Source organism: Balaenoptera ricei, chromosome 7 (assembly GCF_028023285.1).
Source record: "Balaenoptera ricei isolate mBalRic1 chromosome 7, mBalRic1.hap2, whole genome shotgun sequence".
NCBI lineage: Eukaryota > Metazoa > Chordata > Mammalia > Artiodactyla > Balaenopteridae > Balaenoptera > Balaenoptera ricei.
In genome coordinates, this window is record NC_082645.1 from 14,959,355 (window position 1) to 15,092,924 (window position 133,570).

Consider the following 133,570-nt stretch of genomic DNA (forward strand, 5'->3'; position numbering starts at 1 on the left):
ATGAAGAAACAAAAGAAAGCAGTCAAGCCAGACAAAATAATAACAGTTTAGCCATAAAACAAAGTTGACGACCTTTAGTTCCTTCTCAAGGGCTGTAGATAATATCCTGAACCATACCCTTGAGCTGTTTTGCAGACACTAAAACCTCCACTAGGTGGAGGAAGTTAACTGCATGCTCACCACCAGCACGTAGACCCCAGACCGGCTGGAACCAGAAGGTTGATGACTGAGATTCCTGAAACATCACCCTCTTAACCTCACCATCAGCCAGTCAGAGAACTGTGCACAAGCTGATCATACACCCTGTGGCCCCCTCCCTCCCACTGTCTTTAAAAGCTCTTCCCTGAAAGCCACTGGGGAGTGCGGGTCCTCTGAGCATGGTGCTGGGCGCCCTGCAATAAACGCTGCGCTTTCCTCCACCACAATCCAGTGTCAGTGGATTGGCTTTGCTCATATCGGGCAAGTGGAACCAAGTTTGGTTCAGGACCAACAGTAACTGCCAAGATCCAACCAGGAAAACAGAAAGTATTAAGGGGAATTTAATGCGGGAAACAGGTTACACAGGTAACAGGGAGACTGAAAAGTCAGAGATGACAACAGCAGAAAGCCATTAATACCAACCTTTTCATAGAGGAGAGAACAAAGGGGTGTTACCAGCCCATCAGCAGGAGTTGCCCAGGGGAAGCCAGTACAGCCAAAAGCGGCAGACACGGGGGAAATACCCTGGGTTCACCTCCTGCAGTGCCTCCAAAGCCAGGGATACTGGAAACAGCCTAGAGAGGTCAGCCCTGCCTTCCACTCCCAGTACTTCTGGGGCAAGTAAGCCAAAGACTTGTACAAGAGTAGACTGCTGTATTACTTAACTGTATTGCACTTTACAGTACAAAAGGACTTCCACGCCACCATGTTCACGTTCACAACAGGCATTTATAAAGTCTAGCAAAATAGGTTTTTCAACCAATGGCTTCTACATCTACAAAAGAAGTATCTACAGGGGACTTCCCTGGTGGTGCAGTGGTTAAGACTCCGCGCTCCCAAAGCAGGGGGCCCAAGTGCAACCCCTGGTCGGGGAGCTAGATCCCACACGCATGCCGCAATTAAGAGTTCGCACGCCACAACTAAGGGGCCAGCAAGGGAGCCTGCAAGCCACAACTAACGAGCCCGACTGCTACAACTAAGACTCGGCACAACCAAATAAATAAAATATTTTTTTAAAAAAAGAAGTATCTACAAAGCCTTTCGGGCAGCTTTACTGTACACAAATTGACAGCTGTGTCAATCTGGTCAACATCTGTTTGTGTGCCTCTGCAGCAGCCTTCCAGGCCCCAGGAAAAGGGAGATGGAAGAGAACCTGTCCTCAAGTTGCTGGCACTGCCTTAAACCAATAAACTTTCACAACTAGGATAGATGAGAACTCAGAAAGAGTGCACCTAAGCGGGATAGGAGTAAATAGCAGGAAGTGCAGCTTGATCCAACGTCCGGGAATGGGAATTAGGTAGAAACTAGAGGGGGCTGAAGCCCTGGCAGAGACCCGGAAAGTTGTGACCTACGTGACCACAGGCTGAGGACCTTCAAGGAGGCTCTGAAAAAGAGCAGGGCTGTGGGAGCCACCTCAGAACACCCAGAAGTGCGAGGAGCATGGAAAGGTGGGCCAAGGATACATGATAAGGGGCTTGAAAGACTCAAGAATATTGCCAGGCCTCTGCTGAAACGGGGAAGAGAAAAGAAGCCAATTGGTGGGAGTGGGGGGTTAACTCTTCTTCATCTCTGTAGCTTTCCCAAAGAAACCACCTAAGACCTGCAGTCTGAGCTTCTAAAAACATTAAATTTATTGACATAGATTGGTATGGTTTTAAGAAATATGTAGATCCCGTGTACCCTTTCCCCATTTCCCCCCAATAGCAACATCTTGAAAAGCTATAACACAGTATCACAAGATACTGACATCCATAAGGTCAAGACACGTTAAGTTTCCTTCAAGTTCTTTTATAACCACACCGACTCACGCCCCCCAACTAACTTTTAATGCTGCCATGATTTATCCAGGCCCTCACAGGGCCTACACCGGACACAGGACAAGGTCCGGGGCTAGCAGGGTAAACGCACAGGGACCAGCAGAGCCCCCCAGCCCCGGGGCCAGCTGAGGCAGCTGCAGCCGCGGAGCCGCAGGCCCCGCCCCTTCCGCCGAAGCCGACCAACAGCCGACAGAGGGCCGAGCCGCTTCCAACGGCGACCCGAGCAAAACCGGAAGTGGGCGGCAGCCCTCCCCTCCCCGCAGCCCCCGCCCAAGATGGCGGACCTCCACCGCCAACTGCAGGAGTATCTGGCGCAGGGGAAAGCGGGCGGGCAGGGGGCCGCGGAGCCGCTGCTCGCCGCGGGAGAGGCGGAGGAGCCCACGGCCGGGGCCGGGCCGGCGGGGGCGTGGCTCGGCCGCGCGGGCCTGCGCTGGACATGGGCGCGGAGCTCCGCGGAGCCGGCGACGGCGGCGGGACCGACGTGCATGCCGAGCGTGACGCGCTTTCAGCGGCTGGCGGCGAGCGGCGTGTGCCTGCTGCTGGCCGCGCTCTGCTTCGGCCTGGCCGCACTCTACGCGCCCGTGTTGCTGCTGCGCGCCCGCAAGTTCGCGCTGCTGTGGTCGCTGGGCTCGGCGCTGGCGCTAGCAGGCGGCACGCTCCTGCGAGGCGGTGCGGCGTGCGGACGCCTGCTGCGCGGCGAGGAGGCGCCGTCGCGGCCCGCGCTGCTCTACGTGGCCGCGCTGGGCGCTACGCTGTACGCGGCGCTGGGTCTGCGCAGCACGTTACTCACGGCGCTGGGCGCCTGCGCGCAGGTGGGCGCGCTGCTCGCCGTGCTGTTGGGACTGCTCCCCCGCGGCGCGGGCACCGCGCTGCGCCTGACGCTCGGGCGCCTGGGCCCGGGCGCCACTCTCGCCAAGGCGCTCCCCGTGTGAGAGGCCCGGGGCCCGCGCCGTCGGAAAGGACGCAGAGGCCGCCCCCGGGACGCGCCGTCGGGAAACCACACGCAGCCGGCCCAGGGGCCCTTCGCTCGCCATGCCAAGGACTGCGCCCGCCGTTCCCAGAGCGCGCGGGGCAAAGGCTGCTCTTTTACTGTGCTAGCGAAATCTGTAAACTGAGCAGCTGTTGGAAAACTGAGACATGAGCTGTTTCGGAAGCTCCTCAAGTTCAGCCTTTTGTGCTATACTCGGCAGCAGGTGCTATGAGAACTAAATTTTGTCCTTGAGTTGGTGACATACTGTGAAGCATTTATGATAAATTGCTTTTGCGTTAACCGTGGTCTTAGATTACCCTCTGCTGAAAAAGAAAAAGAACACTAGCTCTTCCGTTTTAATTAACTGCCCTTATTACTTTTCTCAGACTTCTGTTCCACGTTTTGTCACTTTAAAAAATCCAGTGGTAGACTGCAGTAGCTACAGTAAACTTGTTCTCTTCGGTTCTTGGAAATTATTTTTCCGTATTCTTCAATGTGAGTGGATCCATAAGAGTTATCAAAATAAATACCGACTTTAGCCACCGGAATTTTTAAAAGTACTTTAGTTAAGACGGTTTATCTCAGTTTTTTCTACTTTCAGTGGAGTTGTAAACATGGTGCCTTATAAAATTAAAGGAAAATTGGTTTTGTATTAGATGAGGAAAGCGATGGACCAAGAAGCATCCAGTAAGAAGTACCCAGTAAGGTGCATGTAAATGCTGTGAGAGGTCCGTGGGCAGAACTGAGCTAGGGGACTGCTGGGAGACAGATGATTCTACGTGCGGTTTCCCTCTTTGATTGAAACCATGGATTTCTACAAGGCCTAATTTTTCATTCCTAATTTTATGATCTGCTTTTTAACTATAATTTACACTTTACAGTCTGATCTTCATGCAATGCAAGGTGCTTTTCATATCGTAATTGCCAAATTTCCTTCATTTTAGGTTTAGCACTTAACTTTTGTTTAGGACCTTATTACTTACCTTAATTTATTGCCAGAAAGTATGGGCTCAATATTCTGATGAGTCCAGAAAACTACACGTTTTCTCACTAGCTGTATATTAACTAGGAAGTAAACTATTTAAAATGTTTAAATCCTATGCCAGTGGTTCTCCGTTCACATGAGAATGACTTGAGGACTCAAACCTCAGATCAACTCAGTCTGTCTCTGCGGGGGTGGGGGTGGGAGCCAGGCATCAGCATTTTTTCTGAGCTCCCCAGATGATTCCTTTTCCAGCTAAGGTTGTGAACCACTTTTCTGTATGTTGGATTGCATGATTTGAAAATAACTGTCTCCTGGGGCGGGATTCCAGTGTTGCCGAAACTGGCTGTCAGGCAGCAGTAGAGCCTTTGCCCCTTTGTCCGACCTCAAATTTTAGATTTTTACCAGTGTCCTAAGCCCTGTTCCAAGAAGTGGACACTAAAGTGACCAACATCCACACTGTAGACTTACCCCAGCCCCCCATATTCTCTAAGAATGCTGCCTGCCTTGTTCCCCTCTCGGTAAATAGGGTTACCTACCTCAAAAGGAACAACCAAGGGGGTGTTTGTAAAAGCAAATCCACTGTTTTCGGGGAGTGATTTATTTTTTGACTGGAAAACTTGTACCATTGGCTGCTCTTTCTACCCCCCCTGTTAAATCTGCATTCTAGTTCTAAATTTCTCTACAGTTTGCATGGCTGAAGATTTCACAGTGTTGACTTTTATGTTCATGCCACTGTATTTTTAAAAATTGTTTTCCCAACATTTTTTCAAGAATTCACTGTTTGTTTGGAAATCTAAGCTTTTATAAAATTCAAAGCACAACATCTTGTATGTATTTTGACAGTGATACTTTAAAATGCATCACTTACTGAGTAATGCATTGAGTTTTCAGTTTTCTCTAAATGAATTCATCCTCAAAATGTGATCTGGTTATCTGCTTACTGAGGTACTGTGTTTTTCAAGTTAAAGCCTTGGAATGTTACCATAAAGTTCTTACCACATAAATCTCAGAAAAAAGGAGCCTAAATCTCTGTATGGGTTTGCTCTCTGGATCCCTTTTTAGCTTCTTAGAATTTGATTACAACTTCTTTTTAAGCTATGCCAGTGGAGGGCAAATAAAGAATATCCTCAAACCTAAAGCAATCCTGAGTCTCCTAAACATGTGTTTAGAGCAAAGTGCTGATCAATAGGATGTTTTAAATCGCGAAGTAAAGAGAAAATCTCTTGTAGTCTCTAGGTTCTAACACCCTAAAAAAGCAGTGTGTGTGTGGTCAACATTTTATCTGCAGAGATAACTTAGCACTTACCATTTTTTAAATTAATGGAGAATCAGTTAGGAATTTTTTATATACTCTCCAACTGTGTCAGTATCCCTTTCCTAAGCAACTACTGACACTTTCCAGCACCACTAAATCTGTCAAGGAAACTTTTCTCCTATGCCAAACTGAAGCTGGCAAAGTAATGAGACGTTAGGGTGGCCACAGGACAGTCCTTTGAATAATAAAAGCTTTCTTTTTATAAAAACAAAGTAAGCGGTCAGTATACAAAGTATGCTGGGGTTATCTCAAACTGAACTTTTGGCTTTCAATTCAAACTGGGCCAAATGTTCCATTTATTTAAAACTAAAGGAATTTGTTGTGGATGAGAACTTCCTGGCTTTAAGTTGGAACAATCCTCTGCCTTAAAGATTGGTGTTTCCACATAGCTAGTGTGGAAGAGGAAGAAATTATTTAAGTTTTGCAAAACTGTTTTAAGAGATATTTTGATCCATTCCTTTTCAACTTAGAACAATTTGTGAAATGATTTACAGTATTCAGAAGGTATGTGTAGTTGATTTCTGGTTTATGTCAAGTTCCTCTCATCAGAAAAAGGCAATTCAAGTCTAAGGTGTGATTACTAGGAGATGCAGCCAAGGAAGACCCCTACTTGGACATCCAGATTTTTTTTTCCTCCGGTGTATAATTTTCCATCTGCCACAGTAGATCTAACTAATAATAAGGCTTTGAATCTACTTCAAACCTTGTTATAGTTTTGAAGTATTTCTCACTCTACTACAAAAATAAGTGTGACAGAATGGCTAGATAAGAATTTGTTTAAAAACAAAAAGTTCACAGATGACTTTAGATGACTTAGAGATTCCCATCAAGTATGCTCACAAATATAAGCAATAATTGTACACCCCTCAGCAGACCGGATGCAATGGAAGCTAAGGGTTTCCTTAAGGCAAGCACTTGACGACGAGTTGTTTTCTGTTAATTCTTGCGTAAATCACATTCTGTATTCATACAAAAACAACTTTTTCTCTGACAAACTGTACATATAGAAACAAATTTCCAATTGGACATGAACTTAAATTTGTGGAGGTTCCATGTCTTGTGACACTTTAAAAAAAAAACAAAAAATTCCAGCGCTCATCTTCCCAAGCCCACGTGGGATTTAGGGCAATTTGGGCGGACGGGACCAAACAAGGCCAGCTACTCTGGGTAGCCAGCTGCTCTGGCAGCAGTCTCTTCACCTTGACGACATCAGGGGCTCCTGGGATTCGGCTGCTCCAGAAAGAGTTCAGGGCTACACGGTGCAGGTTTCCTTTTGTTTCTCTTGGAAAGTCCACAGAAGTTCTTAAATACTGTCCAGAGAGGCCGAGGGGTATTGAGCCCCAACTTCTACCGACCCCTTCCACCCCCCCTTGAAGCTCCTCGCCTTGGCGGGCCAGAGTTCATGTTACTCCCTCTACCCCAGTTACTGCCACTCCGGCCCCCTCTAGAAGGGGTACCACTGCCTGGAGGGCCCCCAAAAGGTTCATCTCTGTGGTATCCATCATGGTGATCTCCATCCAAGGAGCTGGAACGTCCGGACTTTGGCACTCTCTGAGAAGGTCCGGGGCCCCCTCGGCCTGAAACGAAACAATGGTTTTACATGTGACTTTTTTTTCCATCAGAGACTGTTAACAACTCCTGGTACAAACTTTTACTCTATGATGACAGACAGTGGAACACTTCTTTTTTTTAAAAAACAGAGTTCTGAGGACATGAGCACAGCCCTCAGAGCACTGAAAGCTGTGCCTCTGCTTTTCTGGACCACCATCTCACTCCTGCCCCCCCTGAAAAGAAAACCCTTTCCAGACCATACTCCCCAAAGTCTTTGTGACTCTGGGCATAAGCCGAATTCCTCCTGGGTTCAGACTAAAAAAAAAAACCACAGAACCTGAGAGAGGAAAATTCTTGCTGCCACTGGGGACACCCTTCAAGGGATCAGAGCAGCCACTACCAGAGAGCACATTTGCCAGTTAGAGCAAGAGTCTCACAGATCAGCAGAGAAAGCACCGGGGCAATCTGAAAGAGCGCTGGAGTGGAAAATGCGAACAAACCAGAGATTCCTGGAAGCAAGGGGAGGAGAACTGCCTAGAGGCTCAGCTTGCAGTCACCCACCGAGAGCTCCCACTGGCTGTACCGCAGCTGGGAGCACGTGCCTTTGCACAGTCGAAGCCCTGGAGGGTAGAGTGGAGAAAGGACCCCCAGTACCCCAGTCGGGGACAGACAGAACAGGCACACACTGGGATGGGGCTGGCCTGGAGATGAGGCTTCCCGTGACCCCTGCAGCCTTCTTGGCAGGGCTGTGGCATCCGTAGATCCTGAGCTGAAATCACCGGCCTCACTTACCTTTGCCTCCTCGATCCTCAGAAGGACCCCCTGGGGCTTCCATTTCTCTATGCTCAGAGGTTCCTGGCCCATCATGCCAGGGGCGCTTTCGGGGTGGTAGGGATGCCATGTCCATGCCTTGGAGAGAAGAGGACCGCTCTCTGCTAGCTGGGGAATGCCCGTCGTGAGGGGGATGATCAGGGCGGGGAGCATCACGGAAGTGTTCATGGCCTGGCCCTAATACAGAAAACACAGACCCAGAGGGCTAAGAGTCTGACCATCTCATTCTATTAAAGCACAGTGTGACTAAAAGCAGACAGGAATTATACTGCTAAGAATAAGTGGCAACCCGAAAACCAATATTCACTCATGCAAGAAACATTTCCTGAATACCTAGTCACGTCATGAGTACACAAAAAGGGTCAAGATTAGAAATCAACGTAGCTCCTGAAACAAGAGGAGGCAGGGAAGGACCAGAAAAGTGGTTCTCAGACTTTTTAGTTTCAGAGTGTCTTTACACTCTTAAAAATTATTGAGGATCGCAAAGAGAATTCATTTATGAGAGTTCTAACTACATTTGCCATGTCAGAAATGAAGACTGAGAAAACTTTAGTTCATTTAACTATATTTTCCAAAAACAAAACAATTTAGTGAAAAGAGTGGTATTTAGACAAATCTCTTTAATATCTGGCTCAGTAGGAGAAAGCTGGGTTCTCCCATCTGCTCCTGCATTCAGTCTACACTGTGGGTTGAAGGTGTGGGTTGAAGACAATCCAGCCTGCCACGGAGAGGTGAGTCGCTAAAGAGAGAACCCAGGGGCTTCCCTGGTGGCGCAGTGGTTGAGAATCTGCCTGCCAATGCAGGGGACACGGGTTCGAGCCCTGGTCTGGGAAGATCCCACATGCCGCGGAGCAACTGGGCCCGTGAGCCACAACTACTGACCCTGCGCGTCTAGAGCCTGTGCTCCGCAACAAGAGAGTCCGCGATAGTGAGAGGCCCGTGCACCGCGATGAAGAGTGGCCCCCGCTTGCCACAACTAGAGAAAGCCCTCGCACAGAAACGAAGACCCAACACAGCCATAAATAAATAAATTAATTAAAAAAAAAAAAAGAGAGAGAGAACCCAGTGGAGCCCTGGGAGAGTCCTCAGACCACACTCTGTGAACTGTGGGACCCGAAGCCACAAGCAGCTCTACTGCCTTACCTGGCTCTCTATTTCCATCCCAGGAGTCTGGTTTCCGACCTCCTTCAAAGCGAGGGAACTCATCAGGAGTGGGAAGTAAACCCTTCCTTCCTCCTACACAATAGAACACAGCAACGCCGCACTCACAGACTATTTCAGGGGTGTCCACAACAACCCACCTCTCCACCCCTGTCCTTCCCAGACCCGGGGTTCTCAGCTCACCTCGTGGGGTACCCCGACCTCGACCTCTGAGATCTCTTCCTCGGGCTGTTTCATCAGAAGCATCAAAATTCTCCTCTGGTCCAAAGTCTTCGGGACCAGGGAAACCATCCCTTCCTCTGGGGGGAGCACGGCCCTCATGTCTCGGGGGGGCTCCTCGTCTGAAGCTGTTAGGGAAAAACAACAGAATATCCACCTAATGGAACACCTTGTAGTCCTCAGTTCATGTTTCAAAGAAGCATAATGATGTGAGAAAATATGATACAATGTTAAATGGGAGAAAAACAAAATAAAAGTATGTATTTTTTTAAGTACACATTTTACAATCCCAATATGGCACGTAAAAACAGGCAAGAGGGAAAAGTACCAGAATGTAGGGTTATTTTAACTTTGTTTTAGGCTTTTAGGAATAATAGCAGTGAGCATTTTTTAGGTGCTTATATCATGCCAAGTGCTTTACATGTATTATTTCATTTCATTTTATCCTCACAACCACCTTATGAAACTGACACTATTACTTCCCTGGCAGTCCAGTGGTTAAGACTCCGTGCTTCCATGGCAGGGGGCATGGGTTCGATCCCTGGTCAGGGAACTAAGATCCCACATGCCATGCAGCACACCAAAAAATGGAAAGAAAAAAAAAAAAAGAAACTGACACTACTATTCTACCCATGTGTACATTGGGGCTCAGAGAGGTTAAGTCATTTACTTAAGGACACACAGTAAGTGTTGGGATTTGAACTCAGCCAGTCTTGACACCCAGCCCAGGCTCTTTACCATTGCCTCCCAAATACTTTTCATATTACCATTTATGTTTTTATAATGACTATTACTTATATAATCAGAAAAAAGGGGGGCACAGATTCATGCCTGCTAACTGTACCCAACTTGTTTTGGAGCATCTGCTCTGCCATCTGCCCCGGCCCACCTCTACTCAGGGGCAGGCCGGGTGGCCATGAACTTCACCAATGGCCCCAGACCACAGCTGACTGGTGTACTGGTAGGGCCTCTGGCTTATGGGTAGCCCACCCGCTGGCAAGCTGGCAACCTGGTGCCTGGGCTGGTGGACAATTTCACCACCTCTGAGAAATCCTGGAACTGGGAAACTAAGTCAGCCAGCAGTGTTACTGAAGCAGGACCATTAATGAGGGGGTGCCAGAGCTGTAGCAGAAGCCTGTGGGGAAGCAGGAACAGGGGCCTGCCGGCAGGAAAGGTGCGTGAACACCCAAGAGATGCCATGGAAACGAGAAAGGATCAGAAGGGGGAAAGGGCCTGGGCCATCTGCATGAACTGCCTGCTCGTGGCTTCCTCTCAGGCCAGGCCTTCTGCTTTTTCCTGAGTTTCCACTCAGTTATATTTTACTCCAACATTTTATTTCGAAAAATTGCAAACTTAACACAGTAAAGATGGAAGTATAGAGCAACAAATGCCCATACATCCTTCACTGCGATTAATTAATCAGTTCTTAAGATTCTGCCACATGAGCCTTTGTCTTTTCTCTATCCATCTATTTATAAATTCATTTTCTAAACCATTTCAAAACCAGTTGTGACGTGATGCTTCACCCCTAAATCCTTCAGTAAATTTCTTCTAAGAACAAGGACTTTCTCCTACATAATAACACTACTATCACTCTAAATAACATGTAATATTATTTAATATACAGTCCAACTTGAATTTCTCCAATTGTCCTCAAAACGTCCTTTTACAGTTGTCTTTATAGATTTCAGTCATCATCACACACTTATTATTTAGTGGTCACGTCTCTGGTCTACCTTAATCTAGAACTGTCCCCCTCCTGTGTTTTATCTTTCATGACCTCGACTTTACTTATTTATTTATTTATTTTTTAATTTTTACTGAGATAGGCCCCAACATTTTTGAAGGACCCATTCTTCGAAATGGATCGTTTTACAGAACGTTCCACAATTTGAATTCACGTGATTGCTTCCTCATGATTAGATTCCAGGTGAAACACTTCTCGCAAAACGTCTTATACCTTCACAGGGATGCCAGTCTGTCCCATTGTTTATGATGCAAAAGTGGTATGGCAACAAAACTTCATTGTTGCAAAGGTACATTTCCTCCTTTGCAATTAAGTAATCTGTAGGGTGATACTTTGGCAGCATGGGAATATCCTGATTCTCCACAAATCTTTTGACTCAGTGGCTTTTAGCATCCACTGATGATCCTTGCCTGGATCAATTATGACACTGGGTGCTTAAAAAGAAGTGGTTTTCTAATTCTATCACCCCTCCTCCATTTATAACTTGGTGTTTTACTGTAAAAAGAGCTTTCCTTTTTTCACTCCACCGTTCCAGCTACTAGCTACCTTTTTAATACCCTTCTTGTCCTGAGGTAACTTAATGAGCCATGCTCCTGCAAGCAAAGGGGGTATGACCCAGATGCTGGCTGAAATAACCACCTAAGGTGAGCGTGGAACTGACACGGGGAGGTAAGTGGGGCAGGAAGAGTATCAGCAGAGGGCACTACTGCCCTGAGACAGATTCGGGGAAGACTCCCCAAACACGGCAGGACTCTTTTCTTGTCCAGGCAGCCACTATACGACTGCCCTAGCCACAAAAGGACAGGGGGAGTCTCATGTGCCTTCATTAGAAAACAGTTCCTGTTACGGACTAAACGTTTGCGTCCCCTCCACCAAATCCGTATGTTGAAGCCCTCTCCCCCGAGGTGACTTTGGAAACGGGCCTTTGAGAGCTACTTAGGTTAGATGAGGTTCTGAGCGCGGGGCCCCAGGGTGGGCTTAGCGCCCTTGTAAGAAGAGATGCCAGCAAGAGCTTGCTCACTCTCTTTCCGTCATGCAAGGACAGAGGGAGACGGTGGCTGTCTGCAAGCCAGGAAGAGGAGCCTCACCAGAAACCCACCCTGCTGGGCCTGGATCTGGGACTTCCAGCCTCCAGTACTGTGAGCAGATTGCTAGGCCTGGATCTGGGACTTCCAGCCTCCAGTACTGTGAGCAAACTGACTTCTGTTGTCTAAGCCCCCCAGTCCGTGGTATTTGTTACGGCAGCCCAAGCTGAGTAGCACACCTCCTAATGAACTGACCCCTGTCAAATACATCTCCCCCTTTAACAGATTCATTTATTCAGCAGTTACTGAGCACCTACAGGGCATCACCACTACTGCTCTAGTTTCTGAGGACCTGCCTTCAGGAAGCTACCGTGCTTCTGGGAGATACAAGTAATACAGAAATAAGTATACCACTTAATGTCAGGCAGTGCTAAGTGCTATGCAGAAATATAAAGCAGGGCAAAATAAAGGAACAGGAGGAGAGACCTAAGTGGAGTGAGCCACAAACATCTGGGAGGCTGCGCTCCAGGCAAAGGAAAAAGCACGCACAACGTGGACAGGACACGCTCGGCACACCTGAAGAGGAGCGCAAGCTGGAAACAGCATACGAGTCTAGGTGTGGGTCTGTCACTGACAGACGCAATACGACAAACTGAAGCACAGTAAAATCTGAAACTGTGCACAAGATGCAGAGATTCAGGAACTCAATGAAAGTTATGTTGATGCCAAAGCCACTGGAAACGAGGTTCCTGCAGACTTGTGAACACTTGGATGTCACTGAGAGAGCTCTTAAATCTTTTTATTAAAAACTCCCCTCTGGCAGCTGCTTCCTTTAACCCCTCTAGCTCACCCTCCCTGGCCATTTCATCAGCCACTCTTTTCTAACACACACCGTGAGAACGGAGATTGCCAACCCTTACCTCAATGACCTGCAAGCGACAGGCATGAGAAGTGTGACGGGAAAAGACACAGGAGAGAGGACTGAGGCAGGAAAGGCAGGAGTGCTGGACAGCACAGCTCGGGCACTGCAGTCGGCCGGCCCAGGCCTGACGCTGCTCTTCCATTTACCACCTGTGGGGCCTTCCAAAGTCAAGAAACTGCTCTGACTCTCCGTGTCATCCCGTATCTGTAAATGCTGACGGGAGCACCTGTCTCACAACTCACTCTAACAGTTAAATGAAGTAGCATCTGGCACAAGGTAAATACTCAATTATTATCTCATTGATTATTCTGAGTCTCACTTGAGATTTCACTAATTCTTGTTTTTTTCCCCCTACTTCTATTCCTTTCGTTACCCCAAGCAAGTTGAGTGTTCAAGCCTGACCTCAAGCTAATTTAATAGCAAGATTATTTTCCAGTTTAATTGGATTTTGTTAAGATCTTTAGGCAATTACACAGAAACTATCTACTCAATAATTCCTTTATTCTCAATCTAGATATCTGTCTCATATTTCGTCATTCTAACCAAGAGAACCTGGAGATTTCTATTCAAATCCAAGAAACTCTACAGTACACTGACCCACCTACCTGTTTAAAAGGACCAAGAAATAAGCAGAAAGAAAAAAGATTTCTGAATTGTAGAGACAAAAAAGAACCACGTAAATGTTAAAGGCATATATATATTTTCAAGTCTAAACACAAAACCTAGAGGAGGGAGGGTACTCTCTCCCCAAGTGAGAGAGGAAAGAGACTTTTGTGGAGAGAACAGGTGGAAAGCTCCAGGGAAGAAGAAACGGACCCACGAAGTATCCATCCCACCTTTCTTCTCTGCGCCCTCGAAACCGTGGGTCCTCAGGATCCCGGGGGAAGCGTTCGTCTCCAGGTCTGCGGCCTTCCCACGCCCCTGGAGGGCCCCGGGCCGCGCCCCGGCCATCCCCCTCACTGAACTCCCTGTGATCAGGAGGAAACGGAGGCCCAGGGCCCCCACGCCTCCACTTCTCTTCTTGCGGTAAAGGTCCTCCTCGCCCCTCAAATTCACGTAACCGGTGGCCAAAGCGCTTGTCGGGGTGGAAGTCATCTGGTCTGCTGAAGTCATCGGGGAAGTCGGGGTGAGGGCCGCGCCTATCAGGGGGACCCCTGCAGTCCTGGCCGCCCCGGAAAGGACCCCTCTCGGGACCGTGCTCGGGCCCGCTGCTCTGCTCGTGCCGTCTCTCTGACATTGGGCCCATGTGATGGTTCGGAGGACCACGTGAGTCACCTAAAGGAAACAAAACTGATTTTTACCTTATCTTCCAGGAATCCTGCCAACGTAGATCTGATTTTCAGCATCTTAAAATTTCAGAATGCATTCTTTTATTGAGAATGTTTTCCCTCTTTGGTTCCCAGCATACTTAGGAGACAAACGTCCCTAAGGCATCATATGATGAAAAGAACAAGGGTTCTGGGGGTGCAGATTTCATCACTCATTAGCTAAGCAACTCGACCTAGGGCAAATTATTAATCTCAAATGAGATCAGCAACTCAGTTGATGTGAAGATTCATTTAGAAAACACAAGAGAGCCTCACAGGCATAAGAACGAGCTTCCCTTCCTGCCCCCATTCCTTCAGTGTTTTTGTTGGGCCCACTCCCCATACCCAGGGAGAAGGCAACAGGGAAAATTCATGCTGAAAGTCGGGAAGCCAAGTACAAGGAATTCACCTCTGCATTTGTAAAAGCCCGCAGGCTCACCACAGGGCCACAGGCCTACACTGCCATGATGTCTCTCCTTTAACTCCTAGTTCATTTAACTTGATTTGTTAACTCATACTTTGATTCTTAACAAAATCCTCTGTAAGGTACATGGGAGCATGGGCCTCTCTAATAACAGCTTGGTGACCAAACAGCCTTGCTGTACTTCAGTTTCAGGGTTTATATAAACACTTTTTCTGTCCCTTTCTGTGAATGATATCCCTCGTCTATAATATCATCACCATTCTTTGCAGATAAGAGTTTGGAAACCCACTAAAGATTTTTTTAAAATATTTTAATATATGTAATATATTCAGAGTACTGAATAAAAATGGAAAGCGGCCAATTACACTTAGTTTACTTTGAAGGGATTTGTTTTCCTGGCTACTGAATGATTATTGCAGCCATTGTAAATGTACACCTATTTTCTGTCAACATACAATTTAAATCAAATATTTTTTTTAAAGTAGACAGCAAAGGGACACTCTTGCTTCTAAAACAACTAACTTTTAAAAATGAAATTCCTCCACTTGCCCAGCTCATGCCTTTTACTGCTTTTCCCTGGCAATCAAGACGAACTTCCTTTCCTTACAGCACAGTCGGCCATAATCTTTACCCTTCTAACATCCTTCCTCTCTCATTTTTACTCATTTCTCATTTCAATTCCTCCTCACCATTCAACATGTTTAAAAAACTTGGAACTCTTAGTATAAAAATACACCACTAGAAGGACTCTCTCTTCTTTTAAGCTTTCTCTGTCCCCTCTACCTTCCCTTCTTTCCTTCCATTAAACCAGTCCTCTCCATGCTGAGGAAAGCGCCTTCGAAGTTGCCTCTTTGTTCAAATACCCCAGGCTTCTTTCCTCCTGGTAAACAGCCCCTCACTTCTCAGTGTGATCCTGCCGCTGATGGCTCCTTCTCTGACTTCATGTGGCTTGGACTTTGTGTGACCTCAGACACAGCAGACCTTTGACCTGAGGAAGCTGAACACATTCCATTCGAACTTACCTATGAATAATAATCCTCCCATTACCTCTATCTGCTTAAAAGTACCCTGGCTCCTCCAAAGAAAGAAACCCACCACTACAAATTAGAAGGGATGTGGCCCCCGGTGACGGGCGGCGGCATTGGTTAATCCAGTAAGGATGGCAGGGCCAGTTTCTCGGCTCTCCCTTCTCCCTTTGGTCCCTGGGAGGAGAAAGGAGGAAGGGGGGGGGGGGATGGTGAAGAGAAAAGGGGAAGAGCAAGGAGGAGAGGGAAGTAGGTGGAGACAGATACAAGGTTGGGGAGAGGGAGAGAGGCAGGCTCTCGGTTTGCTGATGGCTGTACCTTGTGGGAAACAGACTTCTTTTCTTAGGGTCCCCAAATCAAGAGATTGGTTCTTGACGCTTTCTTTCTTTTTCCCTGTTGGCCACCACTTCCATACGATGAGACTAAAATAAACATTCTCCTAATTCCTTTACCTCTCCCTTTCCTACCTCTAGTAACTCATGTAAATTCAGGACTAAGCTTTAAATTCCCAAAGTCCGAGGGCTGAAAATGCTGACAAGGACTTTTCTTAGTCTGATCAAATGGGGGCAAGAAACCTAACATGTACCACAAGGTGCTGTGGGCTTAGCCAATTAAAAATGAAAAGGGGTCTAGTTCTTTGTAGTGACGTCTCCACAACGCTCATGATTCTCTGGCTTGCTCCCCCGGGGAAAAGGCGCACTGAACGTACAACTCCATCCATCCATCCACACTCCCTCCCAGTCCCGCCCTGTAACTCTCCACCCAGTAGCTGCCCACTCACCACACGCCTGCTCCAGCTCCTCCTGCGCGTGTGAGAGCTGAACACCTCGGCAGAGCAGGGACTGCGGCTCCTGCGCGTGCCCCCTTCCAACCCTCAGGGGTGACTCAACTTCCACAGAGCCTCATATCTCAACACTGACAAGTCTCACCTCTGTGCTTGTCATACTATCAACAACCTGAGGCACAACACACTGGTACATGGCTTTCTTCTTTTCAAAGGGTACAGAACAATGTAACCAGCTAAAGAATGCAATATATGACACAACTTGAGGGGAGGAGGGGGTGATATTAAAAACACCGTCAAAATCTCTGAATTCTTTATCCCATCAAAAATTTAAACTGAGACAGTTCAGCTCTCTGGGAGGCTAAAAACATACGCTTGCGTTCTGTTAGCACAGGAACCACTCCCACTCCCAGGAGACAGACAAGGCCGGCCTGTGGCTCAGGCCCTGCTCTTGGTGGCTGTCCAGGGGTCTCACCGCCCACTTGTGGTGGCGAGGAGCTGCTTCCTCTGGGCAGGATCTGGGCTATAACTAAAGCGAGTCTACGAAAACGACATAAGACAAAGCTATGACCTGAGGTAACTAGGCTCTTAGTTTCCCTAGAGGTTCCAATGACCATTCTATCAATTACTTACCAGTAAAACCATTGTAAGATTTACCCAAAGGAGATAGAAGATGACCTCATATTCAGCCAAGCAGATATTTACCTTTGTGAGGGCCAGGTCCTTGTCCAGGGTTAAGAGGGGGGAGGCGACCTTGTGCTCCCTGCTGCCCTAGGCCTGGTATCAGGGGTGGGGGGCCTGCGTTCTGTCCTTCCTGAAAAGATGTTTTTAAAGCGGGGGTGTGAAATCAAAGGCTTGTGCTTCATGAACAGCAATTGTATCATAATGTGACAAGCTAAAAACACTAGATTGCCCCAAAACTTCCACGAGTAAATATATACCTAGTGACATTATAGCAAAATTGTCATTAAATTGGGGGAAAGGAGATACTTCTCTGACCATAATAAAAGGAAACACTTATATTTTAAACCTGCTGGTAAGTTTTATTTAAAGCTAGATCTTTACTTGTAATGCCAAGCAAGAACCTCAGTGGAAAATCAGAAATCATAACATAAAACAACAACACTCTGCACAAAGGCGGAACTTCTAGCAAAAGTAAAGACCTGGAAACCCGCCAGGACAGGTAAACTCTGCTCTCGCATCCATGACCCCTTTCCAGCTATAGAAAATATCCATCCTCTCAAGAGGTTATGGGCAGGTTTAAAAGGCGGGGAGCAAGAGAATAAGAAAGGGGTTCCTGATGAGCAAGGTGTTCGTTCACACACTGCTTTCTCCTTTCACTCCCTAACCTCTACCGTCTCACTCCCCCGTGCTCAGCGCCCACTGCTCTTTCCCAGCTACGTTACCCGGGACGTGGGTTCGTGGGCTCTTGCAGCTTCTGTCTGACGCAAACCTGCTGCTCTGCAACCCCAGCTTGTCCCCAGTCCTAATATTCTGTATTTTTACCTAGCCGTGTCTAAATTCAGATTCCCCACACTGCCCAGTGACCTTGGATCTGGTCTCCTGACAAACAAACAAATAATCAAATATATATCTAGTCATTCCTTCATATAAAAAATGCATTTAGTGACTGGACCTACCATGAGAATAGCAGAGTTTCAAAACCATCAACAGCAAAAGTGCTTTCACATTCCAAACTAGCTACAAGAAAGAGCAGCGTTGATCGGACTCATTTACAGCACTGCAGTTATAAATTGCCGTCATTAACTCAATACCAGTAATTTCCATATTCCTTTGTTTCTTGTCCCTTTTACTCAAGGGCAGCTCTTATCAACATCTTTCATGCTATTACTGTAACACCTGAAGGCAATTCCATTAAATTTAACCAATTAAAACAACTGGTTTAAATAACTGACCTGGGGGACTTCCCTGGTGGCTCAGTGTTTAAGAATCTGCCTGCCAATGCAGGGGACACGGGGTCGAGCCCTGGTCTGGGAAGATCCCACATGCCGCGGAGCAGCTAAGCCCTCACCACAACTGCTAAGCCTGCGCTCTAGAGACCGCGAGCCACAACTACCGAGCCCGCGTGCCACAACTACTGAAGCCCGCGCGCCTAGAGCCCGTGCTCCGCAACAAGAGAAGCCACCTCAATGAGAAGCCCGCACACTGCAACAAGGAGTAGCCCCCGCTCACTGCAGCTAGAGAAAGCCTGTGCACAGCAACGAAGACCCAAGGCAGCCAAAAATAATATATAAATAAATAAATAAATAAATAAATGAATGAATAAATAGCTGACCTGGTCAAAGTGAAGAAAGTCAGATATCAGTGTAAGAAATATAAGCAAAAAAAAGAAAAATACAAGCAAAGCTTTTTATCAGACAACTTCTGAGATGTGAAATGCCCTATAATATATTAATCCTCCATTCTCATGCCACCAATATTTCTATAGGTCAATTAAATTTTTAGAGCCATTTTGCTTTTCATGTATAAAATCTTTTACTATATGACACAATAAAAACTTATTAAATTGTCCCCAACAGACCTGTCCTCTGGAATATGACACATTTATATAATTTCAGTCACAAGGTGATAGCTAAAGTTCATTATGTTTTTATCCTCCAAAATGAAAACTGTTCATTCACTAACATAAGGTTAGGTAGGTAACTATTATAAACACACACAAACGTACTCTGTATTAATAAAACATATATTACTTTTAAGTCTTAGGACAGTTCTGGATGGTAAACCTAGATTTATTAAACATCCTAAATTCTGAAAAGTGCCCAAGAAGCTCTGGAAATAAACTCAGATGCCATCAGACTCTTCATTGGTATGACATTTTTAAGTTCTGGAAGATGTGCTGAAGAGGAACAGATAATCTAGTTATTTCAATTCAGTGAATCCAACGGCCACCTTCCCATTACAGGCCCTCGGAGGTGTTGCGTGTTCTACACACAGCATCCACAGCAGGCCCTCTTCCACAGGAATCGAGAGCCTTGCAACACCAGCGCTCTCAGTCGCTCACTTACTTTTGGTCCACGACTGACTTCAAGGACACAAACCCAGTTGTTCATACCCAAATAATGCTTTCAGACTATGAAATTCAGAAAAAGGTAAACACCACAGAGCCAAACAGTGTTCAATCCACTCACGCCCATGCAGTCTTCTGTAATTCAGCCCAAGCAAACTGAACTCTCATCATACCACCTCTCAAGCACAGCTCAGAGAATGGGTAAAAAAACTTGGCTGACAGTAACAGAATCCTCTAAAAAGGGCCAAGAAAATTTCTACAGAAATACTCCCTCCTGTAAATACTTTTAGATGTGAGCTAAAAAAACCAACTTGAACGGAACTTCATCCAAAGGGTCACCATTTGAAAATGCACAATTCTGGACTCAAGAGATCTCTAAAAGCATTCACTGAAATGAAAATAGTGAGATCATAGTCTACAGTATACTCATGAGTTAAACAGCCCGCACTATCTTAAAAGTAGAGCCGGCAGGCAGATAGGAGGTGGCTCAGTTGTCTGGCAAGCCCATGAAACACCAGCCTACGAAGGCAACAGCCCAGAAAACGGAGCAGGACAGGATCAGAGCCACCCATGCTCCCTCCTCACCCTCCTCAGGGCCACAGCTCTTTTGGAGCCCTGGGACAATTATGAACTGTATTCAACAGGGAGTTCATCTTTTCTGGAAGAACCTCTATTAAAAAAACATAAGTTGAGAAGTAAAGATTCATATTGCAATGTATTTGGTGTCTACTTAATTACTTTAAGTACTTAATTTCTTTCTTCAGCCATGATGCTATTCTCAAGCCACCTTGAGCCAGCTACTTGAGAGATATCTATACCAGCTGTGACTGCCTTTCTCAGCATTTGGAAGTGCCACCTCAGTGCAGAGTGTATTTCCCCAAAGTGTAATGCCTACAAGTTGGAAAGAAATAATACCTGGTTGAAGGGGGCCCGGGGCCCATCACCTAGCAGAGCTGTTTTCTGCTGCTGGAATGGTATTGGCCCTTGAGATGGATGTGGCCCTCTTGCCGGGTTCTGCTGTCCCTGAGGTCCAGGGGGCCCTTGCATGCCACCCTGGGGTGGAGGTCCCAAAGAGCCCTGGGGCGGCCCCTGCTGACCTTGTGAGCCTGGAGGCCCTCGCAATTCCTGGGGAGGGCCCAGCATTGATCCTTGGGGCGGAGGCCCCTGCAGGCCTCGCATCTCCTGAGGGCCATGTCCCAGCAGTCCACTTGGAGGATGAGGTCCTCGCATCTCCTGAGGCGGGTGGCCCAGCATCATCCCTTGGGGAGCAGGACCCTGGTTCTCTCGGGGGCCTGGAGGACCCTGCATTCCTCTTGGATTCAATCCCATCAGAGGTCCCTGAGACACAGGACCTTGGATCCCTTGAGACCCTGGCCCACCTTGCATCCCATGAGGATGGGGAGGTCCTTGCATTCCTCTGGGACCAGGTGGTCCCTGCATACCTTGAGTACCAGGTCCCTGAGGGCCCAAGTGACCCTGGGGACCAGGTGGGCCTTGGGGGCCTATGTGACCTTGTGGGCCAGGTGGGCCCTGAGGACCCATATGGCCTTGAGGACCAGAACTGCCCTGTGGTCCAGGTGGTCCTTGAGGTCCCAAAGGGCCATGAGGTCCAGGATGCCTTTGCATTCCTTGGGGCCCATGCATGTCCTGAGGCCTCGGCAACCCCTGGGGTGGGCCCTGGGGCCCTTGTGGTCCCATGAATCCTTGTGGCCCCCCACCTCCCTGATGCAGTGGAGGACCTTGTGGTCCCATTTGTCCTTGGGGTCCAGGGGGTCTAAACTGTCCCTGTGGACCTGGAGGCCCCATTTGAGCCATGTTCATTGGCATCTGCTGAGATGGATGAGGCTGTTGAAAACCTTGAGGGATCTGAGACATTGGACCTTGTCCTGGAAAGGGCTGGGGTCCCAGGAGAGGGGTGCCAGATGAAGGAGGAGGCTGAATTTGCTCAGCCTGTTTCTGTGCAAGTCTTTCAATTTTAAGTTGCTGGAAAGAAAGGAAGAAAAAGCATGCTGATAAAAATGCCAGAGCCCTTAAAGATGACAATATTGCTATCACTTATTTCGTTAGGGGAGCCTCAAAACAAACATAAGGTATTGATTGACCTCTAGAGTCCATATGATATTCAGATGTTCTGAAGGTACTCAGGCTTCCAGACTCTAGAATGCTTCTTTTTAGGTGCTGGGAAACAGCAGTCAGGACTATTTATATCCATCTTGATCAGGGAAAGCCCAACAATTTACTAGTGTTTTATCATTCTTGGTAGCTGCCAAAGGTAGGGAAAATAAGAACAAACCACCTGCTCTAGAGCTGACAGAAAAAAATTTTTTATCCATGGATAAGTAAGTGAATCCAAATTAAAACTATGTTGGTTTTATCTTGTCTATTAAAAAACGTATATTCAACTTAGTTCTACTTGCTGCTTGACTGATCTGGTTTTAAAAGTCTAAGAAACAGGATTCTTTTAGAAACTAGCTTCCTAATGCAGCAATAAGAAATGATATTGCTCATCAGACCCATCTGAGAGTCCCTTCCCTTCTCCTTAAGAGCATATCAATAAAAAAAACGTTAATCACTACTTTCTTAGATCATCTCGAATCCCCCAAAAGAGCGTCACACACCTCCAGAAGCTGTGGGTTAGTATACTGTAATGTGGCCATCTCTTGTTCGATTTCTGCTTGTGTTTTTTTCTTCTCTTCCAATTTAATGTCTTCTTTTCTGTCATTCAATACCTCATTTGGAGCAGGAATTGGAACTTTATTTTGCATCCAAGCCTTGGGAAAGAAGAGAATATTAAAGTATACTCTAAGTGTGTAAATTACAATGACAGAATGAGAAAGCCATTCTATAATGTCGCTGGCTCATTCCAATCTGGCGAATACAAGTCGGCTCAGCTGGTAAACTATCTTTATTTCTAATACTAATTCTTAGTGACACAGGAATGGAGTCAGGCAAGCACATCACTAGGTAGAAATTGTTAAGCTGATAAAAGCTGCAAGATCTCACGTTATTAAGATGCAACACCTGCCTGCCTCTTCAAAAGGACACGTGTACTCTCTGTTGAGGGAACAAAGTGGAAGACAGACAGAATATGTTGAAGAGGGTCAACATACTCTCCCTGCTCCATGTCTCTTTTTTCCTTCTTCTGATAGCTTGGAATGATAACAAGGAGGTGAGAATAAAAGAAGACCTAGAGAAGATTCATGACAAACTCAGGACTCACTGCAAAGCAACAGATGGGAACTATGTCTAATAATGCCTGAAATATGTGAAGAATGCTCAAAAAGTATCTGTAGTACAGAAATACCTTCAACAGATGAGATAATCCAAGAGAAACCTATTTCTGCACTTCAGTTAGACTTACCAAGCAGAGTCTCCCACCAAGTGGGCAGGGGCTCACTTCTAGTTACTCACCTGCTGAAACTGAGCAGGAATAGGTTTTGCATAAGGAACTTTCTTCTGAGGTACTTTTTTCTGATCCTTTTGCATCACCTCCTCCATTCCCCAATCTAAACCTGGAATTGTCATTTCAATTTCGTTTGATTCATCTTTCCCTGAAACCATAAAGAGAAGGAGTTAGCCAAGGAAATAAAAGAAAGTGGTCACTTCATCAATGAACACATTTTTGGAAGAACAGATTCTAAATATCATGCAGTTTACATCACTTTTATCAACAATTCTCAACATACATCATTTTGGCATTTTCAACATAATTTAATATCATAAGAAATAGGTAAAATTACAGAAAAAGTAAAATTTATAGGTACAACTTCTCTTACCCATCTGTTCTTGTTCCATAGCTAATTTTAGTTGTTCTGGTATTCCCATCCCTGGAATTACTGCCAGGCTATTAGGTTCAAGGTCATCTATACATAGGAATACAGCCATTGTCAACAGAGATTTTATAAATGTATCACGCCAATAAAATTAACACTTTATAAAAATGAAAATTATTGCTGGCGATTTATAAATCCATAAACTATAAAACTAAAATTCGTTTTGCAAAATCTTCTCAACACCTAACACTTTTATAACAGAATATCAGATTTCAAAGCCGGATAAACATGCAGGAACCTCACCGTACTCCACTCCATCTTCAGACATTCCAGGCAACAGGTTTAGATTGTATCGATCTCGCATTTTATCACCTGGCCGGTTTCGGGTCCAAAATTTGCTGTCAAAATAAAAGTATTTGGAGGGGGAGGAGAGGAGCATGGTTTCGGTGTATTTCTGGGCACTTAACAGTACTTAGCAGTCCTCTGGCAAAAACAACAAAGTTTTACAATACCTTATTCTAAACATTTTTAATGTAGAAAGATATTTTTTAAATTAGAAGGCAAAACAAAATTCAAATAACAAAGTCATATTCATTACCCAATCTCCTTGTAATATATGTATTTATAAACCACGACAAACATGTCCTTAAGAGTAAGTTAGAAAACAAATTAATACATTCCTATATGAATAAAATATACATTTATCTCCTGCTGCTCCATAAATACAGTAATTCCTTGTTATTTTTGACATAAAGCTTACCTAGTATGGTCATTTGAGCCTGAGCAGAGAATATGTCCAAGAGGATGCCAAGCCAGACTCCAAATCATTCCTTCATGGGCCATCTCCATCCCACCCACTTCTTTCTCTACCCTGTAATGGCACCACAGAAAGTAGTCTTTTTCACAAAAGTTACCCAACCCCTCCCCCACCAAAAAAGACATTTTCTTTTAGTGCAACACAAAGCTACCAAAGTCTGTTACTTTGAATCTGGTCAATTCCACATGTTTCAGAGGTACTGATTTGTCATCAGTAATATAGTCTTTTATCCAGAGAGTACCTCAGAGGGGAAATGCTTCAGAAATGACCACACCACAAGAAACAAGGAAGTTGGGTCATACTCTCCCTTCATGACTTCCATAGCCAAAAAGAGAGATGCTAAGTTTTCTATCCCAAACTGGGTTTACAGATACAGGACATATGAACACTCAGAAAAAATACAAAACACTATCATTTTTTTCAAGTTCAGGTGCTCTCTTCATAAAATTTACAACTTCTTTACATAGTAAGTGCCACATACCCGACATGCCAGAATAACAAAGAGCCATCAGACCCTCCACTGGCAAAAAGGCCTTCATGAACAGGATGCCAGGCCACAGCTGTAAACAAAAACACGGAGAAGGACAAAACTATTAGGATCTCGGAACACTACAGGTAATAGTCAAAATGAGAAGCATATCATAGCCGCTGACCTGTAGCTTCTTTCTTATGACCTCGGAAGACTTGAAGCTCTTCTTTCAGGTTTCGGATGTCGAAAAGTTTACAGAGGTGGTCACGTGATGCTGTGAGTAGCCAGTTACCGTTGAGATTTAATTTCACTTCCATTACTGTGTTTTTATGGGCATGACTACAAACAAAGTACCAAGAAAATAATCTGTCAGAATTCAAAACAAGTATAAATCAATATAATGGCCATTTTTCTTGAAAAGCACATGGCAGTCAAGATGGCAAGAAGTTTGGCCTAGAAGTAATAAAGCACGTAACATTATAGGACCATGGTTAAAAGTACACGTGAAAGAAACAGGTCAAAGACAGAAAGAAATAATGTCCATTATCTAAGCACAGCTTTCATTAACTAGTTAAAATAGTAGAACTTCAACTGGATAGAAAAGTGTATCTGTGAAGCAGGGGAAGCACCTGAACACATAAGTTAATATTCGATAAAGCTCATTAAAATTTAAAAATTCAATGAAGCTGCTCTCATTAAGTCAAAGCATTTCTAAGAAGGACACAAGATAGTCTGAGGGTTGATTTGAACTAAAGGCCCTGCAACCGCTGAGGCCTGCACAAGGCACATGTCCGAGGAGCACCCTTCACAAGGCGTTCTGCTTGGCTGTGGCCACTGGACTTGCGCAACAAGGCAGCCTGGCTCCAACCAGCTCACTCTGGGTATGGCTCAGTTCCCAAGCAGAGGGACCAGGACACAGCTGCTTAGTCAAAAAAACGTTAACAACATATTCATAGAACTGTGAATGTTTACAGATAATTCAAAGAGAAAATTTTTTATGATGTGGCTGCATCATAACTAAATACCTCAGACAAAAAATGAGAACTGATTCAAATATGAAGGGAAAATTTCTCTATAAATAGATGTAGTGAGATGGAGAAAGCTGGGCTGTGTCTAACAAATGGCACACACGTCGGAACTTCCCTGGTGGTACAGTGGTTAAGACTCCGCGCTTCCAAGGCAGGGGGCGCGGGTTTGATCCCTGGTCGGGGAATACGATCCCACGTGCCGCGCGGCCAAAAGTTAAAAAAAAAAACAAAAAAACAAAAAGCACACATATCAATTCCATACAGTGCCAAAATATATTACGATGAGGAAACAGCAAGCTAGAACGGTAGTGATAACCACATCCCCCACCCCCATGATTCCCAAATTAAATTTAGATGTATGTGGCAGAACAAACATCAAGCCTTATTTTATTAGGAATTTAGAGAGAAATCATATTTAATAAATAAGAAGCCTCTAGGGATAAGTCCATCTGTTGTCTACACTACTTTTTCAGGAATACATGAGAGGAAAAAAAAGCTAAAAGTTAAAGAATACAGGCAGCTTTGCTCCCCTTGGTTTAGGGACCAAGGTGGGGTTCCTATCACTTACAGTGTTGCAAGACTCTGCCCAGTCTTGGGATCCCAGAACTTGATTGGCTGTTGACTATCTTTACTTCCTGAAACAACTAACCCTTTTGTTGGATGCCAGTCTACACACTTCACATCAGCACCGTGCCCTGTCGGAAACAAGTTAAGATAAAAACCTAATCAGCATAGATATTTAAAACAGGACTCCATTCTAATTTAAACCAAAGTAGAGAAACCTATTAAATGTTTCGATCCTAGTACTCAGTCCTCTTAAACTTTCAAAAAAAATTCTCTTTGGTCTTTGTGTCTGGAAGACTTTCAGGTACAGCAACCCCTCCTCCTATGCCACAACGCACAGGGACCATTCCTCTTCTCCTGGAACTAAGCTCACCTTCTCACTGACTTGCTGGTAGGCCGGTCAAGATTTCTGGAAGCCCCTGTATATAAAGCTTTGCAAACTTTTCATGATCTTCTATGTATTGTCCTAATTATTAGAAACAATGCTTGTCATTCACTTTAGCTTTCCTGCTTTGAAGTAGTCCCTATAGATCAAAAGTCCTAAATTCAGATTCAGACACCACCACTTTCTAGATGTGACAATAGGAAAAGTGTTCCATCTTTCTGATCCCATTTACTGAAATGCAGAATGGGAAAAATAATCCCTGCTTCACTCACACGTATGTCAGATGAGATGACAATAAAAGCTCGCGTATCGAGTGCTCACTATATGATAGGCAGTGTATCGAGCACTTATAAGCATCACCTCTTTAAATCCTCTCAAAATCCTGAGAGAAGCTAGTCAACAATAACAGGAGCTGGAATCTGAACCCTGTCTGTAGGAATAGAGATAGTTCTCTTAACCACTGTGCGAGAGCATGAGGTTGCTTCACAAACGCAACAGATTAACCGTTACTAAAAATTACTAAAGTGAAAATCAGAATTTACAAAACTGAAAAAAATGAGCATGATTTTTGAACACTTGCTGCTGTACAAAAAGAGCCTCAAGAGTATTTTACATAGCAAACGCACTATGAAGCAGGTGAAGAAGGAGGTAAACAGCATTTGAAACAGCTCCTTCTCTAACCAGGATCAAATCCAGCTTCTATGGAGTATGAGGTGGGAAGCAGGAAGGATACAGAAGAATAGAAAAATAGAGAAGTAGGAAGAAAGAGATGGTTCTAGAGGCGCTGGAGAGTGAACGTGCACCACGCAGAAGGGAAATTCGCATCTCAAGTAGGCAAGGACTTATCTAAAGCTCATCCCAGTGCTGGTGCTCGGGAGATACCAACTCTCTGGAGAAGTCTGGCAACGTGTATTAAAAGCATGGAAAAAGTACATATCCTGCAACCCAGTAACTCCACGTCTCAGAATTGATCATCAGGATACAATGGGTGTCCAAAAAGATTGGCATATAACGATGTTGACAGATACAGTTTATTTTTAAATGCTCTTGAATAGGAAATATACTACAGAATAAATTTCAGCATGGCGTATGTGCTCAATGGAATATGATGCACCTATTATAAACGATTCTATAGATAATTTAATGGCATGATTAAAATGTTCATGATACTAAGTTTATTAAAACAAACACCAGTGTGTATAGCATTCCTGATGCCATCACTGTAGAGGCAAACAAATTAATAACGAGTGACTGTGTGTGCACATCTATATAGAGAAAAAAAGGCAGGAAGTCTAGACACCAAGCTGTTATAATATTAAGCTGGATAGCAATTTTAAGGTGATTCTTATTTCTCTGTGTGTCTTCTGTTTTTATATTTCCTACAATAAATATATATTATTTTGTAACTAGGATCTGAAGGTGGGAAAGGGGAAAGAGGTCTCGTTGTTGCCTTAATTTTTTATTAAGAACTGAGGATGGAAAAATTGGACAGAAATATAATTCAGTCCCCCAGCCCCTTGCTTGCCTTAAGAACTTTTAATGTTATTAACCCTTTTATCCTTAAAAGATATGGCCAGGGAATTTTAAAACTTTATGGGCCACTATCACCTGAAATTAAATATTATGTATAGATATGTATGTATTTTTACCAAATTTGAGTACAAAGTGCGTGAGAAAGTATTTTTAAAATGTGATGCACTATGCAAAAATGTTCATATTCTTAGCTGCCACCTCGACCCTCACCTTCTCCGGGACACTTTTATTACATAATGAAAGTTGAGCTTAGTTTAAAGAAGTATATGCAAGAACAAGAAAACTATCAACCCATAAGAAAGGAACAACAAAATGTATTTTAGCAGCTTCACTTTTGTTTTCGGAAGTTTTCTAAACTATTTAAGTAGAATTCAAACAAGTGAAAAATCCCATCCATCCCTTTCTGTTAAATGAATTTACCCATATCCATATATATCACTAATATACATCAAACTGATTGGAACTGATTCTTGGATGTTATTTTATTGGTCCCTGTCCCTAATAATAAAAATACTACTACTAGCAAACACATATACTCCTTATGTATGATACTATTCTAAGCAAAGAATGTATACTGAGTCATCATCTTACATATGATTACAAAGCACAGAAAGGTTAAAAAAGTTGCCCACGATTATACAGATGATATGTGGCAGAGCAGACACCTGAATGCAGGGAACCGGCCCCCGAGCCACTGCTCTTAATGCCTGTTCTATACTGCCTGATTACATGTGAAAGGTTACTTTGAGAGTTACAGAAGGAAAACAAAAATATGTACCTTCCTATTTGTTTCTCTATGCATAAAGACTCACCAAAGGACGGTACACTGCAGACAGGGTACTGAAATAGAAGGGGAACTATTCAAGCCTTTACATTATTTTACTTTTGAAAAATGTACATGTATTATCTACTTTAAAAAAATTAAATACAAATAAAATAATCTAAGAAAATATGTACAAAAAAGTATGTGCAGCTTGCTAACATTTGTGGCTTAAAAAGAGAGAGACACACAAACATACACAGAGCACACAATACATTTGCTTAAAAATGCATAAAATATGTCTGAAAGAATATGAAAGAATCTGATAATATTGACTGCCACCAAGAAGGGGAACTGGTACCCTTGTACCCTGGGAACAAGGGTAAGGAGAGTTCACTGTATATTATTTGGTAATTTTAAAATATTGAAACACATGAAATGATCTATTGAGAAAAAAATTCAATTAAAAAATTTTATTTACTAGATAACAGATTGATTACCTGTATGAAATCTTTACAAGCAGCATATGTCATTTTCGTAATTTTTCATGAAAAAGAATAAACAGATTAAGCTGGCATAGAAGCAAATTGATATGCAACTGCTTCCTTCTCCAGGGAAAAAAGTTACTGAATTCCCAATGAAGTGACAAAAACTATTTCAAATGATAAAATTCTACCCTCTCATGTCAATATGATACATTTAGATCCAGAAGAATCAGACTGATAGAAATCTATCCTAAGAAAATAATTTTCAAGGATTTTTAAAAACTTTTATTTTTAAAATATGGTATTTGAAGCCTTGTTCATAACAGTTAAAAAGTATAAAAAATTTTAGAAGTGGAATGACTAAATGAACTGTGCCACAGTCCCAAAACAAAAGAAACATACAACTACTACAATGAAGATTCTGGGAACAAAGAAAAACATGCTCATGAAATAAAGGGAACTTTTACAAGCAAACAACACAGGCACAACCTGTGCATATGCTATGAGAATGACTATAAAAACGTACACATATATTTGCAAAAACGTAGATACGAATAAGCAGGAAATGAAAAACATATTGGGATAGTGAGAACAAAGGTACAATTTTTCTATCCACATTTCCTCTAATGTTATACTGTGGTTTTAAGCATAAATAACATGGGTTAGATTTTTGTGTGTGTGTGTGAACTTTCTGATATGTTTTTAAAATGAGAAAAAAATGCAAGTTACTTAGCTAGGTAATGTCTTATCCATCAAATTACCAAAAATTAATTTCGGTGACACCCAGTGTAAGTAAGTTACAGACACTCTTACACATAACTGGTTGGAAAGTAAATCAGTACGACTTTGCAGGGAGGCTTTTGGCCCTATCAAAATGTTAAGTGCTCACAACCTTTAATTCTGTAATCCCTCTGCTAGGAATTTACCCTATGTTTGTAGCTGTAAAAGCACACCAAGATTTATATACAAAGGTATTTATTACACCGTGTTTGAATTGTAAAACTGGAAACAACCTAAATATAAATCAATGAGGGGATATTTAGAAAAATTAAGATAAATCCATATAATTGAACCATATGGCTGTTAAAACTGAAGCTGAAACGGAATCTGGAGTGACAGAAGTGTTTTATATCTTGATTATGGTGGTGGTTTCAAAAATGAAGCAGTGAGAAGGAACTTTCTGGAGGGACTGAAATGTTATATATCTTGATTATGGTGTATATATTTGTCAAAATTCATAGAACTGTACACCTAAAAAAAGGTAAATGTTACCATATGTAACTTACGCCTCAATAAACCTGACTTCTAAATAGTATAAGCAGAAAAGCAAGGTGTAATTTAGCCCCATTTGGAAAAAAGAAAACTTAAGCTGTTAAAAGTTTTTTAAGGAGAAGAAATGGTATGGGAATAAGAAGAAGGCATTTACTCTTCTGTACTGCTTGAGGTTTTTAACATGCACTTTTATTACTTTACTTAATGTCAACAGGCTTTGGTTTCCCTCTATTCAAAACTCAAGGGACTGAATGACATCAATTAGCGCCTGTGTTTGTCAATACAGAACTAACCGGTGCCTGTGGTCCCGGGAAGATGTGCTTCAGAACCTCAGTGGGAATGAAAGTTTTCGTTGAAAGCTCTTGGACTTGCTATGGCTGAATTAAGTTTCAAGGATAATATGGGTTTTGTGACCTGGCATGCTATATATAAAAACTTAATCTTATATAAATTATTATCTCATAGAAAAATGACTGAGTCCCAAACACATGGCTTATCAATTTCAACCATTAACCCTAAAGAACACCTTTACAATAATTTTTATCATTTCAAAGGTCCAGAATTTCAGGATAGAACCATTCAAAGTTCTTTGTTATCCCCAAACATGAAAATTTCAAGACTGTAGTATTTGCAGTGCTGAAGCAATCAATACAGACTTAATGGAAAATTCATTCACGTGACAACTGTTTTTTATTGGCCTACTGACCTAGATATTTTAGTACTAAAAACATCTTGCTAATGGCTCAAGATTTTAGGACTGAAAACTTCTTGCCAATGAAAGACCAAGTATTTTTTAAAGTGGCATTTAAATGTTTCAGAATCAAGCCCATAAAAAATACAAAGATAAAACTCGCAACAACACCAAACCTCCTCCAGATACTATAGAGCCTAACACAGGAAAACGTGGAGCCCTGCAGGGGACTGACAGGAGTCTAAAGGTAGACTGTAGTAAACACATACAATCCTTAGTAGGATGGCAGAGCTTTAAGAAGCCAGAGACGTGGGCACAGAGTTACCAAGTAAAAACTCTAGGATCCCCAGGAGAGGTAACAAGTAGCTCGGCCACACTGCAACTAGAAATGGAGGCTATGCTTAAAGAAAGATTTCAGTATTGAGACTTGGAGGTACAACTACCAAATTCTAAAATATCCCAGTTGCAAATCATCAAATAAAAAACAAGACTGTCATGATATAGCTACACGTGACATTCCCTTTGAATGCTTATAAATATTTAAGAACTTAACCTTCGCTGTTCAATATAGTAGCTATTAGCCACCTGTGGCTATTTAAATGTTTTAATTTAGATTAAAAATTAGGTCGCTCAGTCACACTAGCGACATTTCAAGTGCTCAACAGCCCCCTGTGACTAACAGCTAGCATACTGGACAGCAGAAACACAGAATATTTCCATCATCTCAAGAAGTCCTATTGGACAACACTGATTTAGACTGTAATTAGACATTTTAAAGAAAGTTTCTCCTTGAATTTCCATAATCATATTATTTTTATTCCCTATCTCAGTTACACAATGAATAGCAACAACAAAAAAATTACCTTCAATTGATACTTGAGCTAGGGAAGACCTACAAAGTTATACAGCCTTGTAATTTTTACAAGAGAAAACTGAGGCCTAAAAGGGTTTAGGCCAGTGGCCAGAGGTGGCCGGGACTGCCTTCTTCCCATTCCAATCTTCCCTTCACCTCACTAAATATAACATCCAAATGAAGCGGCAGAAGAGGTCCTTTTGTTTTGTTTCACCTATCAGTCAAATTTTGCTTGCTCAAATGTAACTGAGGAGGGTGTAGAAGGCAAACTTCTACACACCTTTCCATCTCTCAGAACTGTACAAGAAAAGAATTTAGGGGTAAAATCTAAAGATAAACACATAAAAAAGAATTACTTTTTAACTGAGAAGTAACCAGATTGACTTCGAAGACCAGGGTCCTGTTAAATGTGGCAACCATGACCCAACTCCACCCAAAGAAATTCCAAATTAATCTAACCATACTGGGTTACTCTCAGAGCTTAAGCTTTGAGGGCAATGAGTTCTGCATCATTTCTTTGCTAGCTAAACATTCCCTCAGGGTCCTAGCTAAATGAATAGTGACAGAATTAGCATCTCTGGGAGACTGGTGGCACTGCTTTGGGGATTAACCTGTGTCTGACATGCCAGAATTGTTTAGCTTATTACTTCGTAATAATTATTTGCAGAAAGCAACCATTAATTGTGCATTAGAATTTATACCAAATGGGGAGGTAAACAGTAATTTTACTTATTCCACTTGATTATACTTTCACACATTGATCTATCTTTCACTTGTTCACTAATTCAAAATAAGTGTGCTCAATAGCAACATTTATTGGGTTCCTATTACGGGTGCTCAACCTCTAAAATATGTGATCACCAAATGAAATAGAATTGAACACTGGGGAAGTATCTGTGGAATCACACAGTCCAGGTACAATAACTTCCAAGAAAGTTAATACTTAGAATAAAAAAGTTTTCTGAATATAGACTGAAATTAAGCCAGCAAACAATTAATGCAGGTTTTTTAGAGACCCTCTCCACAAAATAAAAACAGAAAAAAAACCTCTTTTAAAAACAAAGTTACATGACTATGCTTGAAATAGGAAGGTGCAGAATGCAAAAAAAAAAAAGATTTTTCCTAATGACAAAATGCTTAATGTGTTGCTGTTTTTAAAGGAGATCCTAGAAATATAATGCAGAGACTCCTTAATAAACCCTAAAATTCTAAGAATAACAGGATAGATGGTTAGGTCCTTCGCTGTTTGGTGAACAGCTCTAGACTTACTTTTGTAGAAAGTGGAGTCTTCCTGTTGATTGATAATTTCCAATCTCAGAATCGTACAGTGCAGTGCAGTGAGGCTAGGAGCCAACAAGGGAACAAGGTCTGTTTTTGCACTCTTCCCTTATGGGGGGAGATCCCCTGGCCTCTGTGAAATTGTATGTAAACTCTGTGCCCCTGTGCATTTCTCAAGGACCTCATCTCTCCTCCACAACCTCGCCAGATCCCAAGGGACCTATTATCCTACACAGGTAAACAGCCCTGCCTTAAGACAATGCATATGCCCCCAAGGCTCGGGTGAACAGTCTGAAAATCAAGATACAGAGTTTTATTTGAAGGTCAGAAATAGTGTCCATTTTCCCATTTTATTTTTCCTGGATCAGACCATTATATGAACAAATCTTAAGGAAAATTTCTTTTATACATAGCTTACAAAAAGCACCAAGATTTTCTAATACAGGAAGGAAAAAAAGCAAACAAAATTTAAGCACCACCTTGTACAACATTAACAGCTGAAGAACTGTTATTCAAGAAAGTGTGTCAAACATTAACAAACTCAAGCTACTTCCAGCCACAAGAACATAAAATGTAACAGATCAGTTCAAGGCAAAGGGTATGTGTAGCCATGGTCCACAGCCAAACACTTCAGTAGGTCAGCGGAATCAAGAATTTAAAAAATTAAGGAGCATAAGTAACTTGTATGTTGGTCAATGAATATGCAGTTTATTAACACTTTTACCTTCCTTTTTTGCAGAATGATTTTAAACTTGATCCAACACTGAACATCAACTGGAAGTAATTACTATCTTTGTCATTTAAATCTAGAAAGTTACATTAGTAAAAAACTATAAAATTAAATGGAAAATAAATTTTGGAAAGAGTACACCTCTAGGCAGTGTTTACACAAAGCATATTCCAAGCAACAACAGTGCACAGAATCATGGGTGAAGGGTTTCGCTGGTCAAATAGCTGGGCAATGCTGAATTTTAAAAATTGACAAGTTTCTTTTCATGTCTGAGAGTCTTCAGTGCTTTCAATATGTATTACAAATCTGTAGGTGAAAATTTGACCACAAGCCTTTTTTTTCTCAGAATACTTCCAAGTCCCTCAAAAGACCAATCTGCGAAATTTTGAAATGCTAGCTTAGTATGTGGTCTGGCAATGATGAACCCAAATTCAGGTCAGCAGACACCTCTGGAGCAGGAGAGGAGCAACTAAAGGGACCTTTAACCATATCTGTAATGTGTGTAATGTGTACTTCTTTTTAAAATTCAGAAATAAGTATGGCAAAATGTAAGGATTTGACAGAGCCGAATGGTAACACAGAAAAGTGTTATGAAAAACAGTTAAACATACGGTGTCAGAAAAGCATCCAGTATACAAATAAAAACAAACTCAAATGGCATAGGGGGTAGACACATCATAAATTTGCCCATCTTCTACTTAACATATTTAATTTGCGTATGCAAGTAAAATGGTTTCTATTTATTTGTACCATGTATTTACATGGTACTGACAAAGGCTGACCTAAATGAAATTGTCAAGTAGGTTAAAAATTGAAATTAAACATACATCTCGTAAGATTAATGCCATGTAACTACTTCTGGCATAAAGTGAAAAAAATTATGAATATATGACTAAGTATATAATTTCTGAGTCCAATTAAAAATTTAAAGTATTCAAAAAAAGTACAAGGCTATTTTGTTGAATATTTATCCAAGCAGATTAAAGCAAAGGAATGCAACAACCAACTATTTTTTCAGCCTCATTGCTGTTGTACTCCCCCAGTTGCTGGATGTTAACAATCAATGTATCAAAGCACTTTAGCCATTTGTCTGCGATGGGAGATACTTGGTGTCCCACACAACGCAGAAACCAGCCACAAAGTCCTTTGTAAGAAAGGGTACACTGGTGTGTGCGTGTGTGCGCATGTGTATGTGCCTGTGTGAGCACGTGCGTAATTAGTCAAAGTTCTCTAGTAAACATTTCTGTACACATTCATATTTCAATAGTAATATACAGATGATACAATATTCTTTTAAAGGATCAAGAAGAAAAGCATAGAGCCATTGCTTGAAAAATTAGAAAGAAAATGTAAACCCAAAAACTCCTTTAAAAGAATGAGCAGGGCTACCAGCAAGTGCAGTACCTCTGCGACATTAATAGTAAAGTCATTAGTGCCAGCAGGTACCTTGGCCAAGAATGAAGAGAAGTCATGACTGAAACTCTAATAAAGAAAAAGCAAAACCACTTAGAATGATACTTTAGGGTACTTCTAGAGTAAGCCTTCCTTCTGAAAACAAGGTAAAAAATATGGTTCACCCAGTTGGCCATCTTAAGGAGACTGTTTTTTTAAGTTGAAGTTTAGATACATAAAAGCAACACATAATCTTGGTCAAAGTAGAATTAATTAACCCCATGGCAATCATGGCCATGCACAGCATCAACTGTACTTTGAATCTCTGAGTTTTGCCAGACTATTCTTGGGTATATCTGCACACTTGTGGTAAATGTGGTTCCCTATATAATCCTCTCCATCTACTACTATTCACCTCTTGGAAGAAAGGAAGGTAACAATGGCAAGGTTATAGAAATTTACCTGTACCAGAACAAAAGGGTTATGGGAACCCCTAAATACTGCTGGGGGTAAGTATGTATCACACGATTCCCAGCACATTGTGTAATTTCTACCTATAACTAAAATTCTTCCTACAAATGAATATTCTGATATGGCATTACACTCCAATTGGATCTTGAAAATTATCTTCAATTCTGTTTCAAAGCAGAAATAAGATAATGGAGAAAACCTCAACTGGGAGCTGGTCCTATTGTCTAGTTTCCATCATAGTGAAAACATATTCCAATAAAATATTCATTAGCCCATAGTGATATAAATAAATAATAAATAAGAGGGGGAGAAGAGCTGAATTTCTCATACGTGAAAATTCCAAATAACTTAGGTTCACCCTCAAGGACGTGGAGCATAATTACCAACCCCTTTGGTGTGGGCTGTGCTTCACGACTTCCTTTCAGAGAGAACTGTATGGAGAGGGGGAGAAAGAGTAGCCTTTCACTGGAGAACTGTGACAAACACTGCTTCAACCTGCTGCCCAAAGTCAACCTCAAGTCATGTTGACAGTATACACCCTCTTGCTCTGACGTGATAAAAATGGCACTTCACCTCTGTGATCTGCCTCCCCAAATCCCATAAAACCAAAACCAATCATGAGAAAAATATCAGCTAAAACCCAACTGAGGGCCATTCCACAACTACCATAATACTTCTCATCAAAACACTGGCAGCAAGAAGACAGAGGAACAAAATCTTGATAGTGCTAACGTGGGGGAGAAACTTTGAATCTAGAATTCTGAATCCAGCCAAAGCCTCATTATAAATGAAATGAAGACGTATAATAAATTTTCAAAATTTTGCCCATAGATCTCAGAAAGAAAAAAAATTTTTGACCATTCTAGAAATGTGGAAACCAAGTAATACTGATTAGGAAATGTGAAAATCCAAGCCAGCTCAAATTAAACTTAACATATTATAAAGAATGCCATTATTTCCTCGTGGAGGTGTTTTAAAATCTGCCATCTTCTTGTACTTTGTTGAATGAATGAATGAATGTATGATGAAAAGCCCAGAGAAAAAAAAACAAAAAACCAAAACTGTGTCCTTAGGAAAAACAGATCAGTGTTTTATTTTGCCCTCCTCTCTGAGCAGCGTCGTGAAATCACAAAAATTCTCATCTCCACCTACAATCTACTATATACTTCCTTCCCTCTGGAAGAAATAACCACAAGATGAAGTGAGCTTTGTCCAACAGGCGCACAGGTACAGTGTCAGAACAGTTTTATTTGGAATCAAGGAAAGGATATGTTAAATATAATTTAATTCACGTAGGTACTATGTTTAGTGCTCATGTGCTATACAGTGGCTATTAGTAAAAAGATTTGAAGTGAACTTGATCTGTTTAAACCTCAAATGTCATTTACCATCTTATATAATTTACTTAACCCTTGCTAAGCCTTTATATTTCCATGTGTAAAATGGACTACTCAATTATTGGGTTGTTTCAGGAATTAAATGAAATGTATGAAGCACTTAGCATCATGCCTAGCACACATTTTGAATAGTCAAATTTTAAAAACTCTTATTTTGATCCAATCTCTGTCCTGAAAAAGCTCACCATAAGGACAGAGATTTCCATGTAGAACTAGTTATTCAGCAAGAGCTGTCACTACCATGAACAGAGTATGGGAAAGCAGAAAATGGCTCGATTTGAAAGTACTTCCCACAAGTGAGCCTTCTCAAGACTTCGCTAAATTTCAGTCTTCAAGTGACCCAAGAAAAAAAGAACACGGAGTTCTAATTACCAACATCCAACCTAAGTATTAGACTTGATCTAATGCCATTTCTCTCTGAGAACTGGAAAACCTACAATGGGGGCCATCATTGCCTTTATTATATTATTTTGACTGTGTTTTAAGTAACTAAGAAAGACAGGTAATACTTTTGATGACAGACGATACTGTTAATTCCACTAGACTAAATGGCAGTCTCCAATACCGAGATAAAACCAATCACTTTTTTTTAATATTTATTAAGTAAATATTTGAAAATTCTCTCTACATTTTTTTCTATTTTTATTAATATTAACACATTTCTAGGAAAAAAGAAACCTACGGGAAAAATACTAGGTTTAACTCAAGTGTCTTTCAGTTATTTTAATTGATCACTTACCTCTAAATTCCCCCAAATGCCATGGATTACCTTAAACTAGAAATACATGATTAAAAACTTAAATGTATAATATTTCTTAAGAAATGGAGAAATGATAGAAGTAGGAAGAATACCAGGAGGGATGTAAGGGAAACTGTCTCAAGGTCACTAATGTGAAGAAGGAATTGAGTCTTGGAATAAATCATGATTTTACTACTAAGTTAAATTATGTATGCAAGCCCCTTCCTAAATTACTTTGAAAGATTTACAGTGGATGCACTTATTTCCCACGACGGTCGCTGACCACAAACGTTATGAAAATGTCAAAAAACTTCAACCTAAATGTAGGCAATTCTCCAGAAATAGATGGGGCTCAGTGATGAATGAACCATAGCACAGAAATAAAACACAAAATACACAAAGGACTGCTGGGGCCTTAAAGACTCTAGGCTCCAGGACAGCTCAGTGACAAAGGCTGTGATGCTGTAATGAGGGTAATTACAGAACTCTCCACAGAGCAACTTGTCCAGGCCCCTCCTCCTGCCTTCCCATTTATATAGAACAGCTGCACTCAGCTAAAGCCAGACAATGGCTTTCTAAAACAAAGCAATAGTACGTCTGGGAAGAAATCCCAGAACAGGACTTAAGGCTGGAGGGAAAAGCAGCACAAAGCTTGTGCCAATGCCATACTATGACCCTGGAGGAAGGAAAGGAGAAGGGAGAGGAGAGAAAGAAGGAAAGAGGAGGGGAGATGAGACAGGAGAGGAGGAGGAAAGGGGAGGGGGAAAGGGGAGAAAGGAGGTAGTTCCATCCACCCAAGGGTGAAATAAACGGAGCACTGCATCTCAGAATACAACACACTTACTTTCTTACTTTGGCAATTGTGGCAGTTGCCCATTTACTCCAAGACTGTCCTTCCCCACACGGCTCACTACACACGCGCTCACACACAAACACACACGCGCGCACACGTGCGCACACAGAGTCCACGGTGAGGTCTATCATCAAGCAGAGAGTCCTTTGGGCCAGTGGACTTACTCAACTGCAAAAGAAATGAAAAACAGCCACTTACACTAACCAACACAAATCTTCATTCAAATATTTGGCCAACCAAGGATCACTGGACATTTGAGAAAAATCAAACAGGAGGAAAGAGAAAGACCAGGAAAAAGAAACAGATTAAGTGATTCTAGGGAAAACAAATAGGAACAGACCCAACCAAACTAAACACACATATACACACATACACACACACCTCGATTACTATGCTAAAAGTTTTAAAGGGTATATGCATTTCAAAAAAACAAACAAAACAGGCCACCATGAAAAATGAAAAGACCAGAGAACCACTAGGGGGTCCTGGAAATTAAACACGGCAGTGGATAAAATAAAAATTTCATCAGAAGGGCTGAATAACAGATTGGGCATGATTGAAGATCATATTCTGGAAGATAAAATAGAAGAAATCTCCCAATACTTGGAGCAAAAGATGGAAACAGAAAATATGAAAGAGGTAATACACGGTAGATAGCTCCAAGAGGTCCAACATTCATATATCAAGTTCCATAATACAAGCAGAGACAGTACGAAATGATAATCAAAGAAGAAAAACCCTTTGACTAGGATAAAGATTTGAGATTGTAGATCAAAGTGAGCCAATGAAGATGAAGCTTAAAATCTTATACCTATACCCACAGTAAAAAAATAATAATAATAATAAAATAAGTCCACAGAAAAAAAGAGATCATTTAAAAAACATTCAGAAGGGAAAACTAGGTTACATACAAAATAATGAGAACTGGAATAGCATATGACTTCTCATCAGCAGAACTGACAGAACATAGTGGAAGCCTTCAAAATCCTGAGGGAAAAGAATTTCAAACCTAGAATCTGAAACCCAAACTATGAGTCAAGTATGATGGCAAATTATAGCCCTCTCCAGACATCAGAATTTTGAAATTTACCTCTCAAGCACTGTTTCAGGGGGGTGGGGAGGGGGGGAGTATATTTTTAACTAAATTGAAAAACAAAAACAAAAACAAAACAGAGTGGACTTAACAGGGGAAGGCAAAGAAATCCCAGTATGACTGCAGTCACAGGCACAGAAGACAATCAGTCCAAATTAGAGTAGGAAGTCAGAGAACCAGGTGAAGAATATCTTCAAAAATAAAAATAAAATGCGTTTACTATAATTGCAAAATTAAAATTTAAAAACTTGCTACGATAAAGGCTTTTAGTGCCATTAAGAAAGAAGGGAAAGTAATTACAAATTGTAAGAAAAAATAAAGCAAACTTAATTATGGCATTACTTTCAACAGTTTATAGGACAATCGATTTAAGAAAATAGAGTCTCACTTGATCTTGATAATCTTCAAGTAGGACAACTTTTAACTGCCACAGAGTTTTATAAACCTGCTTGTACTACTTGTTTCTGAGATCAACAGGCTCATTCATATTCACAATTCTACTTATTGGTTTCATTTTTTTTTTAGAACTGAAACCTTGGTTAAAAATCCTTGGAGAGATAAAAGGGAGATAAGTAGAAAAGATATTGAGGGGCACAGATTTCCTTAGGTAACATAATGGTGAGTCAAGGAACGCTGCCTAAAGTTGGTGGCCCCCAAAAATAAAGAACTAAGAACATTTAACGCTATATGGGAAACTATCAAAACAACTACAATTCATAACAAAGCCCAGAATGTAGAAGGCAAGGCTGGTGGTGTAAGTACTTGAAATTCTTCACCTTTCATGATAGGTAGTAAAGAGACACTGTGTCAGGTAGATATACCAAGAAATATTTTAAATTCTGATGGTAACCACAGGAATAAACAAATTAGTTTAAAAGGATTATCCACATTCCATCCCTCTATGGTGCTGGAGAAAAGATTTTACCATATGTGCATTTTATTTATAAATTTTAAAAAATAAGCTTACATTTTTAAATGGTGGAAATTTCCTCAAATGTTAAGCCTACAGTATCTGTAGAATTTTTGGCTGGATCAAAACATTCTTAAAGTTTATCATTAATGACTCCAGGATGGTGAGGACAACTCAGAAGTATCTTCCAAAAGTTTGAATGGTCATGCTCTGATCCATCAAGTTTACTGCTAGGATTCTATCCTAAAGGAAAATTTACTTAAGTGGGAACAAATATAAAGGTACAATGAAGCTTAGTGCACAACTTTGTCTTTGTAAAACTTCTTGCAAATCCTAAATGTCTGTCATTGAGAATGGTAAAATAAGCTATGGTAGATACATGCTATGTAATATTATAGAGCAGTTACTTTAAAAAGACTGGAATAGTAATGAGACGGAAGAATGATCATGATATACTGTGTTGTGAGAAAAGCAAACAGCAGAAGAATATATGTAGTATAATCCCATTTCAGTAGTTTTTTTTAAAAAATATCTTTTTGTATATGCGTAAGAGTTGTAGAAACATTCACACCAAACTATTAACGGAATAGTGATGACCTCTGAATATGAGATTGGAAACAGGGAGGGCAAGACACTGACTTGTTACTTCTAAGTGTTTGAACTTTTTATGAATGTTTATTACCCTTGTAAAAGGCAGAAAATTCTCAAGAAAACATCTTCAACATTAATCCTACCCAATTCTTTCCTTACCTTTCCACCCCTCCATTCCCCCAACACTGATGCATCATAATAGATCTCGGCCTTCCATATGGCACATGGTAGGAATGTGTGAATCCAGACATTACAATTCTCTCCAAATCTCACTTCCACGTGATACACAGAATATACTTGTCGTCATGCATGACTGATGAAAAAAATGCATCTTAAAATGTTGCATGTGGTCTTCAGCTTGGTTGGTTAGGAAATGGTGCTGCTAATAAAGCCAAGGTTGCAAGTGATATCCACATATAGGTCAGTAATTGTTATGAAGTCAGCCTGCATTTGTACTCATCATCTGTCATCTTTCTGGTGACAGGACAAGATGTGGAAAAATCAACATAACCCCATTTTAACTAGTGAGAACGCTTCTTAAAAGATACATACTGATAGTGGGCTTCAGTCTCTTGGTTGTATTCTGAACACATCTGTGTACACGTATGACCGCAGTTTATACATTTCTTTGCCAGTCAACCACACTAAGTTGTGTCATCAGTGTTTCCCAGAGAGAGAATGTCGGTTAACCAGGTATCTGCAGCAACACCGCCTGTCTGTGCTCTGTGGGACCAATGTGATGTTGGGGTGTGTGGGACCACAAAGGTCTCAGTTTCTGGTCTTTAATTCTCATCTTCAGCCATCATACCAAACACAAAATCAAAGTAATGTGGCAGAGTGAAGGTTTCTCAACCTTAACTGTGCTTGAAGAATGATTTTTCTTTTACTACTCATGTTTAGAAAAGGCAACTATATAAGGAGAAAATCAAAGACTGAAGAAAATCAAAGTAAGAACTTATAATGTGACTGCATTGCTAGAAATGGAGTATGTGATCTTGATCTAACTTGTCTATTTAAAATGCCCAAATAACTCACACCGCAGAGATGTATCATTTTTTTGGCCATTATATCCTTTCAAGATATTATAAACCTAGTAAAAAGTAGCAATGGAAAGAAAATTCTGCTGCATCTATAGAATAACTTAGTATATCTTATATTCACCAAATATGAATTTACCTAACTAGAACTCAAAAAAACAGCTAGTGATTCTCAGGAAAGATTCAAATGTACTGTCTATTCAAAAACCAAACAAGCAAGCAACCAAAAAAAGGAACAGAACTTTGGGGACAGTGCATGGGGAATGGTGGGAGTGAACTATTGCCTTAAGGTAATGCTGTGATTCTGAGATGACAGTGGAAATAAAGTATGAGGACTTATATAAATAAAGCTTTAAAAAATAAGTCATAGTTCCATTTCAATATAATGTTATTTATTTAAATGTGGCTTACAATACAATTAATTTTATCAATGACACATCTAAACCTAAGAATCACTACTGAAATAGGATAATCATATATGACAATCCATCCCAATTCTTGATCTAGTAATCTCCTCTTAAATAAACCCTTTATAATATCTTTCCTAATCAATTCCGACTTCCTCTTAAACCAAATTAACTTAAATGTGTTACTTTCTTTACACCCTCCATGCTTTCTGCATCTTTCCTAGCACATATATGACTTAAGCAACATTTACTTCATGCCTGCAACATGAGAAGTGCCTTCTTCTGCGTACTTCTGGGACCCTCACAACAACCCTGTGAGGTAGGTACCATGAGCTCAGCTTTACAGAGGAGGAAGCGCATACTGAGAGAGACTGACCTGCCCAATAGCAGAGCTGGGATTCAAAGCCAGACCTGCTGCTCTCAGATGAGTAATGTTTAAAGTACCCCAGACGAAAAAACAAAGATTGCCCAAGTAGAAACTATGACTGCAGCCAGAATTTTGGAGCAGCTGGAGAAGAGGTTCGACAACATTAATGATTTCTTCTTCCTTGTCACTTAACCACTGTAAACAGCAATTACACTATATTCTCCTATACTTTATTTAAAAAAAAAATTTTTTTTTTGGCCGTGCCGCGTGGCATGCGGGATCTTAGTTCCCCAACCAGGGATTGAACCCGTGCCCCCTGCAGTGGAAGCGCAGAGTCCTAACCACTGGACCACCAGGGAATTCCTGTATTCTATATTTTAAAGGTAGCAATACACAAACAGAGAATTTACCCCTCCCTTTTTTATAGAAAAAAAAAATGACACATTACAAACAGACTTGCACTCATCATTGACTATAAAAAGACATAGTAAACTGGTACTATTTCACAACAACCCTTATGGTAAGTGGATAGTTACAAAGAAAACATAGATGCAAATCTACTGGTTATAGTAAATAACAGGAAAAGTGAGTTTTGTGGGGATCATGAAAATGGGTTGCTGCCCAGATAGATTTAATTTTAAATTACAAAACCTTATCTGGGCACTTTAAATCAAGAGAATGTACCACAAACCCTTGTGCCTAAATTACATGAAGATGTATTCTGGCATCTACATTTGGCCCAAATCAACCATATTCTAATGCTACTACTGCTCTACTAAAAGCATCAAGAGTTCAAAAGTTTTGCAATCTAAATCCTTTCTTAAAGGTTTTTGAGATTCTCATAAACATTCAAAGCTATCATGAAGATTTCAATGACAAAATATGATTATATTCTTTATTTCTATACGAAAATTCTATAGACCAATGGCAAAACTAGTAGTACCACATAAAGAGACTGGTTTGCCTATAGTGTATCTTGCTTGTCTAATGGAGCTAGACATTTTGAATTCTCTAATCATGTGACACTATCCTAATGTGCTCTATACTTTTAATAAGTACCTATAGTCAAGTCTTAATTACAAACCTAACTTTTCTAGTATTAAAACTTACTCAGTTTTTACCAAATGACAAAAAGATTTAGTATTAAGAATACTCCCAGTTTATTATTCAAGGTAAAGATTCAACAGAAGAAGCCTATCTTGCAGTTTCCTAGGAGACAAATTTTGTTCTGAAGACCTTCACATTAAAAAAAAATTATCTCCAGACTTGCATGAGCAGATGCTCCACAAATACATGATTTTTAAAAGCTACCACTTTCAAAATCACAAAAATGGTAAGAACTACCTCATTAATCATAGGGATATTTTTCTATGCACTATAATACAATAATACAGTGCTTACTTTAGTATATGAAATTAAGATACCATTAAAAGTGATGCTTTTAAACCAAAAATCTCCAGCTATCACTTGTATTGCTCATGAAGACAAGAATAAGTGCTTGACTCCCCCCTCCATACCCAGGGCCTGGCACCTAGCTTGGCACACAGTGCACAGCAATTACTTAAATAAATGAATAAATATACATTTCTTTTCAGTGATCTTTGATGCACATGAATAAACTACAGAGTGGAGTTTCAAAACATGGTCCCTTTTTTTTGCCTTAAGTCAACCTGAGAGTTCATAAAGATTTTTACAATTATTATAATTATTAATTGTAAGGCTTTTTTAAATAGTGTTCGTAAGTCTTAAAAACCTTTAAAATCCCTTTGGTGTACACTGCTATGTATTATATTAACAAAGACAACAGAGAAAATAAACAGTTGACTCTTCCCAGATCTAAAGAACTCCTAAAGTATGAAAAACTAATTCCTAGACACTAAATTTAGTAAAATAAACCCTAAGATCCCCAGAGAGATTAATGCAGCAAAACTGACTCATCTTATTTCTTAAAAAGGACATGGTTTTACCCACTAAAGGTACTCTGTGCTTTTCCAAAGTTTGCTTTACACCACTTCACTTTTATGAAAGATCTACATTAGTACAGGCATACCTCCAAGGTATTGTGGGTTCGGTTCCAGACCACCACAATAAAGCAAATATTGCAATAAAGCAATTCACATGAATTTCTGGTTTCCCAGTACTTAAGCTATATTTACACATACTGTATCTATTAAGTGTGCAATAACAGTGTGTCTTAAAAAAATGTACCTACCTTAAATAAAAAATAATGCTATTGGAAAATGGCGCTAATAGGCTTGCTTGAAACAGGATTGCCACAAACGTTCAATTTGTGAAAAATGCACTATTTGTGAAGTGCAACAAAACGAAGTACAATAAAACAAGGTATGCTTGTACCTGTTTTTGCTAACAGAAAGAAATCCAAAGAGAATTTCTGCTTTTACAAAAAAAGGCAAAAAGCATTTGTTTTGCAGCAAAACCGAGATAGAGGCAGTGGACACCCTGAGCAACAAGAGTGGCGCCACCAAGCGCCTTCCCTGGGAACTACACTCAGCATCTCAGCAGCAAGCCATGGTAGCCTGAGAGCACCTGCGCTTTATTTTGTGCATTCGCTGGCAAGCTGAGTCCTACTTTAGGATAGTGGGGGAAACCTGTAATTACTTCTAGCCAGCTGAAGACTGGCATGATTCCCAATTTCTCTGCTTCGTAAAAATATACCTGTCAGTATCACCGCAGCTTGTTCAAGTGACAGACCCAACAGGTCACTGCTATTAAATCCTGCCCTCCCCCAGCTGGTCCCTACATAGTGAGAAGCCAGTTGGACTTAAATGCTATTGGGGGGCGGTGGGGGGGAAGCAGTTGCTGATCTCTGAGAACTAATCTGATGCTCACAGCTAAGCCTCCATGTTATTAAAAACTGATCCGACACTTACAGCTAAACCATTTTGTTCTCCTGTTGGACAATCTCACTAAACATCTGTATCAAATTAAGTCATTCTGAGATCACGATGACGTGAAACAAAAACAAGGTCCTGCACAACCTATAAAATACCAAACATCTCTCTTATGCTAAAAGAGTGATAGCCCTCACTTCTTTGAACCCTTACCTCAATTACCCAAAGTCCAAATCCTATAATATAATCTTTATAACATCCTCTTACTGAGATACCCCGTGGTTCCCTATAGTCTGTGTTCTTTGCTTAAGATGAGTAATAAATCCAATTTGTTCAACTACAGGTATGCTCCTGGTGGTCTCTGACGACAGGTACTTACACTTGTCAATACTAATGGTAGAATAAAATAGACTAAGTGTTCTGGGGTTACAAAATGACTCTAAAACATGCCTTATTAATACACATCTCATAATTCACAGGGAGGGCAGCTTTGGATGATTTTGGTATAAGATTTCTTCCCTTTTGCTTTCAATGTCAAAACCATGCTAATATGTGTTGAAGAGTTCAGATAAAATAAAAAGCATTATTGCCAATCATACTGAGGAGGCATAGGAGAAGCCTATCTAGCCAAGATGATTCGGAGAATGAGCAGGAGTTCATCAAGAGTCAGTTCAATTGAAGGTATGCTCAAGTATCTGGGCTACACCCAGTTCAGAAGGATTTTTAAAAAAGGGTTCCAGGAAAATACTCAGCAATAATAAAACCAAAGGTATGTAAGGAAAAGGTGGAAGAAAATAACTCTTAAAAAAAAAAAAGTGCTCACCATAACTACTGGAAAATCTAGATAATAGGTTAGTATGAGACGAAAATGAAGATTTTCATATGCACTTTTCCACTGAAAGATTTTTTTAGATGTGCAAAAAAATCTCCCACTTTACAGCTGAACATTACTTTTGTAAGAATTAATCACATCCAGACAGAGGTTAAAAAAACCAAGAATGCCAACTTAAAACAAACAAGTTTCTATAACACAAACAAATCTACTAGACACTAAAATCAGCATTTTGTCAAAAAATAATTTTTTTAAAGCTAATCTATTCATAACTATATGTTTAACAGAAAAGTTAAAAACCAGAAGTCTTAAAGAACCTGAGGATAATAATTTTTAAAAAGCCCCTCTGGCCCAAAGAAAAAACAGAAAACATCTTTTAACTTGTCAACTATAAAATCCACTTTAAAAGAAAGAAAGAAAAAAAAAAAAACTATGAAAAAAAAAAATCACCCATTCCTTACCTTCCAGATGTAACCGGAAGATTTTCATGTCTAAGGTTGGGGACATGGGTGAATGTATGCCTGTTCCCCTAGTGCCTACTGTGTCCTTCCAGGCCACAGAAGATGTAAGTTTGGAGTCTGAGATCCCAAACATGAAAGTCACTGTCTTCAAAGGCACATCATTTCCTAGGAACCTGCACTGTGGGGACATTTTGGGTGAGAGAAAACATTTTCACCACCACTGCCCTCTAACATGTAGCACACCAAGTGCTGCATATATTACAACCTGATTTCCCTTGTTATATAGGCATTACCATTCACTTTTTATGGATCATGAAAACCTGGTTATTCAACAAGTTGAAGGAGCCATGACTTAAACTCATCTTCTGATGCCATCATGCAGTTGAAAACCATGACTTCAATATATCAATAAAAAATGTTTAAAAGTTTGTTCAAAGACAATATATATTATACCATGTAATGTCTGTGTAATTTACAGTAGGAAAAGGAAGTCTGTGGTAAATGAGGTAATAAAAGACTTTAGGGAACAACGGGCTAAATATTCATAAGTTACATTTTACAGTAACCTCCTCCGTAAATCTCTTCTAAATTTATTTTTTTCAAGAAATGCAAATTTATTGCCTGCTGGATTTTAGCACATTTAATTCAAATGTGATTGTAAAATAACGATGAAGGAAACATCACAATATTGACTACTCTCTCTTTACAGTCCAGACCTTAACAACAGTGCCAAGCCTTGTCCTTCACAATCATCACAGTCCTTGGTGAGCCTCCTCCAGGACTGAAACTCTCCTCTACCCAACTGAGCCTTTCAAGCACCTATCATCTCACGGGCTTCAATCTCTAATATCCAATTCCCAAATCAGAACTGTGTCAGCATCTTATTTCCTCATGGTGGAAGGATAGCAGATTTTCCTTTTTTTAAAAAAAGTACAAAAGCAATTATACCCCTAAAAAAAAAAAAAGGTACAAAATATAAAGTAAAAAACTACATTTAAAACACTTAATTCAAAAAGTTAAAGTATTTTATAGTAACATTTAATGATTTTTCTGCTAGAATTTAATAAACCAAACAAAATGCCTAGTGTACTCTTGAATCTTTGTTTTAATAAAGATTTTATTTTTACCCAGAAGACCCTTGGTGATTTACATTTGCATGGCACATTAAAACATTAAATCTGTAAAACTAAAAATGTCCTCAAAAGTTAGACTAAGCCACTTGAAAAAGATGTAAATGGAATAGTTTCCATAAATCTCTGAAAACTAAATTAAATGATCTAATTTGACCATTACAAAAAATATGTAAAATATTAATAACACCAAACTTTTGAAGTATTTCAAAACATTGAGGGCCTACAGAAAGAACATTAGAAGCGGGTGGTGTACTATATGACCTCAAGAAAGCAGCAGGATTTATGTTCAGAAATCATCAAACTTACAATGAATGCTCTTTAACTTCTAATACCTCCTGTAATAGCATCCTGTTTGCTCCTAGAATCACTTTATCAGTCGGGCCCATATCTGCTACATCCTATGTCAGGATCTAGATCCCACCCTGTAACAAACTCCACCAAAGACTTCTGGGCTAGAATAGGCTACACGCCCAGCCAGTCGGCTGTCAGCTGGCAAGCTGGATGCGATGGGGACAGAGGATGATCAGGAGGCTGAAACGGTTGATACTAGATTTCTATATTTAAGTCCTGTCTATTGTGACAAAAAATATGTGGAATACACTTTCCCCAAAACTCCTAACTTACTGCTTATCACATTCCTCATCAAAGATGACAAACAGAAATGACATTTTACCAGAGTTATCTATCACTAGCTCACCCAACTTTATTATATTGCTAAATGGAGTCTGAAGTTTAAAACTGTGATCAAATTCAGTCAATAGGGAAAAAAAACCTGTTCTTTCCTCAGAGAAAAATAAATGCTGTCCCAAGCAATCAGTCTAGACACCAATTACCACAATCTGCTGCAGTCTGATAAGCTGTGAAGACTGCTGGATTTCAGTTATTCAGCACTATGCTCACCATGGTACTAGGCCAATTTACAAACATGTGAAGAAATGAAAGAACTAGGGAACTGCTGAAAATGCTGCTTAAGGGACAAGATAATGCCTTGTAAATATATCAGCAAAAGAATCAAGCACAGCGTCTTGACCAGTAGGGAATCATTAAATATTCAATTCATCTAACAATTAAGATAGAATCTTTAAATGTTTCCACATGAGATCTTAAGATCTAAACTTCCCTTTACTCTTTGCCCAATTCTAAGCGCTGAATTTTTTATACCTGAAAACATTAGAAAATCATGACAACTCTGTTTAAACAAGTGCTCGTATTTATGGACTACCTGTAAATAAAAACTTGTACTACTGTAAAAACTAATGACAATGGCTGAAAAATATTTAAATGAGAAAAGTAGAATACACTTCTGAAATAACCATTTTAATCCTTAAATAGGCAGAGACAGGGAAACAGGCTCTGAAATTAGCTTTAGAAATGACATAATAGCTGGCATCCACTGAACACTCTTTTTTATGGCACTAGTTAAGTGCTTCTTATGAATTAACCCATTTATTTCTTGCAACTTAGTAGGTTGGTACTATTATTAATCCCCATTATACACATGAGGACACAACCACAGTAATGTGACTTACATAGCTGCTAACAGCTAAAACTGTGAATCACATTCAGATTGTGATTGTAGTAATACACAATACTATCTCTTTATACACTAACTTCTGTTATGTAGCAGGAAACTAGTAAAAGAAGCTAATCAGAAAAAATAGTAAAACATTATTTTCAAAAGAGTACAGAAGCAAATCAAGGAAAGGAAATTAAGAAAGCTCCACACAAGGGAAAGTGAGATGATAGAAACCACAAAATGACAAAATAAAGAACAGTAGAAAAAAAGGAAAAATAATTTAATGAAAATATCTCTGGAAGTCTAAACTACCTAATAGAAGCCTTAGGTGGAAAAGAGGCAGGAAGGAATCTTTAGAGTGCTGAAAACACTCTGTATCTTGATCTAAGAGGTGGTTAGATGAGTGTGTAAATATGTAAAAATACATCATACCATACACTTAGGATCTGTGTACTTTACTGTATATGTATATGTATAATATGATCTAAAAGTATAAATATTTTAAAATATTTTTTATAAGATGAGGTGGCTTTGAGGCTCCATTTATTACTTCAAGCAATAGGATTAATTAAATTATCTAATGTCTCACCAAAAATATTTTTAGAACAGAAGGTGGCAGTATCTCCTCATGGGATAATATCCCATCCACTTAACCCTTTGTAATGAATGTATCCACATGCTTGACTTTCAGGCTTTTGGGTCTGCCTTAAAACATGAAACTACAGTTAACAGACAACCTAATCCAGGTTAATTATTATCAAATAGAACCATCCTTCTGAAAAAGGAGTGCATTCTATAATCTCCGTAACAGTTGGCAAAGCTAAACATGGCACAACTTGAGCAAAGGAAAGTCTAACAGCTCACAGAATAGCCCATTCTCTTTTCAACAAAAAAATTCCATAATTAAATCCAAATATGATGTCCCCTTTATTCTAGACATATGTACAATAAATCCAATCCTACTTCCATACAAAAACCTTTAAATATTTGAAAATGACAAAACTTTTCTTCAATCTCTCTTATCCAAGTTGAATCCTAAACTTCCCTTTACTCTTCCTCATGATTTCCAGATCCTTCTCCATTCTAATCATCTCCCGTCAATAATTAAGCCCCATCATTTTGAACGTGACTTTTACAAATAGGGGAAGGCATGACACCTCAAGAATTCACACTTATCATCTAAAACCCATGATCGTTTTTATATGAACTCTCATAAACCAGTCTAATAAACTCCAGAATTGAGGTTGAAAACCTAAATACAGAACTTTACATTCATCTCTATTTAAAATTTAACATACTTTTCTATTAAGTTTAACATCACACTATCTTCTTGAATCCTGATGAGATTCAAGAAGTTCTCTCTAGATGAGAATTTCTGCTTGTAATTTTGAATTACCTGTAAATTTGCAAAGCAAGCCATCTTTAATAAAAAATGTTAAAACAGGACAGAGGCCAAGTAAAGGATCTTGCAGCACTCTCTGCATAATTGCCTCACAGATAACAAACACCTAATGAAACTTTTTTGGAAATGACCAATCATGTAGCTATAAAGCCATGATCCTCTACCATGACTCACAGATGAATTCAAAAGACTGACTACGGTTTGACTACAATTTCCTTGACCCCCTCCGGTAATTCTAGAAAAATAGGGTTGTATTAGCATGACCTCTTCCAAACCACCAGTTTTCAATGGAAGCAGTAATGTCCCTTAATGAGCATCTTGTAAACTTTTCTTCTCAGAGCCTGTATGCGTGTGCACTGGTGCCTTTTTTAAAAAGTTTTATGTGTAGCAGTTATTATCAATGAAGTTCATTTCAGAAGAGTAAGAGTTAAAACTATTTATTAGAAAAAGCAATTAATAGGCTTTACAGGACCAAGACCAGCTACTCTAACCTTTGATGACTCCTGGTATCAAAAATTACTTTTGTTTAATAATACATAAAAAGTTTCCGCCGCAGATAAAATATTGAGCTCCCAGGTATGAAGTTTCTTGGACTCACCTTTGTACTTTGGTTCTGCACTCATGTTGATTTCCCTCAGTATTTCCTAATTGTTTTACTGTGGTAGAATACTTATGGTTTCCACCTTTGACAAAACAAACCTGGAAACTGAGTGGGGATTCCCACAAGCTGTCAAAGGGAGATGCCAGGTGCAGAAAATGCTCAAGGTTTAACTCTTGAACAGATAATTTAAAAAGGAGAAAAAAATACATACAGAGCCTGAAAACAGCAACAACTTGGCCACTTTTAAAGCCACATATCCTAAACTGGATCTCTACATGATGTCCGCACTTTTGCCCACTCAGAACTATAGACAAAGGGGCATGCACGTGCCAGGGGAGGGCTCTAATAAAGCAGCACACTGGGCTATGGAGAAGCTCTACCTACCCCTGCTCAAAGGCACCTTGTGGTGGCTGGGCCTTCCTTGGGGTTCCCTAGAACCAGTGCAATAGTTAAAAACATCAAGTTAAAGCAGATACAGTTCACTGGGCTAACGCAAGTAACATGGTATTCTAAAATCATGCTAAGAAGGTAAACTTCTCTCAAAGAGAACTATATTAAATTATATTCAGCAGAAAAAAACATAAAGAGGCCTCAGCAGATTGATTTTGAGACATAATAGTGTGTTCTGGACAAATTAAGACTATTTTATGACACAATCTGTAAAAAAGGATAAATGACCAAGAAACTACCATTTCTTCCTTTAAATAGAAATTCTTCTTCTAGTCTCTTTATAACTAAAGAGATCACAGCATGGTAGGTGTTTCTTAGAAATTCCTGAGATATGATTTAAATCAAATTTTAAGATGGTTTTCAGATATATAATAAAAAAGTGAGTAAAGGGAAAAAAATGGCTATGAAAAAAACAGTATTTGTTTTGGTACTTAATGCCCCTCATTGGCAAATAACTTGTTTGTGGTGATACCATATTTTAATCATATACTTTTATTAAAGGATCTACCCACTGAAAATGAAGAAGCCAAAAGGGTATTATATATTTATCTACTTTTATCAGCTCTTTCCAAAGCTCTGAATTTTAACTTTAAAAACTATCAAAAACTTGATTAGCTGAGAAGCTCTATAAGAGGGTAACTAATTCCTCAGCAAACAAATTTAAGCCTCACTCAAAATAAACTGAAGCAGACAATTACAGAATATTTACTAAATGCAAAGATGAAAACTGACTGCCTAGATTACGAGTCATAGTGATTTGTTGCTGTCAAAAAACTGGAATCTTTATACACAAAAGAATGTCTGGAAATTACTCGACTCTTAATTATAACAGTGAATAAGACAGTAACAGTGTGTAGCACTGGCATCCCAAGAAAGCTAAGGTCTATTTTCAGCAAGTTTTTGCCACATTTGTGCAATATCTTAAGTGTAGAGTTAGAAAGGACAAAGCCCAGCATAAAAATCTAAAACAATTCCTGTAAAACTGTGAATGGACTATATAAAATGAATATTTCAGGACACTACTACACTAATTTCTTCAAATAATTTGCTTTAGAAGTAAATATTAAGTCTTCTTCCCTCTCATGATATACCCAGATAGTTATTTATCAATACATAGGAGAACCTACCATGATCCAGTCTGTTCAGGAGAGCAGAGGGAAAAGATCCTTAAATAAACGCTTCCTCAAAATAAGGAATCACAGATAAGAGAAAACAGGTGTCAATCAATATATATATGGGCCCACATGATTGTATGGATGATTATATAAGATGTGCCTGAAGTACTTTTAATATTAAAACATGCTATGTTAGTGGAAGGAGTTATTCTGCTATAGGCTATTTATTTTAAAGGAAGCTGGGTGTTTTGTTTTTTGTCTTGGAGAGAACAGAAAGGATTTTGTGGAATGTTCTGTACAAATACATTAGGTCCATTAATCATAAACTTCATGGTTTGCCAATTTTACTTTAAATAAGTAAAATTATTTCCAATGAAAAGCATCAGAGGGGACTTCCCTGGTGGTCCAGTGGCCCGCACTTCCACTGCAGGGGCATGGATTCGATTCCTGGTAGGGGAACTAAGGTCCCACATGCCGCACAGCACGGCCAAAAAGAGAAAAAAAAAAAAAAATCAGAGATTTTTTTGAACACTCAGACTTTGTAAACATGTCTTTACACAGTTCAAAAACACACTTTTTGAACCAAAAGATCTTTGCAGAGGAGTTTCTCTCATTAAGAACCACAGCCAAATACAATCAGGCATGGATACACAGAGACAGTAAAAATACTAATAGTATTCTTTTTCATAAGCTGTGTGCACTCAGGGGTTCACTTCCTCTCCATGAGTGCTATATTTTAAAACTGAAAACAGATCTTACCTCCTGAGTAAGTCTCAGTACAGCTCCTTATGTCCATGTTCTATTTATATAACCTAGCTTATAACTCATTTGCAGTTTGAACTATTCATTGAGGTTTAATTTTTTTTGTTGTTAAATATACATTGAAAACCTACAGCCTATATGGACAGCTTTAAAGAAGAATGGTAAAATAAACTTGAGTACCTAAGTTCTCTCTACCCACACTTCTCTCCTTTCCCCCCAAAAAACTCCACAATTCTGTCATCACAGCTCAGGAAGACATTATTACATCCATGCTGATGATATTTTTAAAACATAAAAGAGGCAGTTTAACATAATAAGAGCATGAACTCTGGAGTGAAATAACATGGGTTCAAATCTGAGCCTCACCTCTTACAAGTTATATTACCTTGGGGAGGTTTACTTAACTTTCCTGTACCTTGGTTACTGATTTGTAAACTGTGGAATAAACAGTATTTATCTCATAGGGTTACTGGTAAGATTAAATGAAGTACCGGTTACTGGTAAGATTAAACGAAGTACTTAAAATATGCCTGATACATAGTAAGTGTAATGTGTCAGCTATTGTTAAAATCAAGAAGGTAAAACAAAACTAAAGCATGCTAAAGCTGGTAAACTGGATTCTTTTTAAGTTATATATAATATACATGTTATATATCATATAATATATAATTATGCTTCTCATTAAAATTTCCTCCGTATTCTTACTGATTCTACATTTTCAATGTTTCACATTTTCATTTTAGTCACAAGTGATCTGCTTCTAACTTTGCACTGATAAAACTACACTTTTTTTTTTTTTTAAACTACACTTCTAATACTCTCATGACTCTTCTCCCCTAATATCCAACAATACTGTTTGTGACAATATCTTACCTTTCCTACTAAACTTTAAGAAGCAGGAGGGGGGGCTTCCCTGGTGGCGCAGTGGTTGAGAATCTGCCTGCCAATGCAGGGGACACGGGTTCGAGCCCTGGTCTGGGAAGATCCCACATGCCACGGAGCAACTAGGCCCGCGAGCCACAATTACTGAGCCTGCGCATCTGGAGCCTGTGCTCCGCAACAAGGGAGGCCGCGACAGTGAGAGGCCCGCGCACCGCGATGAAGAGTGGCCCCCGCTTGCCACAACTAGAGAAAGCCCTCGCACAGAAACGAAGACCCAACACAGCCAAAAATAAATAAATAAAAATAAATTAAAAAAAAAAAAAAAAAAAGAAGCAGGAGGAGGAGGGTAGGAGGTCATCATACTTTATTTTCTTTTAAATTTCTTCTACCTATGATAGCATGCATATAATATATGCTAATTAAATAAATGGATTTTAATGCCTCTGTTTCTCTTGGAGTCAAGTGCATAAACACCTAGAGGCTCATTTAGACTCATGTATTCCTGGTGCTTAAATGTTATTTTAATCCCAGTCCATAATTTGAGTGCTGCAATTCATACTAGAAAAGGATAAATGTGTATAAATTATGCTGATTTGCATATGCTTTGGAAATGGGTGGACATATACATGGTGCTTCTCAATGTTGCAGTATATTCAATTTCACAAGTGTTTCCTTTTCCCATCTATGGACCAAACATTACAACTTCAAAGTAGCAAATCTGGCAATAGATCGATGCTCATTTTTTGTTAAAAATACTGATTATTTTCTCTTGTGTAACTTCTTCTTTTTCCAAGAAGCATAAGAACAATCTCAGTAAGGACACTAAAAAGCAAGTGTAAATTCTGCACTCACAGGGAACCTGTAAGCTTATAGCTGAAAGACTGCATTAAGAAGACATGAGAGCTGTCTTCAAATACATAAAGGGCTGCTTGCTATGTAGAAGAGTACAGACTTGATTTTTTGTGTTCCAGAAGGCAGGACAAGTTATAAGAAAGTGGGTTTCTGATATAAAGAAAGAACTTTCTGAAAATTAAAGCTACCTAAAATTGAAAAAGAGATTCATGTGCGGTAGTGAATACTGTTATCACTAAAAATGTTTTGTGAGTAGAAAACTGGTTTTGGGGAATGATATAGAAAAGTATCAGATAAAGAGTTGGACTACGTGATCACAAACATTCCCTTCAATCAACATGTTCTTGGATTTGCTTAACTTAATCCCAAGTGATGGTCTGATGCACAACACTAACATGCCTCAGGAATATGCCTACCCGCCTGGTGTCACACAGCCTATGGAGGCTACGTGAACATCACCCCCTTTCTATAGGGCAACTGACATTTTAGAGGCCGCCCTATTTGCTTAACTACGTGATCCACCTTTCTCTCTACGAACAGAACTAAATTAAGTTCACTTCAAATTTTATTTGAGGAATTTCACATCAACCCTTGAGACAAGTGGAGTTCCATCATCCCCTGATCCCCAAGCCACCAAGTGAAGAATAGGAAAATTATAACAACATTGGTTTCATTATTTTATAATCATCTCTAAAGTTCAGAAAATTTAGAAAAATGAGGAATGACAGAAAATGGATAATTGGAAAAACCCGTCTACTATACCAGATCCACTATCAGAACTACTACTTGGGTGGTATAATTAACTTGGCTTACTATATTTATACTTCTCATATACTCATTGAGGTACAAAGAAAAAAATCATGACCATAAAGCAAGTAGAATACTGTTTAAAGGAAGTAAAAAACATGAATAAGCTAGAATACAAATTCTAAAAGTACATGCAAGTTCATTATACTCTTGTGCATGTTTGAAATTTTCAGAGTGAAAACTTAAAAAGAACACCCACATAAAAAAAATAAAATTCAACTCTCAGTATACACATGATATTGGTGTATTTTTTAAGCTATAAGAAGAACAGGTAATGATTCAGCATCCACATTATCCAAATCCACCTGGACTCAAATCTGAAAATATTTAACTGCTAACTAATAACACATGTACGCTAAATTTCAGAAGAAGAGTTCTTAAGCACTATTTAGAAACTGAATATAACACTTCATTGGAGCTTGGGATTGAAAATGCTATTTTAGAGCAGCTTTTCTTCTTCTTTATTTAATGCAAGATGCAGAGTGGTTTTGTATCAGACTTCACAATTATAGTCCTAGGTCACTGTGAAATTAATGGTTTTGATCCTTTAGAATTACTTTCAATAAATAAAATTATTTGGTTTCCTCTATATTTCTTAGGATTTTCAAAGCCTAGAAAAAGTTGCTTCCCTTATCACTGTTTAGTAGCTAAGACTTCCACTAATAGTGAGGAAAGATGCGACATTAGTGTAGCATTAGGCTAGTTGTCAAGTGACAGGATGCTAGTCCTGGCTCTGAACTTCTTTTACCTTGAACACGTCACTTAAGCCTTCTGGGTCATGGTGCTCATCCATATAGTAACTCAGATTAGATGATTTCAAAGGCTCCATCTAGTTCTGAAGCTGTACAATATTATGACCTCATTGTGAGGACATCCCTTCACTATGACAGGTGAAGGTACTATATCCTTACGCTAGCTATCACAATACATTGCTGTGGATAAAACCCACACAAAATGTGCAAAGCCAGGAATGTTTAAAAATTGTGATTAAAAAAAAATATACTGGCTTGAAATATGGGTTAAATATCAAGAATACTTAACTTCTTGTCTAGAAAGCATCGACACTATATGCTGTAAATAAAGCTCTGAAAAAGGTGTAAAAAACTTATAAGTCAACCAAGATAACTAACTCTGCCGACTCTTGAACAAAAAGGGCAATCTCTGAATAGTAATTGCTTGACACCCAATGTCTGTGGCACCCATTCTCCCACCCTGCATTTATGTGTCAGAGGAAGATGTTACGTTTATGGCATATTGGAATCAAGAGTATGCAACAGAATGTACGCCTTGTTAAATCAGTATAGGTTCAAATTAAGCACTTGAGAAAACTACCTTCCCAATTAATAATAATGAGATTTAGTTAAAAGTGTAAATGTTTTTTGTTTCAATGTTTGTACTGAATATATAAAACACACAGTTAATTTCCTTAACTTACTTTAACAGCACTGAATTCACATAAATGGTGTTGATGTACTCTGAGTATTTCAACAGCCCCACCTTAGGAAGTCTAAAACTAAGTTAATCCAAGTGAAAATACGGATTTCTTTTCTAGAATAGAGTAATTCATAGATGTTAGTTTATAATTATGAAATCAATAAAAGTAAATAAAAATCCCTCCAAAGCTTAGTAACAAGTGGGCCATGTAGTACAAATGTGGTATACTGAAAAACCACCTCCTTTCAGAAATACCAATACTGAGAAGTGTAGCTAGTGAGACCTTGGTTAATGCATATTGTAAAAGGCCTGCCAGGAGAATGTGAGCTATATAAATAAAATTATCATGTCAGTTTGTTGGTGAAAGCTATCCTGGGTACAAGGCAGGAAAAGGAATATAGCCCTAACGGATGCATACAGATAAGTAAGTAATTGGGAGGAGAGGGGAGAAGAAGGGGAACATGTGTATTTAATTTATAGTTCAAAGAATTCAAAGGTAATATTAGTAGTAAAAATCTACAAAAATGATTGTGAACCAGAGTTCAGTTTTCTTTAAAGAGCCTGACTGAGAGGGTGTGTATGTAAAACAGTTGAATGAAGATGTAAGCTGGTATTGTGGTATTGTGATGATTTAAACCACAAATGCCTTCCCTATTTAAATATTCCAATCAGTACTGTTAGTACACGTACCTCGGAGAATTCTTTCCTCATGGCAACGAAGAAAGTCCCAGATTCTAACAGTGCCGTCATCAGAGCATGTAGCAAATTTATTATCCGTGGGTGAGAAACTGTTACATGAAGACACACAGCAGGGGAAAGAAGTCAGCATTTAACAGATTATCTGTGCTTCTCAGACAGGGAAAAATAAAAACACTGTGCTGCGTTATAAACAGGAGAGGGAAGTATCCACAGTGAAGAAGCCCTTAAAGAGAATGTTGTCAGCTAACAAATGTATCTCATCAAAAGAAGAATTCAACAGAGTAGCTGCTTCTTAGTTTTCAATCATCAATATTCAGAGAACTTTATGAGTGTATTATTAGTACTATTGTTACCCACACTCCCCAGTATAGTATTTCCTATGGTACCAACAGTAAAACATGGAGCTGATTTAAGTGTAGAAACTAAACAAATTCTATCTTTGCAATATTCCTGTAAAGTCTTTTAAATCACATAGGAATACTGCTCAAAAAATTAGCATCAGCTTCTGCTTCAAACTTCATAGAAGTTTCAGACAGGCTGTTGAAAGACTGGTTGCTACACATCCCTACATATGATGTTTCCGATTTATGTAAAAGGTCTGTGGAAAACGTTCACACCTTCTTCCAGGCAAGCTATCCCATGAATGTTGCACTTTTTGAAGAAAACTAACATGGGGACCTTCTGACTGTTTAAAGCCAAAGAATATGCTTGCAAAGGAGGAATCCATTTTTTTCCTCCCTGTAAAAGACCATCAAGTTTCTCATCTAAGAACTCCCCTGAACTTCTGAACCCTTTGCCTAAGAAAGGACCAACTGCGAAAACTCAACGTATGGTCAGGACAATAAGGCAAAGTCTTTGCAGAAGCGTGTTTATCCAATAACTTTTGTTAAGATTCTGAAAGTAGAAACAAGTGACTGCAGTGGATGATGTTTCTATAAAGATGTCAACCTCCTCCCACACGTGGGTGGCACAACCGTAAAGAATGCTGCTTAGCTTTATTCTGAGGCTGCAGCAATTCTTCAGGCTTGTTTTTGAAACTTTTTTTTTCCATTTCTACTATACATATCTCACTGATATGTAAAAATATACAACTCACTGAAAATATTTTAAACTCCCACTTATGATACATTTGCATTACTGATGTTATCAACAGTGAATCAGAAGGAAAGTCTTCTTGACATTGGTCTGCTTACAGTTTCAAAGCTTGAAAGAACCCACTCATTAATCCATTAATGTTTGCCACATCCAGAGTTACTTGTGAGAGTTTTTAGTCCTACTATACTTTCCTTTTGAAGTCGTGGCATAACCAAGCCAACCAGGTCTTCACTTAAGCCTTTTTTATCTTGCATTTTGTGTGAACTCTGAAGGTGTTTTCTGTAGGCTTTAGATTTTATTCAGTTGTATAATTAAAGACTGAATTCTTTATTTGGAATGAAATATTCTTGTCTTACATAGTAGGTAATAAAAATGAATAACGTATACACATTATTAACCATAAACGAAAAGAGAAAACCAGTGCAAAATGCGGCAGACAATACATCTCTAACATATTGCAAAGGCTGATACCGGGACAACACTACTTCAGAAAAGTGCCAGCAAAATGGTGAATGTGTGAAAACAAAGAAAAATATTGTGTTTATAGGGTGCAGAAAGTTTCCCAGAATCTGACAGAGCCCATGCATCTCTGCACCCAGAATACACTTAGAGAATAATTTAACCATGACAATAGGGACTACAGAAAATGGTATATTGTGTATAAACCTGGCCTCTCTAATCGCCTCCTTATGTGCCTGGAACATCTTGACGTTGTTCATGTTCGACTGCCAATATTTCACATATCCTCCATGGTCCGCTGTCAACATCCACATGTCATTATGTGACCAAGTCATGGCTCTCACTGGGCTATCGTGAGCCTGTGAAAACATAAAACATTTGTAAACATTATACAAAAGAATATATGACGGAAGCCTTTACAGGAGCATATATTAACTCATAACAATAATCTGTCCAATTTTAAGTTTAAAATGCCAAGACAGTAACTCTATATCAAGTTCTTTAGAGTAACACAGGATGATGCTACCATCTGATGATTACTGTTACCTGTAATATTGTTTCAAAATTGAAAGTGAGTCCATTCCACAAGGTGAACTCTCCACTAGAGGCTCCAGTGACTAACCGTCTTCCTTCTGGAGTCCACTGGGGGGGAAAAAAAGACATTATACAAGGTCACGAATCCTCAACCTTAATTTTTAAAACACTTAGAAAGTCTTTATTTATAAAATATCCAATAATTGACATTAAGTGGACAATACTGACTTTCACTTAAGACTATAGCTCAGATTTATAAGCAAGTACTTTGTCAGAAAAGAACTTGTATTAACACAGTGCAAGGAAAGCTCTAGCACTTCAGCTCATTAAGTAAAAATAATAAGTGCATTTTAAATACCTGTTAAGTTACACACACCTAGGCACTCTAAACAGCATTTCAAAACAAAATATGCAAAGACCTAATTTTTCTAGAATACATGGCAGACCAACATAAATAAGATGGTCAGTCACCAGAAAAACTCAAAGACTAAATGTATAAAGGATTTGGTTTATTACAGCTGCTAGTGAACCAATTCAGGCAAAAAAATTACCAGTGTCTTATGAAAAAACAGTATTACATTTAAGGACATCAAGGCTATTAAACTTTTCCTGGAAACTAAACATACAATATATACATGTATATATATTTTTTTAAGTTCTTCGTTCACAGTATCAGGCAGTGACAGGTCTTATGCTAATCTAGTCTCCAAGAAAATGTAATACAACAGAGGCATGACAAACAGTATCCCAATATTTCAATGTCACAATTTGCACACTGAAGGGAATCTGTGATATATGCTTATCAACTCAAAATGCAACATATTTTTTCTTACTTTTATTTTCAAGTTTCTATGATAGATTACACGTTCATTTTCCTTAGATGTAAATACATGAAATATCAATACAACAATCCTATTAGTAAAAAGTGTGACACAGAGTTGAAAAATACAAGTGTGTTTACAGGATGAGATACATGAAATGAAGTCTGGTAAATTTCACAGATATATATGACAAGCCAGCCTTTTACTGTTTACCTGCAGATCATGATTTTGATTATTATTAATAAAATACTCCTACTTTCCTAGTTTCTGTTATCTGCTATGGATCCCAACCCAGTAAATACTACAAGCAATCAAACTGTAGACACAGGACCCACAGTCTTTATGTCTTTAATACCTTGTAATTTGGACTTGCCTCTACTATGTGCAAATTTCTTAAGAACTTATAGCTTGATTCCCAAATGAGAAATTTACCCATCTAACAAGATACAGGACACAGAATGCTCAGATATTACTCATTCCAAAAAGGTTTTGTGTTATGCTAACAAGATATTAAAATTAGCTGCCATCATACTCCTTTTGCCAAATTCCCTGGCAAACAAAATTACACTACCTACTGGTTGGCTCTCCTAATACAAAAGCTATTCAAATAATGTTTCTTTACTAATGGTTTCTACTGTAATAGGCCTCTGAAGCAAACAGGAGGCCTGAGACTGACTACCACATTTGTATGGAGCTCAAGCCAGAGTCTCTTCCAGCCCCTCTCAGTTCTTCCGGCTGTCTATCACAACTCTCTAATAAGAAGACCTGCTTATTTTGCTCATTTGCCACAATGTTTGCCATGACTGTCTTTTCTCTGTCCCATTACTTTTTTCAATTCTTATTTGCTCCACTTTGACTATTAACTTTCCTACATTTCTGGACTTGATACACTGCTAACCAGCAAGTGCATTCTTACTAGCAAACCACAAAAAAATGATTATATCATTATCTATGGAAATATTAACAGGACGCCTGGGAGACAGAGATGGGAAGACTTTTTTTATTGCAAACCCCTTCAAATTTTAATAATTTGAACCATGTTAATATATTATTTATTTTTAAATTATATTTTAAAAATTTTAGTGAAAATGTATATAGTACCTACAATGTACCTTCATGGAGCTGACAATTATGGTCTACCACTGGTCTTCAGCTCTTCTTAGGTGTTTTCCTTCCTAGTAACCCTAAGAGTTTTCATTCACCTTGAGATGCTGCTCTCTAAACAGTAACAAAACATTCCTATTCAAGAGCAAGTCAGACACCTGCTGCAATATATATATCCATGGCCAGCTCAGAGAGAACTCTATGGAAATTGCAACATGAAGAAAAGCAATCCAAAAGTACTACCTTACTAAATGCGGATATAGTGGATAAATGATTGGATATTTCAAAATAAAAATACAAGCAATACACTGATTTTTATCCCAGATATACATTTAAAATAATGTTTAATTTTCTTTGCAAATATATTTGCAGGCTAACTCAAGAGTTAATTTTTCCAAAAAATATCAAACAGAATACTTACCCTAACAACAAATACTGGACACTTTACTTTATTTGTTGACGTTCGAACAAACTTTGTTGTTACTGCATTCATAGGATTATTCAGCATCCCAATAGGTGGAACCAGCTACAAAAAAAGAAAATTGGGTTTAAAGATCACAAACAGGGCATAAACCAGGGACATGACAAGGTAATTACTTCAACATTTAAAGACAAATTCAGGACCATATAGGACTTTCAAAACACTATTATAATAGATTACAATTAGTCTATAGTAATTAAATGAAGAAAATGGAGATACAGGAAAGTTAAATGCCCATAATTACTAAATAAACAATAAAATCAAGTGCCAGATTTCCCCCAATTACTTCTCAAAGTTAACACAATTAAACACATTCATAACAAGCCAAGTTTAAAATTAACTTTCCTGTTACAGAGACTCTGAGGCAGTGCAATCTTTTGCTGGACACTGCTTTAAACCCCAAATCAAAAGTTCATCCGTCATCAGATTAAAAGGAAAATTTAAATTGAGATTTAAAAAAAAAAACCCCATGGTTTACACAGGTATGTTATATTATCCCTTTAGGAATGTTTTACTTTAATTATAAAAATGTAAAAAGAAAAGTCCATGTTTGAATTAGAGATCCCATAGTTCAAATGTCCAAGCAAAGAGGTTTCTATTAAGCTAGCATGACATATCTTATACTTACATCATTATAATAACCTGCATCAGGCTGAATTGCCCGCATATCTCTCTGGTCTCTTTGCCATATTCTATTCTGTTAAAAATAAATAAATTAATCAATCAACCAATTAATATATGGTCTAATTATACTCAATTTGAAACGTAAGTAAATATTTACAAAATGCAAGCTGTCGTTAAATGGGGAAAAAAGAAGACTAAAACTTTTTCATTATGTTCTAAAACATAGATAATAGTGTGTATCTTAAGAGATTTCCCCTCTTATGACACTGACATTGCTTAGAATTTCCCTCCCTTCTTTACTCATATTATGCCCAACCAATCATCCAAGATGCTGCTGACCCCAACACATTCTCACTGACCATACCTCAGTAAACGGAAAAAGGACAAGGGGTAGACAGACATTCCCAATTCCTTCAAAATTCTCAGCACAAAACAATTCCTCTTATCTTGGTGTTGGTTTTCTTAATTCCTCCCAAACTTTCCTAGTCTAGTTTTCCAACTGAAACACCTGAAAAAGCCTAAATCTGTCTTTACCTCTGAATGAATATTTTTGCTATGTGCCTGCAACATACTAATTATGCCCAATATGCATACAGGTCTTTTAACAACTTGTCTCAGGTAACGAAAAGCAGACAAATTTTCTTCACAGGAGGCAGAGCAGACCAAAACCTGATTAACGTGGAGTTAGCAATGAAAAAAACAAATCACAGAGGCTTAAGACAAGAAAGGTTAAGACAAGTAAATAAAGAACTCAAAGGGGAGATACGTCAAGCTGACACAGGTTTAGGCAGACCCCTACACTGCCTTTCTTTGCCATGTCAGAGTTAGTTTCACCCTGTAAGACTATAGTAGGCGCTCAACCCTCTAAGTAAATACAGCCCTTTTCCCTGAGGGGCTTGGAGAGTCGTGTTCTGATGCCAGTGTCTTGGACATGCAAGTCACTATTCTGAACACATGTTCTAATACAAATATTCCTATGTTGGTAGTCTCTTAACATTTCATATACACTGTGGGTTTAACAAGTGTTTTAAAGTTGGCCTAGTTGGACAAAAGTACCCTCTTCTGAAATACAGTGTGAACCTTTAGAACAAAATCTATTTTTAAGTTGGAGTCTAATAATTTTTGAGATTATTCATGTACGCAAAGAGCAAAAAGAAAAAAAGTACTCTTTTTTTATTGAGGTGATTGGCCTCATTTGAAATTCTACTTCATCCTACTAATTCAAAAAACACAGGTATACTCATTACCCTGCATTATAAAAACTTTCTTCTTTTTAAGAAACCAAAGTTTGGGCATCTGAAGTACATTAACTGGACTTACCTCCAAATACTTAATTACAGATGGATTATAGTCTATGGTTTTTCGGTTTACTGCTTTTCTCATTCGTTTTCCATCAAAGGTAAGCTGTTGCATTGCTTGCTGCTGTGCAAAATCAGGTCGCTTATAAAATAGCTGTCGAGGTGCCTGGTGTTGGAACCTTGGCATATGGAAAAAACGAGGAGGAGAACCAATTTCTGTAGCCATGGTGATGTTTTCCTTCTAGGACACTAGGGTAAGGAAAAAGTACTGTCACTACAAATATATCAGCACTGTAACACTGCCTGAAAATATTTTTAAATGAACATTTTTTTACACTTCTTTTCCTTTTCCTAATATGCACCATTTTTAGCTTTTAGTCAACCTATTTCCAAAATGAACTATTAAATCTAATGGCAGAGACCAGTTACACATTTGAAAAAGGTCAATTCACAGAATAAATGCTAATAAGTATTTGTTGTAAAATTTAGCCTGATGGAAGGAAAAATCACTGTTTATAACAGCTTGGGGCAATTGTGTTGTGCACGTGTGGGGTGGGTAAATTGTGGAGGGTAAGGAAGGTAAAATCACTGAGAACTGTTCACATTTTTAAAATGAAGTTTTCATTAGATGTTTGATAGTAAAACACATCATTTTATCGTAAGACCCCCATTTTATACAAGAGTAACTAAAAAAATTTAAAATCTGACATTTTGTCCTTTTAAATTTCCTAGGACTAGTGTTAAAAAGTGGAATAAACTATCTCACTTCATATGAATGCTAAAAGTATGTATATCTAATTTCAGGCTCAAAGTAACTACCACAGAAACTTATTTCTCAGTATGTGGATTTACATATTTATAAGGCAACATTAAGCTAACATCTGAAGGAAAAAAACGTTAAGAGCTTACAGTTTTTCAACTTTAGTGTTCTCCAATTAAACTTACATTCCAAAAATACAAATATGCATGATTTAAAACGACATTTTCAAGCATATTTTAAAAATCAGACCATGGGAAAAAAAAAATCAGACCATGAAAAAACACATAAAGGGTGTTATAACCATTTTGGTATTTTTCTTTGAAAAAGAGGAATGATTACACTCTCCATTGTTTTTCTATATTCTTACATTTGCCTTTCTTCATTCAAGACACTAAATAAAGGACCTGAAAATAAATCTGTGATTTCCTCTGGATGAAAATATTCTTAGTACTAGCTAATTCACCCATGTCCCTTTAGTATCTCCTGAAACCATTTAATAATAACAGAAAGGAAATGGGGCAGGAGGAGGGGTGGGGGTGGGGAGATAAGTCCTGACTCCCACAACACCAAAAGTAAACAGTGCAATTAAACGTGCATCTAATACATATTACTGCCACTACTCTGGAGCAATCCCAGAAGACTCCTGACAAATGTTCATCTGTAATGAGATGAGACACATTCTCAGTCTGTGTGTATATTAAATTAGAATGCATTTGCCTCAATAAGGTTGGTGAAGGAATCTGTTTATTCAGCTATCCCACGAATCCAACTAAGTTTCAGCATGCAGATTTCAATTAACGGCTTTAATTCAGATGTCTAAGCCAGTAATTCTAAAAGGATGCAGCTTTGAAAAGTGTATTTTAAAATTTCTATTTTTTTCACTTTATAATCATCAAATTTCTAATTTTATTAGAATAAAGTTATCCTAATAGTCTAGTTTCTAATATCATTGATACCAAATGAGAATAAAGATTTTTACATGTATCAAAAGAGGCTTAAAAATTATTCAGCCAAAAAAACAAGGGGATGAAGTGCTGACACATGCTACAACATGGATGAATCTCAAAAACACTACTCAAGGGGCTTCCCTGGTGGCGCAGTGGTTAAGAATCCGCCTGCCAATGCAGGGGACACGGGTTCGAGCTCTGGTCCGGGAAGATCCCACATGCCGTGGAGCAACTAAGCCCATGCGCCACAACTACTGAGCTTGTGCTCTAGAGCCCGCAAGCCACAACTAAGCCTGAGTGCTGCAACTACTGAAGCCAGCGCGCCTAGAGCCCGTGCTCTGTAACAAGAGAAGCCACCGCAATGAGAAGCCTGTGCACCGCAACGAAGAGTAGCCCCCACTCGCCGCAACTAGAGAAAGCCTGCGCACAGCAACAAAGACCCAATGCAGGCAAAAAAAAAAAAAAAAATTAAAAAGGTCCAGCATGAAGAAAATGAAAAAAAAATATTCTAAATCAAAATCCAGCCCTAAAACAAGAAAACCTCCTGACAATACAGTAACCAGTCTTCATAAATGCCTTACACACTTCAGCTTCACTTCTGCAAACCACTGTAATTTGCCCAAAGTCAAAACAGAGCCTCTTAGTGGCTGTTATGAGCTGAACTGTGTCCCCCCACAAATTCGTATGTTGAAGTCCTAACTTCCAGTACCTCAGAATGTGACTGCACTTGGAGATAAAGCCCTAACCCTTGTGACTGATATCCCAATAAGAGAAGGATATTAGGATGCAGGCATGCACAAAAGGAAGGCCATGTGAAAACATGGGAAGACGAAAGCCATCTACAAGCCAAGAAGAGAGGTCTCAGAAGAAACCAACCCCCTGCTCACACCTTAATCTCAGATTTCTAACTTCCAGAACTGTGAGAAAATTAATTTCTGTTGTTTAAGCCACCCAGTCTGTGGCACTTTGTCATGGCAACCCCAGCAAACCAACACAGAGGCAGAGGCAGAGCAAAATACCTGGACCTCCTGACTCTTCTTCAACTCTTCTTCCTTTGGGTTGCCAAAAGATTTCAGCAATAATGATATAACAGCTTTCGATGACTGAAACAGCAGAAAACTTGATATATGAGGTTGAAAAATGAATGACCCAGATAGAAAAACCATTAATAAAATCATTAAAACTATCCTTTTCAGGTTTCACTCAGGACTATACTTCAAGGAACTACATATATAACCAAATACAGAACAAGAAATAAGAGCTTTATCTTTCATAAAAATAATTACTGTAATTTCTACTCACTGAAGTACTCACACTTGAGCTACGCTAACAGAAGACAACAATTTAAACCACAAGGCAGGGCTGTCCCCACAGCATATTCATCTCATATCTGGGGTAGAGTGGGAGGGAGGGAGATAGAGGGGATGGGGTGGGGAGATAGAGGGGATGGGGTGGGGAGAAGGGTGCTGTAGGCAAGACAGAAACTGAGGCAGAATGAGCATAAGTAATTTGCGTATGATTATTAAATACATACTAACAACAGAACCAAATTGCTAAGGAAAAAAATCACCTGAAACATTGAATTCATCATGTCTTTCTCATACACACAAACCTTCAATGTTTCAAGAAATCAGCACAATTTTATCAAGTGCCTACTTTTTATTACACCTAGCATAGGGTACAACATATTGTCGTGATTCACTGAATATCACTTCTAAGGTCATAGAATAGATTTCATACTTTGTGTTTTTTGGTCCCCATCTCTATTTTTGGCAAATACAAAGACTCCTGAAGTCACAAAAGTCTGCAGCATATTCTTAGCCTTCAAGCTTGCAACTACTCTCCAAAACTGGGCAGGTCATGCCACTTCTCTGCATCTGTTTTTTCAACCTGGACAACAAGTCTAATGTAGATAACTTCAAAGATCCTTTTTGCTCAAAGATATTATTTTGTATGAAATATATTATTCTTTTAGCTAATGTACTGACTAGTCTGTTGAACAAACTGGAATACCCAGACGCGTTTGTGTATGCAAATCCATACAAGCATTATAATTCTGCTTCTTGTCCCAACTATTACAAAATAACCTTTTATAATCTTAGTCATGTAATACTACCAAGTTATAAATGAAGATAGGGAAAAAACCACAAATGCTTTTTTTTTTTAACAGCTTTACTGGGATGTAATTTACATACCATAATTTCAACGCTTTAATGTATACAATTCAGTGGTTCTTAGTGTAACCACTAAAAGACTTGTGTAACCATCACAACATCCAATTTTAGATTTCTGTCCCCCCACAAAAAAACCCATTACACATTAACAATGTTTTCTCATTCTCCTCAACCCTCTCAGTCCTAGGCAATCACCAATCTACTTTCTGTCTCTACAGATTTGCTCTTCTGGGCATTTCATATAAATGGGACCATACAATATGTGATCTTTTGTGAGTGGCTGCTTTTACTTTACATAATGCTTTCATGGTTCATCCATGTTGTAACATGAATCAATATTTCATTCCTTTTTCTAGCTGAGTGCTATTCTATTGTACAGATATTCCACATTTTGTTTATTCATTTGTCAGATTGACATTTGAATTTTTTCCACCTTTTGTTTGTATAAACATGCTTCTGTGAACATTCACGTACAAGCTTTTGTGCAGACCTAAGTTTTTATTTCTGTTAGGTATATATTTAGTAGTGGAACTGCTGGGTCATAGGGTAACTCTATGTTTAACATTTGGAGGAACTGTCAAGCTGTTTTGCAAAATGGCCACCCATTTTACATTCCCACCAACAATGTATGTGGTTTTCAATCTCTTGTCTTTTAGCCTAGCATGTCATCTATGCTGGAAAACATTTCACATGTAGTTGAGAAGATGAGTATTTTACTGTTCAGTTGAGTGTTCTGTAGACATTTATTAGGTCTTGATAATTCATAGTGTTGTCCAAGTCTTCTATATCCTTGTTGATCTTCTGCCTAATTGTTCTATCCATTATTGACCGTGGAGTACTGAAGCCTCTACTTAATGTTGTGGAATTACCTATTTCTTCCTTCAATTCTTCGTGTATTTTGCTATTTTCTTCTCCATGTATTTTGGTTTTATCTTATTCAGGACACATATGTTAATAATTTTTGTATCTTCCCTTTTTTATCATAAAATGTCCCTTTTCATATCTAGTAATTTTTTGTTTGTTTTAAAGTCTATTTTTTCTGGTATTAGTAGAGCCACTTCAGCATGCTTATGGTTGCTGTTTGCATGATGTATATTTTTTCATCCTTTTACTTTGTACACATTAGACCTGTGAATCCAAGGAGCATCTCCTACAGAAAACATTTATTTAAACCCAGTTTGACAATATATGACTTCTGATTGTATTGTTTAATTCATTACATTTAGTTTTTATTATTGATACGGTAGGATTTATTTATGTTTAACACTTTACCTTTGGTTTTCTACATGTCTCATGTTTTTGTTTTTTGTTATTGTTGTTGTTCCTCCATTTTCCTTTTTTTTTTTTACATCATAATAATTTTATGATTAATAACATGATTGTCATGTTCTACCAAATAAACAAACAGACAACTTTTACATATGAATTGCCATTACAGCAAATCTCTAGATCACTTTGGGAAGAATTGATATATTTAAAATATTGACAGTCATTATTTACAAAGATATCTTTTTTTTAACATCTTTATTGGAGTATAATTGCTTTACAATGGTGTGTTAGTTTCTGCTTTATAACAAAGTGAATCAGTTATACATACACATATGTTCCCGTATCTCTTCCCTCTTGCATCTCCCTCCCTTCCACCCTCCCTATCCCACCCCTCTAGGTGGTCACAAAGCACCAAGCTCATCTTCCTGTGCTATGCGGCTGCTTCCCACTAGCTATCTATTTTATGTTTGGTAGTGTATATATGTCCATGCCACTCTCTCTGTCACAGCTTACCCTTCCCCCTCCCCATATCCTCAAGTTCATTCTCTAGTAGGTCTGTGTCTTTATTCCCGTCTTGCCCCTAGGTTCTTCATGACCTTTTTTTTTTTTTCCCTTAGATTCCAAATATATGTGTTAGCATACTGTATTTGTTTTTCTCTTTCTGACTTACTTCACTCTGTATGACAGACTCTAGGTCCATCCACCTCACTACAAATAACTCCATTTTGTTTCTTTTTATAGCTGAGTAATATTCCATTGTATACATGTGCCACATCTTCTTTATCCATTCATCTGTTGATGGACACTTAGGTTGCTTCCATGTCCTGGCTCTTGTAAACAGAGCTGCAATCAACATTTTGGTACATGACTCTTTTTGAATTATGGTTTTCTCAGGGTATATGCCCAGTAGTGCAATTGCTGGGTCGTATGGTAGTTCTATTTTTAATTTTTTAAGGAACCTCCATACTGTTCTCCATAGTGGCTGTATCAATTTACATTCCCACCAACAGTGCAAGAGGGTTCCCTTTTCTCCACACCCTCTCCAGCATTTATTGTTTGTAGATTTTTTGATGACGGCCATTCTGACCAGTGAACCACAAATGCTTTTCTTAAAGAAAAGTCATTACAAGTTTCACGTTGTAGAATTGTGCTAAACAATAACTCATTTTATTGAACCTAACTTCTAATTAAAGTAATAAAAACTCTATACTAGTAGTAACACAAGCTCAAAAATTAGAACAATGGCAAAATGAACAGAAAGAGATTTATGAGAGACGTAAGACTTAAATTGAAAATTATATAGCAAAACTTATTAATAATGAGCAGGCACCACCAAATTCACTGAGGCAGTTACTAGTTACTAGCTATGAATACATAAACTTAGGAACTGTTGAATTTGTTGAAAAATCCCTGTGACATGGGGAAGCATAACAAGAAATATAATTCATTTCAAGAAGTAATCAGTGAGCACTAACTACTTGACAGGCTAAAGACAGAGACACACATAAAGTCTGTCCTCAAGACTGACAGTTTATCAGAACAGAAGAGCTCATAAAGAAAGCAATATGAGAATACTACTACATTGAGAATCTACTATACTTGTAGGCATAGGCAATAGGGATATAACACAGGATGCTTACTGCACAATTCAGCCTCAAGAAGTTTAAATTCAGGGTGGGGTGGGGGAAGGTTGGAGGAAAAGACAGGAAAGAAACAAAAATAAGTAACATTCATTCATTCAGCACACCACATCCCGAATAATCTTTTCCCCAACCAAACATAATCCAAAATAATCTTCCCCAAGCAAACATTTCTGACTCCCTGAGAAAAATTTTACCATCACAGCCAATCTCCAACTAAAACACAGGGGGAAAGGTGTACAGTTGACTCTTGAACAATGCGGGGTTAACCTGAGTATAACTTATAGTCAGCCCTCCATATCCACGGTCCTTCGCAACTTCAGAGTCAACCAGCAAATGGACCATGCAGTACTGTAGTATTTACTACTGAAAATCATTTGCGTCTAAGTGGACCTGCACAGATCAAACCCATATTGGTCAAGGGTCAAATGTATTTTTTATTGGAAAATAACACTGCTAAACCTTAACTAATTCCACAAATTCAATCCAAAATGAATTTACTAAATGCTTCACACAATTGAATAAAAATATCTTTACGATTCAGGAGGGTAGAACTGAAAAGAAACCTCCATGGCCTGAAAGTTCATCAATTGCTCTGAAGTAGTGCTTTTCCTTTAAACCAGAAGTCATATCCTATTGGTGGTTCCTAAAATCAATGTGGCTGACAACTAGCATTACTTTAATAATTTAAAACATAGAACAGACAAGATTGAACCACACATTTTAAAGGAAAGAACTGCTTCTTAAAACTTGTTTTGGTTGTACATGTGTGTACACTAGGTCACAATGTAAAAAAGTATTTCCTTCCTGTTAATTTGTCAAAAGTGAAAGCAAATGGCTTAATGTTAACAAACCGTTCAGTGAAAACCAGAGTTTCTTATTTATGCTATCTTCTGCTTCTGATGACTTAATTTCTGCTGCCACTGAGAATCCATAGCCAAAGAAGTTCAAATACAGCATCTGTCTAGCGTGGGTACAATGCCTGGCTACAGTAGCTATGGCACCAGAATCTGGTCGGACTATGAAATATAACAATTCTTACCGTGTCAACCACTAATCAGAGCTTTCTGATCAGAACATGAAAGCTTGTTTCCCCAAACTGAGAGGACAGAATTCTAACCGAAAGCAAACTACTGATGCATTAAATAGCTAGGATAGCAAGTACAATTACTGAAGGGCTTTTAAAAATAACAGAAGATTTTAAGATCACCACCCTCATTAACACAAACCTGGTCCCCTAGGTCAGAACCTCAGCCTAGGAACCTCTACTGAAGATTATCACCAGACCATTAGGCCCTGAGATGGATAATCTACCCTAAAAGAGATCTGATACCTAATCTGCCACAGAACTTTGAGGGGATCTACACAAGTGGTAAAAAAGGCCAATAACAAAGTGATCAATATGTTCTCTCTTCAATGTCCAATCACTGATAAATATGAATCCTGAACAAATCAGGAGACATTATGTTGAGACCATTCCATCTTTTAAAGAATAAACTAGAAGGCAATTGTTTAAATAAGTAGTTTTTAAAAGTTCACGATTCTGTATCTTGTTGATGACTAAATCTGACATTAAAGATCAACTTTACTTAACTATCAGCGTAGGAGTTTTCCAACTTTTATTGCTTTCAGCCTCAGATTTACCTGCGTAATTCTTTGTAACTTGCGGTAAGCAGCTCTGGTTGTATACTTAGGTACAAGGGTACTGAAACATTTTAGTGGACACTGCACTCAACCAGTTTAATACATGTTACCTGATACTGTATTTGGGCTTTTACACTCAGTTTTCTGTGCCATTTCAAAAGCTAACTTTAATATTTAATGGACATGTGACCACAAATCTGACTGTCTACTCAATTGGAAAGTAACAACTCAATATTTCAAAAGTGTGATTCTGGGATAAGGAACCTGTACCATCAACGGTTTTCAATGGAGATAAAGTCAGTGGTTATTGGATATGTTTATTTCCCCTTGTCATTAGCATACAAAGAGGGTTTTCCATTCTTACACTTTTCAAACTTCACTGTAATTTATCAACGTCTAAACCAATAAAAACTGGACAAACCAATTCTCACTGGATTAGTGAACTGCCTTTGTAAAAGTAAACAAAAACCAAGCCCCATTTAGATAAGGTAAGTAATCATAAAGTGACCTCCTAAATTAAAGATAAGGAATTCAAAGATTCAAGTGTGAGTTGAAGTCAGCAGTTCCTAAGGCCAGACTTTAAGGGTCTCATCTTCATTCTGATTTAACAGTACGGGATATGAACTGGGCAGCAGAGAGTTTTAAAAGCTCCCAGGTGATACCTTAGTGTGGCAAATTTTGGGAACCACTGGACAAAGTAACTTGGATAGCTTACTTCTGAAACAGTTTTTTTTTTTTTTTTAGCTGCACCCTGCGGCTTGTGGGATCTTAGTTCCCCGACCAGGGATCGAACCCCGGCCACAGCAGTGAAAGCACCATGTCCTAACCACTGGACCACCAAGGAATTCAATGGAAGAGTTTCTTTATAGCAGCAAATTCTTAAACTTTTTATTTCAGGACCCCTTTACTCTTTTAAAAATTGAGGATTTCCCCCCAATTTTTGTTAATTGTGGTATTTATATCCATAGATACTTGCCATATTAGAAATTAAAACAGAAAAATCCAAAGTATTTATTAATTTAATTTAGAATGATGATAAACCTATTATAATAACTATTTTCCCTTCATCAGAAACAACTAGTGAGAGACTGGCATTGTTTTTTACATTTTTGCAAATCTCCTTAATGTCTAGCTTAACTGAAAACAGCTGGATTCTCATGTCTGCTTCTGCATTCAATCTGCCGCAATATGTTATTATTTAGGTTAGAGTACATGAAAAATATCTGGACCCACAGAGATATACATTCGGAAAAAGGAAGATTATTTTAATAGCCTCAGAAAATTAGGGGTATTCTTTGATATTCCAACAAAACTTGACAAGTGATAGTTTATTAAATATTAACTGTAATGCAGCCTCTGAAATCACATCAGTAAGCTTTCTGTACTCTATTATATTAAAATACACTGGTTTATTTTGCACTTTGGAACTTTAAACCATGATTTTTCAACACCATGCACTGATCACTTGGAAAACACTGGTTCCACAAAATCAGGCATTTCATCTAACTGTCACACTTCTTATAAAACATGTAATAATCACTTTTATTAAAATCAGCATTGATCTCATCATAAATACTATTAATTACTGGGAAACTCAACCTCACAGACACAAGTTTTCCAAAACTCTAATTCTTGCTTGAAAACTCAATTTTTATCACTGGCAACAAACACTAACAGTTGCTTTCCTTGAAGCAACAGTCTACTTACATTCATCTTCAAGAAAAATTTTAACATATACTCAAGAAGTCTGAATGCCATAGCTTGTCATTCTTTTCATTTAAATTTATTTAATATTTTTATATACTTTTAAAAATTACAGTTGATTTACAATATTGTGTTAACTTCTGCTGTAGAGCAAAGTGATTGAGTTATACATATGTATACATTTTTTTGTATATTCTTTTCCATTATGGTTTATCACAAGATATTGAATCTAGTTCTCTGTGCTATACTGTAGGACCTTGTTGTTTGTCAATTCTACATGTAATGGTTTGCATCTGCTAACCTCAAACTCCCACTCCATCTCTCCCCCTCCCCTCCTCCCCCTCTGGCAACCACAAGTCTGTTCTCTATGTCTGTGAATCTGTTTCTGTTTCATAGATAAGTTCATTTGTGTCATATTTTAGATTCCACACACGATAACATATGGTATTTGTCTTTCTCCTTCTGATTTACTTCACTTAATATGATAATCTCTAAGTCCATCCATATTGCTGCAAATGGCATTATTTCATTCTTTTTTATGGCTGAGTAGCATTCCATTGTATATATGTACCACATCATCTTCATCCATTCATCTGTCGATGGACATTTAGGTTGCTTCCATGTCTTGGCTATTGTGAATAGTGCTGCTATGAACATAAGGGTGCATGTACCTTTTGAATTATAATTTTAACTGGATACATGCTGAGGGGTGGGATTGCTGGATCATATGGCAACTCTATTTTTAGTTTTTTGAGGAACCTCCATACTGTTTTCCATAGTGGCTGCACCAATTTACATTCCCACCAAAGGTGTAGGAGGATTCCCTTTTCTCCACACTCTCCAGCATTTGTTATTTGTAGACGTTTTAATGATGGCCATTCTGACCAGTGTGAGGTGATATCTCATTGTAGTTTTGATTTGCATTTCTCTAATAATTAGCGATGTTGAGCATCTTTTCATGTGCCTGTTGGCCGTCTGTATGTCTTCTTTGGAGAAATGTCTATTTAAGTTTTCTGCCCATTTTTCAATTGGGTTTCTTTTTGTTGTTGAGTTGTATGAGCTGTTTGTATATTTTGGAAATTAATCCCTTGTCAGTCACATAGTTTACAAGTATTTTCTCCCATTCCATAGGTTGTCTTTTCGTTTTGTTTCCTTTGCTGTGCAAAAGCTTGTAAGTTTGATGAGGTCACATTTGTTTATTTTGCTTTTATTTCTATTGCCTTGGGTGACTGACCTAAGAGAACACTGATACAATTTATGTTGAAGAATGTTTTGCCTATGTTCTCTTTTAGGAGATTACGGTGCCATGTCTTATACTTAAGGCTTTAAGCCATTTTGAATTTATTTTTGTGTATGGTGTGAGGGTGTGTTCTAACTTTATTCACTTACATGCAGCTGTCTGACTTTCCCAACACCACTTGCTGTAGAGACTATCTTTCTCCCATTGTATGTACTTGCCTCCTCTGATGAAAATTAACTGACCTTAGTTTTGTGGGTTTGTTTCTGAGTGATCTTTTCTGTTTCATTGATCCAGATATCTGTTTTTGTGCCAATACCATGCTGTTTTGATTGCTGTAGCTTTTTAGTAGTCTCTGAAGTCTGGGAGGGTTATCCCTCCTGCTTTGTTCTTTTTCCTCAGGATTGCTTTGGCAATTCTGGGTCTTTTATGGTTCCATATAAACTTTAGGATTATTTGTTCTAGTTCTGTGAAAATGTAATGGGTAATTTGATAGGGATCACACTGAATCTGTAGATTGCTTTGGGCAGTATGGCCATTTTAACAATATTAATTCTTCCAATCCAAGAGCATGGGCTATCTTTCCATTTCTTTGAATCATCTTCAATTTCCTTTATTAGTTTTATAGTCCTCAGCATATAAGTCGTTCACCTCCTTGGGCAGGTTTATTCCTATACACTTTTATCTTCTAAAGCAGTTCTAGGTCCACAGCAAAAGTGAGCAGAAGGCACAGAGTTCCTGCGCACAGTCCCCCTCCCTCACAACATTCAGCATCGGACTGAAAGTGAAAATCAGTGTACCAATATTAACGCATCACTATCACCCAAAGCCCAAAGTTTATATAAGGGTTCACTCTCGGTGTTGTACATCCTATGGGTTTTGAAAAATGTATTCAGATTGACTTCTTTCACACAGCAGTATGTATTTAAAGTCCCTCCAGGTCTTTTCCACAATAGCTTAGCTCATTTCTCTTTAGCACTGACTAACATTCCATTGTCTGGATGTACCACTCTTTGTTTATCCACTCACCTATAAAGTATATCTTGGTTACCTAAGTTTTGGCAATTAGTAATAAAGTTACTATAAACATTCACATGCAGGTTTTTTCTATGAATTTATTTTCAACTAATTTGGTTAGACACCAAGAAGTGCGATTACTGGATCCTCTGGTAAGAGTACACTTCATTTTGGGACTTCCCTGGTGGTCCAGTGGTTAAGACTCCACACTTCCAGTAGGGGACCTGGGTTCGATCCCTGGTCAGGGAACTAGATCCCACATGCCACAACTAAGGCCCAGCACAGCCAAATAAATAAATAAATATTTTTAGAAAAGAGTATACTTCATTTTGTAAAAAACTAACAAACTGTCCAAAGTGGCTGCACCATTTTGCATTTCCACCAGCAATGAATGAGACTTTGTGTTGCTCCACAGCCTCACCAGCATTTGGTGATGTCAGTGTTTTGGATTTTAGACATTCTAACAGGTGTGCAGTGGTATCTCGTTGTTTTAATTTGCAATTCCCTAATGATGTATGATGCTGGGCATCTTTCCATATTCCTATTTGTCACCTGTATATCTTCCTTGGAGAGGTGTCTGTTCAGATCTTTTGCCCGTTTTTTAAACTGAGTTCTACATTTTCTTATTGTTAAGTTTTAAGAGTTCTCTGCATATCCTGGGTAACAGTCTTTTATCAGATATGTCTTCTGCAAATATCTTCTCTCAGTCTGTGGCTTATCTTCTCATACTCTTGATTAATTTATTTTTAAAGTTACATGCAAAGGACTTCCCTGGTGGTTCAGTGGTTAAGAATCCGCCTGCCAATGCAGGGGACATGGGTTCGAGCCCTGCTCCGGGAAGACCCCACATGCCACGGAGCAACTAAGCCCGTGTGCCACAACTACTGAAGCCCGTGCTCTAGAGCCAGCGTGCCAAACTATTGAAGGCTGAGCACCTAGAGACCATGCTCCACAACAAGAGAAACCACCGAAGTGAGAAGCCCATGCACCACAACAAAGAGTAGCCCCCGCTCGCCGCAACTAGAGAAAGCCCACGCACAGCAACGAAGACCCAACGCAGCCAAAAATAAATTTATTTAAAAAATAAAATAAAATAAATAAAATATACCTGTAAAAAAAAAAAAAGCTAAGTGCAGCAAAATTCACTTTTTGGTATACGTTTCTAAGTTTTAACAAATGCATAGAATCATGGAACAATCAAGATGTAGAACAGTTCCACCACCCCCATATATTTCTTCACACTGGCCCGCTGTTACAGATCTCCTACCACTACTCCTAGCCCTTGGCAACCATTGATCTGTTTCCTATCCCTGTAACTGTGTGTTGTTGTTGTTTTTTTTGGCCGCTAGGTACGGCATGCAGGATCTAACCTGCGACCCCTGCAGTGGAAGCGTGGAGTCTTAACCACTGGACCACCAGGGAAGTCCCCTCATCATTGTCGTTTCTGTCTTTTACAGAATGTCATATAAATAGAATCATACATTGTATATAGACTTTTAAGTCTGGCATTTTCTATTCAGCATAATACTTTCGAGATTCGCCAACGCTACTGCAAATTCCTTTTTTTACTGTTGAATTCTATAGACATATCACAACTGTTTATCCATTTACCAATTCAGGAACATTTGGATTTTTTGCCATGCTTGGCAATTTGAACAAAATTGCTATAAACATTCACATGTAGTTTTTGTGTGACGTAACTTTTCATTTTTCATGGGTAAATATCTAGGATTGAAACTGCTGGGTCATGTTAAGTTTATGTTTAACTTTATGGAAAGCAGCCAAACTGTTTCCCAAAGTGGCTGTACCATTTTGCATTCCCAACAGCAATGCATAAAAGTTCCAGTTGCTCTACATCCTCACTTATACTTGGTATAGTCTACTAGGCGGAGGACATGGTTGTTTGTTTTGCTTTTCAGTCATTCTAATAGTAGAGAAGTAGTATCTTGTTGAGGTTTAATTTGCATTTCCCTAGTGACGAATGATGTAGAAGTCTTTTCAGATATTTATTTGTCACACATGTATCTTTGCCAGCAAAGCTTCTTTTCAAATCTTTTGCCTATTTTTAAATTGGATTTTCGTTTTTTGGGCCATGCCACATGGCTCGCGGGATCTTAGTTCCCTGACCAGGGATTGAACCGAAGCCCTTGGCATTGAGAGCGTGGAGCCCTAATCACTGGACTGCCAGGGAACTCCCTCTGGTTATTTTCTTACTGTTGCGTTCTGAGAGTTCCTTCCATAATCTACACACAAAATCTTTATCAGATATGTGATTTGCGAATATTTTCTCCCAGTCTGTCACTTCTTTTCATTCTCTTCACCATTTCTTTCAGAGTAGAAGTTTTTCATCTTAATGCAATCAAACTTATCAACTGATTTCCTGCTTTCGATTATATCTAAGAAGTCTCTATCTAAGCCAAGGCTACAAAGACTTTCTCCTGTCTTCTCCTCTGTCAATTTTATTGTTTTACATTTTCCAATTGTACTGTAAACAATTATAAAAAAGACTCATCTTTTTTCTATTGAATTGTCTTTCACATTTTGTGGGGGGTCTACCTCAATATCTTGATTACCGTAACTGTAAAGAATATCTTGAAATCAGCCAGATCTCACATCAGATTCTCCAACTATGTTGTTCTTTATCAAGTGTTTTAGCAATCTGTGCTCCTTTGCCATTCTCTGATTTTTAAAAGCAGCTTATCATTGATTACCTACAAAAAATCTTTCTGGGATTCTGATCTGGTAGATCAATTTGAGGAGAAATTACACCTTAATGTTTAGTCTTCAAAACCACAAAAAGGTAAATTCTCTACAATTCCTTGGGCCTTCCTTAATTTCTTTAATCAGTTTTGTAGTTTTCGGCTCACAGATCCTGTACACATTTTGCTAGACTTATATCTATTTTTTGGTGCTTTTTAAATGGTACCATTTTTTACGTATTTCCATTGCTGTAATTCCAATTAATTGTATTTCCATACTGAAATACAATTAATTGTATACATTGTCTATATAACCTGAAATCTTGCTAAACTCACTTATTATTTCTAGAAGCTTTCCTGTAGACTTCTTGGGGTTTTCTGCACAATCATGTTATTTGCAAATAGGGGCAATTTTATTTCTTCCTTTCTGTTCTAAAAGCCCTTTGTATTTCTTTTTCTTGCCTTATTGCAGTGTTCTTAATTTTAGGGGAAAAAGCATTGTCTTTCACTATTAAGTATTCACTATTAAATATGACATTAGCTATAGGCTTTTATAGATGCCCTTCATGAGTGAAAGAAAATCCCTTCCATTCCTAGTTTGTAAGAATTTTTAGCATGAAAGTATGAAGAACTGTATCAAATGCTTATTCTCTATCTACAAAGACTAGTATATTAATATGGTAAATTACACCAACTGATTTTCAAATGTTGAACAGCCTTTCATTTCCAGAATAAACCGCATTTATTGTGACGTATTATATACATTTTATAATTAGCTGTATTTGATACAGTCACTAATATTTTGTAACTCTTCCATCCATGTTCGTGAGGAGTATTGGTATAGTTTTACTTTCTTGTATATCTTTATCTGGTTTTGTATCAAGCCTCATATACTGAGTTGAGAAGTATTTCTTCTAATATCTCCTGGAAGAGACTATACAGAACTTGCATTATTTCCTCTTTTTTTTTGGCTGAGCAGCATGTGGGATCTTAGTTCCCTGACCAGGGATCAAACCCATGTCCCCTGCAGTGGAAGCACGGAGACTTAACCACTGGACCGCCAAGGAAGTCCCATGTATTATTTCCTCCTTACGTGTTTGGTAAACGTCACCTGTGAAACCATCTGAACATCAAGTTTCTTCTTTTGAAAGGATTTTAACTATGAAATCAGTTTCTTTAAAAGATATAGGACTGGGACTTCCCTGGCGGTCCAGTGGTTAAGACTCTGTGCTTCCAACGCAGGGGGCGCAGGTTCAATCCCTGGTCAGGGAACTAGGATCCCACATGCCACGGAGCCAAAAAAAAAAAAATAAGAGAGGGACTTCCCTAGTGGTCCAGTGGTAAATAGTCCACCTGCCAATGCAGGAGACACGGATTCAATCCCTGGTTGGGGAACTAAGATCCCACATGTCGTGGGGGCAATTAAGCCTGCACACCACAATGAAGAGCCCTCACCGCAATGAAAGATCCCGTGTGCCTCAACAAAGATCCCGCATGCCACAACTAAGACCTGACACAGCCAAAAAAAAAAAAAAAAAGAGCGCGAGAGAGACAGGACTATTCAGGTTATCTATTTCTTCTTGAGTGACTTTTAGTAGTTTGTGTTGTTGCAGGAATTGTTCATTTTCACTCAAGTTATTAAATTTTAGAGCACAGAATTTTCATATTATTCCCTTATTATAATTTTAATGTCTGTAAGCTGTGTAGTGATAGCCCTTCTTTCATTCCTGATGGTTAATTTGGGTGCCTCCTTCTCTATACTCTCCCCACCTCTCTCTGAACAGTCTGTCATTCTTTTAAGTAAAAAATGGGTTCCATAAAAATAAGTGAGTATTATCATTACATAATTGTCCCTCAAGAGAAATGACATACTTTTGTAAGTGAGAAAAAGCACTTTATCTACACTTCCTATTTCATCACACAGTACGTATTTGTCTCCTCAGGCTGCCGTAACAAACTATCACAGACTGAAAGACTGATTAAACAACAGAAATTTATTTGCTCACAGTTCTAGAAGCTGAAAATCTGAAATCACAGTACCAGCATAGTCAAGTTCTGGTGAGAGCTCTCTTCCTGGCTTGCCGATGTCCACCTTCTTGCTGTGTCCTCATAGGGCAGACAGAAAGAAACAGCAAGTTCTCTGGTGTCTCTTCTTATAAAGACACTAATCCCATCATGAAGACCCTACCTTCATGATTTCATCTAAATCTAATTATCTCCCAAAGGCCCCATCTCCAAATCCTATCACTGGGAGTTAGTGTTCCAACATACAATTCTCACAGGGACACAATTCTGTCCACAGTACACTACACTGTATTTTAAAACACACATTCAAGTTTTAACATTTAAATAAATTATTTTTACTGCTTGTCAATGACATTCTTTTTTTTTTTTAATAAACAGATATTCATTTTTAATTATTTATTTATTTTTTATTTTTGGCTGTGTTGGGTCTTCGTTTCTGTGTGAGGGCTTTCTCCAGTTATGGCGAGCGGGGGCCACTCTTCATCGTGGTGCGCGGGCCTCTATCATGGCCTCTCTTGTTGCAGAGCACAGGCTCCAGATGAGCAGGCTCAGTAGTTGTGGCTCACGGGCCTAGTTGCTCCGCGGCATGTGGGATCTTCCCAGACCAGGGCTCAAACCCGTGTCCCCTGCATCAGCAGGCAGATTCTCAACCACTGCACCACCAGGGAAGCCCCAATGACATTCTTAAGTAAAATGCTTTTTTCATTTTAACTACCAGTGTGAGGTGACAGTAAACATACAATGACTACTAACACAGTTGGTACCACTGCCTTGAATCATGTTAAGGAGCCAGCATTTTTATCCATTATTGCTTTTACACCATAAGTGCAAATGTCAACACAGTAAAAAAGCCTAATAATATCTTAGCATTATTATAAAAATAGTCCTGGTCTCACCTTGAGAATTCACCACTGTCTTACAAAGTTCAAATAACTACCACAGAAAAAATTTTTACAAACTGCAAAATTTATTAGGAATTTAAGATATTCACATAGTATTCACAATAGATACAACTAATGTTAAAAACTTGATCCATTCCTAAATCTTCCAAATTCACTGACGAAAATAATCAAGCTATTCTTTCATTTGATGAAGTAAACCTTAGAAGGAAATATAAAGTTCTATAGGATCTAAAAAAGAAGAAACTACCTTGGTTGGCTATCTTGGTTGTGATAAAACAAACAAAAAAATAAATAAAGCAGGCCATTTGTAAGCTATAAGCACACTCATGTTTTTATAGGATTATATTACTTACAGACAGACACACCAGAAATATTACCAGTGATGACCTCAGAAAGGGAATTAGATGACTTAGGACAAGAAATTTAGTTTATGTTCTCTTCCAGTTTTATAGAGTCATGTCTTATAGATCTTTAAGCCATTTTTAGTTTATTTGTGTATATGATGTGATGGAATGTTCTAATTTCATTGTTTCACACATAGCTGTCCAGCTTTCCCAACACCACTTGAAGAGACTGTCTTTTCTCCATTGTATAGTCTAGCCTCCTTTGTCACAGATTAACTGACCACAGATGCATGTGTTTATTTCTCGGCTCTATTCTGTTCCATTGACCTATGTATGTGTTTTTGTGCCAATACCATGCTGTTTTGATTACTGTAGCTTTGTAACATAGTCTTAAGTCTGGAAAAGTTAGACCTCTAGCTTTGTTCTTTTTTCTCAGGATGACTTTGGCAATTCTGGGTCTTTTGTTGTCCCATATAATAATCCCATCTAGGATCATTTGTTCTAGTCCTGTGGAAAATGTCACTGATATTCTGATAGGGATTACACTAAATCTGTAGATTGCTTTGGGTAGTATGGCCATTTTAACAATATTAATTCTTCCAATCCAAGAACAAAGAATATCTTTCCATTTCTTTGAATCATCTTCAATTTCCTTCAACAGTGTTTTACAGTTTTTGGCATATAAGTCTTTCACCTCCTTCGTTAAATCTATTCCTAGGTGTTTAAGTTTTCTGACACAATTTTAAACAGGATTGGGTTTTTTTTTTCTTTCTGACATTTCATTATTAGTCTACAGAAACGCAACAGACTTCTGTATATTAGTCTTACGTCCCATTACCTTGTTGAACTCATTTATTAGTTCTAATAGTTTTTGTGTGGAGACCTTAGAATTCTCTATATAGAGTATCATGTCATCTGCAAATATTGACAGTTTTACTTCTTCCCTTCCAATTTGGATAACTTTTATTTCTTTTTCTTGTCTGATTGCTGTGGCTAGGACTTCCAACACTACGTTAAATAGAAGTGATAAGAGTGGGCATCCTTGTCTTGTTCCTGAATTTAGCAGGAAGACTAAACTCCTAGAAGAAAATATAGGCAAAACATTCTTTGACATAAATCGTAGCAATATTTTCTTCGATCAGTCTCCCACAGCAAAAGAAATAAAAGCAAAAATAAACAAATGGGACCTAATCAAACTTACAAACTTTTGCTCAGCAAAGGAAACCATCAACAAAGCAAAAAGACAACCTAGGAATGGGAGAAAATATTTACAACCCATGCGACCAACAAGGGATTAATTTCCAAAATATACAAACAGGTCATACAACTCAATATTGAAAACAAACAACCCCATCAAAAAAAAATGGGCAGAAGATCTAAATAAATATTTCTCCAAAGAAGACACAGATGGCCAACAGGCACATGAAAAGATGCTCAACATTGCTAATTATTAGAGAAATGCAAATCAAAACCATAATGAGGGGCTTCCCTGGTGGCACAGTGGTTAAGAATCTGCCTACCAATGCAGGAAACACAAGTTTGAGCCCTGGTCCAGGAAGATCTCACATGCTGCGGAACAACTAAGCCCGTGCACCACAACTACTGAGCCTGCGCTCTAGAGCCCACAAGCCACAACTACTGAGCCCACGAGCCACAACCACTGAAGCCCACACGCCTAGAGCCTGTGCTCCGCAACAAGAGAAGCCACCACAATGAGAAGCCTGCACATCGCGACCAAGAGTAGCCCCCGCTTGCCACAACTAGAGAAAGCCCGTGCGCAGCAATGAAGACCCAATGCAGCCAAAAATAAATAAATAAATAAATAAATTTTTTTAAAAAACCCCACAATGAGGTATCACCTCACACCGATCAGAATGGCCATCATCAAAAAGTCTACAAGTAAAAAAATCCTGGAGAGGATGTGGAGAAAAGGGATCCCTCCTACACTGTTGGTGGGAATGTAAATTGGTGCAGTCACTATAGAAAACAGTATGGAGGTTCCTTTCAAAACTAAAAACAGAGCTACCATATGATCCAGCAATTCCATTCTTGGGTATACATCTGGAAAAAATGAAAATTCTAATTCGAAAAGATACATGCCCCCCAATGTTCATAGCAGCACTATTTACAATAACCAAAACGTGGGTGCAACCCAAGTGCCCATCAACAGACAACTGGCTTAAGATGTGATAGAGTGCTCAATCATAAAAAAAAGAATGAAATATTGCCACTTGTAGTAACATGGATGGACCTAAAAAATATTATGCTTAGTAAAATAAGTCAGATAAAGACAAATTCTGTATGATACACTTATATGTGGAATCTAAAAAGTAATACAAATGAATCTATATACTAAACAGAAATAGACTCAGACACAGAAAACAAATTTATGACTACCGAATTTATGGTTACCAAAGGGAGACGGGAAGGGACAAATTAGTAGGAGTATGGGATTAACAGATACAAACTACTGTACATAAAATAGGTAAGCAATAAGGATTACTGTATAGCATAGGGAATTATATGCAATATCTTGTAATAACCTATAATGGAATATTATCTGTGAAAAAAATTGAATTATTATGCTGTACACCTGAAACTAACACAATATTGTAAATCAGTTAAAAATAAGAAATTTAGTTAACACCTTTTGAATTTCAGACTATCTATATGTATTACCCCAAAAATAAATGAAATTTGTTTCACAGTTAATATATAATGATTTCGTACATTAGAAACTCAATTTAAAACACTGTAAAATTTCACCCCCTCACTCAACTTGGGAAATAGAAGCCAGAATTGTTTTGTTTTTAAGAAAATCTTTTTCTATTCCATAAATGGTATGTGTATACTTTTTTTAAAGCAATAGGGGTCTGACTGGATCTCCTTTAATGACTGGATAGTATCAATTTATAAGTGACAAAAATATAAATTCAGTTGCTTATTCTATGTTGGATTAAGTTTTCAATCAAAAACCTGAGATAGTTCTCAGCTGGAAGGTCTGTTAAGACTGAAAGACAACATACATGTCATATATGTGATCAGTCCCTCCAAATGGAGAATTCAGTCCAGTATATTTCTGGAGAACTGACAATCAGCTTCATCATAACATTATTTTAAACAAATGAATAAGACACAAATCTAATATCTAGAGTCCATCTGAAACACTTTTAACCAAAATTAACTTAAAACAGGAAATACAACTTTCAAAACAACAGCTGTCCTTTCACATGTGCTTTAGCAATACTTTCTATTCCCAAACTGCAAGCTACTAATAATTTAAAAGCCTCTGGAGACTGATGGCTATCAGTACAAGGGGAGTAAGCTATAAAACACTGTGGAGGTTTCCCCCAAAATTAAAAACAGAATCACCATACGATCCAGCAATTCCACTTCTAGGTATTTATCCAAAGAAAACAAAAATACTAACTCACAAAGATATATGCACCCCATGTTCACTGCAACATTATTTATAAAAGACAAGATACGGAAACAATGTGTCTATATATGTGTATACATTATAGACACATATATATGTATCAAAATTATTCTCAGCCATCAAAAAGAATGAAATCTTGCCATGTGTGACAACATGCATGAACCTTGAGGGCATCATGCTAAGTGAAATAGGTCAAAGACAAATATGTATGATCTCACTTACATGTGGAATCTAAAATACAAACAAACAAAAAACAGAACTCATGCAGAAAACAGATTGGTGGTTGCCAGAGGAGGGGGGTGTGCAGTAGGTGAAATGAGTGAAACGGGTCAAAAGGTACAAACTTCCAGTTATAAATGTCATGGGAATGTAATGAGTAACATGGTGACTACATTTAATAATACTATATTGCATACTTGAACGTTGCTAAGAGAGTAGATCTTAAAAGTTCTCATCATAAGAACAATAATTTGTAACTATGTAAGGTGACAGACATTAACTAGACTTATCTGGTGATAACTCTGCAATGTATACATAAATCAAATCATTATGTTGTACACCTGAAACTAATAAAATGCTATACGTCAATGATACCTCAACTTTTTCAGAGTTCAGAAAAAAAACAAAACAAAACTGAATGAATACGTGAAAACCATGCTGTACACAGTTTAACCTCTCCTTAATGACTATTAGAAGGCACTTGAAGATCCTGTTCCACCTCAGTGTCACATTAATACGGACACTAATGATATTATATATACTGTGAGCCAAATCTGTATTACCTATTCATAATTTGCATTTTTTAAGCCTTGGTCCACTGTGAAAACAATACATGGTAATGATAGATATCTGGGAAAAGAGGAGAAAGTAAAGAGAAGAGGGAGCAAGTAAATATAGTCAGCCCTCCATATCCACAGGTTCTACATCTGCAGATTCAACCAACTGTGGATGGGAATAAACCTTTTTTAATTCCAGAAAATTTCAAAAAACCTGAATTTGCCACACACCAATAACTATTTGCATAGCATTTTTCTTGCATTTACAACTATTCACACAGCATTTACATTGTATTAGTTATAAGTAATCTAGAGATAATTTAAATGTGTGTAGGTTATATGCAAATACTATGCCTTTTTATATTAGGGACCCCCACCTCCTCCAGGGGTCCTGGAACCAATCCCCCATAGATAGTGAGGGACAACTATATGGTACCATTGTTACTTGTTAATTGTATGTGAAATCATGGATTATACCTAAATTTTTACTCTTTTTCCCCCCCCTTAATAATTACAGCTTAAGAGTTTTGCATGTTACAAAACTATTTGCAAGTGTTTTTAACAACTTCCTAAATGTTCCATTAAATATAAGATGATCTACTTAAGATAGTAAAAATGTAGAAAGACCAAGCTGGTTTCTTGGGTACCAGTTTCTTAAGCAGTCCAAATCTAAGCTTAGAAGAAAAGTTTAGCATTAAGCACCTTTACCTTCATGGATAAGTTCCAGCTTGCTCTTGCCAAGAGAAGAGTGCTTGAGTTACAGAAAGCATAATTAGTTTGAAGAATTCAGCCTCACATATCAAAATAGATTTTGATATATAAATGAGTTTTGTGAGATGACGGCTGCCTCTATTCCTATAACCATTTCACCCGGACTGTCTAATCAGTCCTATGAATATATACCTAAACGTGGTTTTTTTGAAAACCAAATAGCTGCCTCATGACAATTAAGTACATGTTATTTATGGAGGAAAAAATATTAAATTTTGAATTGAGCATGTACGCTCCCTAGTCAATGACTTTAACTTAAATTGTATGTGTTTGTAAAGCGTTCATTGTCCTACATCAGACTTATATTAAATAATTCCATCCACTTATGGAGGAGAGGATGTAGAAGAGGTAGAAGCTGGGCACTAGTTCATGTGCCTATGAGTCAGTAAAGATGGAAATAATGTCCAAGGTGGAGTTGGTTATTTTGAAATATAAAGATTATCATTGAGGTAAAAATTCTATTAACTGGAAGATCACAGGATATATCCATCATATTTTTCAAGACAGGTAGTTTTTCATGTGGGGCAAATAGGTAAAAATTATACTGTATGGTAATTGCAGTAAGGTTCTAAAGAAAGAAAAAACTGCAGAGAAATCTATGCAATAAATAATTTGTCCAGATTGGTTTTCATTTGGGCAAAGAAGTTCTGAAAAATCTGCAATGCAGTTTACTCATCAACTGAAAGTCCTCCAAAAACAGAACTATTGGGAAACCGTGGTATGTGGGGATGGAAAAGAAAAGCTCCCTTAGTTTTTTGGAGAGAATAACTTTAAAAATACTTAAACAGCTAAGTTTACTCGGTTCAGTTAAGATTAAAACTTGTTGATTTTAACACTGCTGTTACATCTAAAACAAACTTATGTAATATTCTGGGTAGAAAAAAAAATTTATATATATATATATATATATATATATATATATATATATATATATATATATATATATATATATATAATATAAACATGATTTACTCAGATGTCCCACTGTTGGACATTTGAATTGTTTTTAAGATATATCCTACTAAAATACAATACAAATGAACATATCTACGAAACAGAAACAGACTCAAAGACACAGACAACAGACTTGTGGTTGCCAGGGGGGAGGGGGTGGGGGAGGGAAAGATTGGGAGTTTGGGATTAGCAGATGCAAACTAGTATGTGTAGGATGGATAAACAACAACGCCTTATTGTATAACACTGGGAACTATATTCAATATCCTGTAATAAACCATAATGGAAGAGAATATATATACATATATGTATGTATAACTGAGTCACTTTGCTGTACAGAAGAAATTAACACAACACGGTAAATCAACTATACTTCAATAAAATTAAAAAATAAAATAAAATACATCCTACTAAAAGTCAAATCACACTGATCATCTTTGTACATAAAGCTTTTTCTGTAGAACCATTTATTTCCATCATAAGCAAGAGGAACTAATGAAGTCACTTTTTTTGATACTTTAGGTTTAAAAAAGAAAAATCACTTTTTCTTGGTTGTTTCTTTTTTAGTTTTCCTGATTATTAATAAGTTGAATACTTTTCCAGTTTTCAATTTTATTAACCAGTTTTTACTCCCACCAGTGTAAAACTCCCAGTTTTTAAAACCAGTGTAAAACTCCCAGTTTTACACTGTCTTTTCATGTCTTTCAAATACCATTTTGCGGAATAAATCTACATTTAGGTCTTTGTCGTTTGTCTCCTACATGATTAGGTTCAGGGAAAAAACTTTCAGTATGCATTTTAGTTGTTTGGATTCTGAACTTAAAAGGCATACTTTTTATACCTCTGGAGTTTTTATTGTTTCCCTGTGCTCAAACTAGAGTGGATCCTCATTATTCAAAGATTCAGCATTTGCAAATCTGCCTAATAGTTAACTTTTTGTGTAGCCCCAAAATCGACATTTGTAGTCTTTGGCGGTCATCTGTACATCATATGCAGAGTTGAATCACCCAGAACTCAAGTTCCCAGCTGAGGTATAATCAGGCAATGCTCTGCCTTCTTGTTTCAGTTATCATACTGTAAACAAGTCTCCTTTTTGCAATCTATTGAGTGTCATGGTTTCCACATTTTTGTGCTTTTTGTTGATTTTGCTGCTTAAAATGCTCTCCATCCCCTCCCCGTCCCCAAGTGTTGTGCTCAAGTGCTGTCTAGTGTTTCTGAGTGCAAGAAAGCTGTGATGTGCCTTATGGATTAAATGCAGTTAGATACTAAAGCTGTAAACAACTAATGCTGTTCACCATGAGAACAATGTTAATGGATCAGCAATATACATTAACTAAGGCATCTTTTTTTTTTTTGGCTGTGTTGGGTCTTCGTTTCTGTGTGAGGGCTTTCTCCAGTTGCGGCGAGTGGGGGCCACTCTTCATTGCGGTAAGGCATCTTTAAACAGAAACACAGGGCTTCCCTGGTGGCTCAGTGGTTAAGAATCTGCCTGCCTATGCAGGGGCATGGGTTCGAGCCCTGCTCCGGGAAGATCCCACATGCTGCGGAGCAACTAGGCCCGTGCGCCACAACTACTGAGCCTGTGCTCTAGAGCCCGTGAGCCACAACTACTGAGCCCACGTGCCACAACTACTTAAGCCCATGTGTCATAACTACTGAAGCTCACACACCTAGAGCCCATGCTCTGCAACAAGAGAAGCCACCGCCAATGAGAAGCCTGTGCACCGCAAGGAAGAGAAGCTCCCGCTCGCCACAACTCGAGAAAGCCTACGCGCAGCAACGAAGACCCAACGCAGCCAAAAATAAATTAATCATAAAAAAAAAAATAATAACTATCCTTAAAAAAAAAAAAAAAGAAACACACATAAAATAAGGTTATGTTTTGGCTGACTGACTCAAATACTGTCACAGAGGCTCACAGGAATCTAAATTTCCTAGGAGCAACGGTTCAGTATTTGCTAGTTCAGTGTTTGTGGCAACTTTATAGAACATAACTACCAGGAATAACAAGAATCAACTGGAGTTGGCAGCACTTACTATGTGCCACGCAGGATCTTAGTTTCCCAACCAGGAACTGAACCCGGGCCCTCGGCAGTGAAAGCACAGAGTCCTAACCACTGGACCGCCAGGGAATTCCTTCTCATTCTCTCCTTTTAACTCTCCTTCAACTGAAGAACTCCTTCTTCAAGCTACATCTTAAAAGTAAGTTCAAGATAGACTGCAAAGTTGCACCACTCTAATACTATTCACAACTCCTCCACAGAACCCCTAAGCCTTGGGGGAAGGGGATACTGAATCATTAGAGTGCAAAGAACAACAAACTATGGAAGCTAGGACTCTATTTAAGGATCTCCCATCCTGGAGAAATTTTTGACACCTCTGGGTCTTTGTTTCCTAGATCTCTAAAATGAAGAAACAGGATTAAGAACCATTAATACCACTCAATACTTAAAATGTGTAAAACACAAAGAGTGATTATGACTTATAATCTTATATTTGATATTCAAGGAAACTTCTGCAATTTTTAAACCATGTTACAACTAGCTGTGATTTCCAGAAATACCTTTATATGTTTATAAATTTCAGAGAACCATTCTATGAGGGCAACTAAAAAATCCTGTCTTGCAAAAAAGTCTTTCAGTTCAGTTCACAAGCGTAACAGGCAACCAGAGAGGAATGACTAAATTACTTCTGCATATCTATATCACGAAATTTTTTTTTTAATTTTTATTTATTATTTATTTATTATGTTTTTTATTTTTGGCTGTGTTGGGTCCTCGCCTCTGTGCGAGGGCCCTCTCCAGCTGCGGCGAGCGGGGGCCACTCCCCATCGCGGCCTCTCTTGTTGCGGAGCAGAGGCTCCAGACGCTCAGGCTCAGTAGTTGTGGCCCACGGGCCCAGCTGCTCCGCGGCATGCGGGATCTTCCCAGACCAGGGCTCGAACCCGTGTCCCCTGCATTGGCAGGCAGACCCTCAACCACTGCGCCACCAGGGAAGCCCACGAAATTTTATATAATTAAAAATGTTTGAAATATTTTTAACAAATTGCACATGATCTAATACTAAGTGGAAAAATCAGATTATGAAAAAATTACAATTATCTTAAAAGAACTATACTTTTGCTCAAAAGCCAAAAAATGGGAAGGAACACATAACGAAGGTAATAAGAGCATGGACTTATGGTAATATTTTGTTGACTTCTTTTTTTTTTTTTTTTTTTTTATTTTTGGCTGCGTTGGGTCTTCATTGCTGCGCATGGGCTTTCTCTAGTTGCAGAGAGCAAGGGCTATGCTTCGTTGCGGTGCGTGGGCTTCTCATTGCAGTGGCTTCTCTTGTTGAGGAGCACTGGCTCTAGGCACGTGGGCTTCAGTAGTTGTGGCACGAGGGCTCAGTACTTGTGGCTCACAGGCTCTAGAGCACAAGGCTCAGTAGTTGTGGCGCACGGGCTTAGTTGCTCCGCAACATGTGGGATATTCCCGGACCAGGGATCGAACCCGTGTCCCCTGCACTAGCAGGCAAATTCTTAACCACTGTGCCACCAGGGAAGTCCCTTGTTGTCTTCTTTACACGGTGGGTTTTTCCAAGTTGTCCACAACAGACAAGAAGGTCTGTATAAGGAGCTAGGAGTAGTGTTTTTTTGTTTTTTGTTTTGAATGCTATTCTGAAATCTCTAAGTTTGCCAAGCACTCTCACAACCTTTGTTGGCATATTCCTATACCAGTGTTCTTAATTACTTTTGTAAATTTATGCTTTTTTATTACACTCAATTTATTCAGCAGTCTGCACTTCTAAAGTATATTATGCATAATCATGGAAAAGCATGTATCATACTGGTAAAAACCACGTATCTGCCTTTCTGTCTAAACTATAAATTCCTTGTAGGCAAGGACTGAATGTTTTTAATCTCTATATTCTCAGTGCCTTGCATACAGCCTAGCACACATGAAAATGGTAATAAATATATGTTAAAATATATGCTAACAGAAAATCATCATCGGAACACCCATTAATAGTTGCTACAGACAGGGTCTACCAATGGATGCTAAAAATTTGAGAACGAACAGTATATTTACACAGTTTCCAAGGTACTTATTAACTACAAAAGAAAAAATATTAACTATACAGTGGAGAAGTACAGCAAACACAGTATTTGGTCATAGAACAAACAATAATTTTTGTGTTTCTGTATTACAGGTAATGAGCTAAGAGAATTTTCACCAAATTAAAAGGGTCTGTTTGCAATGGTCTAATTTAAAATACAGAATGTGTAGCATACACAAAATAAACATTTAGAGGTGAGAGAGCAACCCTTGAGACGTACAAAGATAAAGTCCATTCTCCAGAACAACTATAACAGAGAAAATGTAACAGCCCTCTTAACTGTCCATCAAGAGACATGCCTTCTGTATTAAGACTCTTCGACAGAGAAAGCAAATGGTGGTTTCAACTAGTCTTAATCAGGTTGGCAGAGCACAGAGGCTTGATCTGCAACTGTGACACTGTAAGTCTTAAAAAAAAAAAAAAGTATATATATAAGAAATAAAAGAGCAAAAAGACTGCTCCAGTTAAACATGTCCAAGGAGACAACCAAAAGATTGTCTGGTTTGGGGAAAAAAAAAAACAGCTATTAAAGACTGTTTGAATGTGGACCATATATTACATAATATTAAGAAATTATGGCTAATTTTCTTAGATGTGTTACTGCATGTTGATACTGCATGCTGAAGCATCATTTGTCATGTATGCAATTACTCTCAAATGTATGTCTGTATGTATATAGAGACAGATTGTTACTGGTTGAATTACATCCCCTCAAAATTCACATGGTAAAGGCTTCATCACTACCACCACCCCGTACCTTACTGGGTAACAGGGTCGTTGCAGATATCATTAGTTAAGATGAAGTCATACCGGAGTAGGGTGGGCCAGTAATTCAATATGATTGGTGTCTTTATAAAAAGGGGAAATTTGGACACATGTAAAGATTGGAGTTATGCTGGCACAGGCCAAGGAACTACCAAAAACTAGGTAAGAAAGGTCTGGAACAGATCTGTCCCTAGCACCTTCAGAGGGACCTGAAGGTCCCTGCTGACACCTTGATCTCAGACACCTAACCTCTAGAACTGTGAGACAATAAATGTCTATTGTTTAAGCCACTCAGTCTGTGGTATTTTGATATATCAGCCCTAGCAAGAAAATACAGCAAAACTATAACAAATGTTGAATTTAGGAGGCAAATAAATGGTATTATCTTCAACTTTGTGTATATCTAAAATGTTTAATACTGTAGGGTAATGCCTTAGAATTGTGTGAATATTCTGTTCTCTAGTAACCATTCATTTAACAGGCATTGATGAAACTTATCTGACCAAAAGGAGCTTTGTTTGTTTATCAACATTCACAAAATAACTTGCTGGGATTTTGATTGGGAGCATGTTCAATCTACAGATCAAGCTGGGAAGAACTGACATCTTGACAATATTGAATCTTCCTATCCACGTACTTTACATATTTTGCTATGAGAGAGAATGCCATGGGAAGAAACAAGAATGAGTTGGGGAGCACTGATGTGAAACAAAAGTTTCAAATCAACTAACTTATAAGGGTAATAAAAGAAAGTATACACCAAGTGGAGAAGGGGAAGAGGAGCAATTCCAGGCAGAGGAAACAGTAAGTAGAAGTAAAAGAGAACTACTTTTTGGGTTTTTGTTTTGAGATATAATTGACATACTGGGTTGGCCAAGAAGTTTGTTCAGGGTTTTTCCGTGACATCTGATGGGAAAACCTGAACGAACTTTTTTGGCCAACCCCACAACATTGCATTAGTTTTATTAGGTGTACTCAAGTTTTTAAAAAATGGTTCAAGGACAGGGTAGTGGGGAGAGGGAGCAGCAGAGGAAGAAGCCGAAAACCTGAGTTCGTATAGTGGGGCTAGATTCTGAAATGTCCATTATGCCAATCTACACACAAGAGTTTATATGTATCAAATAAAGCAGGAAGCCTTAACTGGAGTCTATGGATACATAAATGGGCAAAAGGATTTAAATGACCTCTCCACCTCACAGTTCCATGCAGAATTCTAACATGGATATTCACATTTTTGATAATGGGAAGAAGTATACAACTTTCATAAGATTCCTATGGGGTCCAAAAAGGACAGAAACCACTATTATAGGCAATGGTGAATCATCCCCAAATTAGTGATTTTAAATTCTTGTTGCTACTCATGCTACAGAATGACTCATCATTTACTGAGAAGCAACAAAACTCAAGAAGACAAAAACTATGATAAGGCTTCCCTGGTGGCACAGTGGTCAGGAATCCTCCTGCCAATGCAGGGGACGCAGGTTCGAGCCCTGGTGCGGGAGAATCCCACATGCCGCGGAGCAGCTAGGCCCATGTGCTGCAGCTGCTGAACCTGCGCTCTAGAGCCGGTAAGCCACGGCTGCTGAGCCCGCATGCCACAACTACTGAGTCCGCGTGCCACAGCTGCTGAAGCTCACGTGCCTGGAGCTCATGCTCCGCTCCAGGAGAGGCCACCGCAATGAGAGGCCCACGCGCCGCGGCGAGGAGTGGCCCCTGCTCACCGCGGCTGGAGAGGGCCCGCAATCAGCAGTGAAGACCCAACGCAGCCAAAAATAAATTTATTAAAAATTTTTAAAAAACTATGATAATGCAAGTGGTGGTTTGGTGTGAGAGAAACCACCATATTCACACACTAATACTGCACCTACTTTGACCAAGCAATCCCACTTCCATGAATTTATCCCTACACATGTGCTCACACAGGCACAAACACATATGCATAAGGTTATTCAATGGAGCACTGCTTTTAATAACAAAAGACTGGAAACCACCCATGTCTATTAAGTAGAGGACTAGTTAATCATGGAATACCCATACTATATATATAAATTTTTAAACAGTTTGGCAGGTTTTTTTTAATGTTGCGTATTTTATTTATTTTTTATTTATTTGTTTTGGCTGCATTGAGTCTTCGTTGCTGCGCGGGGGCTTTCTCTAGTTGTGGTGAGCGGGGGCACTCTTCCTTGCGGTGTGCGGGCTTCTCATTACGGTGGCTTCTTTCATTGCAGAGCACAGGCTCTAGGCACGTGGGCTTCAGTAACTGTGGCACTCGGGCTCAGTAATTGTAGCTCGCAGGCTCTACAGCACAGGCTCAGCAGTTGTGGTGCACGGGCTTAGTTGCTCCGCGGCATGTGGGATCTTCCCGGACCAGGGATCAAACCCGTGTCCCCTGCATTGGCAGGCGGATTCCTAACCACTGCGCCACCAGGGACGTCCCCCCATACAATGTATATTATGCAACTACTGATACTATCAGGAAGGTAGTTCTATTTAGGATCTCCAAGATATATCGTTAACTGAAAAAAAGTACAAAACAGTGTATAGACTACAACTGTGTAAGTGAAAAGCAACAAAAAAGGGACACATACACATCTGTAGTAAATACATTTGCTATATAGAACCCAAAACATCTATGGAAAAATTTACAACGAACTGATAACTACAGCTACTGGATATATGAAAAAGGATTAGAGAATAGCCATAGGGAAGAGATAGATCACTGTATATCCCCTTGTACTTTGTACTTTTTTTTTCTTTTTTGGTAATTTGTTTATAAATAAATGAATGAATAAATGCATAAAAATAAAACAACTTATAGAAGTAATGCTACTAAGTAGTGTTATGAACATAGGCACAGAACTAGAAATGACTACTCTGGGCACAAAACTGCTGTAAAAAACATAGTTGCAAATAAGCATCGTGGGTAGAAAATGTGGGTGAAAAAAAAACTCCCTCATACTATCAACTATAATTTGAGTACATAAAACACATGAGGGAGGCACCTTGCTACACACTTGGGATGTGGTGTGTGTGGATAAAATCTACCAAGAGGGAATTCCCTGGTGGTCCAGTGGTTAGGACTCCACGCTTCCCCTGCAGGGGGCACGGGTTCGATGCCTGGTCGGTAAACTAAGATCCCACAAGCCTTGCGGCGCGACCTAACTGACTAATTAATTTTTTAAAAATCTACCAAGAAACATTCTGCCAAATCCTATGATTATCTGGCAGAGTTAAAGGCTGAAATCATTAGGTTACTAAAATTGAAACATACCAAAGTCCCAGTTTGATAATCAATTTTGAACAAAGCTAGATATGTCAAGTTCAGAACCACAAAATAATGTCACCACTTACTAACTGATGGAAGATTTCCCTATTTCAGACTTTTCTGGCTATGCAAACTTATAATTTTAGCTCTCTCCCAAAGACGATGAACCAAAAAACTCTCCCAAGTTACACTATGAAATGTTCGGGGGTTTGTTTTTTGTTTGGTTTTTTTGTAAAGGTGGAGAAAAGAACACTAAACTGGTACTCAGGTGACCTGGATTCTTCCACTAACTGTGTGATTATGAACAAATTTAATCTCCTCAATCCTGTTTCTTTAAGGGTCTAGATCTGATGACTTCCAGAAGTAAAATAATTCTAAAATTTCAAGATTATACAGGGAGTAAGCAACGATTTTCCAGTTTCTTTCAGCTCATTTTAAAACTTGGCTTAACAACTAAATTGAATGTAAAAGCATTTAACAAAATACATAATCATTACCAAAGGAAGAATCCTAAAGAGATGGTCTTGAATATTTCAAATTTGTCAACAGCAAGATGAAACTGACAAACTTAAGACTCTGAGTGCCTCTTGATTTTGGAACAGTGGTTCTCAGTTTCTGGTTTTATTACCCACACTGGCCTAAAAGCCTAACTAGTTCCTCAGTCTTTGGCATTTGTGTCTTTACCCTATGACACATACTATCTTAGTTTGGTATTTCCCTCCAAACAAGTCAGTCTGGATTTCAAAAGTACAGTCAGTGATTATTAAAGATATAATCAGTGAGACTTAACCAAATATCTAAAAGTAAAATTTTAAAAATTTAACCAATGAAACATATATCTTTTTTTTTTTTAAGCAAAGGCTTTTTTTTTTTTTTTTTAAACATTTTATTTATTTATTTATTTTATTTTTTGGCTGTGCCATGTGTTAGTTGTGGCACGCAGGATCTTTGTTGAGGCGTGCGGGATCTTTCGTTGCTTCGTGCAGGCTTTCTCTAGTTGTGGCGAGTGGGGGTTACTCTTTGTTGTGGTGTGTGGGCTTCTCATTGCAGTGGCTTCTCTTGTTGCAGAGCACGGGCTCTAGGCGCGTGGGCTTCAGTAGTTGTGGCACACGGGCTCAGTAGTTGTGGCGTATGAGCTCAGTTGCTCCGCAGCATGTGGGATCTTCCCAGACCAGGGATCGAACCCGTGTCCCCTGCATTGGTAGGCGGATTCTTAACCACTGCGCCACCAGGGAAGTCCCCTGGAATGATTTCTTGGATATATTGTTAGGAAAAAACAAAGTTCCCACACACGTAAATGGGACTAGATCAATCTTAAAAACTTTCGTGCAGTAAAGGACACAATCAACAGAGTGAAAAGACAACCTACAGAATGGGAGAAAATATTTGCAAATCTGGTAAGGATTTATCAGATTTATCAGATTTTATCAGAATATATAAAGAACTCCTACAACTCAGCAACAAAAAAAAATCAAATAACTCACTTAAAATTTGGGCAAAGAGCTTGAAGAGACATTTCTCCAAAGATGATATACAAATGGCCAACAAGCATATGAAAAAGATGCTCAACATCATTAATCATCAGAGAAATGCAAATTGAAACCACAATGAAGTACTGTAACTTTTGAACACAGTTCTCTGTTCATTTTTAGTAGAATACATTCTAAGGAAAAAAAGGACTGAAAAGAAATCAACTGCACTCAGCAGGATGTAAACTGAAACTACTTTCTTTGTAGCAAATCCCAATAATAACGTTATAATATAAACTGATGATTTTTGAAAACATGTTTCCTAGCTCTGGCCACTGAAAGGAGCCTAGAAGCAAAGACACCCTAGTAACAGCACATATACTACCTACCACCCAAATTTTAATTTATAAATATCATTCTCCATCAAAAGAAAGCAGAGTTTTTTGGAGAAATAGAAAAATATAAAAAACAAGAAGAAAGGAAAATACAAGAAAGACCTGGGTTATTCTGTTTTGCAAAAACCAACAAAGCCCTCAGAGATTAATCAGGCTCAGTCAAAAAGAACATAAGAGGCAATTCCCTGGCGGTCCAATGTTTAGGACTCTGCACTTCTACTGCAAGGGCCAGGGACACAAGAACCAGCTCGAAGAGGGACTCACACTGGCCAAATCTGGAACAACTTAAGCATCAAAAACAATAACAGGGGCTTCCCCGGTGGCACAGTGGTTAAGAATCCGCCTGCCAATGCAGGGGACACGGGTTCCAGCCCTGGTCCGGGAAGATCCCACATGCCGTGGAGCAACTGAGCCCATGCTCCACAACTACGGAGCCTGCACTCTAGAGCCCAAGAGCCACAACTACTGAGCCCATGCGCCACAACTACTGAAGCCCACACACCTAGAACCCGTGCTCCACAACAAGAGAAGCCCCCGCAATGAGAAGCCCGTGCACTGCAACGAAGAGTAGCCCCTGCTCACCGCAACTAGAGAAAGCCCACGTGAAGCAACGAAGACCCAACGCAGCCAAACTTAAGTAAATTTTTTAAAAAAACAGTAACAACTACAACATACCAAAAAACAGTATTAGTAATTCTCCAAAAACGAAAACAAAACTAATAGACTATACTCTAAAAAAAAGTCAGTCATTAAAGAAAATAAGACCACAGAACTGGTCTTGATTAAAAACTAAAGAAATATGACAATCAAATACAATGTTCAATTTTAGGTTGGATCCTAAATGACAGGGGAGAAAAAACTCTGTAAGGGATGTTATTGAGACAACTGGAGAAACTGGAATATGAAATTTGAATATCAAATATTGTATCAATGTTAAGTGTGTAGAATTTGTTAATACTGTGGGTATTTAAGAGAATGGTGTTCTTAGGGGAAAGATGCATGGTGTCTGTGAAGGACTCCAGATGGTTCAGAAAAAATACATGGGCTGGCGGGAATTCCCAGGTAGCCCAGTGGTTAGGACTAGGTGCTTTCATTGCCGTGGCCTGGGTTCAATCCCTGGTTGGGGAACTAAGATCCTGCAAGCTGCTCAGCACGGCCAAAAAACACCAAAAACATGGGATGGGGAGAAAGAAGGGATGGAGGGAAGGAGGGATAAAGCAAATGTGACAGAAAGTTAACAAGTGGTGAACAGGGATGAAAAAGTATATGAGAGTTCTTTGTACTAATATTCCAACTCTTCTGTAAGTTCGTATTTATTTCAAAATTTAAAAGTTTAAGCAGAGGGACTTCCCTGGTGGCGCAGTGGATAAGACTCCACGCTCCCAATGCAGGGGGCCCAGTTTCAATCCCTGGTCAGGGAACTAGATCCCACATGCATGCCACAACTAAGAGTTCGCGTGCCGCTAAGGAGCCCACGTGCTGCAATTAAGGAGTTGGTGAGCGGCAACTAAGAAGTCCTCCTGCCGCAACTAAGACCCAGTGCAACCAAATAAATAAATAAATATTTTTTTGAAAGTTTAAAACATGAAAGAGGGGGAAGCTCTTTTTTTTTTTTTTACAGAAAACAGCTAATAAATGTAAAGAAATAACAGAGCCATGAGGAGAATTTTTGTACAAAGTTCACTCATTTAATTTTTATAACCTCCAATTAAATAAATGACTAGGCCAACAATCATCAACCACCAGATGACAGGGAAAATGTATCTTTTCAATGAAGAAACCTGATGGACACCACACTAACCAAGTAAACAGCAGAGTAAACAATGGGGCAAACTAACATCTGGTAATCCTCACCACCTTATTGATCATAGAAACAGGAGAACCAGACATTCTGTCCTTCCTGATGTAATACAATGTAAATTACATATCATCATCTATGAAGTATTTTTGCCAAAAATATCTGACCCAAATTTAATCAAACCTCTCTAGATCTAACGTCCAGTTTATAGGAAATTTTTAAAATAGAGAAATAAGTTAAATGACATTTTAATCATTTAATCAGAAAATCCCAAACGTGGAACATTCTTTAAAAAGTCCATGCCAGAGACTTAATGCTAACTGTCTTAAGCATAATAATGGTTATTGTTTTTATACAGTCTTAGCGGGAGGCTAGTTTGCAATAAAAATACATAAAGTGTAGAAAAATGGCATTATTTTAAAGAGATCCATCCTGAGGTATTCAGGGGACAAACAGCATGATATCTGCGTTTAATTTCAATTGGTTGTTGAGGGGAGAGGTATACTGAGAACTAAAGCAAAATGGTTAAATGTTAGTAACAGATAAATCTAAATGAAAGGCAACAGGTGTTCACTGTGTTACTCTTTCAACTTTTCTGGATATTTGCAGTTTCTCCTAACATAAAAAGATAGGAAAAAAGTTACCAGATTATCCCACATACAAATAAAGGGAATTTGCTCCTTAAAAGTATCTTACTAAGTGGGACAATAAATATAGAGCAAGTGCCTATAACAAAGTCAGCCTTCAAGCACAGTTAGGCATTTGTCAACCCACCCAAGGATCTGTTCAAAACCGTTAAGGCATAGTGGCCGGTACTACACAAAGTAATAGAAGGCAGTCACACAGACCTTAGGTTAACCGGAGAGACAGCTGTAAATAAATACATACTCACTGAAGACCTCATTAATGGGAAGAGATTTAGTTGGATGTTGAGGAATGGACAAGATATGCATAGTCTGAAAGAGGTCACCAGTAAGGGCCAAGAAGCAGAATAATAAACCAGGTCTGTGTGAAATATGGATCCCAGCAGAGTCATGAAGAGAATTTTTGTAGAAAAATCAATCATTCCTCCATTTTTATAATGCTTAGGCTTCATGAATACAAAAAATATATAAGGCTCAGAAGCATCTGCCTTCAAAGAGCTGACAAAGTAATGGAAAAGATACTGCTTCAATCAAAATACATTAAATAGAGATATACACAAAATTCTTCAATAACACAGGGAAAGGAGTAATTAGTTTACCAGCGGAATGAGATTATCAGTAAGTTTTCAATAAAGATATTTGAGTTAGTTTTTAAACAGTGAAAATGGGGAAGGTAGGAATGGGCAAGATGGATGAAGGGGGGCCAAAAGGTACAAACTTCCAATTCTAAAATAAATAAGTTATAAGGATGTAACATATGACATCTTGACTACAGTTAATAACACTATACTGCATATTTAAAAGTTTCTGAGTAGATCTTAAAAGTTCTCATCACAAGAAAACAAAATTGTAATTATGTATGGTGATGGACTTATTGCGATGATCATTTTGCAATATACACTAATAGCTAATCATTATGTTGTACACCTGAAACTAATACCTCAATTTTAAAAAAAGTGACCTCATCAATTAAAGTCACAAAGAAAAATGCCAAAAATTACTGAATGCTTACTATGTACTAGACACTTTTTTACCTTTGAAATAAGTACTATAATTAACATTTTCATATATAAGAAAACTGAAGTTCAGAGAGTGTAAATGACCAAATGTAGAAAAGCTAGTTAGTGGTGAGCCTGGCATTCAAACCTAGGTTTGTCTACTGCTAAAACCGTGGCCTTTACAATACTACCCAGCTCTGGGAATTTACAAGCACTCAAGTTATGAACATAAGGTACAATACAAACGTTATAAAGTCAGTCACTACCAGAAAATACTAAAATGTTCTAGGGCCAGAAAGGATGAGAGTAATGTACAGATTTTCCAATACTATACATATTTAAGAGTCTCAGAAAAACTTCCACTATTCCAAAAGAAAAAGTTTCAGCACAAGCAAAAGTTTCAACACAAATAAAATCCTGGAATAATGTTTGGCAGAAAACTAGGACAATCTGGAATCTTAAACAACAAATCTGGAATGCTTAAACAACTGGTAAGTTTATGACATTTAATTAAACATACTTTGATAATGAAGATTTCTAATCTGCAGGCTCTAGCTAATTAATACTACTTTATCTAAAAGTCCTTTTTTTTTTTTTTTTTTGCTAAGCAAGCTCAAAAGGATTACATAAATAGATTCTTAAGTGAAAAGCTTTCACTGATATCTTTGTCAATATATTTGTTACACTTAAAAAGCTTTACTTTACCTTACCTTCTTCTTTCTTATTCTGAAATATGAAACAGTTCGAACTTCAGCAATAATCAAATAGCACGTTTTTCCCAAAGTAGTGTGAAAAATATACGGACTTATTACTTAGCAAAGAGAGCTTTGAATAAGCACCTTAAATGGTTACTAAAAGTATAATTAAAGCCTTAGGTCGGGGTAAAACTGTGATGGCAAAATCCGTCGTTTTAGTATTTTTCACCAACCTAAGAATGCAGGTTAAGCCATCAACTTCAGGGATAAGTATTTATTTTTTTCCTAAAGCACTGTGATGTAAGGCCAACTTTCTATGAAAATTCTTCCCCCATATACACAAAGATAAAAATTTTCCCTAAACTTCAAGAAAAAAGGCCAAATACGGAACTAGACGCCTCAACACAAACTCAAACCGATACAGTATTTTGCCGCCTTCTAGGCAAGGAGACCAATTAAAAAGTGCAAAGGTATCTTATGGTTATAAAAGACAGGCGTCAAAAGCAATTAAGATTAGGAACAGCAAAATGCCATCAGGGGAAGAATGAACATGTTTCCTTTTAACTAACAGTCTCTAAAAGTTTTGTTTAAACAGATCTACCACTGCATCACGTTCACAGGCAAAAAATGCTGCGTGTACTGAATCTCCAGAGTGTACTTGAAAGTCAGCTCAATGCTCCCAAGAGGTATTCCTTTTAACATAGGCTTTTTGTTCATACTCGTCTTCGAAAGTTCCCGAACAGTCAACTTCATGTCATCTGTGTGGGAATTACTTCAAAACATTCTTGACAGTCTTTCTACAAATAATCCGTGCTTTTCTGACTGGATTTAAACAGGTCCAATTACGGAATTCCCTATCGACCCGCCTCCTTCTCCTTTCTCCGGAAGGACCACCAACCACTAGGGTTTACAACCAAGTAACCACAGTTTTTTCCTTTCCGTAAAAAAAAGAGAATGCCTTCTAAGAACCTAAATATCTAGTTGCCAGAAGTCTTAAAATCGGAGACGTGCATGGAGTTCTTAAGAGACACTTGCAGGGACCATGATCTAAACCAAACAAAATACAAATGTAGATATTCCAAAAGAGCAGGGGATTTTTGCCTGTCAAGCTGTGAACTTATCCCTGTTAAAATACCGACTTCCAGCCACGATAATAACGAGGCTAAACCTTCCGCCGTTTTACAGGTTTCGCATTAACTAACTTCCCATGACCCCTTCACCCAACCACTCAAAACCACACTCCATTCCACTCTCGGCCCAACCCCTTCCACTCCCGCCCCAAATTCCAGTTTTAACGCGCTTCCCTCCTCCAAACTTCCCAGTTTTCTCCGTGGCCTACCCTACCTACGTCTTCTCGTCGCCACCGGTCCCCAGTCAGGGCCTTAGTCCTACCATGCCCGCCTTTCCCGGTCTGCCTCAAGCCTCTAGCCCCGTCCCCTAAGGCCCGAACCCGCCTCAAAGAGCCCTCGGGAGATCGATCCTCCCAGCTCTTCCAACCCATCCCCAGGCACCCCCCCAGGCCCCCAAAGCACGCAACGGCCGAGCTTGAAAATGGCGGAGAGTGCCGCCGCCTGCTGCAGGCGAGCGGTCCCGTGCCGCCGCCGCACTCACCCTGTGGCGCTGAGCAGAGCTCCTAATGACTAGCGAGCGAAATGTTCGTCTTCACAGTCAGGAATGTCTCTCCTGTCTGGCCTCCTCCCTCCCCTCTCAATCCCACTCCTCCAAAAGAGCAGCCGCCATCTTCCCCTATGAGCCACCGAGCGCACGCGCGGCGTCATCACGCACCGGCGTACGCTTCTACGTCACGCGCGCCGGGGCCGCCGGGCTCCCTAGGGCTCAATCTGCGCCTGTGCATAGGTGAGAGGCGGGGCCTGACCGGAACCCCACGCGGCTTCGCTGAGCGACTCCTTTGTTCCAGCTGAGACGAGGTCGGCGCCGCCGCCGGAGGAGGGACCGGGAGAGGGTGGTGCTGCCGTACTTTTTTCACATTGTGAGCTAACCCTGATGCTCTCAGAAGTACCCTGTTTTCGAAAATTTGAATGAGAAATTTGTTCGGGGGCGGTGCTGCAGTTGCTAACTCTGTTTATTCATCCGTGGAACTGGGGGTCCGGCCTGACAGTATCTTAAGAATTTGAAGGAAAGCGCCGAGCTGAGTCAAGCTCACAGAGTTCGCGCGTTCCCAGCGCCTCTGAGTTATCGCCTTTCCTCACTGAGAGTGGAGACCAAGTTATAAAAACTGAGCCCTAGGGTGCGACCACTTTGGTAAACTGTTTCCAGTACTAACACTAAGCATACCCTCCCCTTGAGACTCAGCAGTTCCCTTCCAAGAGGACTGAGTGCATGCGTCCACCAAAGGCTTGCACGGGAACGTTCATAGCAGCTTTTTTTGTAATAACCAAACACTGGTAACCCCAATGTCCATCAGCAGTTATACTGGTAAATAAATTGTGGTGTGGTCATGCAGTGGGCTACTACGTAGCGACAGGAAATTCAGGCATACCTCGGAGGTACTGCGTGTTCAGTTCCAGACCACCGTAATAAAGCCAATATTGCAGTAAAGTGAGTCACGATTCTTTTTTTATTTCTCAGTGCATATAAGTTTATGTTTGCACTGTACTGTAGTCTATTAAGTGTGCAATAGCACTAAGTCTAAAAGAAATACCTTAATTTCAAAATGCTTTATTGCTGAAATATGCTAACCATCATCTGACAATGCAGGGTTGCCACGAACCTTCAATTTGTAGGAAAAAAATGCAATGTCTGTGAAGCGCAATAAAACAAGTTATGCCTGTAGTTACTGATAAATGCAACAAACCGGATGAATATCACAGATACTGTTAAATCAGGCACAAAAGAGGACACGGATGATTCCACTTATATGAAGTTCAGAATACAACTTCAAAACAAGTTGTCTTCTAACTTTAGGAAAGTAATTCGGCAGTATGAATCAAGAATCTTAAAATATTTATTACTTTTGCCTCTAATTCCTCTTCTAAGAATCTATTCTAAGGATAGTCTCAGAAGTGTGAAATATATATATATACAAAACTTCATTTAAGTATTATTGATGATAGGAAAAAAAAAAAGGAAGCAACTTAAATGTCCGATAGCAGGGAATGGCTAAATAATAGCAGAGTATCTGTACATTACAGAGTATCTATACAAAGTTTTTATGATGATATCAGAAATGCTTATTATCTGACTTTAGTGGAACATGAATATGAAGAACTGTAAGTATGTGTATGTAATGAGAAATAACCTAAGGAAATAATATGGTGGGATTAAGGATGACTATTTTCTTCAAATACATGTGTTCTGTTTTTGTAATCACTGAGGGGGAAAGGGTGTGTTTTTTTAAAGCAGTAACAGGTTACTGACATGGTATGTTAAATTATTATTAAATGCATCTATTTGTTAACAATTACAGTTTACAAATTCCTGTTGATTGATTAACATCATACGTCATTTAGGAATTATTTCTCTTTCCATTTTTTTGGACTAAACTTGGAAGTTCACTGGGCATTATTAACAAATATCAGAACCCCACGCCTCCCCAGGTGCCAAGAGTTTAATCTTCATTCCTTCAATTCCAGGGAGGCAGGGATTATCATAAACTTGGAAGCAACAAGCAAAGATTTAGGAAAGGAAGGATTTTATTCCAGGGTAGTGTTAAAAAACAAAATTCGACTGAGTAAATTTTAAAGATCTTATTGGCTTTATTCAATGATTCATGAATCAGGCAGCATCCAATCTAACAGATGGAAAGGAGCTCCAAGGAGAGTATAGGCAGAAGGGTGCAGGAGCAAGGAAGTTGTACTAGCAAAAAGTAGATTGGTAACTTTGCTTTAAGGGCTGGGGTTATCAGGCAGGTTACTTAACTAGAGCTGATTACGAGATTCCTGATTGACTGGTTTAAGATTGCATTTCTGGGAGAGCCGAAACTGTAATTAAGTCTCAGTTTGATGAGGTGGGGCTTAGCATAAGTGACTCCTTTTGGGGGCTGTTGTCTTGTTTTTACCAATTCCCCCCACACACTTTTTTTTTTTTTTTCTTTTTCTTGGCCATGCCATGTGACTTATAAATATATGTATGTAATGAGAAATAACCTCTTAATTCCCTGACCAGAGATCAAACCCATGTCCCCTGCTTTGGGAGCACAGAGTCTTAACGCCTGGACCTCCTGGACCTCTCTGTGGTGTTTACAGGTCATTACATTGGGTTCACGTTCTTTAAGTCAGTCATTCTCTTTGTTCCTTTTCTGATGTTCTAGTTTTAGGTAGATCTTTTGCTCGCTGGTTAGTGATTGCAAACATGCATTTGAAGGTTTTGAGAGAATACCAAGCCCCAGGAAGACTACTGTGATTATCATAAGCAGGATAATACCCAATATCTGGCATGTACTTTGGAGCCATGGTCCCCAAGACCCAAATCAATCAGAATCAAATAAGTCAGAGAAAGACCCCATCGAAGGAGTCACTCTCTTAAGACAACTGGCTTGTTCGCTGATCTTATGTAGCTGAGTCTCAGCTTCTTCAGAAGTGTCAATCCAAGTGTAACAAGTGGTGTTAGCCATAGCACAAACACCTACTTGCTCAGTTAAAAGATAACCAAGGGTTATTCTATTATCAAAAACAACTTCAGCCAGAGAGTCTAGGGATTTTTGTTGGGCAGCTATTGCTTTAGCAGCAGATTTTACAGTACAAGAGTTAAGGAGGGGCTTCCCTGGTGGCGCAGTGGTTGGGAATCTGCCTGCCAATGCAAGGGACACAGGTTCGAGCCCTGGCCCGGGAAGATCCCACATGCCACGGAGCGACTAAGCTCGTGTGCCGCAACTGCTGAGCCTGAGCTCTAGAGCCTGCAAGCCACAACTACTGAGCCCACGTGCCACAACTGCTGAAGCCTACGCACCTGGAGCCCGTGCTCTGCAACAAGGAGTGGCCCCCGCTCACTGCAACTGGAGAAAAGCCCGCGCAAAGCAACGAAGACCCAAAAGTAAATAAAATAAATAAAAAACCAAAAAAACCCTCCCCCCCCAAAAAAAAAAGTTAATGAAAGGTTCCTGATCACAGCCTCATTTGCACTTACTCCTAATCAAGGGAGTAGGGACCTGCCAAAGGAAGTGAATTTTGAATCATAAATGCCTCCTGGTAATTCCATTTGGGTCTGTGGCTCAAGACTGAAAAGGTGATGGCCATAGAGCTCAGTAAAATTTAAGCGTCTGTAAACTACACAGGCAGTTCTCTTAATCCATTCTGATGATCTCTGTCTTGTAATTGATGTTTTAAGGCCATCCATATTTAAAGTGATTATTGAGATAGTTGGATTAACATATACCATATTTCTAACTATTTTCTATCCTTTGCCCCTGTTGTCTCTTTTTTTTGTCTTCCACTCTTTTAAACTATTTTTTGCCTCTCTGGTTTTAATCAAAATGTGATTCCATTTTTTCTCTTCTCTTAGCATATCAGTAGTACTTCTTTTAAAATTTTTTAAATGGTTTCCCTAGAATTAACAATCTAAATTTACAACTAGGGCTTCCCTGGTGGCGCAGTGGTTGAGAATCTGCCTGCCAATGCAGGGGACATGGGTACGAGCCCTGGTCCAGGAAGATCCCACATGCCGCGGAGCAACTAGGCCCCTGAGCCACAATTACTGAGCCTGCGCGTCTGGAGCCTGTGCTCTGCAACGGGAGAGGCCGCGATACTGAGAGGCCCACGCACCGCGATGAAGAGCGGCCCCCTCTTTTGCCGCAACTAGAGAAAGCCCTCGCACAGAAACGAAGACCCAACACAGCCATAAATTAATTAATTAATTAATTAATTTTAAAAATAAATAAATAAATAAATATACAACTAACCTAAATTCACTTTCAAATAACACTGTATTTCTTTCTTTCTTTTTTAATATTTATTTATTTATTTGGCTGTGCTGGGTCTTAGCTGCGGCAGGCGGGATCTTCGTTGCCACATGTGGGATCTTTGGATCTTTAGTTTCAGCATGCAGGAACACCAGTTGTGGCATGCAGGATCCAGTTCCCTGACTAGGGATTGAACCCAGGCCCCCTGCATTGGGAGCGTGGAGCCTTAGCCAGTGGACCACCAGGGAAGTCCCAACACTGTATTTCGTCATGGTTATGTAGGTATCTTATAACAGAGTTTTCCCAGTTCCTCCCTTCCATCCCTTATAAAATTTCTCTCATACATTTCACTTATCCATAAACTATTATCACCAAATGTATTTTTGCAAGTATTAATTTGAACACAGTGAATCTTTTAGATAAATTAAGAATAAGAAAAGTAAAAACTAAAAAATATTTTATTTTGGGACTTCCCTGGCGGTCCAGTCGTTAGGACTCCACACTTCCACTGCAGGGGGCACAGATTCAATCCCTGGTCGGGGAACTAAGACCCCACATAGCCACAAGGCGCTGCCAAAAAAAAAAAAATTTTTATTTTACCTTCATTTATACCTTCTCTAACACTCTTCCTTTCTTTGTGTAGCCCTAGGTTCCTGACCTACATCATTTTCTTTCTCAGAAGAACTTCCTTTAACATTTCTTGCAAGGCAGGTCTACTGGAGACAAATTCAGTTTCTATTTATCTTAGAGTCTGTATTTCATCATCACTTTTGAAAGAAAAATTTGATAGATACAGAATTCTAGGTTGGTGGGACTTCCCTGGTGGTGCAGTGGTTAAGAATCCGCTTGCCAATGCAGGGGACACGGGTTTGAGCCCTAGTCTGGGAAGATCCCACATGCCACGGAGCAACTAAGCCCATGTGCCACAACTACTGAGCCTGCGCTCTAGAACCCGCAAGCCACAACTACTGAGCCCACGTGCCACAACTACTGAAGCCCGCACGCCTAGAGCCCATGCTCTGCAACAAAGACAAGCCACCGCAATGAGTAGCCCGTGCACCGCATGAAAAGTAGCTCTCGCTCGCCACAACTAGAGAAAGTCCACGGGCAGCAACGAAAACCCAATGCAGCCAAAAATAAATAAATTTATTAAAAGAATTCTAGGTTGGTGGGGTGTTTTTTTTTCTTTCAACACTTTAAATATTTCACTCCACTCTCTGCTTGCTTGCATGGTTTCTGAAGAGAAATTCAATATATTTCTTATACTAGTTTCTCTACACGTAAGATTTTTTCCTTCTGCCTTCTTTCAGGGTTTTCTTTTTGTCTTTGATTTTCTTAAGTTTGAATACGATATACAAAGGTATTGATCACTTGGTGTTTATTCTGCTTGGTGTTCTCTGGGATTCCTGTGGTTTGATGTATGTTAAATAAAAGTTTCCAGCCGTTATCAAGTATTTCTTTTCTTTCTTTCTTTCCTTCTTTATTGTTTTATTTCTTTCTTCTTGTATCCCCTTTACACAGATGTTACCCCTTTTATAATTGTCCCACAGTTCCTGGATATTCTTTTCTACTTTATTCAGTCTTTTCTCTCTCTCACTCTCTTTTTTTTTCAGTTTGAAAAGTTTCTATTGATATATCTTCAAGCTCACTGATTCTTTCCTCAGTCATATCTAGCCTATTCATGAGTTCACCAAAACATTCTCCATTTCTGTTAGTGTTTTTTATTTCTACCGTTTCCTCTTAGAATTTCCATCTCCTTGCTTACACTGCCCATCATGTTCTTGCATGTTGTTCAATTTTCCGTTGGAGCTCTTAGCATATGAATTACACTCATTTTATTGTTTACTTTTAATTTATTTATTTACTTTTTTTTGGCTGTGTTGGGTCTTTGTTGCTGCACGTGGGCTTTCTCTAGTTGCAGGGAGCGGGGGCTACTCTTCGTTGTGGTGCGCAGGCTTCTCATTGCGGTGGCTTCTCTTGTTGCAGAGCACAGGCTCTAGGCACGCAGGCTTCAGTAGTTGTGGCTCGCGGGCTCTAGAGCACAGGCTCAGTAGTTGTGGTGCCCGGGCTTAGTTGCCCTGCAGCATGTGGGATCTTCCTGGACCAGGGCTGGAACCCGTGTCCCCTGCATTGGCAGGCAGATTCTTAACCACTGTGTCACCAGGGAAGTGCAAATTACACTTACTTTAAATTTCCAGTCTAATATTCCGGAATCTCTGTCATATTCCAGTCTGCTTCTGATGTTTGCTCTGTCCCTTCAAATTGTGGGGGGAGAAGGTGGTTGCCTTTTAGTATGCCTTGTAATTTTTGGTTGAAAGCTGGACATGATTAGTGTATTGGGTAAAAAATATACCAAACTGAGGTAAATAGGGCTTTAATGTAAGTTTTTTATGTTCTAGGAGTTAAACCATGTTTACTCTTTGCTGCTAGTCATAGGTGTCAGAAGCAATCATTTTCTCTGGGGTGCTTTGTTTTTTGCAGGTTTTTGTTGTTGTTGTTGTTTATTTTGTCTTCCCTGTTCTTTTTGTGATGATAGTTTGCCCCGTGACCTCACCTCTATGATGGATTTAGGAAGAATTCTTGATTTTCAGTTTGTTCAGCTTCTCTTCTTCTTGTGATGGCAGGCGTAATGATCTCTAATCTCCATACATATTGGACCACAAACTGGAAGTCTTTTAATCTTTTATAATTAAAATGAACTAATTTTAGCTTCTTTCCCCTTCATCCCTATTTTTGGAAAACCAAAGAGATGTAATTCAGGGAGTCGTTTTACTTTTTTAAAGCAGGATGTCACAAACTGCTCAGGGATATGTCACATCCTAGAAATAAAGCTTTCCTTGCTTGTGCTGGCTCAGAAGCTTTAATGCCAGGCCCATTCCCTTTAGGTGAGATTTGTATGTAGGTAATTTGCCTAGGACTTTAAAAGCAAAAAAGTAAAAAAAGAAATTGCTACATTAGAAAAGACTAAACGTGTAGGGTGTGGACTCCTGGTGTATATTCAGGATGATCCAGGCCCTCCAGGTCAGAAAGGGGGGTGACAATTCCAACAGGCAACAATGAGCCTCTCTCTATATCCCCCCCACCCCCGCCCCCGGCCTGTCTTATCCTGGACTTGCACTGAGCTTTAAACTCAAAGTACACTTTTTTCTCTTTTTTTGCTGCACCGCACGACTTGAGGGACCTTAGTTCCCCGACCAGGGATCAAACCCGGCTCCCAGGCAGTGGAGGCCCAGAGTTCTAACCACTGGACCACCGGGGAATTCCCAAAATGTACTTTTAATATTCAGAAATTGGTCAGTCTTTCTAGTCATCAAGTTGTGCCACTCTCCACACCTGCTGAGCTGGGCCACAAGAAACTTTAAACAGGTCTGACTTCCCGATCATGACTCATACAAGTCAGTGCTTTCCACACGGTCTACAGAGTACAGACATGTGAGAATTATGCAAAGCAACAAGACTAAGGCTTAATTATAAGTTACAGAGAAGACCCAAGGGTTCTGGGAGAAAAATGGTGAGAGGGGAGGAATCTACTGTAGGCAGTAGGAGGGGTCCCGCCTGCTCCGTGGCTGGAGGGGACAGGACAGGACAAGGACCTCTTACAGACAACAGCCTCAAACTACCCACCTGAGGGGAAAACTGCAGAGTACGGGATGGGAATGCTGTTTCTGTGGGCACCCAGTTTGTTCCAGGATCACAGAGGTCAGGCCTACATGTGTGTATCACATTGAAATGGGGCCCATACGAGGTCCAGCCTGGGAGGAAGGCAGACACTGACTACTTCTCCAGGAAGCTATTCAGTCAGGCCAGCGTTCGCCTCTCAGACCCCAAGGGAGTGACTGGATCCCGACCTGGAGGAAAATGATTTGGCTGGCCCAATGGTTTTGTGTCCCACCCTGGACGGGTGATAAGGGAGCCATAACAGCAAGGTTGCCCGTCCTTGTGCCCACTGCGGAGGCAGGGCTCCTAGGGGTTGACACCGGGATGGACCTGTCCCTAGAGGCAGCCTTGCTGGCAGTGGTACTGGGCCCTTGGCTGGAAGGATGGCGGCTCTACTGGGGCATGCCCCTGGGAATGTGACTTAAGATAGGGGCAGTAGTGCCTCCAAACGCAGGGCTATTCCTAGTGCTGGGTCCTGGGCTCACCATGGGTGCTCTGACCAGGGGGCCCCAGGCATTCAGTCCCAGACTTCCCCCTTAGCAGCGTGTTGTAGCCAGCAACCCTCCACCCCTCGCCTTGTCTCTGCTATAGTGCTGAGTGCTCCAAAGGGGCAGCTTAGATCTGGGGTAAAGCCCGTAGGTGCTACTGAAACCCTCAACCTGAAGGGAGCCGGGCTTGTGCTGCCAAACTCCTGGCAGGTGCTGGCCCCCAGTGCCTGGGTGGGGCTGAGGGGCAGAGTCTGCCCAGGTAATTGACCATAGAGCACTCGGGGAAGTCAGCCCTTGGATAGAGAGCTAGGCTTCAAGCACTCTTCTTCCGCCGTCAACCTGCAAAGCTCACACTGTCTGGCCTGCTTCTGGGACACAGCTTGGGAATATGTGAGCCAAGAATGGGCGTGGGTGCACGGAACCGGCCGGCGCAAAGGTCCTGGAGGGATGGCTTGTGTGCAGAGGACGCGCGAGGACCTGAGGCAGCACAGGTGCAGATTCACCTCGGACCCTCTGGCGCTTCCCAGGCCTGGGGTCTGAGGGTTGGAGGTGTTTGCCTTGAGGGTGATGAGCTTATTGGCAGGGCAGTGGCCCCTTCTCCTCTAGCCGGGCCCCAGAGCTGTCGGGGAACTAACTGTACAGGACAGAGTCCCCGGTCCCCACCCAGCAGAGGGGGAACTCTGGAAAACAGGGTTCCTGGTTCAGCAGCTCCTACACAAGGTGGCAGCTTTGGGATCAGCAACTCTGTCCTCCTGCCCTTTCCCTTGGTGCCCATACCACCCATATCCTGCTGCGGGGGGCAGCTGAAGTGGCATCCAGGGCAGGCTGGGAGGGACATATATACCATATATATTTCCCAGTGTCTGTGGGAGGGTAGGAGCCTGACTTTGATGGTTACTAAATAGCACACACAGATGTCCTAATCACAGAGAAAAACCATTGCCAACTCGGGAATAACTCAATGTGCTGGACACACCCCATAGATCAACCTCACCTCACACTTAAAACTCTCCTCCTCCTGCCTTTGGGTTCAGAGAAGCTGAGCTCAGACTGAGTTCTGGTCTCTCTTCCTTATTGCAGTAGTCTTGAATAACATCTTCCTTGCCTGTTTAACATTCTTGGGTGCAATTTTTGTTTTGACAAAAGTAAAATGTAAGCCTTACAGCAATATAGATTCTTTTACTCTTTGTTTTTTATGTTATAGTTGTTGTATTACATCAACACGAAGTGAACCCCACCCTCTGAGATTCTGGTATAATTTTTTAATTCAGAAGTCATACGTATATTGAAAGAATTTAAGAAGAGAAAAGAAAGGCTGTCTCATTTATCCAGATACTACCGCTTCGGTTGCTTTTCCTTTATCCCTGAAGTTCCAACTTCACAAACTCTTGTGTCATTTCACTTCAGCCTGAAGAAATTCCTTTCACGTCATTTTATATCTAGTTAATCATCAGATATGATTAACACTTCTAGTTTTCTTTCATGTTCATCAGCCTTTGTTTTGCCTTCAGTGGTAAAGATATCTTTGCCGCATATAATGTCCTGGGTTGGTAGTTTTTTCTTTCAGTACTTTAAAGATATTATTCCAATCTTTCCTGGCCTCTGTTTTCTGATAAGAAATTACAGGCCTTTGAATTGATATTCTTTTATGGATAATGTGTCATTTTTCTCTGACTGCTTTCAAGATTTTTTCTTCACCTTTGATTTTTAGCAGATTGACTATGTGTTAGAGTGAAGGTTTTCTGAGCTTCCTAGATCTCTGTTTTATATATTTGTGAAGTTTTTTTTGCCATTTTCCCCTCATATATTTTCTTCTGCACTAACTTCCTTCCTCCAGGAACTCCAGTGGAATGGAAATTATAACTTATTTTCTAAATGAAGTACAGTCGATTTATAGTGTTGCATCAGTTTCAGGTGTACAGCATAGTGATTCAGGTCTGGGTTTTTTTTTTTTTTGCAGATTATATTCAATTATAGGTTATTACAAGATATTGGGTATTAATTCCCTGTGCTATACAGTAAATCCTTGTTGTTCATCTATTTTACATACAGTAGTTTGTATCTGTTAATCCCATTACTCCTAATTAGTTCTCCCCCCTGGCTTGCGTAACCATAAGTTTGTTTTCTATGTCTGTGAGTCTGTTTCTGTTTTGTATATAGATTCATTTGTATTATTTTTTAAATTCCATGTATAAGCGATATCATATAGAATTTGTCTTTCTCTGACTTATTTCATTAAGCATAATATTCTCTAGGTCCATCCATGTTGCTGCAAATGGCAATATTCATTCTTTTTTATAGCTTTATATATATTTATGTATGCCATATAAATTTATATGCCATATAAATTTATTTATTTTATTTTTATTTTTGGCTGCATTGGGTCTTTGTTGCTGCGTGTGGGCTTTCTCTCGTTGCGGAGAGCAGGGGCCACTCTTCATTGCAGTGCATGGGCCTCTCATTGCGGTGGCTTCTCCCATTGCAGAGCATGGGCTCCAGGCGCGCGGGCTTCAGTAGTTGTGGCTCGCAGGCTCTAGAGCACAGGCTCAGTAGTTGTGGCGCAGGGGCTTAGCTGCTCCGCGGCATGTGGGATCTTCCCAGACCAGGGCTCAAACCCATGTCCGCTGCATTGGCAGGTGGATTCCTAACCACTGTGCCACCATGGAAGCCCACACCATATCTTCTTAAGCCAATCGTCTGTTGATAAGCACTTTGGTTGTTTCCATGTCTTGGCTGTTGTAAATTGTGCTGCTATGAACATTGAGGTGCATGTGTCTGTTTGAATTAGAGTGTTCCATTTTTCTGATATATACCCAGTAGTGGGATTGCTGGATCACATGGTAAATCTATTTTTAGTTTTATAAGGAACCTCCATACTGTTCTCCATAGTGACTGTATCAATTTACACTCCCACCAACAGTGTAAGAGGGTTCCCTTTTCTCCACACCCTCTCCAGCATTTATTATTTGTAGACTGTTTGATGACGGCCATTCTGACGGGTGTATGGTGATACCTCACTGTGGTTTTGATTTGCATTTCTCTAATAATTAGCAATGTTGAGCGTCTTTTCATGTGCCTGTTGGCCATCTGTATGTATGTCTTCTTTGGAGAAATGTCTATTTAGGTCTTCTGCCCAATTTTTGATGGGGTTGTTTGTTTTTTTGATATTGAGTTGTATGAGCTGTTTGTATATTTTGGAAATTAATCCCTTATCAGTGGCATCATTTGCAAATATTTTCTCCTATTCTGTAGGGTGTCTTCATTTTGTTTATGGTTTCCTTTGCTGTGCAAAAGCTTTTAGGTTGATTAGGTCCCATTTGTTTATTTTTGCTTTTATTTCTTTTGCCTTGGGAGACTGATCTAAGAAAATATTGCTAATGATTTGTGTCAGAGAATGTTTTGCCTATGTTCTCTTCTAGGAGTTTTATGGTGTCATATCTTATATTTAAGTCTTTAAGCCATTTTGAGTTTATTTTTGTGCATGGTGTGAGGGTGTGTTCTAACTTCATTGGTTTACATGCAGCTGTCCAGCTTTCCCAACACCACTTGCTGAAGAGACTGTCTTCTCAACTGTCCCTTTTCTCATAAGTCAAATAAATACAGTTCTTCCACAACTACTGAAGCCCGCACGCCTAGAGCCCGTGCTCCACAACAAGAGAAGCCACCGCTATGAGAAGCCCGCGCACGGCAATGAAGAGTAGCCCCCCTCGCCGCAACTAGAGAAAGCCCGCACAGCAACAGAGACCCGACGCAGCCAAAAACAAAGTAAAAAATAAATAAATGTATATAAAAAAATACAATTCTAGATTCTTTTCTTGTGTATGATCAATCAAAATGCCATGAGGGGAATGTAAAACTCTACTCAGAGTTGAGATTTATTACTAGTAAAGTGGTGGTTGTCCCAGAAATAGGGATTGTGAAACAGTTTTGTCCATTTAGAACTCTGTGTGAACATTTTTTTGATAGCGATGGTATTTTTTCCTGGCTTCTTGAAGTATATTTAGCATACAGTACTGCACATATTTGAAATTTATGATTTGATCAATTTTGACATACGTACTGCAGTATAATAATGATTATATCTGATCTCTGGCCCTGGTTTCTGGCACAGAACTTCAGAAATCCTTGGAATTTCCTGAGTGGTGGGATTGCCTTTGTTTTGCCCATGAGGTGGCTCACTGTGGGTCCCTAGATAGCTTCAGGCTGGGAGTGTAAGAAAAAAACTTGTGCACTATTAGATGCAGTTGGTATGAGCCAAACTTTGGGCCAAACTGACTTCCGGGGAGGGGAGGGGGCTGGAGATTGAGTTCAGTCACTCGGCCAATGATTTAATTAATCATGCCTCCATAATGAAACCCCAGCAAAACCTCTGGGCGCCGTGCTCAATGGAACATCCAAGCGGTGAGCCCATTGACGTGCTGGGAGGGTGATGGTAGGACTCCACAGGGAGAGGGCACGGGAGCTCTGCCTTCAGAAGCCTTGTAGGCCTTACCTATGTGCATCCTTCCTAAGAAACTGCCGTTGTAAGTACAGTATAGTGCTTTCTTTAGTTCTATGAATTATTTCCAGGGAATCATTGAACCTGCAGGGTTATGGGAACCCCTAAGTACACAGCCAGTCAGTCAGAAGCATGGGGGGCCTAGAGATCCCCAAATTGCATCTGGTGCTTGATGTTAGAACGGTCTTACGGACCTGGTGCTCACTCCGTGTGGTGAGCAACAGAATCACGTGCCGTCCACCCAGCTGGGGGAAACAGAGCACTTGGGCTCAGAAATGTGGGAGTCCCTAGAAGGACCCTGACTCACTGAGACATGTGTTTTGGGAAGAACAAGGATGAAAGGTGGGGAATGAGGATCCTTTGATTCCTGGGTGGCCCAATGTCACTTGTGGTTAGAATGGCCAGTGTGCTACAAGTTAACAGTAGAATTTAGAGATGAAGGACCCAGCTCCTGGGGTTTTGGCTCACTGGATGCATAAGGAATTGTAAGAGAATAAGAAAAAAGTTAAGTATCCAGTCCCTTCATTATTGTCATTTGTAATAGCTAAAATGAAATTAAAATAGAGCGCTGGGTCAGGTCTGGATGCCGGCCAAGCTCAGGTTTCAGCCGGTCTGACCTACAGCCACTGGCCTCAGAGCTTTCCCGAAAGGAAGAATTAGGCTTGGACAGCAGACAGTACCTCTGAGGCCTCTGGTCATGCAAATGTAGTCGAGTGTTGGGGAGATGGCCAAACCAATAAATTAGTGGAACCAGGAGGTAAGAGTGTGAAGGAGTTGTCTCATTGTGTGGATTGGTATCGCCAGCTTCCCGAAGAACCCTTGTTGAAATGGAATGTGAGAGGGACTGATTTGGGGGCTGCGTCTTTGGTTTTGAGTACTGCAGAGTGGAAGAGAGTGTTTGGGTTGATACAGGACCCACGTATCACTATGAAGCCATCACAGACGGCTGTGCGTGATTCAGACACACCACAGGTTATTCCTGAGAAAACAGCTCGCCTGGTGGACTGGGTAAAAGCCACTGTAAAAATGTGCTGACCCTGAGAAGGGGGACTATCTGACTCCTCCTGTGAATGCCAAGTGGTCCATCTCAGATGAAGGAGCTGATATGCTTTGCATACACGCCATGCTGGACTGGCTTTATGATAATCAAGGTTTGAATGCACAGAATATGCCCCTTATCCAGGGCGTTGGCCAGTGCTGTGATTAAAGGGCCCCTTCTGCATGGGCCCACTGTGGAGACTTACTGCTGCAAAATCGAACAATGGCCCCACTGGTCCTCTGGGGGAACTAGGAGGATGCAGGTGAACTTCTGGTACATTGGTGGGCCTGCTCATGCATTACTTTTACCCAGCTATGCAAGGGAGCGTTTGGACGCCAGGCTAATAACCAGTGTTCCAATGAACTCTGTCTCTACGTTTTGTATCTCCCACGATTTGAGCATTTCTAGGGCTTGTGGTGATAATGATGTCAAATAGCACTAAACTATCTCCTCAGTTCTTATTTGTTTTGGACCAGACGCTAAGGAATAGTCCCAGCAGTGGCAGAGGTTGACGAAGTTGCCCTTCTTCTTGCCTCTAAACTCTCAGAATCTGCCAACTGACCGGAAGCATCTAAACTTTCTATGTGCTTTTTGCACATTCCCAGAATGACTGATGTGAAAAATTCAGAAAATACCAATTGTGGATGAGGCTGGGCAGCAACCAAACCAATCAAATGCTCTTCCACAGCCAGTGTGAGCATCAGGTGTGCACTCCATCTGGAAAACTCTTGATCAGTATCCACTAAGGGTGAACATAAGCATCCCTGTGTCCTGGGTACCAGCAGAAATGCACACATATGTTCCCAGAAGACATTTACAGGAAGGTACTTAGCAGCATGATTCTTAAACTTCCCAAAGGTGTAAACTACCCAAACCCTCGTAACCGTAGAATGTGTAAACCAGTTCTAGCATATTTCAGCAAGCATATGCTATACCTTCATAGGGAAAAATGATCCTTAAAATAGACAATCATATGAGAGAATCTCACAAAATGTAGAGCAAGTGAAGCCAGACACAAAAGGAATCAGGATTTCCTTTATTTGCACGTGGTTGACAATGGTGACCCTGGGGGAAGAGGTTCATAAATGCATTGAGCTGTACAATCATGTTATGAAAGATTTTTTGGTATGTTTATAATACTTCAATTAAAAGTTTAAAAAACAATATGTTGGGGCTTCCCTGGTGGCGCAGTAGTTGAGAATATGCCCGCCAATGCAGGGGACACGGGTTCGAGCCCTGGTCTGGGAGGATCCCACATGCCGCGGAGCAACTAAGCCCGTGCGCCACAACTACTGAGGCTGCGCATCTGGAGCCTGTGCTCCGCAACAAGAGAGGCCGTGACAGTGAGAGGCCTGCGCACCGCGATGAAGAGTGGCCCCCGCTCGCCGCAACTGGAGAAAACCCTCGCACAGAAACGAAGACCCAACACAGCCAAAAATAAATAAATAAATAAATAAATAAATTTATTAAAAAAAAATATGTTTCAAACATACTATGAAAATCTCATCAGTGACACCTTTGATTAGGTCCCATTTGTTTATTTTGGCTTTTATTTATATTGCCTTGGGAGACTGACCTAAGAAAACATTGATACAATTTATGTCAGAGAATGTTTTACCTATGTTCTCTTCTAGGAGCTTTATGGTGTCTTGTCTTATATTTAGATCTTTAAGCCATTTTGAGTTTATTTTTGTGTATGGGGTGAGGGTGTGTTCTAACCTCACTGATTTACATGCAGCTCTCCAACTTTCCCGACACCACTTGCTGAAGAGACTTTCTTTTACCCATTGTATATTCTTGCCTCCTTTGTCAAAGACTAATTGTCCATAGGTGTGTGGGTTTATTTCTGGACTTTCTATTCTGTTCCATTGATCTATATGTCTGTTTTTGTGCCAGTACCACACTATTTTAATTACTGTAGCTTTGTAGTATTGTCTGAAGTCTGGGAGGTTTATGCCTCCTGCTTTGTACTGTTTACTCAGGATTGCTTTGGCAATTCTTGGTCTTTTATGGTTCCATATAAATTTTAGCATTATTTGTTCTAGTTCTGTGAAAAATGTAATGGGTAATTTGATAGGGATTGCATTAAATCTGTAGATGGCTTTGGGTAGTATGGACATTTTAACAATATTAATTCTTCCAATCCAAGAGCGTGGGATATCTTTCCATTTCTTTGAATCATCTTCAATTTCCTTTATTAATGTTTTATAGTTCTCAGCATATGTCTTTCACCTCCTTGGTGAGGTTTATTCCTAAGGTTTGTTTGTTTGTTTGTTTGTTTGTTTTGGGGGGGTGAAGTAGAAAAGGATAGCTTTATTACTTTGTCAGGCAAAGGGGGACACAGTGGGCTCCTGCCTCGAAAAACTATGTGTCCCCTAAGTATTTTTTTATGCAGTTTTAAAAGGGATTGTTTGTTTACATTCCCTTTCTGATATTTCATTGCTAGTATAAAGAAATGAAACTGATTTCTATATGTTAATCTTGTATCCTGTTACCTTGCTGAGTTTGTTTATCAGTTCTAGTAGTTTTTGTGTGGAGTCTTTAGGATTTTCTGTATATATTATCATGTCATCTGTGTATAATGAAAATTTTACCTCTTCCCTTCCAATTTGGCAACACTTTATTTCTTTTTCTTGTCTGATTGCTGTGGCTAGGACTTCCAATACTATGTTGAATAGAAGTGGTGACAGTAGGCATCCTTGTCTTGTTCCAGAATTTAGCAGGAAGGCTTTCAGCTTTTCACCATTGAGTATTATGTTGGCTGTGTGTTTGTCATAAATGGCTTTTATTGTGTTGAGATATGTTCCCTCTATACCCACTTTGGTGAGAGTTTTTATCATGAATGCTTTTTCTGCATCTATTGAGATGATAATGTGGTTTTTGTCTTTTCTTTTGTTGATGTGGTAGAAAGCATTCTTTTCTTTATGCATCATGTTTGCTAATGTCCCAGTGGCCAGAGCAAGTCACATGATCAAAGCTGGAGTTAGTGTGGGAGGGCAACACCACAGGGCACAGCTAGTTGGAGGAGTATAATTTACAGACAGTTTTTACAATCTGCTATTGTATCCCTGGCAGAGATACAGGGAAGAGCAAATGCAAAGTGATGAGGTTCATAATAGTAGTAGTAGTAGTAGTGGTAGCAAACAATTATTTGCACATAATAGGAGATCAAAACATGTGATATTAAAAATTCTCATTATATAGATGAGGTTCAGAGAAGTTGATTAAGTTACCCAGGGTCACACAGCTAATTAGTAGAAGAGCAAGAATTTGCACCCAATGCTGTCTGATTCCAAAGCTCATTTTCATGGCTGCGATCCTCTTCAGGCTTGCCAGGACATGTTATTAGTTCTACCAATACAGATTGATAGAAGCCTTAATCTGCATTGCAAGCCCTGTTTTTTCCCTTCGTGCTTCCCCTCATTGTTGTGAGACAATGAGAATGCCTGGCCACGTTTTAAAAGCTAGCCAACTATTCTTATTCTCACTCGTATCCCAGATTGAGGGCAACTGAGTCAGGCACAAAGTAGAAATCATAATTTCTTCAAATAAGATACCCACCCACATCAATAAAGACCAGGTGGAGAGTCTCAGCTTCCACAATGGTCAGGCTGTAATGGGGCGCCCCCAAACCCCTTCTGGTGGGGAGGCAGTTGGTCATTGCGTCAGAGAAGGCTGAGTAGGGACTCAGAACTTTCATCGCTGCCAGGAAATGAGGAAGCCCTCCATTCCCTGATGTCAGTAGAGTTTGGAGAGAGCCTGAATTTCTACCCCCACCCAGCAGTAAAAAGATGGGCCACCCTCTCCCCACTAGGTTGGTGTCAGAGGAGGCTTTTACCACCACAGGGTGGCAATGAGGCCACTCTCTCTACCCTTGGTGTCAATGGAGGTCACATGGGGAACACTCATGGAGTGATCACACATGGAGATGCTCACACATCCCTATCACTGGAGCCCTAACGGGTAGCTGGAACCCCACCCACCCCTTCCACACTGGCCAGCGGTAAGGAGAACCTTGGCATTTGGGGGTTAATGGAGGCCAAGTGGGAAACCTGGTGTCCACACTCACTGGCAGTAATGAGGCAGGACCCTTTCCTCCTTGATCAGGGTCAGAAAATCCAGCTAAAACAGAACATTTGAATAAGATCCGGAGTTTCATTACATAATACTCAAAGTGTCCGGATTTCAGCACAAAATTACTCATCACACCAAGAACCAGGAAGATCTCAAATGGACTGAACAGTGACAATCAATAGATGCCATCCCCAGACTTCCCTGGTGGCCCAGTGGTTAAGACTCCGCACTTCCACTGCAGGGGCCACGGGTTCAATCCCTGGTCAGGGAAGTTCCACATGCTACAGGGTGTGTCCCCCCCCCCCCCAAAAAATAGATGCCATCCCTGATATGACAGAGGTGTTGAATTAGCTGACAAGATTTTACATCAGCCATTGTAAAAATGTTCAAAAGAGCAATTAAGGGTATGCTTGACATTATATTCTAGAGACTGAGGCATCTTCTCAGGAGTTTCTTCCTTCTTTGTATAGCCGAATCCAGTTAGCTGCAATGTTAATTCTTTCACAGCAACAGATACACACATGCCCATCGCTTTCAAATCACTAGTAATGTACATACTGGCACATATGGTGAAAAGAAAGCAGACTTTGGACCACTCTCACAGCTATTTTGAATTTAATGGGCAGAATATGTCATAAAATAAAGATACTAGAAAATCAATTTGATGGAGGAATACTTGGGCCAGATAAACTTTGCCACATATGTACATTACAGATACCAAAGTTTTTTCTATTACTTATGAATAAACCAAATTATAAAATTTTAGGGAATTCCCTGGTGTTCCAGTGGTTAGCACTCCACGCAGTAACTGCTGAGGTTCAATCCCTGGTTGGGGAACTAAGGTCCCGCAAGCCTGGCGGCACAGCCAAAAAGGAAAAAAAAAATTTTTTTTAATTTCTAAATGACAACAATAAAAAACAACATGCTTGAAACAAATGAAAAAAATAAGTCTCAGCAAAGAAAGAGAAGATATAATGAAGAACCAAATGGAGATTTTAGAACTAAAAAATATAATAATGAAAAAAAATTAATGGATGGACTCAAGAGCAGGATAAAGGGGACAGAAGAATATGTCAATGAACTTGAAGACAGAGCAATAGAAATTATCCAATCAGAATAACAGAAAGTAGACTAAGCAAAAATGAACAGAGCCTCAGGGACCTGTGGGGCTGTAACAAGATTCAATGTTCACACCATCAGAGTCTAGGAAGGGGAAAAGAAAGAAGGCAGGGCTGAAAAAGTACTAATATAATAATTATAATGGCTGAAAAGTTCCCATATTTAAAAAGACACAAACCTATAGATCCAAAAAGTTCAGTGAAGTTCAAGCTGAACAAATCCAAAGAAACCCACACCAAGACACATCATAGTCAAATTTCTGAGAACTAACGACAGAGAAAATATTCTGGAAAGAGAAATTACACGTTACCTATGGGGGAAAACAATTAGAGGGACAGTGAATTTCTCATCAAAAATTATGGAAACCAGAAGAAAGTGTCACACCATTTGTTAAGTACTACTAAAAGAAAAGAATGGTTAAACCCAGAATCCTAATCCAGTGAAATATCCTTCAGGAATGTAGGGGAAGTGGAGACATTCTCAGATGAAGGAAAGGAAGAATAAAAGTGCTTTATTCGCAGATGACGTGATTCTCTCTCTCCTCCCAAGTTTCTATGACCGTGGTTTCTCCTTTATTCTCCTCTTTCCCATTCTGTAATAATCAGCCTTACTTTAGAACAAACTTTCTTTTCCTTTAGCAAAAATGCATCTCCATTCCTAATACCTTTTCTTACCAATACATTCTGCTTTCATCTTGCACACAGAGATGTTTCCTTTGTTATTTCTAGTAATTTTAACTACATATATTAGAATATTTTTGCCCTTAAATACCTTTATTTCTAGTGACAATTAAGAAGCAAACATTGTGAACTGTCTGTTACTGGCTAGTTTATGAATACATGTCATAATTTCTAGAACTATATTCTTCCTCATAGTAAATTCTCCAGTGTCGCAAAAAACATCCTGAATGATAAACCCAAATATCATTAGTTCTTCTGTGATATGAAGACAAAAGTGAATAAACCTATGTTCAGTAATTAATGTTTCAGTATTTTATGTTATTTGAAAATGATCTTGGGACCTCCCTGGTGGTCCAGTGGTTAAGACTCCGCACTTGCACTGCAGGGGGTGCAGGTTCGACCCCTGGTTGGGTAACTAAGATCCCACATGCCGTGCGGTGCAGCCAAAAAAAAAAAAAAAGGAAATAATCTAGATATTCAATGAATATCCATCACTTAACTTATCTCAGTATAACTTTAAGGTTTCAAGTAATCAAAAACTTTTTGGAAACTATTTTTAAGTATGCATATCATAAAGCACAATTATTGTTGCAAAATTCATTTATAAACTTCTACCTACATCTATTTAATCCACTTGTTCTTAACAATTATGTTTAGATTATTCATGAAACTGTCATAAGACACTAAACAGCTAACTATCATCTTAAGTTATCTTTCTTTTTTTTTTAAATATTTATTTATTTATTTGGTTGCGCTGGGTCTTAGTTGCAGCTCGCTGGATCTTCATTGCCGCGCTTGGGATCTGTGTTGTGGCATGTGGGATCTTTTAGTTGCGGCATGTGAATACTTAGTTGCAACATGTGGGATCTAGTTCCCTGACCTGGGCCCCCTGCATTGGGAGCGGGGAGCCTTAGCCACTGAACCACCAAGGAAGTCCCTTAAGTTATCTTTCTTACTGACAAATTCTGTAACATAAATAACATGAGCTTATTTAACTTTTGGTAAACCTAGGTAGAATGAAAGTATTATATTTAATGCTGATTACTCTTAAGGATATGCCTGTTTTAATTAAACCAACAAAGATAACTTTTATTTATTAAAGATTTATCCTATGTGAAATAAAATTCATATTTTACGGCAAGACAAGAAAGATTTAACCATAAATATTTTCTCTGCCTTTTGGCCTCCTCTCTCCCCACTGTTGTGCATTGTGTACCTGCATTGTGCATCGACCAGACCTCCCCATTGGCAGGAATACCTGCTGAACCATAAAGAACATTCTCCCAGCATCAACAAGACAACTCCTTAAAAGATAACACTCCTTCTTGATCTTGTAATGGGCCATGATGACGCTTAGATCTGGATTGTGTAAGCTATTAATAATATGTCATTTAGGGGGCTTCCCTGGTGGCGCAGTGGTTGGGAGTCTGCCTGCCAATGCAGGGGACACAGGTTCGATCCCTGGTCCGGGAAGGTCCCACATGCCACGGAGCAACTAAGCCCGTGCACCACAACTTCTGAGCCTGCGCTCTAGAGCCCGCGAGGCACAACTACTGAGCCCGCGTGCCACAACTTCTGAAGCCCGCACACCTAGAGCCCGTGCTCCGCAACAAGAGAAGCCACCGCGGTGAGAAGCCTGCACAACGCAACGAAGAGTAGCTCCCGATCGCCACAACTAGAGAAAGCCCACGCACAGCAACTAAGAGCCAACAACGAAGACCCAATGCAGCCATAAATAAATAAATAAATAAATTTATTTTTTTTAAAAGTATGTCATTTAAAGTACAGACCTCTGTCTCAAAAAACTTATATAACTGTGCTTTGGTTTCTAATGGGCAGGACAGTTCTCAGAGCTTTCTGGGATGCTAGTCCCGGGTTATAATCCTCAATATGGCTCCAATAAAATTTTCCATTTCTTTCTTACATTGACTGATTAATTTTTTTGTCAACACCTGGATCGCGTGAACTTGGAAAAAAAGCCCATTTGGATTAGTTTTTGTACTTCTGAGTGTGTATTTGATTTACATAGGGTTTGTTTGTTTTTAAGCTAATTAAATAGAGCTCTTTACCAATTAACTTTAGTGTTTCCATTAGAAGGTAGAAAAACATCATACATCTATAACATATACATATACAGACATACATAAACATACAGACAGAAACAGAGATCTTATAGTTTAAAAAATTTAGCCATGAGATAGGAATGACAATGCAAAACTCACTAGTTTATAAAAGAATAGTTGGATCCAAATTGTGTCTCTGGTAGGTGGAATAAGTTAAGGTTACTTACTCAGATGACTTAAATTTTTTACTAATGATTGTGGAGAAGATACTTCAGATTTTTCATTTGCCTAGTTTCCAAATAAAATTTTCCCATTTTTTGTTCTTTCCTTCCAGTAAGAATTACCTCCCTGAAGTTTGCATTTCAAAGACATGGTCCTCAGTTCCTAGAGCAAACCAGATAGAACCTTTACATCTCAAAGGTACAGAGAAGGAATGTAAGTTCCTCCAAGAAGGACTCTTATTTCCTAAATCCAGAATTTTACAATACCTACAAGCCTTTTGAGGTGAATAGGAGAGGTTTGGTTAAAAGGATAGGTAGGCTTTGAATTGCTTCTAGAGCTGCATTTCTGTTCTTGTAAAGACTCAATTTATAAAATGACTGAATGTCCTTAAGGGAGAACGGGAGGGAAGAGGGAGCTAGATGACAGGAATTGGCTAGGTGTTAGGTAAATAAGAGCTCATGATGCTATTCTGTTTTTGTGTATATTTGAAACTTTCTTTAATAAAAGGTTGGACAATTGCCTTATTAATTTGGAGGGAATAGGTAATACACGTAAATGGCACAAAATTCAAGTTACAAAAGGGAAAACAGTGAAAAGGTAATCACTTTCTCCCTGGTCACATCTCTGGAGGCAGCCACACACAGTTTCTTATGTGTCTTTCCAAAGATGAAACCGCACACCTCAGATGGTACTTGAACCCACAAACTCTGGCTTAGGAGGGGACTTGAATCCCCAATCTCCCAACTGAAACCCCACACCTGGTCTCACGACTTAATGAAGCTCAGGCTCTTTATGTCTCAAGGCAGAAAGAATTCAGCAAGAAGCAAAGCAATAAGCAAGAAGTAGATTTATTAATACAGGATGCTCGCTCGTGAAGGTTACGGGCGGGAAGGCAAGAGAGCTCTGCCCTGAGAACTAAGTGGGAAAGCAGGTTTATTTAGGGAGATACACACTCTATATACAGAGTGTGGGTCATCTCGAAAGGCGAAGAGTGGCCCTGGGAGAAGCACACTCCACAGAGAGAGTGCAGCCCGTCTCAAAAGGCCAGAGCAGCCCCAAAATATGTGGTGGTGAGTTTTTATGGGCTGGGTAATTTCATAGACTAATGAGTGGGAGGTTTATTCCAACTGTTTCAGGGAAGGGGTGGAAATTCCAGAAATTGGGCCACCGTCCACTTTTTGGCCTTTTATGGTCGGCCTTGGAACTGCCATGGCACCTGTGGGTGTATCATTTAACTAATATATTACAATGAGAGTATAATGAGGCTCAAGGTCCACTGGAAGTCAAATCTTCTGCCATCTTGGGCCTAGTTAGTTCTAACGAGTTTTTGTCGTATCATCAATGGCTATGTCCTTTTATTTTTAAATTTTATTTATTTATTTATATTTTTGGCTACACCATGCGGCATATGGGATCTTAGTTCCCCAACCAGGGATTGAACCCGTGCCCCCTGCAGTGGAAGTGTGGAGTCCTAACCACTGGACCACCAGGGAAGTCCCTATATCCTTCTTTTAAGGGTTGTGCCCTGTCCCCTTCCCTCCTGTCTCACATATATGAAAATATTATATAAATGTACTTTTTTTCCTACACAAGAAGGATATTATACAAACGTTCCTTATCTTGCTTCTCTTGTGGCTATATGTCTTGGCACTTTTCATTTCACATAGACTAAGGATAGACATATCCTTAGTCTCGGCTTCTCAGTTTTCTGTTGTATGATTGAACAATCATTTATTTTATGAGTCCTCCACTGATGGCACTTAGGTTACTTTTAATCTTTTGCTAATACAACTAATGCTGCAACTGCCATTGTTGTATGTTCTTTATACATCTGAACACAGCTCCATATATCACCTCCAACTGGATTAAAGTAGACTCTTTCTAGAGATTCTTCTGGATAATGCAGAGTTCTCCCTACTTTTGAGAGGCCGAGATAGCAAGTCTGCTCAACCCAGCGATAATAACAAATCAGAAGCAGAACTAACTAAAGTGCCTGAATTAAAGACCAAAGAAGACAATGCATATAATTCCTTTAAATACACAGTTCTTTTTTTAAAATTTATTTATTTATGGCTGCGTTGGGTCTTTGTTGCTGTGTGCGGGCTTTCTCTGGCTGCAGTGAGCGAGGGCTACTCTTCGTTGCGGTGTGTGGTCTTCTCATTGCAGTGGCTTCTCTTGTTGCAGAGCACGGGCTCTCCGTGCCCGGGCTTCAGTAGTTGTGGCACGCGGGCTCAGTAGTTGTGACGCACGGGCTTAGTTGCTCCGCGGCATGTGGGATCTTTCCGGAGCAGGGCTCGAACCCGTGTCCCCTGCATTGGCAGGCGGATTCTTAACCACTGCGCCACCAGAGAAGTCCAAAAACAGAGTTCTGATGCTTCGAGAAAACAAAAATTTGTGTTAGAATATTGTACACACAACTGCACGTTTGGCCTTACAAAGCATGCTGGGGGAGAAAAAGAACACGGGCCCCCAGGTCGACAGGCCTGCGTCAGAATCCTGGCTCTGCCCCACAGTGAGCTGACGTTGGGCTCCACTGCCTCCGCTGCAATGCCTGTTAGAGGATTTCAGGAGCATTTGGCAAATTCAGTCCCCAGCCCAGGGTTTGCCCTCGGCTTTGGACCTATGCAAATGTTACTATTATAGCTTCATCCTATTTGTGTCCTGAATATTTTCTATCACCAGAAATCCCATGAGTCACATAGTCCTGGATTCAGAGAGTTTCTGGAGTTCACATCTCACCTCTGTAATTTACTGGCTGCATGATATTGATTTTCCTGAGTTTCAGTTTCTTCTTTGGAAAAATGGAATGTTTTCATGGACTGCTCAAAATCAATTGCCAATCTCATCTCCATTGCTCTCATTCTAGCCCAGGTACAGGCAGACTGTGCCTGCAGTCTAGCTGAGAATGGCTTTACATTTTTAAGGGGTTAAAAAAAAAGAAAGATGAGGAATCTGCAATGGAGAGCATATGTAACCCACAACGCCTGAAACAGTCTCTGACCCTTTACAGAAAGTGTGTTGACCTCTGCTCTCATCCAAGCCATGTTTGCCAGGACTATTGGGGTCACCTCCTAACTGTTCTCCCTGCTCCCCTTTCTCATCTCAGTTTCCCCTCCCACCCAACTCCAATCCATTGTCTACACTGCAGCCTGAAAGATCTGCTTAAAACAAAACCCAGATATTATGTCTCCCTGACTTGAAGCCTCCAGATGACTTCCCAACGCGCAGAGTATAAAATCCAAACCCCTCACTCCAATCTCGGCTCCTGCTAGATTTTCCCTAATCGTTTTTTGTTTTGTTTTTTAAATTGATTTATTTTATTTATTTATTTTTGGCTGCATTAGGTCTTCACTGCTGCGCCCAGGCTTCCTCCAGTCACAGCGAGCGGGGGCCCCTCCTCATTGTGGTGCGTGGGCCTCCCACTGCGGCGGCCTCTCCTGTCGTGGAGCACGGGCTCCAGGCGCACAGGCTTCAGTAGTTGTGGCTCGCGGGCCCCAGATCGCAGGCTCAGTAGTTGTGGCGCACGCACAGGCTTAGTTGCTCCGCGGCATGTGAGATCTTCCTGGACCAGGGCTCGAACCCGTGTCCCCTGCATTGGCAGGCAGACTCTCAACCACTGCGCCACCAGGGAAGCCCCTCCCCTAATTGTTGAAGCTCCACCTTGTTTTCTGTGTACCCATACCCCTGTCCCCGTCCCCGTGCCTTTCCGCTTTGCATCCTCTCTCCTGATCCGGAACTCCTTTTCCTCCTAGACTTCCCCATCCTTGGCAGCTCAAATAGAATCTCCTCAAAGAGGCCAACCTCAAGCACCATATCTAATCTAGCACATGTTCGCAGGCTAATCTGCTTCGCTGCTTTTCTCATCTGTCTCTCCCCACTAGAATGTAGACTCCAAGAGAGCTGGAACCTTCTCATCTGGCTCTCCTTTTTGAATCCCAGTGTATTTGGTGGGTGCTCAATAAAATGTGTTAAATAAATGAATGATCAGGTATTGAGAAGGTTATAAGAGCACTGGTGAGCATTAGAGTATAAGGGCCTGTCTCGGAGTGTTTTTAAAAATTCCCCAAGGGTTGTGTTGAAGTTTCGATAAGATCTATAAAACACTTAGCGTCTAGCCGCAAACACCTGTGCTCAAGGGCAGTCTGCCTTGCTCCTTCTCTATTTTGAATGCAAATAAACCCGGGAGTTACAAGACGTCTGTGAGTAGGCGTGTGTGAGACAGAGACAGAAAGAGAGAGAGATTCAGCTGAGGTTACCCCAGGGTCATACCAGTTTCTAAAATACTGAAATACTTCCATAAGGAACGTCCAACCACCCCCATCTCCCCAGGACCTCATCATGATCTGGCAATTAGAGGGTTACTGCCTGACAACACCCAGGCCATAGGCCTCTAGGTTGTTAAATATGTATATATATATATATATATATATATTTTTTTTTTTTAATAAATTTATTTTTATTTTTTTAATTTTTGGCTGCTTGGGGTCTTCGTTGCTGTGCACGGGCTTTCTCTAGTTGTGGCGAGCGGGGGCTACTCTTCGCTGCAGTGCGCGGGCTTCTCATTGTGGTGGCTTCTCTTGTTGCAGAGCACGGGCTCTAGGCGAGTGGGCTTCAGTAGCTATGGCACGTGGGCTCAGTAGTTGTGGCTCACAGGCTCTAGAGCGCAGGCTCAGTAGTTGTGGCGCATGGGCTTAGTTGCTCCGCGGCATGTGGGATCTTCCCGGACCAGGGCTCAAACCCGTGTCCCCTGCATTGGCAGGCGGATTCTTAACCACTGCGCCACCAGGGAAGTCCCTTAAATATATATTTTTTAAAAATTTTTATTGGAGTATAGTTGATTTACAATGTTGTGTTAGTTTCAGGTGTACAGCAAAGTGAATTAGTTATACATATACATATATACACTCTTCATAAGATTCTTTTCCCATATAGGGCATTACAGAGTATTGAGTAGAGTTCCCTGTGCTATACAGTAGGTCCTTATTATCTATTTTATATATAGTTATCTATTTTATAAAATAGTTACCTATTTTATATGTAGTAGTGTGTTATAGTTATCTATTTTATATATAGTAGTTATCTATTTTATATATAGTAGTGTGTATATGTTTTTTAAAAATATTTTTATTATTAAAACAAATTCTTTTTAGTTAAATATTTTTAAAACCACTCTGCTTATTGAAAATTAGAAACCGGCAGAAGCAAGCTACTGAGAAAGTGAGTTCTGACTAGATGCTGAAAATAATAACAGTGTTACCAGGGGACTTCCCTGGTGGTCCAGTGGTTGACTCGGCACTCCCAATGCAGGGTGCCCGAGTTAGATCCCTGGTCGGGGAGCTAGGTCCCACATGCATGCCGCAACTAAGAGTTCACATGCCACAACTAAGGAGCCTGTGAGCCACAACTAAGGAGTCCGCCTGCCACAACTGAGACCCAGTGCAACCAAATAAATAAATAAATACTTTAAAAAAACAAACAGTTTTACCCAAAGCTGCCTCTGTGCAGTCATATATAGGAAGGCAAGCTATTGTTATTATTATTAAAACTAGCCCATTTTTTTCCACCAAGAACAGGACATATTGATAATGATTTTTCTACTTCACAGAGGCATATACAACTGCCAGCCTCTTCATCTGATACTGAAATGCAAATAGAGTTGTTGAAAGCTGTGAGGTGGAGAGCTGTGGTTTCCCCAGCTGTGAATTTGCAGGAAAACGGAAGTGTGTGTCAGGCTGGCCCCAGAAGGGGCAGCTTTGGAACCATGCTGAAGCCTTTTCGGGAGCCCTGAGCGTAGCTGAGGCTGGTTGCCTCACTCTATCCAGGGGTCAGCAGGGGTCAGCAGGCCTGCGCATCCTGGGTTCGCATGTCCACACAGGGAAGGAGAGGTGGGCATTTGGCACTTCCCTGTCCACGCTGAAGTACACTGACCTGGGTGAGAAGGCAAGTTCAGCTCTCCAATGTCCCCTAAGGAAGTATAAATGTTTACCTCTTTTGTGTCTGTTTACTCAAGTATCTAATTT

The 133,570-nt window shown here is 39.7% G+C and overlaps 2 protein-coding genes across 7 annotated transcripts; one reads left to right on the plus strand and one right to left on the minus strand.

Moving 5' to 3' along the window:
- Positions 1-2,273: 2,273 nt before the first annotated feature.
- Positions 2,274-4,793, plus strand: SFT2D3 (SFT2 domain containing 3). The gene has a single exon (XM_059927114.1). It carries the CDS (start codon positions 2,291-2,293, stop codon positions 2,945-2,947), a length of 657 nt encoding a protein of 218 aa, XP_059783097.1. The 5' UTR covers positions 2,274-2,290; the 3' UTR covers positions 2,948-4,793.
- Positions 4,794-5,794: 1,001 nt separating this feature from the next.
- On the minus strand, positions 5,795-105,599 carry WDR33 (WD repeat domain 33). Of its 6 annotated transcripts, XM_059927703.1 has the most exons (23): positions 105,465-105,599; positions 68,148-68,231; positions 65,444-65,670; positions 64,128-64,196; positions 63,440-63,544; positions 61,106-61,201; positions 60,767-60,918; positions 58,997-59,094; positions 25,968-26,094; positions 24,556-24,710; positions 24,384-24,462; positions 23,846-23,956; positions 23,389-23,483; positions 23,089-23,175; positions 22,724-22,863; positions 21,931-22,083; positions 20,228-21,295; positions 16,987-17,095; positions 13,578-14,016; positions 9,012-9,175; positions 8,811-8,903; positions 7,629-7,844; positions 5,795-6,862 (listed from the first exon to the last, which is right to left on the minus strand). In XM_059927703.1, exons 3-23 carry the CDS (start codon positions 65,645-65,647, stop codon positions 6,633-6,635), a joined length of 3,990 nt encoding a protein of 1,329 aa, XP_059783686.1. In that variant the 5' UTR covers positions 65,648-65,670; positions 68,148-68,231; positions 105,465-105,599; the 3' UTR covers positions 5,795-6,632. The 6 variants fall into 6 exon arrangements, with proteins under 6 accessions (XP_059783686.1, XP_059783685.1, XP_059783687.1 ...); XM_059927702.1 differs by lacking the exon at positions 68,148-68,231; XM_059927704.1 differs by lacking the exons at positions 5,795-6,862; positions 7,629-7,844; positions 8,811-8,903; positions 9,012-9,175; positions 68,148-68,231 and having other exon boundaries at positions 13,928-14,016; positions 20,410-21,295.
- Positions 105,600-133,570: the final 27,971 nt, after the last annotated feature.

Excerpts from the sequence above, each read along its gene's own strand:
- SFT2D3 (XM_059927114.1), top strand. The coding sequence starts at position 2,291 with ATGGCGGACCTCCACCGCCAACTGCAGGAGTATCTGGCGCAGGGGAAA.
- WDR33 (XM_059927702.1), bottom strand. The coding sequence starts at position 65,647 with ATGGCTACAGAAATTGGTTCTCCTCCTCGTTTTTTCCATATGCCAAGG. Across the intron at positions 23,957-24,383 it reads TTGTTATTCTGGCATGTCGG|GGTAGAGAAAGAAGTGGGTG; the intron begins GTATGTGGCACT and ends GTGCCATTACAG. Across the intron at positions 22,864-23,088 it reads TATGGAACAAGAACAGATGG|GGAAAGATGAATCAAACGAA; the intron begins GTAAGAGAAGTT and ends TTATGGTTTCAG.